Genomic DNA, 144,179 nt, shown 5'->3' on the forward strand with positions numbered 1-144,179 from the left:
TATTTTTTTACACAGGAATATCTAACTAATATCCATTATAAGTTTACTTATAGTACATTATAAGTTTAGTTATTTACTTATTGTCTCTCTTCCTCCTTAGTCTGTGACCTACGTGAGGAGAATCACTTTGCTTTGTTCACTGCTATACCTCTGGTGCATGGAACCCAACCTAGATCACAGTAAGTGCAGAGTACACATTTGTTAAATGAATGACCAAAACCTGATGATGCTCATTCTAGTGATTTGAATGAGGATTCATCATGTTTCTATGTATATGGGAGGTCCTCAGGATGGGAAGAACTAGCTTTATTTCTCTTCTGATCTAACTGGTTGGGTGTTTTGTAAGTGAGGAACCCCACAACTAATCGAAAGAACCCAATCAAGCTCTCCAGAGAGCAAAAGCAGAGGCATGATTTCAACTTTCATATTTCACATGTTTTTATTCAGTGACAATGCACAGGATAACTGACTTTTCCTATCTGGGCTCTCTTCAAAGCCAGTGACAGCAAACCACTGTTGGGACTGGCCATCAACACAAAGTGGTAATGGAGCACCAGAGCTGGCTGCTTCCAGGGAAATATGTTCCCTGAATTATAAGCCAAAACAGACTCCATGGAAACCAGAATCCAATCCCTCTCCTCTAACTGCCCAGCCTTGGGTCGCGTAGAGCTAGCGAGGGCCAGAGTTCCTCAAAGCTGGGGGAATGCATGGGCCAAATCTAAGCCATCACTGTGGGAACCCAAAGGCCAAGAGACCAAAGGAAAACATGGAAAATAAAGAAGCAGGGTGAGGTGATAATGGGAAAGTTGAACTGACTAGGGACTGGGGCAAAACAAAAGCAAACCAGAAATGCCTAGGACAGTCCTAAATCCAAACTTCCCATAGTCAGTAGTTCTTAACACTGCCTTCCCAATAGAATCACCTGGGGCAAACAGTTCTGGTTATTAATGCTTATTTCTTACCTCAAATTCACCCTTCTATGCTTCACTTTGAAATGCTAGGACTGGGAATCCCAGCCAACAGTATTACTCCTTTATCAGCTCTGCCAACAGGGGGCGCTAAAGGAGACTGAAATGATGGACTATGGAGAAAGGATTTTGCTCCATCCCCTTTGCTTTCTGTTCCTATCAATGTCACCCTGGCCACAGCAGTTGGTTCTTGTAGCAAAAAGTGGTTTCAGTTTCCAGTTTTGCCACAATCCCAGAACCATTTGTATCTGAGATACAAGCTCTAGCAAACCAGATACAAGCTCTTCTGAAGTCTGGGTTGTTTCATTCAGCTCCACGGGATTCTTCCTCTGAGCTCAGACACCAGCAACAAGTGACAGCACCCACTCCTCCCAGAGGTCAGGGTCTCTGCACTGCAGGGACCCTTCTCTACACTGTAAGTTTTAATAGCCCTGACTTCATTCCTTTGTTTCCCCCACCTGTAGTGGTAGTAGCTGCTTCCTACATTCCTCACTAACTGGTTAAATTTTTTAAAAATTATTTTAATTAAGTTCTTTGTTTCTGGATTTTTGCATCCTGAAAGGACCCTGATTGTAGGCACATAAAAATATATACAGTTGTCTGGATTCTCCCATAACCAAATGTTGATTTAATTCATCTGCTGTGATCAGGCACAGGGCATCTTAAAAGTCCACAGGTGACTTTAATGTACAGACAGGGAAGGGAACCACTATGCTAGAGTATTCTTTTGGACCTCTGTGGAATGGTCCAACTGACTTAAAGATAGAGGGTCAAAGCAAGACTCTGAACTGTCCCCATTCTAAACAATTCCTTCAGCTGCCTATACTCATGTTTAGCAGAAACCACCTTCTTTTTAATTTGATGGAGTCCACTCATCCATGGAAGAGTAAGGGTCCTTTGGCTATTCACACATCCTACTCCTTAGCAGATGGTACCAACCATCTGGGGGGGTTCCACCCTTTGGTTTCCATATTCAGAATGTCCCTGGACTTCAAAAATATCTCTGGATATCCCATTCTGTGTTGAATCAACTGAGGTAGAAAATTACTAAATGACTGTTTCCCTGTCACCAAAAGCAAAACAAGGGACAGCTCTTGGGTATATGCAAAGGTCCCAATATTCACAGCAGCATTATTTACAATTGCCAAGATATGGAAGCAACCAAAGTGCCCATCAACAGATGAATGGATAAAGAAGATGTGGTATGTATATACAATGGAATACTACTCAGCCATAAAAAAGAATGAAATTTTGGCATTTGCAGCAACATGGATGGACTTGGAGGGCATTATGCTAAATGAAATAAGTCAGACACACAAAGACAAATACTGTATGATATCACTTACATGTGGAACCTAAAAAATAAGACAAACTAGTGAGTACAACAAAAAAGAAGCGGACTCACAGATATAGAGAACTAACTACTGGTTACCAGTGGGGAGAGGGAGAAGGGCCAATATAGGGGTAGGGCAGTAAGAGGTACAAACTATTAAGAATAAAATAAGCTACAAGGATATATTGTACAACACAAGGAATATAGCCAATATTTTGTAATAGCTGTAAATGGGTAAGTAAACTTTAATAAAAAAAGGTCTTTAGAAAAAAACAGCAACGAACTTGCATTAGCATTCAGTGAATATCCATCTTAATAGGTTCTTTGTGTACAAATTCAATTCCCTAGCTCCTGATTTTCATTAAATAGTTCATGTGTGTGGGGAATATTGTCAACATTACGAATGGGGTTTCTGTTTAATTCCTTTATATAATTTATCGCCACATAAACTCCCAGAAAGGCATTCTGACCAACTGGATGGGACCTCACAAAGAAGGATGGGTTGTTTCTGCAAAGGGAATGATTTCAATTTCCAACAAGCAGGAGCTTGGGAATGTCTGGATCTGGTGACTTGGCAGGAAGAACTATGGAATGCAGTTAAAAGGATGTTCCCAGCACAAAGGCTCCCTGTTTCAGGTTTCTGCATAATGTATCTCCTTGAGTCAGACAGGGAGATGTACTTCATGAAAATTACCACCTTCCCTCTGAATGAACTTTTGTCTGCTTGGCTGTCTTGCACCAGACCATGGAATGATGCTGGTCTCAGATGGCATACATCTCAACAGATAGAAAGAGCATCCCCCCCTTTCTCAAATAACCATATAACAGTTCAGAATAAAAGACAATGAAAGGGAATAAACAGACTCACAGGAAATTGGTAAAATAACAAAAGATATACATACACACAGACTCTAAATCATGCCACATGACACATTTTTTGACAGGCTTCTGCTCTCATCTCTCAGGGAGAAGCCTAGACCCAGCACCTGTTCTACTTGTTATTTCTTTAAGAAAATGAGATTTGAGGTATAATAGGCTATAAAAGAAGTGTGTTTAAGCAAAACCACTTACAGCCTTTCAAGTACTTCTAGTTTCTGCTATTGAGAGAAACTTGGGAAAAATACTATCCAGTAAAGGAAAAAAATCTTGAAATGAATTGGGGATAGGAGGACATTTCTTTGATCTTCAAAAAGCTTTCTTTGGTTTGTTTGCGGTTTGGGAGAAGTAGCCTTAAGTGGGGTAAGGTTGTAGATTTCTAGAGATAGGAAGAGTGGCTGAACAAATCATTGATTTGAACTGTTGCTTTGGTGCCATGAATGTCAAATTAATCAGGAAAGCTTCCACCATGTTCTACTACTCAGAAACCTTCAATGACTCTTAAGTACCCACAGGAAAAATCCTTGGATTTGAATCCCACCACAATTTTGTACCAACTTCCTTTTTTCATTTTGATCTCTTGGAGCTATGCCATGAAAATGTTCCATTTTAGCCTAAGGATTCATGTCTTGCATTAATAATTAGGAGCACTCTTTTTCGTATCTCAGCTCCCCGTATAGTAGCAACTGTGCCATCTTGGATAAGTTCCTCTGCCTCCTAACCATCCATCCCCTCCTCTGTAAACTGAGAATGATAGTAAGATAAATCTCATAAGGTCATTGTAAGGAATGCACGTAGGTGACCAGTAGGCCCAGTTTGTATGCGGGACGCGTGCTAAAATGGGAAAACCACCCACATGCTGGGATGAGTTGGTCACTCTACACAACTTATTGTAAACGAAACATTTAGCACTGTGCCTGGTGCATAATAAATGTGATGATAGCAATCATTATATATATTTACTTCCTCTTTTCTAAACATCGCTTGTATTCCACCTCTCCAAGCCTTTGTCCCCTCCCTCCCCGCTGCGCCCCATGCCTGCCATTGGCTCTCTTATCATCTCTCCTTTGCTTTTCAAAATCCTATTCATCTCATTTCCTTGACCAGACTGGACACTAGTGAGGGTGGGGCAGTCTTACTTAGACTTGTGTTTCCTGCAGCTCTTGGCAGAGTGCCTGCCATGTGGTCAGGGGGTGACCCATACATGTTTGTTGGTATATTAACTAATGTCTATTCTTCACCTTAGGAAAAAATTCACATCGGTAACTATATCAAATGAGCAGAAAACACACTTGCCTGGAAGGTATTGTTGCCTAAGAAGTAAACTCAAGCCACAGTGGAAAGATCTAATGTCAAAGTATCAAGTAATAAATTTATAGTTGCTGTATATTCACTTTCACAATTGCTATTGAGATGTTTCAATATTTCCTCAACCATCACACTTGAAAGGGACAGACATATCATTCAGAGGAATCAGACTTTCTTTTTAGTTCCTTGTAAAATAACTCAAGGAGTTTTTGTTGGCATCACCAGGAGAAATTCTGACACTGCAGGGTCATGCTTTTGCACTCAGTGGAATGTTTTAGAATGTTCTCTTTGGAAGAGATTGTATTTCACTATTTCCTTTGTGTAAATATAACAATTACCAACACAAAGAAACAATTCTCTGAGAACTAAATTGCTTATTAACAAAAGATTTGAAATGGACTTGAATTTCAAAAGGAAACAGAAGAAATTGAAGACATGTATCTTTAAACAATAATTACACAGTTGAAAATCATATACTGGACATAATTTTGCAGATTCAATTTACTTGTTATTAGAGGAAAGATAGAAGATTAATCTTATAAATTGAAAAGTCTGGATTTGTTTTTTTCAAAACTTGACTTAAAATGTGATACTTCACATTTGGGAGTTGTGGTCCTTATTCCACATCTCAGCTGGCAATTGTTTGGAGAGATAAGTCCACTTCTATGGTGACAGTCTCAGAAAAGTTTAAGAGCAAACAATCCTTTTATTTTACTTATGTCTTTCCATCCATTACAGTTGGATCCCTGTGGAGCACTGATTATTCAATTTTCAGAGTCATGCTTATTATATTTTCCATCTCATTTCAGAGTTCATCGAATCTGAGACCCAACCATAATATGCAGAAGCAATTGCTACTGTTTTCTCCCGTTAATGCAAGCATATGTTATTTTCCTCTGCTCCGATTCTTAAAATACAATTCACGTTAATAAGATCTCTAAGTCTGAATCCAGAATGACTGACGGGCTCTGAATGTGTTATAGAGGGATGGCAATTCATATGAACAGGCCGAGGGGAAGAAGAGTTTAAGGTCATCATGGTTTTGTACCACTAGGGCAAGACAACCGGGTCACACAGGCTTGCAAAGATTATTTAATACCAGACATTTCCTCAAAGGAGGCAGGTAGCCACAGGCTCCCTGGGCCTAGGAATCCTGATTAGAGAATCTGTAGCAGTCATCAGCCACAGAAGATCTAAATAACCAGGGCCTTCTATGATCTGGAACAATACCCCACTCCCCTCCATCCCCACCCCTGCCCAGCCGCATACACATGCACCCATGCTCTATTTCAAGATAATGAGGTAAAGCAGAAGAAATCAAATAAAACAAAACAAAAGAACAAGAAAACCCCACGTAATAAAAAAAAAAGAACAAACTTTTGTTATGCTGAATTAAACAGACATTTAGTGTAATTGACACATTTTTCAATAATATATGGCAGGAGTGAGTCTTTGATAGCAAAAGAGGTGTTACAGAATACTGGTTAAGAATATGGGCTTTACAGGTGGACAAACCTGGTTTTAAACCAGGACCTGCCACTAATTAGCTCTGTGGTCTCGTGAACTAAGAAGTAGACTGCATTCAAAGATTTAAACTGGGCTTCCCTGGTGGCGCAGTGGTTGAGAGTCTGCCTGCAAATGCAGGGGATGTGGGTTCATGCCCCAGTCTGGGAGGATCCCACATGCCACGGAGCGGCTGGGCCCGTGAGCCATGGCCATTGAGCCTGCGCATCCAGAGCCTGTGCTCCGCAACAGGAGAGGCCACAGCCGTGAGAAGCCCGCGTCACGCAAAAAAAAAAAAAGATTTAAACTGATTGTACATTTCTGCCATTGCTTTTTTTAAACCATTATTTAAAAAATAATTTTTAGCTTTTCAAAATTATTCTTTAAAATGGTAATTATCTTCAATCCAACTAATTCTATGCAACTATTATTTTCATTTTTGCCTCCTTTTTCAATTTGTATTCATCTACATAGTTATACTGATATGGTTGCAATCACAATTTCCATATTATTTGGTAATTTTTCTCTCACTTGATACTTTAGCTTAAACATTTTCTATTTATTTGAATCTTTCTAATTATCATTTCAATGAATGCATTATCTTTCATCATGGTCCACACACCATAATTTACTTAACAATTCCAGAATGCTGCACGTAGAGATTGCTTACCATTTCTTCTTGCTGGTATTGATGATGTTGCTAACTAACACCTTTATGCATGCTGCTTTTTTTTTTCCCTGATGAGTTATTGACTCAAAGGGGAAAAAAAGCCCTCATGTATTCTGAAACTGACTACTGGAGTCTGTGAAACAATATTTACATCCTTGAAATATGGCTTTGTGTAAGCTGCAGAGTTCCCTTCGGTTTCCAGCTAGAAAGGAAGGCTTGAAACCCAGGTCTCATCAGCTGTCCCTTTTTTTTTTTTTCTGGTACGCAGGTCTCTCATGGTTGTGGCCTCTCCCGTTGTGGAGCACAGGCTCTGGACGCGCAGGCTCAGCGGCCATGGCTCACGGGCCCAGCCGCTCCGCGGCATGTGGGATCTTCCCAGACCGGGGCACGAACCCGCGTCCCCTGCATCGGCAGGCGGACGCTCAACCACTGCGCCACCAGGGAAGCCCCAGCTGTCCCTTTTGAAGAGACCTTTTGAAAACTGTCCAGTGGCACTTGGGCAAGCCCATTTATTTTAGCGTTCCTCTTTTTTCTTTTAAACGCTGTTACAGGAGTTTGAGGGCAGAGTAACTAACTTTTAGATAATTAGGTCCTCATAATGCCAAATCCAGGAGGCAAGACAGAGTAACCGCCCTCCACCACGTCAGTCCCTTACAAACCCGTGTTTTCCTATAAAAGCGCTTCTTGAATAACCACCCACTCAATTCCAAAGCAAAGAGAGAGCCATTTCTGTTTAAATGCAGTACATCGGACACTGCAAATATGACACTCCAAATCAGAAAGGCCTATGAACAATTTCAACCACATTCAGAAACACCCTTTTTAAACAGTGTGGCAAATGTTGCCAATTTCAGGCCCAAGGTAATAAGTCCCTAAAGTCTGTATTGTTTTAAACTAAAGGTCAAAAATAATTGAGTGATTTTCATTTTTATGGGAAACAAGAGTTATTACAAAATGCAAAAAAAATCAAATTAAATGAAATTCCAGCCGCACCTACAATGATGCTTTAAAAGGGAAGACTGGAAGTCTGATGCTATTTATCAAAGGCATCACCATGCTTGGGTGGCTGAGCAAGTGTAGACTGAAAATGTCTCATGAAGCGCGATTTAGGTCATTTTTATTCATTGTGTTATGCAGAGTCATAGACCTCAGAAAAACACACTAATAAAACATCACGCTCAACTTAATGGTCTCCCCTCATTTGGCACCATAATGATAAATGAAATGCCATTAGCATAAGGCAAGTCCATTTGTTGTAGTCTGTGGAGCCCAGGACTGTGACAGAATTGGAATGCAGAGAATTGACTCTTCCACAGTTCAAAGAAAAAATAGACCGTGTTTCGTAACCCCACGCCAAAGCCCAGATGGAAGTCCAAGCTCTGAGAAGGATCGGGGTCCCCAGGCTGTGAACACGGAGTGCTCAGACCGAGGTACGTGGACTGGAATGTTGCTTGGAAAGATTTTTTAAAGTAGCGTTTGAGAAAGACCAGAAAAGCAGAATGTTGGATGCTTCCAAGGGAGTCTCCCTTGCCCTGCAAAGATCCTTTATTCAGTCATTATAAAAACACCTTTGTGTTATGTTCCTGCCATGGGCCAGGTATGCTGCTGAGCCCTGGAAATACAGATAGAACAGAGACAGGATCCTGCTCTCCTGGAGTTTACATCCTTGAGGAAGACATTAGGATAAACACGTTAAAAATGACACTTTTATAACACTTTTCACTGCCTGGAATTATTTAACAGGATAAGGGATAGGTAGGCATGCTAGATTTAGCAAATAAAAATATAGGAAACCCAGTTCAATTTGAATTTCGGATAAACAGCCAATATTTTTTATTCAGCGTAAGTATGTCTCAAATGTTGCATGGGATGTGCTTGCATTAAAAATGATTCATTTATCTGAAATTCAAATTTAACTGAGCATCTTGTATATTATTTGACAACCCAAGGAGTGGGTAGTTGGGTGAGTGCAACGTGAAATAGGATGGTCAGGGAAGGTCTCTAGTCCAAGACCTTTTCAAGTAGTGAGGAGCCTGCCTTTTAAATGTCTATGCGATAATAACAAATAGCAAACACACATACAGAACTTGCTTATGTCAGGCACTGCTCCAGGTACTTTACATATTATTACCTTAGTTAATCTTCACAACACTGTTTGACAGATAAGAAAACTGAGGAACAGACAGGGTAACTAACTCACCCAAGGTCACTTTAATAAGTCCACCATTGGAAGCATTTCTTTCTTTCTTCCTTCCTTTCTTTCTTTCTCTCTCTTTCTCTCTTCCTTCCTTCCTTCCTTCCTTTCTTTCTGTGACAATTTAGCTATAATGCTATTCTTTTTTTAAAAAATTAGTATAGTTGATTACAATATTATATAAGTTTTAGGTGTACAACATAGTGATTCACAATTTTTAAACATTAAACTCTATGTATAGTTATTATAAAATATTGGCTATATTCCCTGTGCTGTACAATATAGCCTTATAACTTGTTTATTTTATACATAATCGTTTGTACTTCTTAATCTGCCATCCGCATCCTGCCCCTCCCTTCTCCTCTCTCCCCACTGGTAACCACTAGTCTGTACTCTATATTTGTGAGTCTGATTCCTTTTTGTTATATTCACTACTTTGTTTTATTTTTTAGATTCCACATATAAATGATATCATACAATATTTGTCTTTCTACTTCTGACTTATTTCACTAATCATAATACCCTTAAAGTCCATATATATATATATATATCACATCTTGTTTATCCATTCATCTGTTGCTGGACACTTCCATATCTTGGCTATTGTAAATAATGCTCCTATGAATATCAGGGTGCACGTATCTTTTAAAATACTGTTTTCATTTTCTTTGGATACATACCCAGGAGTGGTATTCCTAGATCTTTTGGTAGTTCTATTTTTAGTTTTTTGAGGACCCTCCATACTGTTTTCTACAGTGGCGCAGTTGTTAAGAATCCACCTGCTAATGCAGGGGACACGGGTTCGAGCCTTCATCCAGGAAGATACCACATGCCGTGGAGCAACTAAGCCCATGCCCACAACTACCGAGCCTGCACTCTAGAGCCCGCACACCACAACTACTGAAGCCAACAAGGTACAAGTGTTCCTTTTCCTTCACATTCTCACCAACATTTGTGATCTTTTTGATGATAGCCATTCTGACAGATGTGAGGTGATATCTCATTGTGGGTTTGATTTGCATTTCTCTGATGATTAGGGATGTTGAACTTTTTTCTATGCCTGTAGGTCATTTGTATGTCTTCTTCAGAAAAAAGTCTATTCAGGTCTTCTGCCCATTTTTTAATCTGGTTGTTTGTTTTTTGGATGTTGAGTTGTATGAGCTGTTTATATATTTTGGATATTAACCCCTTATCAGTCATATCATTAGCAAACATTTTCTCCCATTCAGCAGGTGGTCTTTTTGTTTTGTCAATGGTTTCCTTTGCTGTGCAAAAGCTTTTAAGCTTAATTAGGTCCCATTTGCTTATTTTCGCTTTTGTTTCCTTTGCCTTAGGAGACAGATCCAAAAAGAAATATTGCTACAATTTATGTCAAAGAGTGTTCTGCCTATGTTTTCTTCTAGAGCTTTTATGGTTTCTGGGCTTAGATTTAGGTCTTTAATCCATTTTGAATTTATTTTTGAATATGGTGTTAGAAAATGTTTTAGGAATTAACCTGCCTAAGGAGGTAAAAGACATATACTTGGAAAACTGTAAGACACTGATGAAAGAAATTGAAGATGACACAAACAGATGGAAAAATATACTGTATTCTTGGATTGGAAGAGTTAATATTGTTAAAATGACCATATTACCCAAGGCAATTTATAGATTCAATGCAATCCCTATCAAAATACCATGGCATTTTTCACAGAACTAGAACAAATAATTTTAAAATTTGTATGGAAACACAAAAGACCCCAAATAGCCAAAACAATCTTGAGGAAGAAAAACAGAGCTGGAGGAATCAGGCTCCTGACTTCAGATTACACTACAAAGCCATAGTAATCAAAACAATATGATACTGGCACAAAAACAGACATAGATAAATGGAACAGAACAGCCCAGAAATAAACCCACACACTTATGGTCAATTAATCTATGACAAAGGAGGCAAGAATAGACAATGGAAAAAAGACAGTCTCTTCAATAAGTGGTGCTGGGAAAACTGGACAGCTACATGTAAAAGAATGAAATTGGAAGCATTTCATTTTACCAAAATCATGGAGGTTTCTCAAGACACTCTTTCATTCCAGCCAGCCGAGGAAGAGACTGTCTTCTCCCCATTAATAAACACTTCCTGCTCCTGCTGATGACATCTATAGGGTTATTTAACAAACTAATAGCACTTTTTATTTAAAATCACTTTCATATGCATTTTTCTTGGAACACCATCTAAACCCTATGAATTAAACTTTATCATTTTCTTCAGTTTACAGATGAAGCAACTGAGGCTTGGAGAAGTTAAGTCACACACGTTATCGTGATCCCATGGTAATAAGCAACAGAACCAAGTCTTGACCTTAGATCTGTAAGATCATCCTCCCGGCATCAAGCCTGCATCTACCAGGTGCTCAATAAATACAATTTGAATTGCATTGAATATAGTTTGCTTGTAGTGTGAACACCTGAGAATTAGCTTTTTTGATTGTAATATAAGCACATGATATCAAGCTTTCGATTGCCAAGCAACAACTTCAAAGACATCTGTTTGGAAAAAAACACATTGCCACCTACAAAACTAGATAAGAAGCCAAGCCGCCCCATCTGTGAAGTTCTCCTTTTAGAGAGACCTGGCTGACCTAGATAACTGACCTTCTGACTGCCTGCTTTTCCCTTCCTGTGCTTCAATTCCCGATCTTACGTTTTATTTTATTTTTTTTAATTTCCTCTTTGATTTCTTCAGTGATCACTTCGTTATTGAGTAGTGTATTGTTGGTTTTTTTTAGACTTTTTTTTATTAGTCTCTGCTTCACAACAAAGTGAATCAGTCATACATATACATCTGTTCCAACATCCCCTCCCTCCTGCATCTCCCTCCCTCCCACCCTGCCCATTCCACCCCTCCAGGCGGCCACAAAGCACCGAGCCAATCCCCCTGCGCCACGCGGCCACCCGCCACCATCCATCCACCTCACGCCCGGCAGTGTATACACGTCCATGCCTCTCCCCTGCCTCATCACAGCCCACCCCCCCATATCCCCAAGCCCACTCCCAGTAGGTCTGTGTCTCTATTCCTGTTTTACCCCTAAGTTCTTCATGACATTTTTTTTCTTAAATTCCATATATATGTGTTAGCATATGGTATTTGTCTTTCTCTTTCTGACTTACTTCACTCTGTATGACAGACTCTAGGTCTATCCACCTCATTACAAATAGCTCAGTTTCGTTTCTTTTTATGGCTGAGTAATATTCCATTGTATATATGTGCCACATCTTCTTTATCCATTCATCCGATGATGGACACTTAGGTTGTTTCCAGCTCCGGGCTATTGTGAATAGAGCTGCAATGAACATTTTGGTACATGTCTCTTTTTGAATTATGGTTTTCTCAGGGTATATGCCCAGTACTGGGATTGCTGGGTCATATGGTAGTTCTATTTGTATTTTTTTAAGGAACCTCCATACCGTTCTCCATAATGGCTGTACCAATTCGCATTCCCACCAGCAGTGCAAGAGTGTTCCCTTTTCTCCGCACCCTCTCCAGCATTTATTGTTTCTAGATTTCTTGATGATGGCCATTCTGACAAGTGTGAGATGATATCTCATTGTAGTTTTGATTTGCATTTCTCTAATGATTAATGATGTTGAGCATTCTTTCATGTGTTTGTCAGCAGTCTGTATATCTTCTTTGGAGAAATGCCTATTTAAGTCTTCTGCCCATTTTTGGATTGGGTTGTTTGTTTTTTTGCTATTGAGCTGCATGAGCTGCTTATAAATTTTGGAGATTAATCCTTTGTCAGTTGCTTCATTTGCAAATATTTTCTCCCATTCTGAGGGTTGTCTTTTGGTCTTGTTTATGGTTTCCTTTGCTGTGCAAAAGCTTTGAAGTTTCATTAGGTCCCATTTGTTTATCTTTGTTTTTATTTCCATTTCTCTAGGAGGTGGGTCCAAAAGGATCTTGCTGTGGTTTATGCCATAGAGTGTTCTGCCTATGTTTTCATCTAAGAGTTTGATAGTTTCTGGCCTTACATTTAGGTCTTTAATCCATTTTGAGCTTATTTTTGTGTATGGTGTTACAGAATGATCTAATCTCATACTTTTACATGTCCTTGTCCAGTTTTCCCAGCACCACTTATTGAAGAGGCTGTCCTTCCTCCAGTGTACATTCCTGCCTCCTTTATCAAAGATAAGTTGGCCATATGTGCGAGGGTTTATCTCTGGGCTTTCTATCCTGTTCCATTGATCTATCTTTCTGTTCTTGTGCCAGTACCATACTGTCTTGATTACTGTAGCTTTGTAGTATAGTCTGAAGTCAGGGAGCCTGATTCCTCCAGCTCCGTTTTTCGTTCTCAAGATTGCTTTGACTATTCGGGGTCTTTTGTTTTTCCAAACAAATTTTGAAATTTTTTGTTCTAGTTCTGTGAAACTTGCCAGTGGTAGTTTGATAGGGATTGCATTGAATCTGTAGATTGCTTTGGGTAGTAGAGTCATTTTCACAATATTGATTCTTCCAATCCAGGAGCATGGTATATCTCTCCATCTATTTGTATCATCTTTAATTTCTTTCACCAGTGTCTTATAATTTTCTGCATACAGGTCTTTTGTCTCCTTAGGTAGGTTTATTCCTAGATATTTTATTCTTTTTGTTGCAATGGTAAATGGGAGTGTTTTCTTGATTTCACTTTCAGATTTTTCATCATTAGTGTACAGGAATGCCAGAGATTTCTGTGCATTAATTTTGTATCCTGCTACTTTACCAAATTCATTGATTAGCTCTAGTAGTTTTCTGGTAGCATCTTTAGGATTCTCTATGTATAGTATCATGTCATCTGCAAACAGTGACAGCTTTACTTCTTTTCCGATTTGGATTCCTTTTATTTCCTTTTCTTCTCTTGCTGTGGCTAAAACTTCCAAAACTAAGTTGAATAAGAGTGGTGAGAGTGGGCAGCATTGTCTTGTTCCTGATCTTAGTGGAAATGGTTTCAGTTTTTCACCATTGAGGACAATGTTGGCTGTGGGTTTGTCATATATGGCCTTTATTATGTTGAGGAAAGTTCCCTCTATGCCTACTTTCTGCAGGGTTTTTATCATAAATGGGTGTTGAATTCTGTCAAAAGCTTTCTCTGCATCTATTGAGATGATCATATGGTTTTTCTTCTTCAGTTTGTTAATATGGTGTATCACATTGATTGATTTGCGTATATTGAAGAATCCTTGCATTCCTGGAATAAACCCCACTTGATCATGGTGTATGATCCTTTTAATGTGCTGTTGGATTCTGTTTGCTAGTATTTTGTTGAGGATTTTTGCATCTATGTTCATGAGGGATATTGGCCTGTTGTTTTCTTTCTTTGTGACATCCTTGCCTGGTTTTGGTATCAGGGTGATGGTGGCCTTGTAGAATGAGTTTGGGAGTGCTCCTCCCTCTGCTATATTTTGGAAGAGTTTGAGAAGGATAGGTGTTAGCTCTTCTCTAAATGTTTGATAGAATTCACCTGTGAAGCCATCTGGCCCTGGGCTTTTGTTTGTTGGAAGATTTTTAATCACAGTTTCAATTTCAGTGCTTGTGATTGGTCTATTCATATTTTCTATTTCTTCCTGATTCAGTCTTGGCAGGTTGTGCATTTCTAAGAATTTATCCATTTCTTCCAGGTTGTCCATTTTATTGGCATAGAGTTCCTTGTAGTAATCTCTCATGATCTTTTGTATTTCTGCAGTGTCAGTTGTTACTTCTCCTTTTCATTTCTAATTCTATTGATTTGAGTCTTCTCCCTTTTTTTCTTGATGAGTCTGGCTAATGGTTTATCAATTTTGTTTATCTTCTCAAAGAACCAGCTTTTAGTTTTATTGATCTTTGCTATCGTTTCCTTCATTTCCTTTTAATTTATTTCTGATCTGATCTTTATGATTTCTTTCCTTCTGCTAACTTTGGGGTTTTTTTGTTCTTCTTTCTCTAATTGCTTTAGGTGCAGGGTCAGTTTGTTTACTCGAGATGTTTCCTGTTTCTTAAGGTGGGATTGTATTCCTATAAACTTCCCCTTAGAACTGCTTTTGCCGTGTCCCATAGGTTTTGGGTCGTCGTGTCTCCGTTGTCATTTGTTTCTAGGTATTTTTTTATTTCCTCTTTGATTTCTTCAGTGATCACTTCGTTATTGAGTAGTGTATTGTTTAGCCTCCATGTGTTTGCATTTTTTACAGATCTTTTCCTGTAATTGATGTCTAGTCTCATAGCATTGTGGTCAGAAAAGATACTTGATACAATTTCAATTTTCTTAAATTTACCAAGGCTTGATTTGTGACCCAAGATATGATCTATCCTGGAGAATGTTCCATGAGCACTTGAGAAAAATGTGTATTCTGTTGTTTTGGATGGAATGTCCTATAAATATCAATTAAGTCCATCTTGTTTAATGTATCATTTAAAGCTTGTGTTTCCTTATTTATTTTCATGTTGGATGATCTGTCCATTGGTGAAAGTGGGGTGTTAAAGTCCCCTACTATGAGTGTGTTACTGTCGATTTCCCCTTTTATGGCTGTTAGTATTTGCCTTATGTATTGAGGTGCTCCTATGTTGGGTGCATAAATATTTACAATTGTTATATCTTCTTCTTGGATCGATCCCTTGATCATTATGTAGTGTCCTTCTTTGTCTCTTCTAATAGTCTTTATTTTAAAGTCTATTTTGTCTGATATAAGAATTGCTACTCCAGCTTTCTTTTGATTTCCATTTGCATGGAATATCTTTTTCCATCCCCTTACTTTCAACCTGTATGTGTCTCTAGGTCTGAAGTGGGTCTCTTGTAGACAGCATATATATGGGTCTTGTTTTTGTATCCATTCAGCCAATCTGTGTCTTTTGTGGGAACATTTAGTCCATTTACATTTAAGGTAATTATTGATATGTATGTTCCTATTCCCATTTCCTTAATTGCTTTGGGTTCGTTATTGTAGGTATATTCCTTCTGTTGTGTTTCTTGCCTAGAGAAGTTCCTTTAGCATTTGTTGTAAAGCTGGTTTGGTGGTGCTGAACTCTCTCAGCTTTTGCTTGTCTGTAAATGTTTTAATTTCTCCATCAAATCTGAATGAGATCCTTGCTGGGTAGAGTAATCTTGGTTGCAGGTTTTTCTCCTTCATCACTTTAAATATGTCCTGCCACTCCCTTCTGGCTTGTAGAGTTTCTGCTGAGAGATCAGCTGTTAACATGATGGGGATTCCCTTTTGTGTTATTTGTTTTTTTTCCCTTGCTGCTTTTAATATGATTTCTTTGTGTTTAATTTTTGACAGTTTGATTAATATGTGTCTTGGCATATTTCTCCTTGGATTTATTCTGTATGGGACTCTCTGTGCCTCCTGGACTTGATTAACTATTTCCTTTCCCATATTAGGGAAGTTTTCAACTATAATCTCTTCAAATATTTTCTCAGTCCCTTTCTTTTTCTCTTCTTCTTCTGGAACCCCTATAATTCAAACGTTGGTGCGTTTAATGTTGTCCCAGAGGTCTCTGAGACTGTCCTCTGTTCTTTTCATTCTTTTTTCTTTATTTTGCTCTGCATTAGTTATTTCCACTATTTTATCTTCCACCTCACTGATCCGTTCTTCTGCCTCAGTTATTCTGCTATTGATCCCATCTAGAGTATTTTTCATTTCATTTATTGTGTTTTTAATCGATGCTTGATTCATCTTTAGTTCTTCTAATCGATGCTTGATTCATCTTTAGTTCTTCTAGGTCCTTGTTAACTGTTTCTTGCATTTTGTCTATTCTATTTCCAAGATTTTGGATCTTGGAAATAGAATCTTGGATCATCTTTACTATCATTATTCTGAATTCTTTTTCAGGTCGACTGCCTATTACCTCTTCATTTGTTAGGTCTGGTAGGTTTTTATCTTGCTCCTTCACCTGCTGTGTGTTTTTCTGTCTTCTCATTTTGCTTATCTTACTGTGTTTGGGGTCTCCTTTTTGCAGGCTGCAGATTCGTAGTTCCCGTTGTTTTTGGTGTCTGTCCCCAGTGGCTAAGGTTGTTTCAGTAGGTTGTGTAGGCTTCCTGGTGGGGGGGACTAGTGCCTGTGTTCTGGTGGTTGAGGCTCGATCTTGTCTTTCTGGTGGACAGGTCCACGTCTGGTGGTGTGTTTTGGGGTGCCTGTGGCCTTATAATGTTTTTAGGCAGCCTCTCTGCTAATGGGTGGGTTGTGTTCCTGTCTTGCTAGTTGCTTGGCATAGGGTGACCAGCACTGTAGCTTGCTGGTCGTTGACTGAAGCTGGGTGCTGGTGTTGAGATGGAGATCTCTGGGCGATTTTCGCCACTTGGTATTATGTGGAGCTGGGAGGTCTCTTGTGGACCCGTGTCCTGAAGTTGGCTCTCCCACTTCAGATCCATGGCACTGACTCCTGGCTGCAGCACCAAGAGCCTTTCATCTACCCGGCTCAGAATAAAAGGGAGAAAAAGTAGAAAGAAAGAATTAGTAGAAGAAAGAAAGAGAGAGAGAAAGAAAGGAAAAAGGAAAGAAAGGAAGGAAGGAAGGAAGAAGAAAGGAGGGAGGGAGGAAGGATGGAAAGAAAGAAAGAAGGAAAGGAGGGAGGGAGGGAGGAAGGAAAGAAAAAGAAAGTGAAAGGAAGAAGCGAGGGAGGAAGGGAGGAAGGAAAGAAAGAGAAAAAGAAAGAAAGGAGGGGCGGAGGGAGGGAGGGAGGAAGCGAAGGTAGGAAAAAAGAAAGAGCAGGTAAAGTAAAATAGAATAAAGTATAAAATATAGTAGCGTTATTAAAATTAAAAAGTAATTATTGAAAAAAAAACGGACAGATAGAACCCTGGGACATATGGTGGAAGCAAAGCTATACAGAGAAAATCTCACACAGAAGCATACACATACACATTCACAAAAAGAGAGCAGGGGGAAAAATCGAAAATTTTGCTCTCAAAGTCCACCTTCTCAATTTGGGATCATTCGTTGTAAAAAGAGGAAAAGGGGGAAAAGTCTGAAATCTTGCTCTCAAAGTCCACCTCCTTAATTTGGGATAATTCGTTGTAAAAAGAGGAAAAGGGGGAAAAGTCTTAAATCTTGTCCTCAAAGTCCACCTCCTCAATTTGGGATGATTCGCTGTCCATTCATGCACTCCACAGACGCAGGGCACATCAAGTGGGCCGTGGAGTTTTAATCCGCTGCCTCCGAGGCTGCACAGAGAGATTTCCCTGTCTCTTCTCTGCTCTCACAGCTCCCGGGTCTCAGCCTTGGACCTGGCCCCGCCTCTGCGCGTAGGTCGCCGGAGGGCATCCGTTCTTCGCTCAGACAGGATGGGTTTAAAGGAGCCACTGATTCGGGGGCTCTGGCTCACTCAGGCAGAGGGGAGGGAGGGGCGCGCAGTGCGGGGCGGGCCTGCGGCGGCAGAGGCCAGCGTGACGTTGCAGCAGCCCGAGGCGCTCCGTGCGCTTTCTCGGGGAAGCCGTCCCAGGGTCCCGGGACCCCGGCAGTGGCGGGCTGCACAGGCTCCCCGGAAGGCGGGGCGGACAGTGACCTGCGCCCGCATACAGGCCTTGTGGCGGCGGCAGCAGCGGCCCCAGCGGCCCACGCCCGTCTCCGGGGTCCGCGCCTTTAGCCGCGGCTCGCGCCCGTCTCTGGAGCTTCTTTAAGCACCGCTCTTAGTGCCCTCTCCTCGCGCACCAGGAAACAAAAGGGAAAAAAAAGTCTCTTGCCTCTTCGGCAGCTCCAGACCCTTTCCCCGGACTCCCTCCGGGCTAGCCGTGGTGCACTAACCCCTTCAGGCTCTCTTCCTGCCGCCAGCCCCAGTCCTCTCCCTGCGCTCCGACTGAAACCTGATACCCGAGCCTCAGCTCCCAGCCCCGCCCGCCCCGGCGGCCGAGCAGACAAGCCTCTCGGGCTGGTGTGTGCCTGAGGGCACCGATCCTCTGTGCCGGAATCTCTCCGCTTTGCCCTCCACACCCCTGTTGCTGTGCTCTCCTCCGCTACTCCGAAGCTTTCCCCCTCCACCACCTGCAGTCTCCGCCCGCGAAGGGGTTTCTAGTGTGTGGAAACCTTTCCTCCTTCACGGCTCCCTCCCACTGGTGCAGGTCCCGTCCCTATCCTTTTGTCTCTGTTTATTCTTTTTTCTTTTGTCCTACCCAGGTATGTGGGGAGTTTCTTGCCTTTTGGGGGGTCTTAGGTCTTCTGCCAGCGTTCAGTAGGTGTTCTGTAGGAGATGTTCCACGTGTAGATGAATTTCTGATATATCTGTGGGGAGGAAGGTGATCTCCGCGTCTTACTCTTCCGCCATCTTCCTCCGCTCCCCCCGATCTTATGTTTTAAATTCACCAATAAAGAGTGAACCCACAAAACCCTACGCACCCCAGCCTCGACCCCAATAAAGGCAGGACCCAAGGTCCACACTCTTTTTCTCTCTACCCACGACCTCACTGTGTGGCCTTGGTTGTATCCTGTACCTTCCAGGACTTGTGAGTAGTTAACCTTGTTTTTTCAAAGCTTCCTGATGGTTGTTGCTGAGGTGTATCTTGCTATCATAATAAGAGCCACAAGGGTTGGTCCAGCCACAACACTGGCTCTGGTTGGGGAAGTGCCTTTGGGGGCTCCCACAGGTAGTATGGGGCCCAGGTGAGGGCCCACAGTCATTTCTAGCCAATAGCATCACTATCAATAGGCTGAGACCGACATAAAAGAGTGCTTCAACAGCCCTTCACTAGGTGTTTTCTTTGCAGAGGGGCTGGGTATTTCTTTGCAGAGAATATGGTGTTGGCCCCGTGAAGACCAGTTGCTCAAATGACTTCACAAACTCAGATGCAGGTGGTCCAAAGGGCTGGATGCCCAGACCTCCCATAGAAGTTTAAACACGTTAGGACAGAAGTGGTACTCTTACTAGTTTTATACACATGTGAATAATGTAATCCCCTGCCCTTTCTCAACCAAATGATTTTAGGGCTTCGAAGTATGGTGCCGAGAAAATCACCCAGATGTGAGGCTGGATTTATGTCCATCATTAGCCCAACTCCTAAGGCGATGAGATCTGTGATGATTGTAGCCCTTTCCCATTTGCCTCCACAGATGTCAGCCTTGGTCTCTTGTGGGATGGGTTAGCTTTTTGGTCACTGAGGAAAATGCCCTTGATTTGGTGTGGGCTTTCTGGGTAAACCCCTTTTTGCAGAAGAGCCATTTTCTTTGCTTCCTTATTGGATTGAGTCAGTGGCTGGATTTCTTTCCCTCAGGGGCCACTGTGATTTCAGCAACCTAAGGAGGTCTTCTCCCCAGGGCAGCAGTACTGTTCTTGGCCAGATTTGGATGAATGAAGAGTCTTAGGGAAGTCTGTGGAATGGGTGGAGCAGAAGGTGGGACCCCAGGCCTTTAGAAGGGGTGGGATCAGTGATTCATAGATAGCGAAATGGGGTTGAAAATCTGAAGTCCCCTACCCCTGCCTGCCCCTACTCTATATCCTGTGGGTTGAATTGCAATGTGTGGGATCCTTTATTCTAAGAACCACAATGGTAATTGCTTTCTCTTGCACAGATCCTTTTCCATCGATCATCTGGTGTGGTCCCCACAAAAGCTCTGGGGTGAGCCGGGGTGGGGTGCTGACCCATAACCACATGAGATGAGGATTCTGAGGGACAGGAAAGTCATGAGACTTGCCCAAAGCCTTGCAGTACATAGATCACAGACAGTGCTCAAAGGTAACTGTTCTAACTCCCAGTTCAGTGCTGTTCATTTCTACTTTAAAAAGGTGATTACAGGTACGTGGACAGGGGCTGATTGTCCCAAATCACACACTCATGCCTGCACTACAGAACCACCCGGCACTCCCCACAAGCATGCCCTTCCCCCCTTTATGAGTTCCTGCCCCCAGCCCCAGTCTTAGATTTCGAATCTCTTATGGTACCTCCATTCCGGAAAGCTTGGTCAACCAGCCGCAGGGTGGCAATCTTGGTTGAATCTTCCTCATGGAGAGAAACTCCCCATCCCCGTTCTGATCTGCAGTGTGGTGGACACCTCTTTTCTGCAGGGATGGTGGACAGAAATTCCAGGTGCTTGGTGAGTGGTGGGCATCTCTTGTAAAAGGTAAAGGATGCTGGCTGGGTCTGCTTTGAATAAGTGTTTACTGTTGATTTAGAAAAGCAGCACGGGCTAAAAATGCAAACATTTGGGGTGTGAGCCACAGGCCAATGCAGAAAAAAGAGGCAAAGACTTGAGGTCATGTTCAGGCATTTATCACAAATATGAAATGTGAGGTAACACTGCATTAGGTGCTGAGGGCAGAGGGAGGAAAAGAGAAACGAATCAGAAGACTATGAGGGTAGAAAAAGCATTAGCTTTAGAGTAACAGAGACTTAGGTTTGAGTTGAGGCTCTGCAGCATATTGGCTGCGTCATACAAGTCACCTGACCTTTCTCAGGTGGGTTTATCCTCATTTTACAGATAATTGTTATGAGTATTCATTCACTCAACAAGTACACTGAGTGTCTACTATATGCCAGGCTCTGTTCTATGAAGCAAAATACAAAGAGAAGATACCTCCTTCAGAGAGCTTACATTCTAGGCAGGAGAGACAGACTAAAGAAAAACAGGAAATTATCAGGCATTGGTGGGTTACAAAAGTTAAAAGGCTGATATGATAGAGAATGGCTGGGAGGTCAAGACAGGCTTTTCTGAAGAGTCAACATTAAGAAAGCTTCCATCCAGGCCAAGGTCTGTGGAGTAAGTGCTAGGCAGTCAACAGCTAATGCAAAGACCCTGGGGTGGCAGAAGCCTTAGGGGGCGGCAGGGTGCAGCAGGAGGGCAGGGCAGGGCTTTGGGGCATGAGGTCAGAGCAAGGGGTTTGGACTAGAGTCTAAGTGTGATGGTAGCTGTTGGAGTGTCTTGACTAGGAGCGTAACCTGATCTGATTTGCATTTTTAAAAAGATCTCTCTGGCCACTGTGTGAAGAACAGATCATAAGCAGCAGAAGCAGAGAGCCTGACTGGGAGGTGATTGCGTGGTGGTGACCTGGTTGTGGTTGTGAAGATGGAAAAAAATGGACAGATCATGTTGGGAAGATCAAGTCCCCAGGACATGCTGATGGATTGGATGTGATGGTTGAAAGCAGAGAGATCAAGGATGAAATCTGAGTTTTTTAGTTTAAACAATTGACGATGATGCCATACGTTGAGGAAATAATGTATGTAAAAGCAGTCCCGAGCCGCAGTTAATATCCATGTGGATGACTGAGTGAGTGGGCTGAGTATCAGGGGCAGGGAGGAGACCAGACACACCTGAAAGGAAAAGCTACCCAGGTGCCATGAGAATACATGTAGAGGCGCCTGCCGCAGGCTGGCTGAATATGCCCACTTATTACTGCAGCCAGGCTCCATTCCCTACAGCCCAGGACATTAGGCAAAATTCTATGGGGAACTGGGAAATGACCTGATTAATGAGAAGCAGGAGGGGGAGGGGGGTTTCTGGAGCTAAGGGTCCAGCAGAGCATAGCCATGCACATAAATAATGTTAGGTGGAGGCTTTCCCTGTACAAAGCAGACAATCTCTGCACCTGTATGGCTAACTCACACCCTTCTAGTGGCGATAGGAAAACGCCAAGCTCCAAGTGGAGGAAAGCAGTCACATGACTCTGCCTCATACTTCCAGGTCCTCCTTCCATCTGAGCCCTGCTCTGAGGTGCAGCGGAGCAGCTAGTGGAAGTACATTAGAGTCACGGGCTGGACTCATCCGGAGACTGGCCTTCCAGTCCCAGCTCGGCTCTGTGCTGGGCAAAGTACTAGATGTTTACATCTTTTCTCACATTCAGTCTTCACTACAACACTGTGAGATGAATGTTATTATCCCCACTTTATTAATAAGCAAACTAAGCCTCAGATAAGTCAACTCATTTAGCCAAGATCACACAGCCTCAGTGCATGGTTTTGCTCTCATGGAGTTTCCAGCAGATCATCCTGTCTTATTCCTTATTGAATCCCCGAGGTCTTGCACACAGCAGGGACTCAGTAAACATTCGTTGAATGGATAAATAGTGGCCCCAAAGCTTGTGTTTGATCACAAAGCCACATCGTTCCCTTTGAAGTATAGATTGAGAAACTGCCTTCATCCCAAGTTTCTCTATGTGGTAATGAGATAAATCTGCTCCCTGGAAGTCCAACTCACAGGTCTTAGAAATGTTTAGAAAGACAGACTGCCTGGGGGCTCATTCTCACTGGTCCCCCCCACCCAGGTGAGTCACTCAGGGGTGATAAGGTCTCACGAGAAAGGCAGGTTGAGCTCACTAGTTTCCAGAACTCACCAGGAGATTGGCACCTGCAGCCTTGGTGTTTATGTTGGGATTACATTTGATGGCATGCTGAATTGGCGACTAATTACAGCATGCCCAAATAAGGTACTTTAATTGTAGCTTCCTTAATTCCAATGAGAGCTCCGCTTGGAAAACAGGAGGATGAATTGGATACAGATCTGCTTGCTCTGATACCTAAGCATGGCTTGAAAAAGGAATTACCAGGAAAGTCAGTGGTTTATTCCATCAGCTCCTCATAGGACACTGCTTTGTAACTGCTGGGGAAGCTTCCCAAGGGAGGGTCTGCTTGCAATCTTTGCAGCCTGATTACTAAAGCTGGTGGCCCGGGCAAACCTGCGGGCACACGTGGGTGTGCTGGGAGGCTGACCCAGGCCTGGGTTCAGCCTCCTTGCTTCTTCTCTCTGGGAACAGCTGCCCAGCTGTCATGGACATTTCTGGAGAGCTTTGCTCCGTCAGCTTGAAAGGCAGACTTTGTGCTGTTTTCTGCTGGAAATCATTTCCTGATCTCTGCTGCCTCTTGAACTGTACAAATCCAATTCAGAGCTTTTTGAATAGAGCCTTCCTGGCATTTACAGATCCTTTGACCAGCCTTCTGTGTTTATGTAATGAAATTCCTCCTGTCCCCCAGCTGCTAGGCTACGAATGTTTTAAGGAAAACTAGGTCAGTTTGGTGGTAAAGTTGATTGTTGGTAAATATCTTATTTAAATCACTTTTAACTCTTTCTACAAGATGAATTTGGGAAGGCCATGAATTTCAGCCACTTTTTTTTCTTCCATAGTAGCCTTAAGACCTGAAATCAGTTACTTTTAGATTTCCATTGAAGACAAGAAGGTCTTTCCATAGCCCTGGCTCCTTCTTGCCCCCTGCTCTTTAATGTAATATGTCCTCCAAGCAGAATTATTTTGGAGTTCTCTTGGGACTTTTCTACCTGTCACTATAGTTGTAATGCCAGTAATGAGAAAACCTTGCCTACAGTGTCAGACAATTTCATGTAAGTGATCTCACTCACTCCTTTTAACCAGCTCCAAAAGGCAGGCAAGGCAGCTATTGATACTCTCATACTGTAGCTGAGCTCAGAGAGGTGAAATCATGGCCATGTCATCCAGTCAAGACAAGGGTCTGTGTTATCAAATGCCATCCTCAGACTCTTTTCTACAATGCCTGTCAACACCTTGTTTTAAAAACAGTACACTGTTTCTCAGCAGCCCACGGTGTGTGCAACTCAAGCCAATGTTCAGAGGAGGCCTCCAGCTGATTCTTTGTGTTTCATTTTCAAACATGTATATTGGGTTAGAACCTAGACCCATTTAAATGAACAAATATCTATTAAGTGCCTATGTGTGCCTGGCTCTGTGGTGGCATTCAGGGCATAGAGAGACGGTTGAGAGAGTAGAAAGCATATCACCTATGGATTTAGATTCTGGACAGACCTAATTCAAATCACAGCACTTCCGGGGACTTCAAACAAGCTACTTAAACATTCAAAACCTCACCATTAAATGAGATAATGTAAGGTGGCCAGCACCTTGGAAGTGCTAAATTAATGTTAGCAGTGCTTTACGTACAACATCTCTTTAATCCTTACAATACTCCTTATGAGGTAGATATTATTCTTATCCCCATTCCATAGACTGGTAAACTGGGGTGATTGGCCAATGGTATTACAACTGCATTTTGCCCCCAGACACAGCTGGGGCTCTTAGTGACTGTCATGAACTGCTTCTTGTGATTAAGACAGGGACTGTCCTCTTGTGCTTGTTGTAGGTATATGACACTGTGGCATAAGTTGGATTGGGGGAGGGATCTCTGTCATTTAGACTCATTCCTGCCACACACTGGTTGGGAAGAGGGTGAAGGAAAGAAACAATATTTGTCACGTTCACTGACTCCTGTTTACTGACTGTACGCTGATGCTGATACAGCCGGCCTTCCATATCCGAAGGGTTCTGAATCCACAGATTCAATGAACTGTGAATTGAAAATATTAACTAACAAAAGTCCAGAAAGTTCCAAAAAGCTAAACTTGAATTTACTGCACATTGGCAACTATTTACATAGTATTTACAATTATTTACATAGCATTTACATTGTATTCGTTATTATAAGTAATCAAGAGATAAAGTATAGGATAGGTTATACGCAAATGCTAGACCATTTTCTATAAGGGACTTGAGCATCAGCGGATTTTGGTATCTGAGCTGGGTCCTGGAATCAGTCCCCCATGGATACTGAGGGAAGACTGTATAATGATTAAAATACAGATTCACTTGAAAACAGGCCTGAATTCAGAGCTCCTTTTGTTGTTGTGTATTTTTCAAGTAATAGACTCTGAAATCCCAGCTATCTCCTGAAGGGTGGCTGAAAATTCCGACATTAAAGCCCAGGCCCTCTTGCTAAAAAAGACTGAGAACCACTGTACCAGGGCACTTCTTTTTCAGGTGAACCATCTAGACGGGGAGCTGTTACCTTCTGGGAGACTCACAGATGCCTTTGAGAATCTGATGAAATATACCTATTCTCTCCACACACAAAAAGGCTATATGCACACACCCACACACAGCTTTGCATACAATTTCAGGTAGTTCACAGATATCTCCCCTCCCCCAAGTCCCCAGGCCATTTCCAGACTGGAATTTGGAGTCCGCAGGTGTGTGGTGAATCTGAGTTATCACTTGCTTAACTTATCTGAGGTTCAGCAGCCTCATCTATCCATCTGGGTAGGAGTGAGGATGAAAGTAGGTGACCCCCAAGAAGAGTCTGATGCCTCTTACCTGCTTAATATGCACCAGCCCAGCACCCCGACAGCTAGACAGGAAAATAACCAAAGAACTAATGCCAAAAGGCCACTCCCATGCAAAAGGGAGACTCCCATCCCCAGATGAGCTCCCACTCCCTGAGTAAGTGCCATTTAACTGCTCATTTTATAGACTTTTTCATTACCCTCAATAATACACACTTTGTGGTGCCCTTGGGTGAGTGTGGGCAGGGCTATTGGAGCAACCTGCTCGGACCAGCTTCCCTCTGGCTGATTGCTGGTGGGGATTGATGAGCCAGCAGGCCCCCACCCACCTTTCCAAGCTGAGCTGAAGCTGACATGCTGTGCATCCAACCCTACTTGGTCCTGCCCTTTTCCACTGAGGCAGGGAGGCTGCCCACCCTGTTGCATGGGCTACACCTTGATTTAGAGCCTAGGAGGGCACTTTGCAAGGGAGGGTGGTGGAAAGATCACCACCCCGTGGGCTCTGAGGGCTTTAATACCTTGCTAGAAAAACTGTGGTCTGTAGACCATGGGGGCTTATTAGAAATGCAGAAACTCTGGTCCCACTCCAGGCTTACAATTTGCATTTAATAAGATGCCTGGGGTGATTCCTGTGTGCGAGAAATCTTGGGAAGCATGGAGGAACAATGCTCTAATAAAGGAAGTCCCCCTCACGCTTCCCCAGGCACTCGGAGAACTTCAAATGTCCTTTGGGGAAGATTTGACTCTAAAAATAATTCAGTAGGAATAATGAGTACTGACACGTTTCCTGTGTTAATGCTGTACAATCCACAAAGCACTTGGGTGCATGCCGGACCGACTGTTACATGCTTTTATTGCAGCTCCATCCTCCTTGATAAAATCCAGCCCACCTCTATTTTCCTGGATGACATCTGTTTTAAGAAGAAAACACTTGTGAGTTTGAATCCCGGCTCTACCATTCAACGATTTCATAACCTTTTTTTTGTTTTTTTTTACGGTACGTGGGCCTCTCACTGTTGTGGCCTCTCCCGTTGCGGAGCACAGGCTCTGAACGCGCAGGCCCAGCGGCCACGGCTCACGGGCCCAGCCGCTCCGTGGCATGTGGGATCTTCCCGGACCGGGGCACGAACCCGTATCTCCTGCATCGGCAGGCGGACTCTCAACCACTGCGCCACCAGGGAAGCCCGATTTCATAACCTTTTTGTAAGCTCCTTATCCCTCTAAGTCTCTGGATTCCCATCTATAATGGGAATGATGACAATTACCTTCTTCCTCGCAGAACTATTGTTAGGATGAAATAGGAAAATACACATGTGACACTTAGCTCAACACCTGGCCTCTGGTGAATCCTTGATAAATGGCAGTTCCATGGTTTTGTTTCTCTGGTTGCTATTCTTTGTGTAAATTCCCACAAGACCCAGCTCTGCAAGGGCAAAAGCTGAGGTTGTCTTCTAACTGCCCAGCATGTGGTAGGTTTCTCAAAATGGAATGAATGCTTGATCTTCACAACACCTAGCAAGGTGAGCCAGGCAATGTTTTCCCCATGATATGCCTTAATAATCACAAGAACCCTGAGAGCTAAGTTTTATTTCTCCCAGTTTGTAGATGGTAGCCTGGGGGTTCTGCGATGGTCAGAAATTTGCCCAGGGTCCCACAGCTAGCTACCATTTCAGGCCATGTGTCCCCCTTAATTCTTTAAGGAAAAGAATTGATCATCTACACAAGTCCAACTTGCTACCCTGAAAACCCCTCGGTACAGAATATTGTTTCCCAAATTCTAGTCTTTGACCCGCCGCTTGTACCATCTGGGGCCCGTCTGATTACCACCCATGCTATTTATTTTCTACTTTACCATATCAACTCACTTATTTACTTAAATGTATTTTAAAATGAAACAGTGGAAATCTAGCATCACTTTCCAATAATAGAAAATAACAATAACAATACATACAATGCAAACAAAACAATGTTTTAAAATTCTAGTCAGACACTGTTGCCGGCAGAAGACTGTGCTCGAGGGAGGCCTTCGTGGTCTTCCTCCAAAGTGAGATTAATAAGTGATGGTTAGTGCCAGTACGTCCTTGACATCTAAGTTTGCTTTTTGACATAATTAGAAGGATTGGGAAACAAAGAACAAAGCAGTGAAAAGGAAATGTGCTTATCACCATGTGATTCAGTGCGATTTAATGCTCAAGGTATCAGTAAATCATTTCATATGCCCCCAGGAGTTCCATTGCCTGGGAAACACCATTTTAGTACATGCTATGCCATTAGATGCTATTGTTACCCCATAGCATCTATGGTTATCCAGTAGCATCTAATGACATCAAGAGAGGTGTCTTCCAAGAGAGTGACATACCCCAACTCTACGGAGACAGAAGGTCCTGCACTCGGGACTCTCCCAGACCTTGCTTTGTGTATCTCTTTATTCGGCTGTTCATCTGTATCCTTTATCATATCTTTTAATAAACTGGTAAACATAAAAAAACCAAAAAACAAAAAGAGAGAGATATGTCTTGATTTGCCAAGCAGTCAGTCTAGCACACAGGTAAAGGATCACGGAATCTGGAGCACTCTGCCTGGTCTTCTATCCCAGCTTAGACACTTAATAACCACTGACCTTGGAGATGTTACTTTACCTCATTTGCCTCCGTTTTCTCATCTGTAAAAAGAGGACACTGATTGTAACTATCTCAAATAAATGTTGTGGGGAGTAAATGTATAGTGAAGCCCTTTAAACAGTGCCTGGCACATAGTAAGTTCCATATAAATAAATACTAGTTCTGTTGCTTCTGCCACTTCTGTCACTGCTGATGTTTTGATGTGCCGGGGCCAGAATATAACAAGTAAGTCCTTGCCTATGATTCATGTAATAACTCTGTGGTCTGGAGGAGTACTCAGTGCTTGAGGAGTACTGTCCAGGTTTCTTCCCCTCCTGAGTCCCCAAATGTTGGTGTCTCCTTGAAAAGAGAGGAGCTGGGAGGGAAGGGTTCCAAAGGCTGGCGATGTTTCCCGGGAGGGAGCTGGCAGAGGCATGGCTTCTGCTGTGTACCAGGCACTTGGACATGCTGGCTATGGACTCTCTCCCATAAACCTGTGCTATCGCTGCTATTCTCCAAATAGTTCCTGTTCCCTGCCTTCCATGAACAAGATAAGAAATTACGTGTATCCATAAGGAATCAGGTGTAGCCATGTGAACATGATTTTCTGTGGCCAATGAAATGTAAGTAGAAGTCATGAGTGTCAGAAGAGGCAGAAACTTTCAGAGCTCGGGGGTGAGTCGCTACCTCCCCTCTTCCCTGCTTCAGTGACCGTGGGAATATGGAGTTCTAGAGTAACTATGACTTGAGTGAGAGCACCCAGCCAACACATGATGGAAAGCGTGGCAGAGAAAAAAAACTTTATTGTTTCAAGCCACTAAAGTTTTAATACTCCAGCAAAAGCTACCCTATCCTGAGAAAAACCCCTAGGTGCTGACACATCTAGCAAGAATTTGCTGTCCTTGAATCCAAACTAGAGCCTGAGTCCAGGTTTCAACTGGGGGGCAGGGTGGGGCATGTAGTACCTATAACCACCCTGACTTTTTTACCTGTGTCTCACTTCTTCTCCCCTGATTGGGATCTAATAAAGAAAGTGAGGAACTTGGGCTCAGAACCCTTCCTCAGCTGCCATCTCCTTGCAGAAACTTGAGAAACTATTTCCCCTCTGGATCTGTTTCTTGCTGAACCTCTGATTCTTGCTGAATCTCAGGGAAAGAGAGAGAACACCGTAGTCATTGTCTCAGCCTCCTTTTTGCCATCTGAATCTCCTTTACCTCGTCTCCTTATCTAGCTTGTGCCTGAAAAATTCTGGAGACAGGAAATTTACCAGCCTCATCACTAATGAACATAAATCTGGGCTATGAGATGTGTGACTTCCTATGCTATTGGACTGAGCACTTATCTGAAAGGTGAATGATTTTGAAGATCCTTACTTTGTAGGTTGATCATATAATTTATCATTCTAACCAGGACATGTTTAAGAGTTAAAGGGGGTAATAGTAACAATTATGCTGGAACAATAGTTTTAAAATGGAACTCTCTTGGGCAAACCTGGATGGATGGTCACTTGGCTTCTATGATTCTATGGCCACCAGCAAATGGCACAAATTAAATTCCATGGGTAAGACTGGGTCCTATCTTTGGTGACTAACCATGACTTTTGGTCTACCCCTCCCCAAAACTGTCGACAACCAGTCTCCTTTGGATAATCTCCCATTCTCTAACCAACTCTCCTGTGAGAATTTTAGTCCCAAAGCCATTTCCGAGGGAAAGCATGTACATATATCTATCATTTCAAGCAATTTCCCCCATAGGCGCTTCATATTCCTAACTACTCTCTTGATCAGATGCATATTTAATGCCTTCTGATGGAGACACAGATGCAAACTGCTCAACCCTTCCTGGAGCTTTAGAATGCTGCCAGGTCCCAGTACAGTTGCTGTGAGAACTACCGGAATGCCTGAAGCTACACTCTCAGTGTCCCCACAAGACCCGGACTCTCAGGAAACTTACTCACAAGGTAATAGAAGAAGATGCAGTGCTTATTAAGTTTCCTTCTGCAGGCTGTTTGATTGCATTTCTGCTCTGGGCATAGGCTTATTTGCATAGCTGACTTATAGCTTTAATTTGAATATTGCAGTTACTTCACATAAACCATTACCTTGGTCTCTCTTTGGATTTTTCTTTTAACAACCCACTCAATACCACATGAAACTCAGTGAGGCCAGGAGCCTCTAATATGAGAAGATTAACCTTCCTCTTTCCACTGGGACAGAGGAATATGGAAGGTGGAGAACAGACAATGAACAAACTGCTAAGTTTCAGAAATGCTTGCTTGATTCCTACTCCAGGGCACTGTGACACTGACACACAAGTCAAGCATATTCAGCTTCAAGAATCTTTGATAATTGTGGTTTGTTTTTATTGCTGCTTCTCTAAGGGACACTTTCTCTTAAAGGTGCCTCTTCTCTTCTTTCCTTTGTTTACAAAAAAATAGCTAAAATTTACTGAATGCATGCTGTATGCTAAGCACTGAAATACTTAATCAGATTAGAAGAGCGCAAAAGGCAACCTTGTCCCGGCCCTCAGGGAGATCATACTCTTGCCAGACAAGTCAGACATCAAGAAAGAATCACACATTTAATTAATTAATTATGCCAAACATCTACTTTTTCTACTCCTTCAGAGGTCAGAGCCTCAGTATAGTGTGTGTGTGTGTGTGTGTGTGTGAATGAGATATGGTAACCAAAGAGAGGTCTTTCTTTTTTTTTTGGCCGTGCCACTGGTCTTGCGGGATCTTAGTTCCCTGACCAGGGATCGAACCCACGCCCTTGGCAGTGAAATTGCGGAGTTCTAACCACTGGACCTCCAGGGAATACCCAGAGAGGTCTTGATCTCACATCTCTTCTATGTGGGGCACTTGGAAGTTTTTTTTTGCGGTATGCCGGCCTCTCACTGTTGTGGCCTCTCCCGTTGTGGAGCACAGGCTCCGGACGCACAGGCTCAGAGGCCATGGCTCATGGGCCCAGCTGCTCTGCGGCACGTAGGATCTTCCCGGACCGGGGCACGAACCCGTGTCCCCTGCATCGGCAGGCGGACTCTCAACTACTGCGCCACCAGGGAAGCCCGGAAGTTTTTTTTTTTTTTTTTTTTGGCGGTATGAGAGCCTCTCACTGTTGTGGCCTCTCCCGTTGTGGAGCACAGGCTCCAGACGCGCAGGCTCAGCGGCCATGGCTCATGGGCCCAGCCGCTCCATGGCATGTGGGATCTTCCCGGACCGGGGCACGAACCCGCGTCCCCTGCATCGGCAGGCAGACTCTCAACCACTGCACCACCAGGGAAGCCCCGGAAGTTGTTTTTTAACATATGATATTCTGCTTGGTTTCTCCCAGGTCTACTGTGGGACCCTGCCCAATTTACAGCTCTTCCTTTGGAACTGGGAGAAATGTCTCATTCATAGGAGGCTATGCCCTCTCGATGTATATTAGAGACCAGATTATTCTTTTGCTTTGCTGAGTCTTTTCAATCTTCCAGTTTACATTGGTATGGATTTTTTTTTACTGAAGATTTTCCTGAACATCTATTTTTTAGATGATTAAAAAATACGGTATTATGGCTATTTAGATGGCTTGTGACAGATTAATACTCTCACCAAGAATGGTAGGAAAAGTTGGATAAAATTTTAAAATACAATCTATTTGAAAACACTGGGGAGATTCTAAGGTTACAAGAACTTGAGAGGTCAAGATGCAGGAATGTGAGTCTGACATATTTATTCCCTTGAGCCATTTACCATTTTTTTAAAAGCTTGTTGGGGGGGTGGGGAGAGAGAGAGGGCTTAAGGAACATAGCAGAATGTAGCTGAAAAGCTAAGTGGCACTTTCAGCAATCTAACATTACAAAAGAGATAACAAATTGAAGTTCAAGACCCTCTAAGGGTGAGGAATCATGGAAAATACCCAAGGACTCTTCAAGAACTACAAGATAAAAGTAGCACTGAATCAAAGCTAGACCAAGCCTTACAAAGCCTAAAACTGAGCCTCACAGAAGTAAATCCCCTCACTGGATTGAGGTATTATGCCCCTACTCAAGCTACCTGCCAAGAGGATAGGGTGAATATATTCGCAATTAGTGAACTGGAAGGAATTTTAATAGAAAGCATCCATTCAGAGCATAGAAAAATAAAGCATAAAGCATAAAAATGGAATAAGAGACATATAGGGCATGGCATATAGTCTAACATTCATGTAATTCAATGCACAAAAAGGCAGAAAGGAGAAAATGGGGGCAGAAACAATATTTAAAGAGAGAATGATGGAGAATTTATCAAAGTTGATTAAAGACATCAAGCCATAGTTTCAAGAATCTCTACTAACCCCAAGCAGGATAAAATTAAATGAAAGCACATATTATAGATACAAGACAGTGAAAAACTACTGAAGACTAAAGGAAACAGAAAATATTAAATGTGATCAGGAAAAAAATCACCTTTTAGGATCAACAATGCATGACAGCTAAGGTCTCTACTGAAACAATGGAAGCCCCCCAAAACAGAATATTTTCGTCTTGTTCCTTTGTCTGGAATATATTTTTCTTCTGTCTCACTTTTTTCTAAATTTCTATTTGTATTTTTATGTATGTGGAAGGTTAGTCATGTTTCTCCACGTTGGAGAAGTGGCCCTCTGTAGGGGATGTCCTATGTGATCCAGCAGTACACTCCCTCTCATCACCCAAGGGCCAGGATCCAGCTGGTCCCAGGGTAGGTTCTGGTCTGCGTTTGTGGACCCGGTTCCTCCGGCTGCCGGATTGTACTGAATAGTTTTCATCCCTTCTGGTTTCTGCCCCCTGGTGGGAAAAGCTGGAAGCTTGCGCAGGCTTCCTGGTGGGAGCGGCCAGTGCCTGCCCATTGGTGGGTGGAGCTGCATCTTGGCTCTCTGGCGGGGAGGGCCGTGTCAAGGGGCGTGTCTAGAGGGCTGTCTCAGGAAGTCTTTAGGCAGCCGGTCTCCCGGTGGGTGCGGCTGTGTTCCCACCCTTTTGGTTGTTTGGCCTGAGGCTTCCCAGCCCTGGAGCCTACAGTGGGTGTTGGCTGCGGCCGGGTTCTGGCCCCCAAATGGCGGCCTCCAGGGAAGCTCATGCTGATGATTATTACCCAGTACCTCTGCCGCCAGTGTCTTTGTCCCCACAGTGAACCACAGGAGACCCTGCCTCTCCAGGAGACCCTCCAAGACCAGCAGGTAAGTCTGGCCCAGGTTTATGTGCGGTCAGTGCTTTTGCCGTGGGTCTCAGTGTGCCCGAGAACTTGTGTGCGCCCTCCAAGAGTGGAGTCTCTGTTTCCCCCAGTCCTGGGGAGCTCCTGTGCTCAGGCCCCATTGGCCTTCAAAGCCGAATGCTCTGGGGGCTCCTCCTCCTGAGGCCAGACCCCCAGGCTGGGGAACCTGATGTGGGGCTCAGAACTCTCTTGTGGGAGAACTTCTGCAAATAATTGTTCTCTAGGTGTGGTCGCCCACCTGAGGGGCATGGAGTTTGATTTTATTGTGAGTGCACTCCTCCTGCCGTCTCATTGGGTTTCTTCTTTGTGTCTTTGGATGTAGAGTATCTTTTTTGGTAGGTTCCAGTCTTTTTAATCGATGGTTGTTCAGCAGTTGTGATTTTGGTGCGCTCGTGAGAGGTGAGCTCAAGCCTTCTACCCTGCCATCTTGTCCCGGTGGAAGAATCTGAGGTTTGGGCAGGGGCAAGGAATAGTGCAGGTGAAACCACACAACTCAGATTGGGACTTGAACCCACTGTCTTTTAATTGAAATTACACACCTGATCTCAGGACTTAATGAAGCTCAGGTTCTTTATGTCTTGTTGCAGAAACAAGTCAGTAAGAAACAAAGTGATAAGTAAGAAATGGATTTATTTAGAGAGATACACATTCCAGAGACAGAATGCGGCTCATAGGTGAGTACGGCTTTGGGAGGAACATACTCCACAGAGTGTGGGCCATCTCAGAAGGCAAGAGGCCCCAAAATACAGGGTGATTAGTTTTTGTGGGCTGGGTAATTTCACAGGCTAATGAGTGGGAGGATTATTCCGACTATTTCAGGGAAGGGGCAAGGGTTTCCAGGAATTGGCCACTGCCCACTTTTTGGCCTTTTATGGTTAGGCTTGGAACTGTCAGGGCACCTGTGGATGTGTCGTTTAGCATGCTAATGTATTACAATGAGCGTATAATGAGACTCAAGGTCTACTGGAAGTTGAGTCTTCTGCCATCTTGGGCCTAATTGGTTCTAACCAGTTACATCGTATCCTCAATGCTATGTCATTCTTTTAAAGGTTGTGCCCTGATGCCATCTTCCCTCTTGTTTCACAGGTAATATCTGGATATTGCTTGACACTTTACAGACTGTTCTCAATGGATTTCCCTTCTTTGCTGAGCTTTAAATCTTCCAAGAACTTGGCAGCTGGGAAATGAAAGGCAGAGGGAGGGAGCACGGGGCATGAGCAGCACCTGGGTGTGTGCCCACAGGGGTGGCTGCCTGAGGGACCCGGTGTTGCTGGACAGGCCAAATTAAAGGTCCAGGTTCTTGTTCTACCTGTCTAAATGAATTTGGACAGGGAATGCAAAGGAGTAACATACAGAGACTGAGGCATAGAGAGAAGCAAAGAAGCAATTTATTAAAGGGCCAAAGTGAAAGTATGCACTCAGAGAAGAGTATGGGCAACCTTGCCAGTGAGGAGTGCCTCTAGGGGTTTTCTGACCCCCTTTTTATTTCATTTTAATTCCTTGACCAGGTGGAGGTTTCTTAGATTAGGGGTGGAATATTCATTAATGGGAAGGTGGAGGCAGGGGTATGATTTCACCTGTTTACATCAGCTTCCTTTCTTGAGCGCTGGGCTCCTGAAGCCATTGCACATGCATTCTAAAAGCTATTTTCCCTTAAATTTTCCTTTACTAGTCAAACGCCACACGTGGAAGGTCTTATAGCAGTCATTGCAGCCTGGGAAGTGCTATTGCACATGCTTGGCCATGTTCTGCCGGTTTTATGGCCAGGGTTCCCTATTCAGGTGTCTCAAAGTTTAATTTATGTTCTTGTTGCTGACACCATTCCTCCATGTTCATGATCTCATTAAGTGCAAAACAAGGGGGTGGGTTTGCCTTTTGCCTAATGTCTATGTATGAGGAGGCTGTCTTTGGGTCTAGCCCTGTCTTTCCTGCCTTACTGGGACCAGAATAATACTTTCAAAGTGCTAAGGGAAAATAACTGCCAACCTAAAATTCAATATCCAGCAAAAGTATCCTTACAAAATGAGTGGTAAATTAAGACATTAACCTGAACAAACAAAAACAGCAACAAAAAAAACGTTTCCAACATACTTAAAAAAAACTAGATGAAATGTGTAGTAAATATAAGAAGCCAAGGATAATTAGAATCTCTAAACTAGAGTAACCACTCAAAGATGACAAAAGAATGCACAACCAAGAAGCTAATAGAGGAGGGAAATGGAATTAACAAATGCTTGGTTAATCCTAAAAAATGTAAGAAAGGGAAGAAAAAGACATAAAACAGGTAGAAAATATGATAAATATAAATCCAAATATATCAGTCATTATGTATAATGCTAGAATGTTATAATAATAAATCATTCATTATATTATGTTATATATATTAAGATAAATGATATAGACTCATTAGAAAAAGAATGTCAGACTGATAAAAACAAAACCAAACTTAACTATATGTTGCTTACTAGAGACATACCTTAAATATAAGGACATAACTTAAAGGATGGAAATTTTATATATCTGTGCATATATATATACATAATATATAAAATGGGTGTAACTCTACTTATATCAGACAAATAGGTTGTCAGATAAGAAGGCATCCAAAATACAGTTGACCCTTGAACAACATGGGTTTGAGCTGTATAGATCCACTTATATGTGGATTTTTTTCACTAAATCTGTACTACAGTACTATACAATCTGTGGTTCGTTGAATCTGTGGAAACAGAGCCATGGATAAAGGTCATGTTTTCAACTTCATGGAAGGTTGGGACCACTAACCCCTGTGTTCCTTAAGGATCAGCTGTATACAAATAGCTCTTAAAATTCAACAATAAGAAGATAATCCAATTTTTTAAAAATGAGCAAAATATCTGAACAGACACTTTACCAAACTAGATATACAGATGGCAAATAAGCATATGAAAAGGTGCTTAACATCATATGTCATAAGGGAAACAGAAATTAAAACAATGAGACACTACGATATACCTGTTAGAATAGCTAAAATCCAAAGCACTGACAACACCAAATGCCAGGGAGGATGTGGAGCAACAGGAATTCTCATTCATTGATGGTGAGAATGAAAAAACTGCTATTTTTAAAAAGTTAAACATAGTCTTATACATTTCAGAAGTTGTGCTCCTAGATATTTACCTAAATGAGTTGAAAACTTATATCTGCACATGAATAGCAGCTTTATTCATAATTGCCCCAAACTGGAAGTGACCAAGATGTTAGACTGATAAAAACAATCTATTCTGTAGGTAAATAAAGTGTGGTACATCCATTCAATAGAATATTATTTAGCAATAAAAATAAATGAGCTAGCAAGTCACCTAAAATGCACACTGCTAAGTGAAAGAAGCCAGTATGAAAAGGTAGCATGGTCGGATTCTGGTGATAATTCTCTTCCTGGCTTGCCGACGGCTGACTTCTTGCTGTGTCCTCACATGGTGGAGAGAGAACTTGGGTATCTCTTCTTCCTCATATAAGGGCACCAGTTCTATCAGAACACATCTTATAACCTCATTTAACCTTAACTACCTCTTTAAGGCTGTATCTCCAATACACTCACATGGGGGTTATAGCTTCAACCCATGAATTTGAGGAGGACACAATTTAGTTCACAGCATCTGCATATTTCGTGAGTTAGCAATTCCACTCCTCAAATGTACCCAGTAGAAATGTGGCACCAAAACACTCATGCACTTAAGTATGTTCATAGCAGTAGTTTTCATATTAGTTACAAGTTGGAAACAACCAAATAGTGCATAAATAGTAGTGCCATTAAATTATTTGTGGTCATTGCTACAATGGTATTCTACACAGTAATTAGAATGAATGACCTATTGCTACAGGCAATAACATAGATGAATCTCACAAATAAAATGTTCAACAAAGGAAACCTGACCCAAAAGAAAACGATAGTTCCACTTATACAGTGTTCAAAAACAGAAAAAAATTAATCTGTGGCAGTAGAAGTTAGGATAATATCATGTTTTAGAACTCTAAAGATATGATTCAATTGAATCAGGATTTTCGTAGTTTCCATTACATAGGCAGCTGTAAAATTTAATACTCCTTTGGAGTTAATGCTTTTTTCTCTTTCTACTTTTAAGATTTTCTCTGTTTTTCATTTTTGACAGTTTGACTTTGATGTTCCTCACCTGTCTACTATGCTGTTCTGTTTTTTAAAAAATAATCCTTAGTTTGTCCTGTTTTTCCTTTCTTCCAGTTAAATAACCCTGTCTTCTCTAGATCCAGTATTCTTTTAAATCTATTCATCAAGTTTCCAATTTTATGTCCATTTGATCCTTTTTTAATAGATTCCAATTCTCTGATGAAATTATCTACCTTTTTTCAGTTTTTCTTTATACTTTTGAATATATTAATGATAGTTATTTTGAAGTCTTTGCTCACACTCATAGAGTAGATCCTCATTATTTGTGGATTTCTTTTGTGAATCTGCTTACTTTCTAAAATTTATCTGTAACCCCCAAATCAATACTCACAGCACTTTCACAGTCATTTGTGGACAGGTGCAGAGGGTGACAAGTTTGATTCACTTGGTGCACACATTCCCAGCTAAAGTAGAAGAAGGCAATGCTCTGCCTTCTTGTTTCACCTCTCATACTGTAAACAAGTGTGCTTTTTGTGGTTTATTTGCTATGTTTTTTGCATTTTTGTGCTTTATTTGGCAACTTAGCTATTTCAAATGGCCCCCAAGCATAATGTTAAGGTGCTGTTTAGTTTCTAAGTTCAAGAAGGCTGTGATGTACCTCATGGAGAAAATAGGTATGTGATACAAACTTTGGGCACGAGTTATAGTGCTACAGGTTGTGAGTTCAGTGTTAATAAATCAACAATATGGTACATCTGGGAAAAGAAAGAGGAAATTTGGTAATCCATATGTGAAGCCACTCCAGAAAGTGCTAAATAACATTGATAGTACATGATGGAGCTGTGGAAAAGAAGCTAAAATTGTGAACTCAGAAGTATAGTGAGCAGCACTATTGTGACACTGAATACCAATGAAATTTACTGTCACATTACTCAGGGTCAGGAAAATGTGAACTAGCTACTCCTGGTGGCTCACACATTTCATGCTGTATGGCATGAAAAATGTCAAACTTGTGGGCAAGGCAGGTTCCGCAGATGAGGAGGCTGTGGAAGAATTTTAAGACACTTGCTAATTGTTATATAGGAAAAGAGTTACACAGAAGAGCAGGTTTTCAATGCCAGTGAGGCTGGCTTGTTTTATAGGGCTATTGTCCATCAAACCTATATAATGCAAATGGCATTTTGATTGAAAAAAATTACCAGAGGCTGGAAAGGAACCTATCCGCATATTTTCACTTGGAGAAACAGTTCAGTATGCAGTACTCAGTGTTCATGGCAACTTTATGGAACAGAGCTACCACACATAATGAGAATTGATTGTTTCTGAATCATCCATGGATCTCCTTTTATCATTTGTTTTTCCCCTTGGCTATGTTACATGGTTCTGTTTCTACATGCACAGTAAATTTTCATTAAATACCTTAAAATACTGTAGAGTTCCAGACGCCATTATCTTCCACAGGTAAATTCACCCTATCCTTTGATAGGCAAATAGTGCCTATCAAAAGGGCTAATCTGGACTTCCCTGGTGGCACAGTGGTTAAGAATCCTCCTGCCATTGCAGGGGATACGGGTTTGATCCCTGGCCCAGGAAAATCCCACATGCCGTGGAGCAACTAAGCCCGTGTGCCACAACTATTGAGCTCACACTCTAGAGCCCGTGAGCTGCAGCTACTGAGCTCACACTCTAGAGCCCGTGAGCTGCAACTACTGAGCTCTCGTGCTGCAACTACTGAAGCCCGCACACCTAGAGCCCATGCTCTACAACAAGAGAAGCCACTGCAATGAGAAGCCCACGCACCGCAATGAAGAGTAGCGCCTGCTCGCTGCAACTAGAGAAAGCACGCGCGCAGCAACGAAGACCTGACCCAGCTAAAAAAACAAACAAACAACGAAAAAGGGGGGGGTGCTCATCTCCTTAATCCAGTCATAGGTGCATGGTTCAAGCTGGGTCACAGTTTTGTTAAGTCCAAGTTTCAGTCTGATTCCTTCTTGTTGTGGCCATCAGGAATTTCAGTTGAGAGCCTGACTTTCCTTCAACTCAGTGACAGCAGAAAATTTTGCTCCAATCTCTGGAGATTTGTGGCTTGGCATTTTGATTCCCCACCTTTGAAGCTTCAGAATTTGGCAAATATACTGACAAGGAGACTGGTAGTATGTTCGAGGCTCCTCAAGTCTTAAACTTTGTCACTTCAGCCTAATAAAACTGCCAAGACTTGCTGTGCTACTTTATCTGTCCCACAGAAGTGGCCCTCTGCCAGAGGCTAAGCCTGGATTTGCAGACTTTAGCGGTGCCCAGGTCAGCAAGTGCTCCGGGAAAAGCAGTTGCAGGTAATCAGTGTTGCCTCACCAGGGCTGTCATAACAAAGTATCACAGACTGGGTGGCTTAAATAACATAAATCTTTTTTATCACAATTCTGGAGGCTGTAGCCCCAGACGAAGCTCTGCCTCAGATGAAGGTGTCAGCAGTGTTTGCTGCTTCTGAGGCCGCTCTCCTTGGCGTGTAGACGGCCGCCTTCTCACTGTGTCTCCACATGGTCTTCCCTCTGAACATGTCTGTGTCCTAATTTCCTCTTTCTTTTCTTTTTTTTTTTTTTTTGCGGTACACAGGCCTCTCACTGTTGTGGCCTCTCCCATTGCGGAGCACAGGCTCCAGACCTGCAGGCTCAGCGGCCATGGCTCACGGGCCTAGCCACTCCGCGGCATGTGGGATCTTCCCGGACCAGGGCACAAACCCGTGTCCCCTGCATCAGCAGGCGGGCTCTCAACCATTGCGCCACCAGGGAAGCCCCTAATTTCCTCTTCTTATAAAAACACCAGTCACATTGGATTAGGGGCCCCCTAATGGCTTCATTTTAATTTAATTACCTATTTAAAGACCCTATATCCAAATACAGTCACATTCTATGGTACTGAGGCTAGGACTTGAATATATGAATTATAGGGGGACATAGTTCAGCTCATAACAAGGACTTTCTACTCCTGTCCACAGTTCTCAGGACCCTTCCTCATAATGACTTTTTGTCTCTTAGGCAGTGACAGGCTATGGGAAATTCCACTGTACTTTTCTGATTTGGGGCTCAGACCTTTCTACTCTTGCTCTATGCAGCTTCAAGATTCAGCAAATGTCTTAAGAGAAAAATGTCATGTGTTTGAAGCCCCTCAGTGTTCCATTTTTGTGGCTCCCTCCCTGTGTCTGCCAGAAGCTCTGACCCACCAGTTTTTCTGCACTTGTCTCAGCATCAGTGCTCTTCCCAGGCCAAGTACAAATTAGCAGCCTCTGGCCCATACCCAGAATTTGCAAATGCCTTCAGGGGCAGCTGCAAAGCCTAGCTCACCTGTGCTGTTTTATCCCTTGGAATCTCAGTCCTTCCAGTCCTCATCCTTTCTGCAGCGCTCTGATGCCTTTAAATGCATGGCTTTTGCAACTAGCCTATCAAGTTTTTCTTATTTTCCATGGGAATGATGGTTTGTGTGAATTTTTCTATGCTTTCAGGAGGCCAGGTCAGTGGTTTCCTTTAAGGAAGGAATGGGCTGTGACTGGTAGGTGATACGCAAATAGTCTCTGACTTAACCTGGGAGTTGAAGTTACAGAGGTATATTCATTTGAATAAAAATCATTGAGTTGTATACTTAGGTAAATACGTTCTGCCATGTATATTATATTTCCAATAAAATGTGTAATTTTTAAAAAGGCAAAGACAACACACAAAAGGAAAACATAAAGTTATGTGCTGAATACAATTTTTTCAAAACTCAGTGGAGAAGTAGCTTTCGAGGCAACCCCTTCCTAAAGGGGTTCCGGTTCTTCCATCAGTTTCTCTGCCCTTGCATTCCTACTCTTTCTCTATCTTTCCCTGTGAGGAACTCCACCCCTCTTAATGTGAGGTGATTTGCAACCCAGTTCCCTCTGTCTTATTCTCATTGTACAGTTTCCGAAGGCTGAGTCCTTGTGTCAGGAATGGTGTCCTAGAAACTTGGCAGAACAAATGGAGATAGATACCTGTTGACATTCCAGTATGGGGAAGGAAATTGGAGGCTCTAGGTCTCATAGGCTTGGGTGGAGGCAGATAATATCCTTCTGCATGGTTTTCCTGACGGGATGTTTTGCAGATACATCTGCTTAATTAACTTAGTACGTGTTGATCCATGCGCATACCTACATCTCTGAGGACATTATTAGTTCTCAAGGACAGTACATTCTCAAGCCATGAAAGGAAGAAAGTAACTTCTCCAGTACCTGTAAGCTGCATAGCTTTTCCTTTCCCGTAGAGTTAGTAAATCCAATTATTCTTTCCTGCTTCCAGATTGAAACCTTTGGGGCCTGCTGGAATAGGAAAGACAACAAATGCCCCTTCATAAAGGCGCTCTCAGTTACACAAAGAAAAACTGTGAAGTGCCTAATCCAGAAAGAGGTCTTTTTCCCCAACTCAGTCTCCATTTGGGGAAAGTGATGAGGTTTAGTTACAACTGTTAGTAAGTGCAGCACAAGAGAAATATGAAGTGTCATGAGAGTGAATTAAAAGGGGTGCATTAATGGGAAACTGTCATGGTGGGCCCATTTGTGACCTCCATCTCTGCTCCCATCGCCACTGTTCATGTGCCCGTCATCCCAGTTCAGGGGTGGTTGAAGTAGAAGTCTGGCTGATGTCAGTGGCTGAGTCATTTAGTCTACTTGGTTGCTTGGGGCCCCTTCTGTGGTGTATGCTTTCTGGTTGGCTTTAATGTGAGATGCATCTGTACCATTTTTCTAGATTCCACATATATGCGTTAATATATGATATTTGTTTTTCTCTTTCTGACTTACTTCACTCTGTATGACAGTCTCTATGTCCATCCACGTCTCTTGGACATCCTTATTATCAATCTTTCAGATTTTTTCCTTCCATGCTTCTGAGCAGCCATCCAAGAAATATATTCTCACCTCGAGCTACTTCTTTTTCCACACAAAGTAGATAACCAGGTACACTGATTACAGTTTCACCCAATGAGATTTTCACACTTCACTATCTTTCAAAGCCACTCCTGCAGTGTAGCCATTGCCCATTATTTGCATGCACCCATATACCAAGCTGACCCACCTGTATTCTAAGCTTGGGTTTTAGCTGGCTGTATAGGTCCCTCTCTGTGGCCATAACTGCAGCTCAAGGGGCCACTCATCCAACTGTGGTGGGTAATGTGGGGCTTTGGACTACCTGCCTGTGAAGATTGTTTGTACCCCTTGTCCTGTTCTGTCTGACTCAAACCCAGATGTGTCATTCCTATATTATACATGGACTCCTACTGCATCCGAGTCTATGACTTGTTGTGTCTAGCATAATCTAGCTCAGAGTGGACAGTTATGGACACATGGTCATTTGATGCCCCATGGTCAACCATTCCTTCTCTACCAGGACCCAATAACGTGAGAGGAGAAGTTTCTCCTAATGTATATAAGTTTCACTGCAGATGTCATGGCCATGTTCCCAAACCCCAGGGGCTTGAATTGTGGTTTTCCCACTGGTGCCTTCTATAAAATCCACACAGGATCATTTCCCCCCCTGTAGATGCATCTGCTCGCACAGGGTCTGTGAAGCCATATGGCTCAATTTACAGGAATGTTTGTATTGCAGCCTGGATGTGCTGCAGGGCTCTTTCCTGCTCTGGCTCCACTCAAAGCTGGCATCTTTCCATGTCATCCAGTATACAGCTGGAGCAATGTGCCTAGGTACAGAATGTATTTCCCCCAGAAATCAAAGAGGTCTACTGGATGCTGTGCTTCTTTGTGGTAGGTGATATAAGATGAAGCCATTTGTCTTTTACTTTGAGAGGATATCCTAGTACACTCCTGACGAGTAGAAACCCAGAAACATTTCTGAAATGGAAGATCCCTGAAATTCATAGGGTTTGTCTCCCATCACCTCTAGCAATGTATCTTACCATTGCCTCTAACACTGGTGCCACTTCTCACTTGTACTGCTCAATCAACATGATGACATCCATGTAACAGATCAATGTGACATTCTGTAGGATATCCCCAAAGTCCAGATCTCTTTGGACTGTATTATTACAGAGGGAAAGACAGTTAATATAGGCTTAGGGCAAAACTGTAAATGAGTATCATTGTCTGTCCTTCCTCTGCAGAAGATAAGAACTTCCTTTAAACTACCAAAAAAGGCCCTCTGGCTCTCACACTCAGTCATTAGCTATTTTTGACCACTTTTAGTTTCCCTTCATCCCCTGCAGGGCATCAGTACAACTTACTGGTGTCTAGCCAACTCTGCTGTCCTGTACGCAGTGGTTTCCCCCATATCTTTGAAGTGCCTGAGTTATCACACTGGCAAGGGCATCCTTCTCCATCAAGATGTTTTCTCAGGTTGCCTCGGTGAATCTTCTGCAGTTAGGCCACCACCTTGTGCCAGGGACTATTCATGTCTCATGTCCCACTCAGGATGAGATCCTCATTACAAGCTGGGTAGTGAATGTGCCTATCCGCAAGCTTTCTTGGGGATGAGATTTGCTGGAAGAAACAACTGTGAAGGATAAAGAAGAATGGAGCAGCAGAGGGCAGATTAAGCCTTCAGACCATGATACAGGGCTGACATCTGAGAAAGGAGAGGGGAGAAAGGAGGATTAAGAGAAAAGAGTGTTAGACAGTGAAGTTCTGGCCAGACCCATGAGGAGTCCCTGAGCAATGTTGCCCATTAGAAGAATCCTTGCCTAAGGCCATGCAGCCAGTAATCTTGAAGTTGAGATTTGAGCTTGGGGTCTCCAAAGTCCACGCTGTTCTCATTCCATAACTTATAGCATACCATAGCTGCTATAGGTTTTCATCCACTAGTTAGAATGGGCAGTCCTGTGACATTTAGGGCTTCTCCCTGTGGCTTCCACAGGGACTGGACTCAAGGCTGTATCTTTTTTCAAGTTCTCTAGTGTCCATCAAATCCTGGATCCTGTGGATTAACTAACTCAGCCATGTATTCAGCTCTCCTGGTCTCCTGCAGTCAGGAGATTCTAGAAAATTTAGAAAAAGAAGGTTGAGAAACATGAGAATGGTTCTGAGAATGGACTGAGTTGACTCAGGAAAAGAAATAATATGGAACTTGAGTTTATATTCTCGATTCCAACACAGATACGCATTCCTATAAACATCTCTGCTCATTCTTTACTCAGTGAAGTTAGGCTCTGGCAGCATTTTGAGTGAGGGTAGGTGGTTCTATAGGGTGTAAAGGTTCTAAATCTCTCAGCACCCCTGTAGGATGGAAATGATGTCTTCAAAATCACAAAACAGTTACAGATGTGGAAATTGGGGTACAAATTAAGTAACTTGCCAAATTCACCCAGCTACTCAGTGATGGATCTAAATTCTAGCACAAGTGAAATAATCATCAATAAAGTGACCCCAGCACCTACCGTCCTAAGACTACCTCCCTTCATATCCACTGCACACTTCATGGAAGGTGGTCTTATAGAGAGGAAGAAGCATAAACTTTGGAGTTAGGCAGGCGTGTGTTCTAAATGACTGTCAATTTCCAAACGTGTCCTCGGGCAAGTTAAGTTCTCTGCCCTCAATGACCTCATCTGTAAAAGCAAGTTAATTATACCTAATCTATAAGATTGACAAAATATTTAAATTTGTGCATGCAAAGGCAGCTAGTACCAGCTGAGCACGTGGTAGGGGCTTAACAATATTCATTCCCCTCTTTGGAAGAGATTGTTTTGATGGACAGATCCCCCTCCTCAGTCTCCCAAGGCAGTGAGCAGCTTATCAACAGAGGCCTTCCCTGACCTCATTTCTCAAGGTGCCTCAGTGAATCTGAGAAACTGAGGCCTCACTCTGTGTCAGCCTCGAGGTTGCCATTTGGAAGGCAGTTGTATCAGTAGCTATTAATTTCCTCATTCCTGGCTTTCCTGTTAACTATTCTGAAAATGTACTCACATTCTGTCAACAAGACTGCTTGTGAAATCGTAGCCATTTTTCATCCTTAATAAAGTCTCCTTCCTGTCTTCTCCCTTCTGTTTCACAGTTGAAAACATCTTAATCCTGGAGAATTGAAAGAATACGGGAAAATAGAAAGTAGAGAGCTAACTTCTCCATTCTCTCTAATCATAATTACCCCCCAGAAGAGGAACTGCCCTCTCCTTTATCCCCAGGAGGCAGGGACTTAACATTCTCTGCCTTGTTCGATCTTCACACCAAGGTTCCATGTCAGCTCTGATAGGTTATTCCCACTTCGGATGTGAAGAAACTGATGCTGAGAGAGGTTATCTCCTTTGACCAAGATCACACAGTAAATTTTATCAGAGTCAGTATTTGAGCCCAATCTGTCAGATATTAAAATCTATGCGTGTGTTAGATATGTGTCATTTCAGCTTAAAATCACACACACACACACACACACACACACTTCTGCACACACAATTTACTACCTCCTGTTTCTGGTCTATTATATAGAGAAGAAAGCACTCCCCTTCTCTGTCAGCTTCTGTTCTCCATGCTTGAAGCCACTGTCTCCCACTGATTCCAGTAAATGCTCAGGGAACAGTAGTTGTGAATTAGCTTATTTCTTTGTAGATAAGAAAGGTGTTGTGTTAAATACAATCTAAAGCATCTTCCAGGTCAGTGGGCTAGCTCAAAAACACTAATAACATTATTTTAGGATGATTAGAAGAATCAAAAGCTCTTTGTGGGTGGAGACCACATCATTTACTTTCTCTGGATCCCCACAGAGCTGAGCCCTCATGAATTAATGAAATAAAAGACAGTAAATCAGGGAGCATCATGGTGCTGAGATAGTTCTTCGCAGAAGATTGGGGGACTCATCTCAGCACTGCCACTGAGTTGCATGTGACTTGGCTTCACTGAGCCCCAGTTTTCTCATCTCTAGAATGAAAAGTTGAGCAGGACATCCCTCCAGGTCTTTTAGTCTCTGTCTATGGCATTCGGCTATGCCTTTGGGACTATGATGTCTTCTAGCCATGTCTCTATGCTTGGGGACAGGCTACTGCATGAGTATGCAAGTCTCTCACCAGTCATTCCCATCGGAGGGCAAAAACCCCTTTCCTTTTTTCCCTTTTCTGATAGTGCAAATTTTTTTTTTTTTAGATGTTGGGGGTAGGAGCTTATTAATTAATTTATTTATTTTTGCTGTGTTGAGTCTTCGTTTCTGTGCGAGGGCTTTCTCTAGTTGTGGCAAGCGGGGGCCACTCTCCATCGTGGTGTGCGGACCTCTCACTATGGCGGCCTCTCTTGTTGCGGAGCACAGGCTCCAGATGCGCAGGCTCAGTAGTTGTGGCTCATGGGCCTAGTTGTTCCGCGGCATATGGGATCCTCCTAGACCAGGGCTCGAACCTGTGTCCCCTGCATCAGCAGGGAGATTCTCAACCACTGTGCCACCAGGGAAGCCCTGATAGTGCAAATTTTAAAGGCTAGAGGAGCCTCTTCCCCCATTTACTCTTTTTGCAAATAAATAGGTTCTTCTATACAAAGAAGATGAAGTCTACTCATTTTGAAACATCTTCCCCAAAGATAACAATATATATTACTTTTCCTAAACATTTCAGAATCCTATTTCTGAGTGGGATTCTGAAGGTCACTGCCAAGTAACCCTTCCTTCAAAGAACTCCAACGGGCAAGGTTGACTCAATACTACTTCAATCAGAGTAAAGTCTATTTTGGGGTTCGACTGCAGAGGAAAAAGATGTTGAGAGGCAACCGTTCATTTTCCTTGTGGTTTCAGTTCTGAAGGTGAAGGAATTTATTGCTGGTGTCTTGAGGCCATCTTTGTCACAGCTGAGAATCAACTTCCTGACCAGTTAAATGAGCTTTAATTACTAGGAAGGAATGCAAATGTCTCTTAAGTGCATCTGTTTAAAGAGCCTTTGATCAGAGATGGAGCCAAACTCTGAAAAAAGAATGCAATATATCAAACATCTCTTCTTCCTGAAGGGGAGAATAAGTGATGATTCCTGATATACATCATGAAGGTGTTCTCTAAATGGTAATGAGGCATCACTAGGTAAATGTTGGCTGGAATTATTGGGAAACAAAACATTTCCATGCAGTCCAATCCAAGGGCATGGATGACTTCAGGGAAGAGAGACTAATCTGAAGACAGGGGTACCAAATATACCTAGTAAGGATAAAGTGCTGGGGAAGAAATTCCAGATTTGGTTAGATCTGGTGAGCCTCAGACTGGGTAGAGGCTGAGAATATCAGGCCACTTCCCTGAACAAGCAGAGAAAGATGCTTCTGCTTAATCTCCTACTTTACTGTTCTCATCCCAATCTTTTGCCAATGTACCATGAAGAAGAGTAACAGTAGAAGAATCTAGCATGACATTCCTGTCAATATAGGAGCCAAACACAGGAGGCTCATTGTGTGAAAGGAAGGTCCTTGCCCCAGGATGGCTCTAGGACCCAGTGTCTTGTGCAGGATGCAACCGGCAAAACCATGCATGGCAGCCCTGGACCCTCACAGTCCCTCAGAGGTGCCATGTTTCTCTTGAATTAGGAACTTATACCAGCCTGGAGCACTCTCTACCCGTCCTCCTGGCCTGCTACACATTTACCTCTCAAGCGTCTGCTTAGACATCACCTCCTTGAGCTGCGTCCTGGATTAGATGCCTAGCTTAGGTGTCCCCACCTTATCACTTGTAACTGAATTGCAATTGCCTATTCCTTGGATCTTCCCTGTGAGTTGGGAGCATTTAGAGACCACTGATGGTGTGCTTCTCTCTCTTCAGGGCTATCCACAGGGCTGGGCGCAGAGGGGACACCTGGTAAATGTTTGTTGCAAATTGAAGAGAAAGGGGAGGGGAGGAGGGAAGGAGAAAAAGAAAAGGAAGAAAAGGGGAGACAGAGAGAAAGGAAGAGAGAATGAGAAAAAGGAAAGAGGGTGTGGGAGGGGGAGAGGGAGACAAGAGACAAGAAAAAAGGAAGAGAGCAAAGGAAAAGGAGAGGAAGAGGAGGGAGAAATGGGGAGAGAGAAAGAATAAAAAGAGCTTGGTTGCCCAGGAGGTGATGTGGGGCTTCCCTGCAGGCCCCGCCTGTCTCAGTGGCCTTCTCCTTCACCCCTTCTTACCTTCAGCATCACACCCCATTTAATTAAAGTCTGTGTCTCCAACAGAACTAGTTTGGGCCAAACCTTTTCACCTCCGAGAAATGTGGCAAGCCAGGGCCCTGCTTCTCTCCTCTTCCAGAACTATGTGCTGGGGTTTCCATCAGCAATGCCAATGTCCAAACTGGGGCAGTGGGCTCAAGCCAGCTAAGAGCCCTGGTCATGAGGGTCTCCTCGTTCGAGTTTAGCAAGATCCTTCTAATCCATGGAGAGCTAGGAGGCTGCTGCAGACTGTGTGGGCTGCAGAGTCAATTGTTTTCCAAGCTTATGGAAAGCAATTCCTTGGGGAAATATCCTCTTTCTGCCAGGGTTGGGCCTCACTCTGGGGCCTCCTGTTTAGTGGTATGTTTTGGAAAAGGGTTTAGGGTCAGGGGTTTCCTATCAGGCTGATGAAAGAGAAATTCTCTTGGTTGCTGGGGGTGTTGAGAATTACATTTAAGTTTTCATTTAAACTTGGGACTATGAACCTGCAACAGCATTAGCTGGGGAGCTTGTGTAAAATGAGCAGTCCCAGGTTCCCAACTCCATAGATTCTGAGTCAGTGGGTTTGGAGAGGGCCCTGGGATTCTGCCTATTGAACAGCCATCCTCTTCCTGCTTTTAAGGCTCATGCAGGGCCTTAGGGAGGGCCTGGCCCGGGGGAAGGCTGTGGTCTGGGAGCTCTCAGCGCAGTGACAACTCGGTGGCTGACTTGGGTCCCATAGGAGCAGGAAAGGGGCTAGTGGAATTTCCAGCCACGTAGTGTCTGGGGAGGGTACACCGACCATTTTTCACTCGGTGGGTTTAGAGTTCTCTGTCCGCGCCTTAGTTTTCTCTTCTTCTCTGGGATTGTTCCTTCTTGCAGAGACACTGTCTCTGGGAATTGGGCCACACCACATCCTCCTTACCTTCTAAAGCGACTTCACGGGGCAGGGGCGTGGTCGGATGCAGCCGCCTCCCGCTGCGGCCACAGATGGAGGTGTGTAAAGTAACAACTCCACGCTGAGCCGGCTTCTCCCAGGGAAGCTCACAGCTAGTTAGACGCTTTGTTGGAGAAGCGGGTGAAGGTGGTCGAGGCTAAGATGCTGAAGATCCCTCTGGTGGTGCCTGAACGTGCTCCGGCAAGGACAGGCTGGGGGGCGGGGCGGGGGGCGGAGGTGGCAAAGAAGGGTGGGAGGGAAGCAGGAGCTGAATCCCCGCATCCTTATCCTCTCTTAGCGGCTAATTAGCTGTGGGACGTGGGACCATGGCTTCCATTTGCTCCTGCAAAGTGAAGAACCCGCGCCCGTGAACGCTCAGTGTTGAGTTCCTTTATTCCCCACACGTGTGTGCTCAGTGCTTTTGGCTGTTGCTTGTTTTCTCTCATCCCACGTTCTCCTCCCCTCCACCTTTGTTTCCTGTTTCCCAGAGACTGCCGTTGAATGAGTGAGTTCCTTTAAAAAATAACTCTTGAAAAGTCGTGTGCCCTTCCGCAGACAGGGTATTTAGCCAGTTCTTTATTGCTTCCCCTCTTTACAGCAATCCCACTACTGGGCATATGCCCTGAGAAAACCATAATTCAAAAAGAGTCATGTATCACAGTGTTCATTGCAGCTCTATTTACAATAGCCTGGAGATGGAAACAACCTAAGTGTCCATCACCAGATGAATGGATAAAGAAGATGTGGCACATATATACAATGGAATATTACTCAGCCATAAAAAGAAACAAAATTGAGCTATTTGTAATGAGGTGGATAGACCTAGAGTCTGTCATACAGAGTGAAGTAAGTCAGAAAGAGAAAGACAAGTACTGTATGCTAACACATATATATGGAATTTAAGAAAAAAAAATGTCATGAAGAACCTAGGGGTAAGACAGGAATAAAGACACAGACCTACTAGAGAATGGACTTGAGGATATGGGGAGGGGGAAGGGTAAGCTGTGACAAAGTGAGAGAGTGGCATGGACATATATACACTACCAAATGTAAGGTAGATAGCTAGTGGGAAGCAGCCACATAGCACAGGGAGATCAGTTCGGTGCTTTGTGACTGCCTGGAGGGGTGGGATAGGGAGGGTGGGAGGGAGGGAGACGCAAGAGGGAAGAGATATGGGAACATATGTATTTGTATAACTGATTCACTTTGTTATAAAGCAGAAACTAACACACCATTGTAAAGCAATTATACTCCAATAAAGATGTAAAAAAAAAAAAAAAGTGAGGTGACAGAGAAACCAGATCAACCGTAAGACCTTGACTCTGGCAAAGTGAGCAGAACATTCTTTCAAGGCACTTCCTGCGTGGTCCGCACCATTCCTCCAGTGTGTCTTCCTCTATGTCTGCTCCTGCCGCCTGGGCCTCCTCCCTACCTCTGGTCTCAGTATTTTCACTTGCTCCCCTCTCCTCTTCCAGTGGCACCAAGGTTATCCGGCTCTCTTGGTTCAGTTGGATCTTAGCTCAAACGTTTCCTTTTTAGAGAGTCCTTCCTCGATGTCCATGTCTTAACAGTTCTCTCATTGCTCTAGATTCCCCTACACTGCTTTATTTTTCCTTCAGTGCACTTGTACTTGTGATTCTCAAAGCACATCAGAACCATTTGGGAAGCTGGCTAATCATGTGGATTCCCAAGCTTCAGTCCTTGATTTTATTGGTCTGTGGTTGAGGGTCTGGTAGTTTTTTGCAAAGCTCTCCAGGTAATTCTTATGTGGAAACGGGGTTGAGAACTTCTAAGCACTGTTTCTGGTTTCTGTTTTTGAGATATAATTGACATATTAGCTTCAGGTATACAACATAATGTTTTGATATTTGTATATATTGTAGAATCATCACAATATGTCTAGTAGTTTGTGTCGCCATGCATGGTTACAATTTTTTTTCTTGTGATAAGCATTGTTATATATTTTCTGTTTGTCTCAACTATTCCAGTACACAGTAGATTGCAATAAAAATGGCCACAAATACTTCCCCAAACTGTAACCATGCCATTTGCAATGTGTCTTTGAAGCATCTTCCATCAAGACATGGAGTATCCCTTACAACTGGGCTGGCCTTGTGACTGCCTTTGACCCACAGAATGTTACACGCATGACGCTGTGGAAATTCCGAGGGTAACCTAGTAGAGGAAGAGCAGACAGAAACCCCCTAGACCAAACAGCTGGTAGCTAGCATCCCCTTCCAGATGGGAGTCAAGCCATCTTAGACTATCCTGTCCTAGTTGGGGTACGAAATGACCACAGTCACATGAGTGACCCCAGATGAACCAAGCAGAACAGCCCAGCTGAGCCTGACCCAAATTGCTAACCTGCAGAATTTAGAGAAAATGGTTATTGCTTTAAGCTATTAAGTTTTGGTGCTACTTGTTATGGAGCAATAGATAATTAATACAGAACATAAGCTTCATAAGGGCAGAGACCTTGCGGTTTTGATGTTGTTATTGTTGTCTTTTCAGTACCCTATCCCCATTACCTAGTTCAGAGCCTACACAGGCACATGGCAGGTGCTCAATAAATATTTTCTAAGTGGGTCAATGATATCTGATAGGGCTTTACAAAGAGCTGTTTTGCACTTTGCTAAGAGTCCAGTTGGCAGCATGGGACACTTAGTACTTAGAGTCAGCTAGTGAGAAAGAATATGACTCCTCTCTCCTCTCCCAAGAAATCTCTTAAACTGCTACAGTGAGACTCTTCTTCCTCAGTGGGTCATTTCATAAGAAGCTTGTTTACCATAAATCTTTGCTGATTCGGGAAACCTGTTTTCGTTTTAAGTCCTCAGATTAAACATTCCTTAGTTCAGAGATATTACAGAAATTGACTGCTTCCTCCAGTCTTTTCCCTGAGAAGAGCATCAAGGTAACCAAGGGTGTGAGGACCCCGTCCTGAGCAGGTGTTCAGGTTGGTGGTGGAGCTGGGGGCAGTGGAGAACAAGGTAAATACTGAAAAACTGGTAACTGGCTGGTGACACTCATTTAGTTCCAGTCCCTGTTAGAAGCAGACTGGGTGTTTTGGTAATGAGCCCTTCAAAAGCCAAAGGGCTGTCATTATAAGTCCCAGTGGGAAGAGAGACTAAGAGAGGGATGATGGGGTGACCTAACCTAGAATTGTGTGCTGAGCTAGTGAGCTGGGTTCCCCCTGAAGCAGACCCTGAAACTGGGATTCAGGTGATCTCAGGAAGCACAAGTAGGGAAGTGGGGACGTGAGAGAGGAAAGCGAATGAAAGAGGACGTGTTAATGAGTAGATTACTGTGTGGGCAACTGTAGTTCAGTCCTGCAGGGGACTCTGGCGCATGGTGGAGACTGTGCTTCACACTCTCCCTGCTCCAGGAAGCAAGGAAGCTGGGGGCGACATCTACCTGCTTCAGGCTGTTCTATGTAGGAGCCTCCCCTGCTCCTCCGGCCAGAGTGATTCCTTAGGTAGAGCATGACGGGGCTGAACATGGTGAGCTCAGGGGGCGTGAGTGAAACAGTGACACCCTCGGCTGTAAGGACAGTTGTTTCCAAAAGAGTCCATCCTGAGCAGCACAGCTCCTGAAGGAAACCAGCTAGCTGGTGGGTGGGATCTGCCAGCCCTGGGAAGTGTTCATCCAAGCTTTTGCCCCGGTCTTCCTCCATGGCTACTTTCCCTTCCTTCTCAAGGTACCAATTCTGCCCCAGGGTTCTAGTCCTCAGGTCGTTAGAGCTGTCTTAGGGCGGCAGCCCCGGGGAAGAGTGGATTTAGGAGGACGCAGTGGCATCATCATATCTGATCTCACCGCCAACACTTACGGAGCGCCACTTGTGTGCTAAGCAAGGATCATGTCATTGAATTCTCAAAAACATCATGAGAGGGATGTTGTCATGAGACATATTTTGAAATCTGAGAGAACAGGCACAAGGAGACAAAATAATTTGCCCAAATCACACAATTAGATGAATTCAAATCCCAGCTCTGTCCCCGGATCCCACCACACTCTTAACGTTGCCCGATATCGCCTCCTGTAATAACAGGAGATAACAAAAACCAGGAAAATAACCAAAAGTTAGAGGTCAGACCTGAATTTGTATCCTGGGGCACTCTCTGAGGATCTGATGACTTTGATCAAGTCATTCAGCTTCTCTGAAACTTAGTTTTCTCATCTATAAAATGGACTTAAGAATGTATCCTGGTGGGACATGTGGGAGGGATAAATGACAACGTGTGTTTTGGTGGCTGGCGCTAGAAGGCCCTCTGCAAAAGTGTCCTTTCTTCATCCTGCTATGGCTCAGCCTTTGGTCAAGGAAACAGCGTTCTTATTCTCCTCAGTGGTGCTTTGTGGGGGCACCCCGAGTCTTGCCCTGATTTTGTGCTGCTTTGGGCTTCTTTGTGCTCAGAGTTCACGTAGATCTTACTTCCTGGCTAGGCGGTGAGCTGCTTGAGGCAGGAAACTAAGTTTGGCCTCAAGTTATTGTTGTCCTTGTATTCTCTAGAACACGGGGCTAGTGCCGGGACCCAGTTAGTGCTTGATAATGACTGCTGATGCTTCTTTGGGTTAATAAGAACATTAAATAAGAAGAATTTTGAATATGGAGAAATATACAGACAACCCAATGCAGGTATCTCCGGAGGGCATTTTCTATCAATGCTGAGCTCCGTACTAGCCCTCAACCTAAGTGTTTGGGGCTTGTGATCAGCAGTAAGGACTGTCACCAAGCTGGACTCTGGTCATAAATTTTAGTCTTTGCCATCAACGTAATGAGTTTCCCCAGTTCTCCTAGAGCCAGCAGCTTCATCAGTAGGGGTACTACAATAATATGGATAGCAAGCAACATTTTTTGAGCGCACTATGGTAAATACTTTATAGATAATGCCTTGTTTAATGCATACCCAAATCCTAAGATATAGGCAGTCTTATTACAGTTGAGGCAACTGAGGTACAGAGAGGGTAGGTAACTGGCCCAAAGTCACACACCTGGGAAGGGGTGGAGCTTGATTTGAAATATGTCTTTCCTACAGTTTTTTTTTTTTGTGTGTGTGGGCTCTGCTGATATTGGGCTCTTAAACTCTTCCTTTTCCATTCTTCTATAGCTACCCAACCTCCTCCCCTCCTGTTGGGTGACACATTCAATCCTATAGGTGAAAATGGGAGCTTGCAGAGCTGGTAGGTATCCAGGCTTCTTAGGATGACTTTGCAGATCTTTGATCAGAACCACTGGGTCAGCTACTAACTGACATTATTGTATATTCATTTATTTGGTTCTTTTCTCTCTTTCCTTATTAGAACGTAAGCTCCAGAAAATGTTTATTGGGTTCACCACTATATCCCACTGTGTAGAACAGTTCCTGCTACACAGTAGGTACTCCATAAATATTTGTTCAGTGGATGAATCCATTGTTTGTTGACTTCATAGATTAATTATCAGAGAAGCCATCTTGTTTCTAAGCTGTTTGGAGGCACCTCACTCCTCCCTATTCTCTTCCTGCAAATACACCTCAACACTACACTGTGAACTCATGAGATTATTGTGCTTAACTGGTGAGATCATATATGTGAAACCATCAAGCACTTTAGATGTGTAATCCTCATAAAAGGGTCCTTATACGGCCCATGCTCTATGGAGCTGTGATCTGAGAACCCAGTCCAACACATAGAATATTATAAAATATTCTATTTGTGTACAAGTAAAATTGTACACAAGTACAATTTTTACTTGTGTCCCTTGAAGAACATTAAAGTTGATCCAATTCATAATCTATAGCAGTGTTTCTGAAAAGTGTCTTGTCTCTCCTTCTTAAGTCTTTCCCACTTGCTGTTGCTCTGGTAACCCCAAAGTCTCTCTTCATGTCCAGCCCATCTGGCTTTTCTCTCTTCTTCCTCCCTCACCCCTCCCAGGGCTCTATTATGTGGACTGTCTGAACCCAGTTGCCTAAATCTTCTGATCTTTCCTCTAGCTTCTCTATCACTTACAAGCTGTGTAACACGAGGAATGCAAGAGACTGTTTATGCATCCGCTTTCTTGTATATAAGGTGGGCATTTAATCCTGTGAGGAAAGTACTATGATGATTACTGAGTTCAAACTTATAAAATGCTTAAAACAGTGTCTAGACATGAAAAGATGCTCAACATTGCTAATCATTAGAGAAATCAAAACTACAATGAGCTATCACCTCATTGTAGTCAGAACAGCCATCATCAAAAAGTCTACAAAGCATACATGCTGAAGAGGGTGTGGAGGAAAGGGAACCTTCCTACACTGTCAGTGGGAATGTAAATTGGTTTAGCCACTATGGAGAACAGTATGGAGGTTCCTTAAAAAACTAAAAATAGAGCTACCATATGATCCAGCAATCCCACCCTTGGGCATATATCTGGAGAAAGCTCTAATTTGAAAAGACACATGCACCCCAATGTTCATTACAGCACTATTTACAATAGCCAGGTCATGGAAGCAGCCTAAGTGTCCATCGACAGATGCATGGATACAGAGGATGTGGTACGTATATATACAATGGAATATTACTCAGCCATAAGAAAGAATGAAATAATGCCATCTGCAGCAACATGGATGGACCTAGAGAATATTATGTTTAGTGAAATAAGTCAGACAGAGAATATAAATACTGTATGATATCACTTATATGTGGAATCTAAAAATAATACAAATGAATGCGTATAGAAAAACAGAAACAGACTCGCAGATATAGAGAACAAACTAGTGGTTACCAGAGGGCAGAGGGGAGGGGCAAATTAGGGGTATAGGATTAAGAGATAGAAACTACTATATATAAAATGGATAAGCAACAAGAATATATTGTACAGCACAGGGAATTATGTCCATTATCTTATAATTACTTTTAGTGGAGAATAATCTGTAAAAATACTGAATCACTATTCTGTATACCTGAAACTAACATAATACTATAAAGCAACTATACTTCAATAAAGAGAGAGAGAGAGAGAAAGAGAGAGAAGAGAGAGAGAGAGAGAGAGAGAGAGAATAAGACAGACCACTTGGGGGCTTCCCTGGTGGCGCAGTGGTTGAGAGTCCGCCTGCCGATGCAGGGGACACGGGTTCGTTCCCTGGTCTGGGAAGATCCCACATGCCGCGGAGCGGCTAGGCCCGTGAGCCATGGCCGCTGAGCCTGCGCGTCCGGAGCCTGTGCTCCGCAACAGGAGAGGCCACAACAGTGAGAGGCCCGCATACCGCAAAAAAAAAAAAAAAGACAGACCACTTGGCACCTGCCCCTCAAGTGAAGACGTAGAATGTTTTTCCCCTAGAAGGACCTATGTGTCCCTTCTCAGTCACACCCTGCTCTAGTTCCCCCAAGCCCAGAGGGACCGATCATCCTGGTTAGTATGTTAATCATGTCCATGCTTTACCTTACAGTTTTACCACCTACGTATTGAACGCTCAATCCTGTTTTAATTCAGTTTTGCATGTTTCAGTGTCATATGGATGTATTATATGCATTTTTCCTGTGACTTCTTTCACTCTACATTATTCTTTGGAGTTGATCTTCACTGATACCTGGGGTTATAGTTGACTCAGTTGTCACTGCTGGGTAGTGTACCATGTATTGCTTTCCCACACTGAATGTATACATTCTATTATTGATCCATATTTGGGTTATTTCATTTAAAAACATCACTTTCATGCTGCATTGGCCATTCTTGAAACTGTCTCCTGATTCCACATGTAAGAGTTCTTGCAGGAGTGGAAATTCGGGGTTGTTTTTCATCTACATGAACATTTCTAGAGGATGGGGCCTCTTCCTTTGGGTCCTTATTGCTGCCTCTCACAGGGAGGATGGTCAAAGTTGGTTTAAAGGACAGGGATAGGTGAATCCATGCAGTTCAAATCTGTGTTGCTCAAGGGTCAACTATAATTCAAATAGTTTAAAGACAAAATGAAGTTCCCAAGTATCTCAAAGTCACTATCGTTGGTAGGAAGCTGTGGGAATAAGAAAAACAGCTGAAGGAAAACCTATTTCTTGCTGATATGTCAGCATAGGTTACCAGGCTAAATCAGGAGCAGGTTTACATACATCAACTGATTCCTTACTGTTGGGCTACTCAAAAAGATCTTCATATTTCTCTAGGTCAAGAAGGGCAACACCAGGAATCCTTTTCCATCCTGACACCCAGAGGGAGAGCCTCAGAGTCCCTCATGCCCTGGGTACTAGACTGGGGTTTCTGGCACCAGCAGTGGCAGCAGACTGCAGGCTTCAGGCAGCTCAGAGTCAACGAAGCCATCTGTGCAGCCAGGCAGTAAGGAAGGGATTACAGGGATTGATGGGCTGTGCAGAGAAGGCCTCTGGCAGAACAAAGTGGGATCTAGAGACTTCGCCAGGTCATGCAGAGCATTGTACATATGTGATCCAGGTCAGACAGGTCTGCCAAAGTTTGCTGTTGCCTGGCTGTGCCAGCACAGAGGGAATGAGCCTGGCTTGCTGGCTGCCTGAGCCCAGTGGAGTATCCCATCCTGAGGTTTAGGGCTGATAAACTCTAAAGTCTTCGTTGCCCTTTCAGAGAGGCCAGCAAATCCTTTCCTCCCTGGAATGGGATTTCTTCAGGGAAACTGTGTCCCTGGTGTCTCACTGTAGGTGACATCCACTGATCAGGCTAGCAAGAAGACTGCATGTTGGCTCAGAGGGATTTTTTCCCCACTTCCGAGCTTAGAGGATAGGTCAGAAAAGCCCTTCTTGATCTCAAAGTATCTTGGGAGCATCACAGATGGGATATCTTGGCCTCACAGTTGCTCTTTAAGCATTTGCCTTGTTTGGAATAAGCAACAACAGAACAGCTTGGCTTTCAAAGGACAGCCAAAGCTTGGTGGAAAGGTTCTCCAGATGGTGGCAAAGCAGCCAGCAGGAATCCCAGCATGGGGCTCTGGTGGCTCAAGCAGCTTGGATATGCCAGATCACAGAGCACCAAGAACTCCAACCTTCTGTTGCCTCTGCTCTCTGGAAAGTCTGGATGAGTTCTCCTTTTAGGGTGGAGGAGCTTCTCCTCTGGAGCCTTCTGAGGCAGCTGTAAAGAGGATGGTGATACTTACTTCATCAGATGATCCAGGAAAAGTGAGAGAGGAAGCACTCCTGCTCAGCTTCAAGGCCTCCTTGACCTTCAGGTCTGCTGTCTGTGGTGTCTCCCTTACTCCCAGAGCTCTGCTTAACAGAGCTTGACTCCCTCAGTCCAGAATTGCCCTTCCCCAACCTCTCCCCCACTATGAGGCACCAGTGAGGACCTCAGCACCCAAACTCCCAAGCCTTCTCACTCCAGGGAAAAGCCCTACCATGATGTCCTGAGGCTGGTCCTGCAGGAGCAGTTAATGCACGCTGGCATCCTTAGCCTTGTGTGTTTGACCTTGGGGGAGTAGGTGGAGCATGATCTTGGTGGTTACAGAGCCTGGTGAGAATCCTGGCCGTGCCACCTCCTAACAATGTGTCTTGGGCAAGTCACTCAATGGTACAATAGAAAAAGACTCATGAGCTTCTTAAGTTGTTGTGAGGATTGAATGAGATTTTTCTAGAGAGAGAATGGGAGAAAGAGAGAGAGAACAAGCTAAGCACAATGCCTAAGTGCTTAGTTGGTAGTAAGTATTTGAGTAGAGGAAGCCATTATTATTCTGATGGAAAATGCTTAAGTGCACAAGTTTTTCAAAGGTTTTAAATAATTTCAAGAGAACTGTAGGTTAAGAAGCCCAAGTACAGATCATCAGATCCAATGACTTTATTTTTTTAGATTAGGAGAGTGTGGCTAAACCCCAGGAGAAGTGACCTCCCCATGGTTGCTTAGCCACTTAGAAGCAGAGCCAGTGCAGGGAACTGGGACTCCGTCTCCTGGGCTCTCTCTCTGGCTGTTTGCCTTACAAGGACCCAAACAGGCCTCACGGTATCACCTACCATCTGCTAAATGAGAGTGGTTGGCAAGAGATTCTCCTTACACTGCAGGGAATAGAAAATTGCTCAATTCATTTTCTTGTAGACAGTGGGGAAAATCGCATTCCGGAGAAAAATGGGAGTGTGTGGGCGATCAATCTGATGCTCCCCTGATATTGTTAGTCCTTGTAGAGGACAGCCTCAGTGTAATGCTTTCAGCTCCTTTGGGCTCCATTAGTGCTGGACATCTTCTCTTGTCCCTTCAGATCTGCTCTCCATCGTCCCTACCCTACTCTCTGCCCCTGGAGGCTGACCTGTGTGGACCACACCAACAGGCTTCCTTGCCCTTTGGCTTATTGTTCAGCTCAACCAATCAGGAGCCCCAGCAGGAAATCAGAGAGAGGAAGGAAAGTGAGAAAAGTGAATGACTCTCCTGCTTCTCTCCGTGTGAAGTCGCCTCCATCTAGCCATGCCATTCCACACAAGGTCACTGCTCCTTACATGGTGACCTTTCCTAGATGACTCTCTCCTTCAGGACTAACGTAACTCTTCCTCCCCTTGTCCCTTCGGACTTCTTAGGGGTGGTGACTCTCTTTTCTTATTAACCTTGGGATGTCGTACCATCCTTTGTGGTTTTCTTATAGCCTGTTCATGTCTTTGTAAATACTCCCTTTGTAAATGAACTATCCTTAGAATTATCCTGAGTGTACCATCTACGTTATTTTGGGACTCTAACTGATATACTGGTCATCACCTTGTGTCAAACCAAGATCCAGCTACAGTCCCCCAGGTGATGACCTGTGTTGGTTAGGAAGAATATTCCATATAAAATAACACTTGTCTTCCTGAATGTGCCTCCATTCTCGCTATATCTTCCTTGTTTAGCCCTCTTAGGAAGCTGGCTAGAGCTTTGTTGATGATCGGAATGGGGTCTGATTTATCTTCTATGCTGTGGGAGAAGAACATGATATCAGAAGTGACAGGCAAAAGTGAATAGAGTGGGGGACTTGGTCATCTGGTCAACCTCAGGCTCTTTTATCTTGTGAATTTCATGGGGCTTCTTTTGGGTTCTTGACATGAGCTGAGCTTCACAAAAGCAACCTGAAAAGCCATTAAGTACAGTGGCTTTATAACCTAACCGTAACCCTAAACCCAATCTCGGTAGTTAAGAAAACTGAGTCCTCAACATACGAAGACACGATCAGTTAAAATATAAACCCTCATTATAGTTGGTAGAGTGAGTTGATGGTGAGTCAAGAAGCTAACCTTGAATCTACAATCATTGAACTTTTTGTTCTTACTCTACATTTTCTTGCTTTTGTCCTCCATGAAAAACTAGATGGTAAGCTCTTTGAGGACAAGAAATATGTTTTTAAAAACTAATTAATTAATTTTTGTATTTACAAGTATTTGGCACCTGCTATGTGTCAGACACTAATCTGGACACTGGAGAGGCAATGGTTACTAAGAAAGATATGATCACTATAGTTAAAGGGTATACAGTCTAACCCAAGGCAAACTATGGCTGTAGGCTGGTTGGCTGTTTGCTAATAAAGTCTTATTGGAACACAGAAATGCGCATGTGTTTACTAGTGTCTATGGCTGCTTTTGAGCTACAAAGCAGAGTTGTGTATTGCAACAGAGATTGTATATCTTGCCGAGCCTGTAATATTTACTGCTTAGCCTTTTATAGAAAGTTTGCTGACTCCTGGCCTACCCATATACCTTCCCAGTACCTGGTGAAGAGGTAGCCACACTTTTTTTCTCAACAAATACTTTATGGTTAGATTAACAGATTATTCACAGCTGAAAGCATCACCATTGTTCAAATAGTAGGAAATAATCCTTAGTGGATTATTTTTAATCTTTGCATCTTAAAAAATTTGCTGAAATTTCTAGAAGTTGTTGACATATGAACAATTTTCTTGCCTTTTTTTGGTGGATCAGTGTGAATTCAATACACCTATGCAACTGTGCAAGAAGTTTCAAAGGGGAAAATATTCTCATGCTTGGGGTGGGTGGGAAGGATTGAATAGAACCTTGATTGCTACCATTCCAGAATGTGTCATCTGGTTTTCTGCTGCTCTTAGCCTTCTCTAAATGCACTTATGCTGTGAAATTTTTTTCAACTTTTTGTTCATAAATACTCGAAGAAAAGCAATGAACTCAGAAGGCCCTCTTAACCATTTCCTTCTCATTGGTGTTTAACAACACAAATGTGTGGCTGGGGTATTCTCTGGGATTGAGGCACAGTTAGAAGGAAGAGGGTAAAAGCCAGTGTCCTTGGCATGGTCTGGCAGGGTCCATTCTCTGTGTGGCATCTCTGAATAACACCTAGATTAACATTTAAATAGGTGCAAGGTGTTCTCTTTGACTCCTTGTAGGTTTAGGATGTTTATCTTGTTCTGGGAACTGTGTATTGTACTGAGTATTATTAAAATCTGAAAAGAAAAGAAATGTAACTGATTCTCCAAATGAATAGTTGTTTTTTAAATTAAAATTAGAATTCTAGTGAAAGAAGCTGTGGCATTCCATAAAGATAAGGGAAGGGCAATGTTGTAGATAATCTAGGAAAAATAAAGGAAAAAAATAAACAAGGATAGGTCTAGGCACATTGTAGGAAAAGCTGACAATTCTTATTTTGAATTACTCAGTGCCTAGAACTGGCTTATACATACTCTTCTGGAGCACAAACACAAAATATTATGAATGGAAATTTCTCCAGTCCAAGGAAGACTTATGACCTCTGATCGTTTCAGTTATTATTTAGCATGATCAATTCAATTCAGAAGGAACTTACAAAGGCTCTCCTGTGTTCTAGGCACTGTGATCATCCTAAGAAAATATAACAATGATGCAGTTAATAATTTAATTGCCATACATAGTATAAATGGGCTGTAAAATCCAGTGAAAGGTGGAATTAATGAGAGATGGAAATAATGCAGAAAATGTTTTGGTACTGGATTAGGTATTAGAATAATAAGAGAGGAGGCTATTTCAGCAGATAGGACTTAGTTGAACAGTTATATGTGGTTGGATTATAGAAAACCAGCTCTTAGTAAGGAGGTAGGAAAAGTCACCCAAGATTTTAAATAGTGTGATATTGTAGACAGTGGGGAGCCATTAAGGTTCTGAGGAGTGGATTGGGGATGCTTGTAGCTTCTCTCTAAGATTGAGATGGTAGCTGTGTATTTGATGGCTTGGAGAGATGAGAAATTTGAGGTGGGGAGGCCACTTCGATGTAGATTAGAATACTTCAGGTGGGGACAAATGTGATTATAGAAATGAACTTTCTGTGGAGATACCCTAGGCAGGCTTGGCACCTGTCAGAATATGAGTGAGAAGGAGATAAGAGTACATGACTAAGTGTCTGATTATGTGGAAGTGATTTACAGAGAGGGCTTCGATGTGGAGAGACATGTAATAATGTGTGTCCCAATCAGATTGCAGCTAAGACAGACACACTAATGAAGATAAATTAGTTAAAAAATAAACACATTTCCAGACCTTCTTTACCTGATCTATGTCTGCTAGGCTCTTTAGGACCTAATTCAAGAATGCCCCCCTTCCAAGAAGAATTTTCTAGCCACAGAACAGATGTTGCTTGCATTTTTTAAAGCAGTTAAAGTATAAGCAATTTTAGAAAAAGGGCAATGTCTTTTATGCCTTTGTTATCCACTAAATATTCTAGTATAGTGCCAGGCCTGCCATGAGTGATACTTTGTGGGTGCAGAACAAATCACCCAGATAGACAACTTATGAAATGATAGGTCATATACACATCAAAGCTAGCTGCCTAGAATGGTGAGATGTGGAGAGCAGAGGTGCTCTTGGGTCAGGGAGATAACTGTCAGATCTATCTGGACATAGCTCAGGGGAGTTCTTAAAAAAATTCAAGAGTCATAACAATGGTGGAAGAACGATTCTTAGGGGATTGGGAATGGTGCCTGGAGGGGTTCATGCAATGATGACATTGGGGTGCTTTAAAGCTGCATAAAGTGCTGACAGATTTGAAACATAGAAACAACACAAATGGGGTCAATTCTGGTGATTTTAATCAAAGGGGAATGATATTTATTTATCCGTGGGTTAATGGGAAAACAGTTTGGAACATTAAGAAGTGATAGAATATGTTAATTGGGGTTCTCTTCACAAAGTGCTTTTGGGGGGCTCTATAAAGGATGTGACTAAAGATTGGGAAACTTTCCAAAATTAATTATTTTCCAATACTGCCTGTGAGACTAAAGCCACCCCTCCACACACACACATGGTTGGCTTCATTTGTGGGATACAAACTACACAAAGACTAATAACCTTAGACTGTAACCTTAGCACACATATCACTTAATGTTGAAATATTAGAAGCATTCTTATTAAAATCAGGAATAAGAGAAGTATGGCTATTCAGATTGCTACTATTCAATGTTATATTGGAAGTTCTAGACAATACAGTAATGGAAAATAAGCAATAACTACTAAAAAGAGATACAACTGATATTTGGAATTGATATGAAAACCTAAGTAGTTGTCAGATATTTTGAATCTTCTACCAGAACTCAAGAAACTTCAGCAAGTTCAATGGATAGTATCCATCTATCATCTATCTGAATATCTATTTCTGTACATTAGTGATAGTTAGAAAGTATACTTTTCTAATATGAACATGAAGAATACTATAAAACTTACTGAGGGATGGAAAAGAGAACTTGATGAAATAGAAATATGCCATGTTTGTGTTTAGGAAGACTAAATAAATTCTCATAAATTAATCTAAACATTTAGTGCATTCCCAATCAAATTTCTATTGAACTCAACTAATTAATTCTAAAGTCCTTGTCGAATAGGAAATGTATAAGTAAATCAATTTTTTTAAAGGAAAACAATGATGGGGATATGTCTTGTTAGACATCAGAATATACTATAAAAGTATAGTAAACAAGATATTGTATTGGAATGGAAATAGATTTTTTTAAAAGTTCAGTGGAATACAAAAGAATCCAGAGATAAACCAGAGATAAATATATCCTAGAGATAATGCTCTGTATAACTGAGAAAAGGCTTTGGGAGCAATTGGCCAGCCATCTGAGAAAAAAGAAAATTAGATCCATATCTAAAAGTGTGCAAAATTCATTCCAGATAAATTAAAGATAAAAATGTAAAAGTATCATTATAAATAAGAAACTATAGAAAAGAATTAAAAGTAAATATTGGGGCATGGAAAATTTTAAGTTAGACACAGAGGTTGATTAATGTGACTCTATACAAATTAACAAGACATTAAATTAAAATTCAATACCATATATGTTGCAAACATTTTCTTTCAGTGTAGCAGGTAAATACTTAAAATATATAAAGTGTTTCTATTAATCAATAAGAAAAAAAGATAAAGAGGCAAAGAAATATAAGCAGGTAATACCAGGAACAAAATGCAAATGGCCAGAAATATATGAAAAGACATAAAACTTATCATTAGAGAAATACAAATTAAGCAACAATGAAATATCGGGGTTTTTTTTCCCTATAAATTTGGAAAATAAGGAGGAAAAGAAGTAGGAGGATGGGGAAGAAGAAGATCATGAAGATTTTTCTATACACTGTTGTTGGTGCTGACGTTGATTGACAGCCTCTTCTGGAGAAAAAGTTCACAATGTTTATAAAATTTAATATGTATATCCTCTTATTTGGCAATGGTAAAACTAAGGATTTTCCTAGAAAAATGTTCCCATGAGTACACAACGCAATGTATATATTGCATTGTTGTTTATTATATTGACAAACTGAATATGACTAAATGTCCCATCAGTAAGGTACAGTTAAATGAAATATACCACATCCATTCTATAACGTATTGTGCAGCAATGAAAAAGAATGAGATATCTGTATATACCATCAGACATATACTCGTTTGAAATAAAAAGCAATTTATAAAACAATTTACAATTGAATGCCCTTTATGTAATAAAAAGCAAACAAAACAAAAAATACCTAATTCTAAATTGAAGCCTACATACATATGAATGTATAGAACAAGATCTGGACATACATATACCAACGTACATAAAATTATTTCTGGAGAAAACTGTGAGATTGGTGTGGCAAAGATGACCTTTTTGTAGAGTTTTTTTTTTGTTTGAATTTTCATAAGAATGTATGAATTGACTAATTATATGGTTAACAATAATAAATTAATTAAAAAATAAAACAAACAAAAATCCAAGCACACAAATGTACAAGATTATGGCTTATACCTACAAAGAGCTCGATCTAGGTGTTTTCCTTACATTATATAATTGTGCATTCCTCTTTTCCAGCAAACATCTTATTTATTCCCCTTTTAGGATTTATCCTTGGAAATGTCAATGCCAGAGACTGATCCGTTAGCTAATTAGGTACATTTCTAAGTATACAATTACCTTAAGGGATAACATGTTGCACCTAACATCCAGACCTTGGCTAATGTGTAGTTCATCAACGCAGGTGTGACTTGCATTCAATTTTATGAAGCTATAGGAGGGCTCTAATCTTAAAAAAAAAAAAAAAGATTTTAAAATCTTTTTAAAGATTTTTAAATCTTTTAAAATTGCTAAAAACTTCAGCTCTTCAGGGATTTGAATTTACTGTCCCACACTAGCTTTTCCCAGATTTTTAACATCCTGAGTTCTCTATATAATATTGATCACTCACTGAATAGAATCTAGCATTTAGCGCCATAAATGATGGAAAATAATTGGGCTTTTAATTAAACAATCAAACAAATAGGCCAGAATGAGCACACCTACAAACTGTTTTTGCTCAGCATTACATTTTCTCTGCAAAATAGAAAAGTTGTGAAAAATAAATAATGGCAAAGCTTATCTGAGGGAAAGTGTATTTTTGTATGGATGTCTATTCTAAAACACCTCCTAATTCCCTTTCTGTGGGCTTCACCAGAACTGACAAACCAGGCACAAACTGTCTGTAGGACTTTGCTTTTGTAGTCTTAGGAAAATCTGGGTTTTTAATTTTAAAAGAAAAAGGAAAGTAGGTAGAGTCAACTGCCTGAGTTTGCCCAGTCACATCCTTGTGCTCCCACAGGTTCAGTTTGTTCAGCCATATCGTCGAGCACCTGCTGGGTCCCAGGCAGAATACTAGGAACTTGGATGTGAATATGAGTCCCACAAGGCCTTCCCCTTGGGCTGCTCACACCCTCATGATCACAAAGGTGGATTATAGAGGGAATTACCAAGTTGCATAAACCACTCCACTTATTCAACAAATATTTCTTAAGCCCTTATGTGTCAGGCCCTGGGGATGAGTTCACAATCTAGAGAGGATGAAAGACAATGCAAGCGTGAATATATTGTGTGAAACATGCTGGGATGGTACTGGACATAGTACATCCTAGGAGGAGCTTAAGACGAGTAGCAAGTCTGTCCCCTCGGGGGTCAGGACAGGCTTCTTTGAAGAAGAGAGATTTAAGACATGCAACCAGATACTTGAAAGATGAGTAGAAGTTTGTAAACCAAGGAATGAGGGGTAGAGGGATTATGGTGGGCATGACCTTGTACCAAGCACTGTGATGGGCCCCGGGGGTTCCCGCCCTCACAAAGGCTTGTGTCCCCATCTCCATCTCTTCCCAGCCTGTCTGTGTCTTTCCTTTGCCTCTGGCCATTATCCCTGACTCCTAAGCCCCATTCCCCAGATGCTCCCTCACTTGTCCAGTACAGCAGCAGACCCTGGACTGTCTTCTCCCTCTCCCCACTTCTACTCTTAGTGACTCGCTCCTCCTTTCCCACCTCATCACCATTCAAATGACAGCAAAAGAACTGACATCACGCCACGTTTAGGTAATTTCTTTTTCAGGTGCTGATTCTTGTGTACTAATCCATGCCCTTGTAAAAGCAAGGGTGCTTATCTTCCAGAGGCCGCTCTGGGATGCTAAATCATCAAAGTAGCCCCACTTACTCTCCTTGCTTTCTCCTTGTCGTAATGTCGTAATGTCTTGCTTTTCTCCTTGTTGTAATGACGACAGTCAGGAAAACCTTCCCCTTCGCCACCAGCAACCTTGTTTCTCCTGTGGCCTAATAGGCACTGTCCCATTTGCAGTTGAATTTGGCGTAAATCTGCACTTCTTTTTTTTGGGAATTTTTGAATTTTATTTTATTTATGTTTTTATACGGCAGTTTCTTATTAGTCATCCATTTTATACACATGTATAAATGTGTCATTTATACATGTCAATCCCAGTCGCCCAATTCATCACACTATCACCCCCCACCTGCCACTGCTTTCCCCCCTTGGTGTCCATACGTTTGTGCTCTACATCTGTGTCTCAATTTCTGCCCTGCAAACCGGATCATCTGTACCATTTTTCTAGGTTCCACATACATGCGTTAATATGCGATATTTGTTTTCCTCTTTCTGACTTACTTCACTCTGTATGAGAGTCTCTAGATTCATCCACGTCTCTACAAATGACTCAATTTTGTTCCTTTTTATGGCTGAGTAATATTCCATTGTATATATATACCACATCTTCTTTATGTATTCGTCTGTCGATGGGCATTTAGGTTGCTTCCATGACCTGGCTATTGTAAATAGTGCTGCAGTGAACATTGGGGTGCATGTGTCTTTTTGAATTATGGTTTTCTCTGGGTATATGCCCTGTAGTGGGATTGCTGGATCATATGGTAATTCTATTTTTAGTTCTTTAAGGAACCTCCGTACTGTTCTCCATAGTGGCTATATCAATTTACATTCCCACCAACAATGCAAGAGGGTTCCCTTTTCTCCACACCCTCTCTAGCATTTGTTGTTTGTAGATTTTCTGATGATGGCCATTCTGACTGGTGTGAGGTGATACCGCATTGTAGTTTCGACTTGCATTTCTCTAGTAATCAGTGATGTTGAGCAGCTTTTCATGTGCTTCTTGGCCATCTGTATGTCCTCTTTGGAGAAATGTCTATTTAGGTCTTCTGCCCATTTTTGGATTGGGTTGTTTGTTTTTTTAATATTGAGCTGCATGAGCTGTTTATATATTTTGGAGATTAATCCTATGTCTGTTGATTCATTTGCAAATATTTTCTCCCATTCTGAGGGTTGTCTTTTCGTCTTGTTTGTAGTTTCCTTTGCTTTGCAAAAGGTTTGAAGTTTCATTAGGTCCCATTTGTTTGTTTTTGTTTTTATTTCCATTACTCTAGGATGTGGATCAAAAAAGATCTTCCTGTGATTTATATCAAAGAGTGTTCTTCCTATGTTTTCCTCTAAGAGTTTTATAGTGTCCGGTCTTACATTTAGGTCTCTAATCCATTTTGAGTTTATTTTTGTGTATGGTGTTAGGGAGTGCTCTAATTTCATTCTTTTACATGTAGCTGTCCAGTTTTCCCAGCACCACTTATTGAAGAGATTGTCTTTTCTCCATTGTATATCCTTGTCTCCTTTGTCATAGATCAGTTGACCATAGGTGCGTGGGTTTATTTCTGGGCTTTCTATCTTGTACCATTGATCTGTATTTCTGTTTTTGTGCCAGTACCATATTGTCTTGATTACTGTAGCTTTGTAGTATAGTCTGAAGTCAGGAAGTCTGATTCCTCCAGCTCCGTTTTTTTCCCTCAAGACTGCTTTGGCTGTTCAGGGTCTTTTGTGTCTCCACACAAATTTTAAGATTTTTTGTTCTAGTTCTGTAAAAAATGCCATTGGTAATTTGATAGGGATTGCATTGAATCTGTAGATTGCTTTGAATAGTATCGTCATTTTCACAATATTGATTCTTCCAATCCAAGAACATGGTATATCTCTCCATCTGTTGGTATCTTCTTTAATTTCTTTCAACAGTGTCTTATAGTTTCCTGCATACAGGTCTTTTGTCTCCTTAGGTAGGTTTATTCCTAGGTATTTTATTCTTTTTGTTGCAATGGTAAATGAGAGTGTTTCCTTAATTTCTCTTTCAGATTTTTCATCATTAGTATATAGGAAAGCAAGAGATTTCTGTGCATTAATTTTGAATCCTGCAACTTTACCAAGTTCATTGATTAGCTCTAGTAGTTTTCTGGTGGCGTCTTTAGGATCCTCTATGTATAGTATCATGTCATCTGCAAACAGTGACAGTTTTACTTCATCTTTTCTGATTTGGATTCCTTTTGTTTCTTTTCTTCTCTGATTGCTGTGGCTAGGACTTCCAAACCTATGTTGACTAATAGTGGTAAGAGTGGGCAACCTTGTCTTGTTCCTGATCTTAGAGGAAATGCTTTCAGTTTTTCCCATTGAGAGTGATGTTTGCTGTGGGTTTGTCATATATGGCCTTTATTATGTTGAGGTAGGTCCCCTCTATGCCCACTTTCTGGAGAGATTTTATCATAAATGGGTGTTGAATTTTGTCAAAAGCTTTTTCTGCATCTATTGAGATGATCATATGGTTTTTCTTCTTCAATTTGTTAATATGGTGTATCACATTGATTGATTTGCATATATTGAAGAGTCCTTACATCGCTGGGATAAATCCCACTTGATCATGGTGTATGATCCTTTTAATGTGCTGTCAGATTCTGTTTGCTAGTATTTTGTTGAGGATTTTTGCATCTATATTCATCAGTGATATTGGTCTCTAATTTTCTTTTCTTGTAGTATTTTTGTCTGGTTTTGGTATCAGGGGGATGGTGGCTTCATAGAATGAGTTTGGGAGTGTTCCTCCCTCTGTAATTTTTTGGAAGAGTTTGGGAAGGATGGGTGTTAGCTCTTCTCTAAATGTTTGATAGAATTCACCCGTGAAGCCATCTGGTCCTGGACTTCTGTTTCTTGCAAGATTTTTAATCACAAATTTTTAATCACAGTTTCAATTTCATTACTTGTGATTGGTCTGTTCATATTTTCTATTTCTTCCTGGTTCAGTTTTGGAAGGTTATACCTTTCTAAGAATTTGTCCATTCCTTCCAGGTTGTCCATTTTATTGGCATAGAGTTGCTTGTAGTAGTCTCTTAGGATGCTTTGTATTTCTGTGATGTCTGTTGTAACTTCTCCTTTTTCATTTCTAATTTTATTGATTTGAGTCCTCTCCCTCTTGATGAATCTGCTTAATGGTTTATCAATTTTGTTCATCTTCTCAAAGAATCAGCTTTTAGTTGTATTGATCTTTGCTATTGTTTTCTTTGTTTCTATTTCATTTATTTCTGCTCTGATCTTTATGATTTCTTTCCTTCTGCTAACTTTGGGTTTTGTTTGTTCTTTCTCTAGTTCCTTTAGGTGTAAGGTTAAATTGTTTACTTGAGATTTTTCTTGTTTCTTGAGGTAGGCTTGTACTGCTATAAACCTCCCTCTTAGAACTGCTTTTGCTGCATCCCGTAGATTTTAGATCATCGTGTTTTCATTGTCATTTGTCTCTAGGTATTTTTTTATTTCCTCTTTGATTTTTTCAGTGATCTCTTGGTTATTTAGTAATGTATTGTTTAGCCTCTATGTGTTTGTGTTTTTTATGTTTTTTTCCCTGTAATTCATTTCTAATCTCATAGCATTGTTGTCAGAAAAGATGCTTTATATGATTTCAATTTTCTTAAATTTACTGAGGCATGATTTGTGACCCAAGATGTGATCTATCCTGGAGAATGTTCCATGCTCAATTGAGAAAAAAGTGTAATCTGCTGTTTTTGGATGGAATGTCCTGTAAATATCAATTAAATCTATCTGGTCTATTGTGTCATTTAAAGCTTTTGTTTCCTTATTAATTTACTGTTTGGATGATCTGTCCATTGGTGTAAGTGAGGTGTTAAAGTCCCCCACTACTATTGTGTTACTGTTGATTTCCTCTTTTATAGCTGTTAGCAGTTGCCTATGTATTGAGGTGCTCCTATGTTGGGTTCATATATATTTATAATTGTTAAATCTTCTTCTTGGATTGATCCCTTGATCATTATGTAGCGTCCTTCCTTGTCTCTTGTAACATTCTTTATTTTAAAGTCTATTTTGTCTGATATGAGTATTGCTACTCCAGCTTTCTTTTGATTTCCATTTGCATGGAATATCTTTTTCCATCCCCTCACTTTTAGTCTGAATGTGTCCCGAGGTCTGAAGTGGGTCTCTTGTAGACAGCATATATATGGGTCTTGTTTTTGTATCCATTCAGCAAGCCTGTGTCTTTTCGTTAGAGCATTTAATCCATTCACGTTTAAGGCAATTATCGATATGAATGTTCCTATGACCATTTTCTTAATTGTAATGGTTTGTTTTTGTAGGTACTTTTCTTGTGTTTCCCACTTAGAGAAGTTCCTTTAGTATTTCTTGTATAGCTGGTTTGGTGGTGCTGAATTCTCTTAGCTTTTGCTTGTCTGTAAAGCTTTTGATTTCTCCATCGAATCTGAATGAGATCCTTGCCAGGTAGAGTAATCTTGGTTGTAGGTTCTTCCCTTTCATCACTTTAAGTATATCATGCCACTCCCTTCTGGCTTGTAGAGTTTCTGCTGAGAAATCAGCTGTTAACCTTATGGGAGTTCCCTTGTATGTTATTTGTCATTTTTCCCTTGCTGCTTTCAATAATTCTTCTTTGTCTTTAATTTTTGGCAATTTGATTACTATGTGTCTCAGCGTGTTTCTCCTTGGGTTTATCCTATATGGGATTCTCTGAACTTCCTGGACTTGGGTGGCTATTTCCTTTCCCATGTTAGGGAAGTTTTCGACTATAATCTCTTCAAATATTTTCTCGGGTCCTCTCTGTCTCTTCTCCTTCTGGGACCCCTATAATGTGAATGTTGTTGCATTTAATGTTGTCCCAGAGGTCCCTTATGCTGACTTCATTTCTTTTCATTCCTTTTTTTAAAATTCTGTTCCTCAGCAGTGAATTTCACCATTCTGTCTTCCAGGTCATTTATCCGTTCTTCTGCCTCAGTTATTCTGCTATTGATTCCTTCTAGTGTATTTTTCGTTTCTGTTATTGTGTTGTTCATCTCTTTTTGTTTGTTCTTTAATTCTTCTAGATCTTTGTTAAACATTTCTTGCATCGTCTCAATCTTTGCCTCCATTCTTTTTCTGAGGTCCTGTGCCTGGATCATCATCACTATCATTATTCTGAATTCTTTTTCTGGAAGGTTGCCTATGTCCACTTCATTTAGTTGTTTTTCTGGGGTTTTATCTTGTTCCTTCATCTGGTACATAGTCCTCTGCCTTTTCATCTTGTCTGTCTTTCTTTGAATGTGTGTTTTGTTCCACAGGCTGCAGGATTGTAATTCTTCTTGCTTCTGTTGTCTGCCCTCTGGTGGATGAGGCTATCTAAGAGGCTTGTGCTAGTTTTCTGATGGGAGGGACTGGTGTTTGGGTAGAGCTTGGTGTTGCTCCGGTGGGCAGAGCTCAGTAAAATTTTAATCCAGTAGTCTGCCGATGGGTGGGGCTGGGTTCCCTCCCTGTTGGTTGTTTGGCCTGAGGCAACCCAACACCCAAAGAGCGTACCCAGGCTCTTTGGTGGGGCTAATGGCGGACTCTGGGAGGGCTCACACAAAGGAGTACTTCCCAGAACTTCTGCTGTCAGTGTCCTTGTCCTCATGGTGAGACACAGCCACCCCCATCTCTGCAGGAGACCCTCTAACACTAGCAGGTAGGTCTAGTTCAATCTCCTATGGGGTCACTGCTCCTTCCCCTGGGTCCCAAAGCACACACTACTTTGTGTGTGCCCTCCAAGAGTGGAGTCTCTGTTTCCCCCAGTCCTGTCGAAGTCCTGCAATCAAATCCTGCTGGCCTTCAAAGTGTGATTCTCTAGGAATTCCTCCTCCTGTTGCTGGACCCCCAGGTTGGGAAGCCCGACGTGGGGCTCAGAACCTCCACTCCAGTGGGTGGACTTCTGTGGTATAAGTGTTCTCCAGTTTGTGAGTCACACACCCGGCAGTTATGGGATTTGATTTTATTGGGATTGTGCCCCTCCTACTGTCTCATTGTGGCTTCTGCTTTGTCTTTGGATGTGGGGTATCTTTTTTGGTGAGTTCCAGTGTCTTCCTGCTGATGATTGTTCAGCAGTTGTGGTGTTAACTTTTTAAGACCTGGGTGCATCTTTGGTCCACATGCAGTGTGGGTCAGAGTGTTGGGAAATTAACATCCCAGGAGCTACCCTCAAAAAGTGGGGGATAGGAATTGACAAATACTGCATTTGCTCACCCTGCAGTGGGATACTCTTCAAACGTGTCCCACACAGTCTCTCAGAAGGTCTCCAGTAGCATTGAACCTGTTACCCACAGTGGTCACCTGCTCAATTGCACACCCTACTGGCTTTTGTTCCCCATCTTGCTGCTCCACTTCCTCCCATGCCTTCCTGGAACCATCTTCTAAATACTAAGTCCTGCACTTCTTAAGGGCTACACTTCACTAGGGAAAGCTTCTGAGTTTATTCTAATAACCTCATGAATAGCTTCTATTATACCAAGGAGTTTTCCAGAATCTTTACTTCTGTGATGAGTAGACCTCCCAACCATCCTTCTCACACTCACCCCCTCCCAATTAAAAAAAAACCACATAGTCATATATATCCATATCTATCTCTTGGAATTTGGCATCTGTTTCATAATTATTCAGGAACATGACTCAGCAGTTTGGAAGGAGGTTGGATGAGGGGAGGAAATTTGCCCTTGTCAGAAGAGAAGAGAGGGAGAGAAGGAGTGAGGAACACTAGGAGTTCTCTGGGCAACGTTTTCCCAGTTTTCTTCCTATGTGTTGACTAAGCATTAAGCTCTTCCAGACTGGTGGCTGTACTGTATATCTAACTATCCCCAAATTGCATCAAACATAAAGCCTTGCAAATAGTGGATTACGAGCTATTTTTGTTCATGATGATAAGAAAAGTAGAGAGAAAAATCCTAAGTAAAAGAGATATAAATATGTGTGGGAGGAAAAGGCAAGCGCTGATGCTGACAACTTAGGTCACAATATATATATTTTTTTAATAAATAGAAATACACAGAAGTGGGGTTGCTGGATCATATGGTCATTCTATTTTTAATTTTTGAGGAACCTCAATATTGTTTTCTCTAGTGGCTGCACCAATTTGCATTCCTACCAACAGTGCAAAAGTTTCCCTTTTCTCCACATCCTCACCAACACTTGTTACCTTTTGTTTTTGTTTATCATAGTGATGGAGTTCAGGACACACTACCCCAACATATGCTACCTTGGCATATTCAATATTTCAGGCTGAAAGAATTTGAGAAATGGCATGGGTAGGAAGGATTTTCTGACCTTCCCTTGAAGCAGGCTATAAAATCCTCATGTGACAGGTGCCCTCCTATACTCAGAGAAGCAGCATCCTTATCTTTGAAGATAAAGGGACACAGACGAATCTGAGTGAACAGTCTTTACTAAATTTTTCCCAGTTTACTATACTTAGCTCACGTTTGTCCTTTGTGATATGTTTCCACAGCTGTTCACCAAACCTAAGCAGAAAAACACTCAGGTTTAACCATTTCTTTAGGTCTTCGTTTCCTTGTGAAGGTTCCCATGTCACATAAAACTTATTTAATATAAATTTGTATGCTTTTCTCTTGTTAGTCTGCCTTTTGTTACAGGGGTCCCAGTAAAGAACTTAGAAGGGTAGAGGAAAAAGATATTTTTCCTCCCCTACGATAGCCATCCTAACAAGTATGAGGTGATATCTCATTGTGGTTTTGATTTGCATTTCCCTGATGATTTGTGATGTTGAGCACCTTTTTATATGTCTGTTGGACATTTGCATGTCTTCTTTAGAGAAATGTCTATTCAAGTCCTTTGCCCATTTTAAAATAAGGTTATGTGATTTTTTTTCTATTGAGTTGTAGGAGTTACTTATATATTTTGGAAATTAACTCCTTATCAGAGAATGGTTTGCAAATATTTTCTCCCATGCTACGGTTGCCTTTTCAACTCTACTGATTGTTTCCTTTGCTGTGCAGAAAGTTGTTGTCCTACTTACCTATTTTCACTTTTGTTGCCTGTGGTTTTGGGGTCATTCTCATGAAATATTTACCAAGACCAATGTCATGAAGATTTCCCCCCATGTTCTCCTCCAGGAATTTTATATATTGGGGTCTTATGTTTAAGTCTTTAATCCATTTTGAGCTGATTTTTGTGTGTGGTGTAAGATAGGGTTCTAATTTCATCGTCTTGCTTGTGGTTATCTTCTTCTGGGTAAGTAGTCAAAAGATTCAAAATCAGGATCTCAAAGAGATACCTGCACTCCAAGCTTCATTACGACATTTTTTTACAATAACCAAGATATGGAAACAATCCAAGTAATATTCTATTATATGTATATACTGCATTTTCTTTTTCCTTTGACAGATGAATAGATAAATAAAATACGGTATATACATACAACAGAATATTATTCAGCCTTAAAAAAGAAGGAAATCTACCATTTTGTGACAACATGACTAGACCTGGGAGATAGTATGCTAAGTGAAATAAGTCAGTCACAGAAAGACAAAAACTACATGATTCTACTTATATGAAGTAAAAATACTCAAGCTAATAGAAGCAAAAAAATAGAATGGTGGTTACCAGGGGATGGAGGGAGCAGGAAATAGGGAACTGTTGTTCTCTGGGTATAAAGTTATAGTTTCACAAGATGAATAAAGTTCTAGAGATTTGCTGTACAACATCTTGCCTCTAGCTAACAATATGGTGTTGTGCATTTAAAAATTTAAGAGAGTAGATCTTATGGTAAGTGTTCTTACCACACACATACAAAAGCAAAGGTATGCAAGGAAATTTTTGGAGGTGATGTATATGTTGATCACTTTGATTTTAGTGATGGTATCATGGGATTATGCATATGTTCAACTCATCAATCTTTATGCATTAAATATGTGCAGTTTTAAAAGTATCTATTATACCTCATTAAAACTATAAAAAATAGGTACTATTTTTTACCAGTAATTTAACAGACAGGAAATAGTAAGGAAATATTAACCTAAACTTTGATGTAAGTACAAATCCTGTGAAATGGACATTCTGACTCCCAGCTGGGAATGTAAATGGGTATCATTTTAATGCTTTGGAGGGAAAATGACAATTAAATCACATTAAATTGTTTATGTTCTTTAATCTCCATAGAATTATGTTTCTATGATTTATTCTATGGAAATGTTTGGTTAGTATTAGTATTGAGAAAGTATTACCAGTCCTAAAATATTTATTTCAGTATCACTTGTAATAAGCAATATTAGAAATAATCTGAATGTTCAACTCTGTGGGAATGTTTGAATAAATCAGAGAATATCCACCTGATTATACATTGTGTAGGAGAGTGGGGTTAACAGAACCCTGGGGGCTGAATTCCACAACATCTCCTCCTGCAGCGAGGTTGCTCTCCTTTCTTTAATCATACAACTCTTGCCTAATTAGGTCATTGTGGTTTCTAATGGTGGCTGTAGCATTGTGCCTGGAATATGGTGGACATTTCATAAGTGAGAGCTACTATTATAATGCTATTAATATTCATGAAATCTGGATAAAAGCAAGGAGAAATGCTTATGCTATGATAAAAGTGAAACAGTGTTGCATTTCACATTAAAAAATAACAATTGTAAATAGAATAAAAGGACTGAAGGATATGCAAAAAATGTGATGAGTGAAAATTTAATATTAATAGAACTATAGTGATTTGTGTTTGTCTCTTATATTATCCAATTTAAAAAATTTTTTATTTAAGTATAGTTGATTTACAATGTTGTGTTTAATTTCTGCTGTACAACAAAGTGACTCAGTTAAACATATCTATATTCTTTTTCATATTTTTTTCCATTATGGTTTATCACAGGAAATTGGATATAGTTCCCTGTGCTATATGGTAGGATGTTGTTGTTTACCCATCCTATACATAATAGTTTGCATCTGCCTATCCCACAATCCCAGTCCTTCCCTTCCTCACACCGCCCCCCACAACCGCCCCCAGCAATAAGTCTGTTTTCTACATCTGTGAGTCTGTTTTTGTTTCGTAGATACGTTCATTTGTGTAGTATTTTATGTTCCACATATAAGTGACATCATATGGTATTTGTCTTTCTCTGTCTGAGTTACTTAGCTTAGTGTGGTAATTTCTAGGTCCATCCATTTGCTGCAAATGGCATTATTTCATTCTTTTTAATGGCTGAGTAATATTCCATTGCATATATGTACCACATCTTCTTTATCTATTCACGTGTATGATGAACATTTAGGTTGCTTCCATGTCTTGGCTTTTGTAAACAGTGCTGCTATGAACATAGGGGTGCATGTATCTTTTCAAATTATAGTTTTGTCTGGGTATATGCCCAGGAGTGGGATTACTGAATCATATGGCAACTCTATTTTTAGTTTTTTGAGGAACCTCCATACTGTTTTCCATAGTGGCTGCACCAACTTACATTCCCACCAACAGTGTAGGAGGGTTCTCTTTACTCCACACCCTCTCCAGCATTTATTGTTTGTGGACTTTTTGATGATGGCCATTCGGACTGGTGTGAGGTGATACCTCATTGTAGTTTTGATTTGCATTTCTCTAATAGTTAATGATGATGAGCATCTTTTCATGTAGGCCATTTGTATGTCTTCTTTGGAGAAATGTCTATCTCGGTCTTCTGCCCATTTATTGATTGGGCTGTTTCTTTGTTATTGAATTGTAGGAGCTGTTTGTATATTTTGGAAATTAGGCCCTTGTCAGTTACATCATTAGTAAATGTTTCCTCCCAGTCCATTAATATTTAATAAGTATACACAATTTAAAAAATAAAGACAAACCACTTAGTTTTTTGAAAATAATCAATTCTTACATTTTCTCATCCTTTGGACAGGTGACCTTAATGGGTATTCATTAAATTAGTGCTACTGGTAGAAGAAAAACATAAACTGTAGGGATCTATTATTATGGGTGGTAGAAAAGGCACAGAACTGAGAGTTGGGGGATTTGGGTCTTCTCCTGCTCTGTGACCTTGGAAAAGTCACTCAACTTCTTTGACCTCTACTTCTTCCTGGAAATGGGAATAACAATTCTTGACAGATCATCTCATAAAATAACAAGAACATCATTCAAGATTCAGTAAAGACTTTGAAAAATGTAAAGCTTTACAAACGTACATTACCTTTCTGTTTCAAGTTTTTACCTCTTTAAAGCTTGAACTCTGCCCCTTTTACTTCATTTTGTGGATAAAGCCAGTTGAGTTGGATACCAAGATTCATCATGAATCACACCCACTTTCATCCTTTTTTCTTGTCTCTACCCTTTACAGAGAAAATCAATGCTGTCCCATAGCATTTGGTTTCATTTTCTTCTTCTTCCTAAATGAATTTCAACTAGACACATCTGCTGTCATATTAGGAGTTACTAAGCTTGATGTGACTTTCTCAGTTTAGATATTTAGGCTGATCAACTCTTGCTTTTTGTATCATTTGCTGTCAACTGGTCTTACAAACCAAAACAAAGAGGCAGAAAAGGAGACAAATTTCCAATGCCCCAATGGCCAAAGGAAGGCATTACCCATGAACTCAGACCTGTCCAGGCAGGAAATTGCATTTATGTCATGGGTAAAGCAGTAAATAGCACACTCAATGATTGGACGATCATTTCCAGATGTAGTGTTATTCTATCCTTCCCTGGTCAAAGCTACCAAATAAGTCATCTTGAAGTGCTTGTCATCTCTAGAAGCCAGGCACATAGCTTTGCTCATCAAAAAAAATATGTCTTTATTCTTTAAAGGAATTCTCATGACCACCTCAAAGATACCACAGTTTGGGGGACCTTGAGTATTATATTTTCATTTCTTTTGCCTTGTACCCCTGCCTCCTCTTAATAGCTCTGCTTACATGAATCCTCACTCTTTATCCAGGTGAATCTACTGATGTCACCTTCTCCTAACTGAAATTATAGTTTCCTCCATCTTTGAATCCTCAACTGAGACAGATAGTCTCTATCTAAACTTTGTTTAGAATAAGTGTAACTTTTAAAATATTAAAAATCTGTCATATAAAAAAGTTCCTGTGTGAGTATATAGATATATAAAAACATTATGCAAATATTTTTATATGTATATATATTATACATATATGCATAATTTATATACATACATATTATATACATATGCATAGTGTATTTATATATGTATATATATTTATATATATAAAACATGTCTTTATATACATGACATTTATATTTCTTTGAATTATCACTTAGAAAAGAGGCAGTTATGTCATATTTGAGTCCTTATGATATCTCTATGTTAAAATGTTTGTCCTTCTCCCGGTTATTTTATTTTGAATAACAAACGATTGCTTGGGGAAGACAGGGCATCTCAACCTTGGCTGCATATTCATGTCACCCAGAGAACTTTCACACATTCCAGTGTCCAGGCTGCATCCCAAAGCATTAAATCAGAATCTGTGGAAGTGGGTTCAGGCATTAGTGTGTTTTTAAATGCTCTTTGGGTGATTCCAATTTATAGTTATGTCTGAAAATCACTGTTAACCTGAAACAACCTTCATGCTGGCACTTGATTTTTATAAAGGTCATCTGATGGAAGCAGGGATTCAACACAGATTTAGTGAGTATTCCTGAGGGGAAAGTCTCCACAATTGCAAATGGTGGCTATCATTATTTTTAAAAACCCCAAAACTTTGAAAAAGTTATTTGGAAAGATACATCATCATTATAAGTAGTAGGAATCTCAAATATATGTCCACAGGGTAAATGAAAACCGCATTCTTATATTATGCTAGTTGGTTCTGGTGGCATAAGATAAAATTTTCAGTGGCAGAATTATGCACGGAGTCAAAAAGTGCTATAGTTGAAGCAACTTAGCAGTGAATACGGTGCAAGAAAACTTTGTTAGATGGTTCAAAAAGGGAAACTAGTGATGATTAAGACACTGACATCAAAGTTGCATAGGAAAAGTTTGAATAAAATTGTCCCATGAAATTTGAGTGTAGAAAAAGTACTATTTCTGGATCACTGTATTAGGTAACATGAATTTAAATAGCTATTGTAAGTAAAATTAAAAATGAAATACTGGTCATTTCAACCATCTCTCTAAGCACTTAAAGATTAAAATTCACCAAAAAAGTTGTCAGTGGGAAAATGGAAGCATTGCCTTATATTTGGGGCCCCCTTATTTTGTTGCATTCAGGTTTTCATTTTTCACTTGCTAAAATTAAGCTCCTTAAGGATGGAGACTATCTCTTTCTGATTTATTTTTATACATACCCAAACACAGACACAGGTTTTGTGGGAACAGGAACATATCCAACTTTGGTAGCCTTTAAAATTTTTATTTTATTTAAAATTTTTTTAAGACTTATGCAAATTGGAGTTTTATTCACTGCAATGATTCATTTTTAAAAATTAATTAATTTATTTATTTTTGGCTGCGTTGGGTCTTCGTTGCTGCGTGCAGGCTTTCTCTAGTTGCGGTGAGTGGGGGCTACTCTTCGTTGCGGTGTGCGGGCTTTTCATCGCCGTGGCTTCTCTTGTTGCAGAGCACGGGCTCTAGGTGTGTGGGCTTCGGTAGTTGTGGCCCATGGGTTCTAGAGCGCAGGCTCAGTAGTTGTGGCACATAGGCTTAGTTGCTCCGCGGCATGTGGGATCTTCCCAGACCAGGGCTCGAACCCGTGTCCCCTGCATTGGCAGGCGGATTTTCAACCACTGCACCACCAGGGAAGACCTGGTAGCCTTTTTTTAGAGAGAAAAGCACAGAGAGACCATGAGACGTTATTAGGACTTCTCCCAAGACCATGCAGGTGAGGGGAGTTGAGGTGTAAGCCTCATGGGCTTCATGGGAAATTCATGCCTGCATTTATTCTAGTGCCTAGCACCAATGTCTTACTAACCAGGCAAGGGCATTGCACAGATATTTAAGGTGCATTGCTTTCCTTACTCATACAGTCTATGAAATCCTAAGATGATTTCAGAGCATCCCTTGTTGGTCTCTATTTTCTAAGAAAGCAGAAGCAATTTCCTGCTCTGGAGCAGGGTGGTTGGGTAGTACGATGCTGGTGGAGCATTAGATGGCAAAGATGAGTTCAATTTCACCTGAAAACTGAGCTAGGACAAATGTGGCAAATCATATTTGAGCCTTGGAGCTCGTGGGATGGAGGCAGGGAGGCATCAAGCATCTGGCAGTATAAAAATAATGTGGTCCTGCAGAGGGCTTTCCTTTCAGGAGATTCCTATCTCTTGTAGACTCAAATAGACTTATTAAAAAGTTTAAGGATTCTTATTGTCAGCTAGGGGACGGATGAATTCTGTGTGGACATCCTGCAGGCAAGGGCACCATCTCATTCATCTTGGTGTCCCTAGCACGAATCTCACACTGTCGGGGTGGTGCTAGAATGTTTATTTAAATTGCAGCAGAAACTTGAAAGTAGTCAGTGAAGATGGGTTCAGTATGAACAATCAGGTTCTGCATTTTAACATGGCACCTAACATTCATAGTTAGTCATTCACTTTCTTATTCTCTCTTCAACCTGGAATTCCACTGACGAGGATGAGGTAGGAGAGTAAACAGCCCCTGAGAATGAGCTGCCCAGGTAGGATTGTAGCCAGACTCCAAACTCAGGAATACAGAGTCCGTCTACATTTTCTGAGCAGGAGAATTGGCTGAAACTTCAGAAAAGTTTTTTCATTTCACTATTTGACACTTGGAGCCTCTTGGACTTTGGATAGAAATTTAAATTTCCAACTCAATAAACTGGAAGTGTAAAGAAAGAAAACTTTCTAGTCTTTCATACACATCAGACATTTACCGAAAGTTAGTATCCGAAGCAGCTCAAAGATGACGAAGGATTCACTCTGAAGATAAAAGTGACTGAGAAGACAAGCTGGTGAAGGACCCTGCAGTCCCAGAAAGAGGGAAAGGGGCACCTGAGAAGCAGCAGCACTAGAAGAAAGATCAAAACACGTGGTATGGAAGGCAGCAGGAAACAGTGATACTCAGATCCTAGGAACCCTCTTGACATCTCACAGCAGTTCTGAAGCCAATTTGAGCATCCTCTTGGGAACAGTCCTTTTGAGAACATCAACATGAAAAGAATACAAGTGTTCTCTATGCTGGAGAAGGACAGAATTTTGGGAGGTCTGGCATATATAACATAAATCCCACGATTGTCATTCTGGTGCAGGCAGAGAGAGCAGTAGCAGCTCAAAGGAAATGGCTGAAGTTGGAGTTCTGTTTCAGTCCAGGTGATATGAAGGCTTAGAATTTCTGTTTATATCACTTTCTAGTAAGGATGACTTTAGGGGAACTTCCATGGTCTCCTTCTTGGAGCTGAAGTAAAAATAAAGTCAACACTGGAGATTTCCCATATTTCTGTCTCATCTGCTCAGGCAGGGACTCCTTGATGAATTCTATCATCTTGCTTTCGTAAAGCTGCAATGACAGTGACAGCTGCTTCAAAACCCTTAGTGACATTTCCTGGAACACAGACTGCGCTCTGAGTTGAAATTTCATTTGACACATTTTAGGCCTGGTGGTTTTCAATGAGGGAGAAAAAACCACATTGTTAAATATTACTGCAAAATTTCACTTTGCTTAATGGGCAATAAAACAAATACAGTGTGTTCAGGTGGCTCAACCTTCTGGTTTGACCATCTGGCCTGATGAAGATACTCAATGTCCCTTGTCTTTTGCTGGCTTTCCCTCCACTATCTACTGATGAGTAGGTGGCTATCAGCATAATTAGCTCCTGCTTGAAACCTGCTTAGAAGAAATGTCCTAATACATATCCCACGATACCCTGGCAGTCAAAATAAAACAAAACACCACAATAGAAGAGACTCCACCTGGTCAAGAATGTTGGCCTTATTCTTATAGTTTGAAAAGATACTTCAAGAATATTGGTATTTTCTATTCAAACAAAATGCTCAAAAGAAATAGCCACTCATTCCTTCTCCTACAACATTCTGGATTTAAGGTTTAGGAAGAAGCACTGATGTTTCAAGGAAGAGGACCCAGAACTATCAAAAAGGGAAAATGCTACTGAAAATATAGAAGATACTAAAATAGTAAATCTGTCCTGCATAGACCGATGGACTCTTAGAATTTCCAGAGAAGACTGACAACAGAAAACAAAAAGTGAGTCACTCTATAGAAAACTTATAGACTGTTTTGCCCCAGAAGATGGAGTATACATATAGAAACATAGTCATCTTGAGGGTACAAGCTAAAAACATTTCTCAATTTTCCCTTTCTCTTCTCATGATAAGAAGGCTTTGATCATCTTATCTTAGGCTTTTGTAGAGCTTATATGAAAATGAAGGAGTAGATAGCAAGTGAATAATGATTTTTGTTTGGAATCTCTTCTCTAGACACAGTTTGCTTTAAAACAACACACACACACACACACACACAGAGAATGAAACTTCCACTTGGAGGTTCATGATGTTGTAATTGGTACCAAATTAGTCCTCCTATTATAAACAACCAAAACACACAGACACACAAACAAAAAATTGAATGACATATACAAGGCAGTTGTTTTCAGGTAGTGGATAACAGGCATGGAAACCTGCAATCCCTGAAAAAAAGAAAACTTACGAGGTGAGAATTCAGGGCAGCTAGAAGAGCTGTATTCTATAGAGTAAGACGTCATAGAGGAGAAAGCTGCACATTGAGAGCAGAGGTGGTAAAAGTTTGTTTGCATAGAGGTTCCTTGTGAATCCTTGGTTGAAGACTAGGCTGCATGTGTGCAGAGTGAGATTACATGGAGGCATATGTAAACGTGTCTGTTAATGGCATTGAGAAGAGACCAGAGATTCTAGTTATCAGTCAGTGCTGAGAAACATTGGAGGTTCAGCCCAGTTAGAATGGAGAAACCTCGTTAACACTCCAGCATCCAGTTAAGACATCAGAAAAGTCTTACCTTAAAAATAATGACTGGGACTTCCCTGGTGGCTCAGTGGTTAAGAATCCACCTGCCAATGCAGGGGACATGGGTTCAAGTCCTGGTCTGGGAAGATACCACATGCTGCAGAGCAACTAAGCCTGTGCGCCACAACTACTGAGCCTGCGCTCTAGAGCCCGCGAGCCACAACTACTGAGCCCGTGTGCTGCAACTACTGAAGCCTGTGCTTTGCAACAAGAGAAGCCACCACAATGAGAAGCCTGTGCACTGCAATGAAGAGTAGTCCCAGCTCGCTGCAACTAGAGAAAGCCTGTGTGCAGCAACGAAGACCCAATGCAACCAAAAATAAAATTTAAAAAAAAAAGTAAGGGCCATATTTTAAAATAAGGCTCACTCTAGATCTGCCTCAACTGAATCTAAAATAAAAGACAAAACAAAATTAGCATATTAGGAACTTTTGGAATAATATTGGACATTTTATGAAGCATGTAATTAGAGTCTCAGCAGCAAAGAAACTTTGAAGATTAGTGGCCAAAGATTTCCTATATTTGTTGAAAAACATTGGCTTACAGATCCATGATGCTTGGGGGACCCACAACAAGAAGAATACAAAGAAAGTCACACTTAGGCACTCAGACTCAAACAGAAATTAAAAAATAAACAGAACATCTTGAAAGCAGACAAAGCAAGATACATGCAGGAGAATGACCACATTAGAAACAAGAGAAGTAGGAAGATAAAGGAATGACATTTTTTAAAGGCTGAAAGAAAAAAACCTGACATCACATATTCTATATACAGAGAAAAAATCCTTCATAAACAAGGGTGAAATATAGATATTTTCATAAAAATAAAAGCTGAGAAAATTAATCATCACCAGACCTGAAAGATATTCTTCAGGCTGTCATTCCATCATCTTCCTGAATAATCTTAAAAAATGGCTATGTGAATGAATGAATGAATGAATGAATGAATGAATTTAATGACGTCACAGGACACAGTCATAATACAAAAATCAACTGTATTTCTATATATTCACAATAAACAATTTAAAATAAAATTTTAAACAATTAAGAAATTGTACCATAAAAATATCCAAGTATGTACAAAAACTCTAAAAAATGCAATACATTGCTGAGAGAAATTAAGAGTAAAATAGAGAAATATACTCACGGATTAGACAATACAGTATTGTTGTCAATTCTCTGCATATTGTTGTGTAGATTCAACAAAATCACAATCATAATTCTACCAGCCTTTTTTTTAATTGACAAGATAATTCCAAAATTTATATAGCAATGCAAAAGAGCTAGAATAGCTAAAATGACCTTGAGAAGGAAGAAGGAATTGGAGTGCCTACGTTATCTGATTTTAAGACTCACTACAGATCTACAGTAATCAAGGCAGTGTAATACTGGGTCAACATACACATTTAGTAAAAAAAAAAAAAAATAGTAATTAGTAAAAATAAAAAAAGAATAGGTAATCAGACAGCTCATGAGATACATGTAGAACTCTAGAAAATTAGTTCCTTTCTCTAATATAAATCATGAACAAATTTAGAATTTGTGAATTCTGACAATGTAGGCTTTGCATTCCATACATTAAATCTTTGGAATGTAAGATTGCTCTCTTTGGGTTGGGAAGAAGCAAAGACCAGTTAGGAGTGACCAATGGATAGGGAAGAAGGAAAAAAAATCCCGTTGTGATTTTAGTACTTTAAAAACAGAACAAAATATAAAAGCATGGTTTGTGTTATGAGAGTCAATAAAATCATTATTGCAATGATCTACAAACAAACAAACAAAATACACAGATCAGTGGAACATAACAAATATTCTAGAAATAGACCCAAACATATGGTTAGTTGATTTTCAACAAAGGCACTAACATCATTCTACACAGAAAGAAAACTTTTTATTCCTATGGGAAGAAAATGAACCTCAAACGTGCCCTCACACCATATAAAAAGATTTATTCAGAACGGAACATGGGGACTTCCCTGGCGGTCCAGTAGTTAAGACTTCATCTTCCAATACAGGGGGTGTGGGTTCGATCCCTGGTTGGGAGCTAAGATCCCACATGCCTAGAGGCCAAAAAACCAAAACATAAAACAGAAGCAATATTGTAACGAATTCAGTAAAGACTTTAAAAATGGTCCACATCAAAAAAAATCTTAAAAAAAAAAAAAAAGAATGGAACATGGACTTAAATGTAAAAGCTAAACAACAAAATAAAGTTCAAAAGTATGATGGGGCTTCTCTGGTGGCGCAGTGGTTGAGAGTCTGCCTGCCGATGCAGGGGACACAGGTTCGTGCCCCGGTCTGGGAAGATCCCACATGCCGCGGAGCGGCTTGGCCCGTGAGCCATGGCCGCCGAGCCTGCGCGTCCGGAGCCTGTGCTCCGCAACGGGAGAGGCCACAACAGTGAGAGGCCCGCATACCGCAAAAAAAAAAAAAAAAAAAAAAAAAAATGTATGATGAATCATGATATAAGACAGTACATATTATATTGTTTCATTTATATAAAATGAGTGACAAGCAAAACAACAGGCTAAACATTCAGTGGAGACAATTTAGAATAGCAGTTGCCTATGGCGGTAGTAGGCATTGAATGGAAAAGGACACCAGGAGGTTTTCTGAGATGATGTGGAAATATTTTGTATCCTGATTTTGCTTGTGGTTGCACAGATTTATATATTTGTCAAAGCTCACCGAATTGTATATTTCAAATATAGTCTTTTTATTGTTGTAAATTGCATCTCAGTAATGTTGATTTTAAAAAGCTGATTTAGAAAGTTCTCTGTGGAGGAATATAAGCGAACTTTCTTTCCACAAAGCTTTTTGACACTTCTAAGTCCATCCTATATTGACACCAGAATTCATTGAGATCATTGAGCTGAATTCTGTGTTCAGTGTAGTTTTCCCAACACACTGTCGATGACTGTTAACAAACTAATAGACAGACAGATTTACAGTGGTTCGCAGTTAGAAAAACAAAATATTGTGAAGAACGCAGTGGCACTGTGTTTATTTGCTAGAAATTATTGATAAGCATTTATATTGACCCAGTGCTGTGAAGTGCAGTTTAATACCTTTTATTAGATGTTTTCTATGGCTCCTCTTTGGTGGAAACAGAAAGGAGAGATAATTGTGTTCCAGAAATTCCAATAAAAGCGTAGTCATAGCATACAGTTATACTGTGATTGTAATATAGCCCACAGCAATATGAAAAATGGCCCTCATAAGTGAATTTGATACCACAAGAAACTGTGGAGGCAAAATGTGTTCTAATTGGTGAAGTGATATGTAACAGGGGGTGGGGGGCAGGTTGGGAGTGGCTTGAGGGAGTTACTGACTCCTGATAATGTCTATATTATCCTCTTTGTTCACTGACTTTAATTTTACCACTCACCTTTTGTTTCCAAATGATTGAAATTAATCATGGTGGCTGGAATTGTCCTGTGGTCAGTGGCTGGGCTGTTTGCACTTGAATGTCAATTCAATTCCCACCAAGGCTTAGGGAGAAGTGGATTTAGTGACAGATCCATCATCTTGGGAACAGACAATGGCAAATGACAGTAAAAACCAATAAAAAGCTCAGTTTAAAAGGTTTCCGTTAAGAGAGGAAATGGGAGGAAAAAGCGGGTTGCTTTTTGTTTATTATTTGAAATATTTGCTCAGGTCTCCAAGTACAGGGCAGTACAGAGTTCTATACTTGTAAATGGCTGATGCTGAGTGAATCTCAAAAAGCAAGTATTCAGCTTGGCTTTGGTAAGGGAGAAGGTCACATGCTGACTTTGCAGATTATTTGCCTCATCTCAAACTCTGAAGCCTGGAAAGCAGGCCAGGATTGCTTTGGAAGAATGGCTTGCAGCTGAGCTTTTTCTGGCAATCAGCACTGCAGTTCATTTGACCATTTGGACTATAAAGCTCAGTGTGGACAGAGAGGTTGCTCAGTTGAGGGAAGATAAAAAATTTCAGAGTCTTGTAATGAATAATTCTTCAGAGGCACCTGTTTGCCCCTCAGTGGTATATGAATATTTTCATAGCTGTTTCTTGGTTAATTTTCAGGGGGATAAGTGTTAGGTGTGTGGGGATATGATCTGGGCTTTGCCCTGGAGCTTGTTTCTCTGCATTGTTTCTTGGATCCAATTCCTATGAATATATTAGTATGTGTTTTGAGAGAAAGGATATCATGGTGAATAAATATGAGAAACAAGCTCCAAACTTCTCTTTTTTGGCCTGTCATAAAATAAGTTGGCACATAAGGCTCTCTTTCAGAAGTCCTGCAGTAGAGAAATCTGTTCCCTTACTTCTTGTCACCCTTCCTGAAGGCCCCAATATCTGTGATGATCTTTCACCTAATACCTGGGCTCTTTAGTTTCTTTCCTTTTTTCTTTTTTTAATCTTTGGCTGTGTTGGGTCTTCGTTGCTGTGCACGGGCTTTCTCTAGTTGCAGTGAGCGGGGGCTACTCTTCATTGCGGTGCATGGGCTTCTCATTGCGGTGGCTTCTCTTGTTGTGGAGCACGGGCTCTAGGCACACAGGCTCTAGGCATGCAGGCTCCAGAAGTTGTGGTGTGTGGGCTCAGTAGTTGTGGCACATGGGCTTAGTTGCTCCATGGCATGTGGGATCTTCCCGGACCAGGGATCGAACCTGTGTCCCTTGCATTGGCAGGTGGATTCTTAACCACTGCGTCACCAGAAAAGTCCCTCTTATTTTCTTAACCTTCAAATCTCTAGTGGTCTTTTTTTCTACTCTGCCTCATTTTCTCATGTTTAAACTCTTTAACTCCCTATTTCAAGCATGTCATTCTCTGACCATCACCTCCTAGCCTTCCAGCTTGCCTACTTCATAACACTGACTCCAAAAATTGTAAATGAGGCTGTGTTATTAGTGGTACCGAGTGGGCTTTGGACCTGGTCTGTTAGGCTTCAGATTCCAGCACTGAGCAGCGGTGGGTGTGTATACACGTTCCTTAACCTTTGTTTCCTTCACTTTACTCACTTTTAATAGTAAACAATAATAACTACCTCTCAGAGTTATTGTAATGATTCAGTACGTTAATTCATACAGAATGCTTCAAACAGTGCCAGGCATGTGGCATTTGCTCAATAAATGTGGAGGCCACATCAAGCTCTCCAATCCATGGAGCTCACTGATACTTCTCACTCCCCATAACCTCCCTCCTGCATGTCCTTACTTTCCTCCTTAAATAGTGTAAATCCCATTGTCCATCTTTATAATTGGTTGTTTCCAAACATCTTAATTCCCTCAATCTATTATTCCTAATATATACGTACATATGTAGCAAAGTCCCAAGCTGGTTAGAACCAACTACCAACTTACTTTATGACTTCACTTGAACAAGCTGAATTGCTGGTGGAAACCACCAAGAGTGCTGACTCTATTCAACTGCAGTTCATGACCCAACATCTCTAATGAATCCTTAACACCACTTGGCAACCTAACTGCACTTTCCTGTTTCCAAATTATCTATGTCATACATGCTCCTTTCTCCTCTCACCTTCCATTGCTACCATGGACTATTCCTTGGCTGATGACCTCACTTCTTGGATCACTGTGAAAGTTCCCTCCACCTGAGGGAACTGCATCTTCTTTTCCACTACCAAATCCACTGCTTCACTTGCTTCTGTACTTATACTCTCTCTTTTCTGTTCTCAAGATTCAGAGGCCAACTTTGGCACTTCAGCTTGATTGACCCCACTCTGGTCTCCTTAGGCACTTGGAACCGTAATGGTTCCTTGTCTTTCCTATATCATCAGTTTCCCTCTCTTGGATCATTGTCATCATGGAAATGGCCTAGTGTTTCTTCTTTAAATAACAGTTTAAAAACTTCCCTCAAAGTCCCAGATGGGTTTCCTGGTGACCTCTACCAAATATTAAAGGAAGGAATTATATCAATTCTCTACACTCTCTTTCAGAAGTCAGGAACATTTCCTAACTCATTCTAGGAGGCCAACATTACCCTAATATCAAAACTGGAAAAAGACATTACAAAAAAGAAAACTACAGACTAATATCTCTCAAGAGCATAGATGCAAAAATCCTTAACAAAATATTAGCAAATCACATCCAACATTGTGTAAAAAGAATTATACACCATGACCAAGTGGAATTTATCCCAGGTATACAAGGCTGTTTCAACTTTTCAAGAGTCAGTTAATGTATCCAATCATATCAACAGGCTAAAGACGAAGAATCACATGATCATATCAATAGGTGCAGAAAAAGCATTTGACAAAATCCAACACTGATTCATGATAGAAACTTTCAGATCAACTATACTCCAATAAAATTTTAAAAATCAACTATACGCTAATAAAATTAAAATATTAAAAAAAGACTTTCAGTAAATTAGGAATAGAAATGAACTTCTTCAACTTGATAAAGATTATCTACAAAAACCCTACAGCTAACACCATACTTAATGGTGAGGAACTTGAAGATTTCCCAGTAAGATGTTGTACAAGGCAAGCTTGTCCCCTAAATCATACTGGAAGTCCTTGCTAATGCAATTAGACAAGACAAGACAAGAAAAGAAACAACAATGAGATATCACTACATACCTATTAGAATGGTCCAAATCCAAATATTGGCACCACCGAATGCTGACAAGGGTGTGGATCAGCATGAACTCTCATTCATTGCTGGTAGAAAGGCAAAATAGTACAGCCACTTTAGATCGTTTGCGGGTTCTTAGAAAACTAAACACACTTACCATACGATCCAGCAATTTTGGGTGCTCCTTACCCAAAAAGGTTGAAAATTTATGTCCACACAAAAAAACCTGCGCATGGATGTTTATAGTAGCTGTATTCATAATTGAGAAAGAGTGGAAGCAACCAAAATGTCCTTCAGTAGGTGAATAGATAAATTGGTGCATCCATTCAATGAAACGCTTTTAGCACTAAAAACAAATGAGCTTATCAAACCATGGAAAGATATGGAGGGATCTTCAATACATATTACTAAGTGAAAGAAGCCAACCTGAAAAGGCTACATACAATATGATTCCAACTATGTGACACTCTGAAAAAGCAAAACTATGGAGGCAGTAAAAAGATCCGTGGTTGCCACAGGTTGGGCGGGGGCGGTGGGGGGAGAAGGACAGATAGGCAGAGCACATAGGACTTTTAGGGCAGTGAAAATACTCTGTATGATACGGTGATGGACATGTCATTCTATACTTGTCCAAACCTATAGAACGTACACCATCAAAGGTAAACTACAGACTTTGGGCAATTATGATGTGTCGCTGTATGTTTATCAGTTGTAACAAAGGTACCTGGTGGGGGATGTTGATAATGGGGGAGGCTGTGTGTGTGAGGGGCAGGGGTATTTGGGAAATCTCAGTATCTTCCTCTCCATTTTATTGTGAGCCAAAAACTGCTCTTAAAAAAACCAAAAGTCATTTAAAAAAATCTAAAACTTCCTCCACCTCCATTCTCCTCTAGCTCCTGTCCTAGTTCTCTGTTTTCCTTCACAGTACAACTGTTTTGTACCTTGTATGATGAAAAATTTGACATATACATAAAAGTAGAACTATAAAATGAACCCCTATGTACTCTCCATACAGATTTTAAAATGATTAGCTTTTGGTCATATTTCCTTCATTATGTTTTGCTTTGACACTCTAAAGCAAATATCAGACCTTACGACATTTCATTTGTAGATATTTCAGTGCATCTCTTAAGTGCATTTTCTTACATAACCATGATTACATGATCATACCTAACACAATTAACAAAAATTCCTTACTATCAACTAATACCCAGTCTAGATTTGTATTTCCTCAATTATTCCCAAAATACCTTGTTCTGTTGGTTTAGTTGAATAACACTCCAAACAAGGTTCCTACATGGCATTTGATTTTTATCTTTTAAATAGAATTCAGTCTTAAATAGAGTTCAGTCTAGAACATATATATATATTTCCTCTATGCCATGCACTTGTTAAGGATATAGATTGGTTGTCTTGTAAAGCGCCCCAGGTAGTGTAATTCCTAAGAGGAATCTACTCCCTCACCTGCTCTTTTCTCTTGAACTCCCTCATTGGGTTTCCTGCTCCCACATTCCATGAAGACAACTCCATGAGGTACATGTTAACACAACCAATAGGCATGTCGCTTTCCTCACTTGATGTCTCAGCATCATTTGACAGCTGACCATCTATCTCTACTTCTTGAAACCCTCTCTTCTCTTGGTTTCTGGGGTCCATACTGTCCTATATTTCCTCTCATTTCAGGCATAGCTCTTCCTCAGTCTCTTTTCTGACTTCTGCTATGACTGACCTCTAAATACTGGAGTGGTCAGTATTTAGAGCTTCATCCTGGGTCTCTTCTTTTCTTTTGCCCTCTGTGCTTAGCTAATCTCTAGCCCATGACTTTAAATATCATCTATACAGTTAACTCCCATATCTATGTCTTTTAGCCCTGATTTCTTCAAAATTCCTGAGTTAAAATTTCAACCTCCTACCTGAATTTACATTTAAATGTTTAATGAGTATCTCAGAATTTAACTCATCAAAAGCAGAATACAACTTTTCAGGGTCCTCTCCCCCCAAATCCTCTTTTTACCCAGTTCTTTCAAACTTCAGTAAATACTACCATAAAATATCCAATTTCTTAAGTCCCAAATTTAGGAATCATCTTTGGTTTCTCTTTTTTCCCTTAACTCTCACTTTCCATCCTTTAGTAAGATGTATTGACTCTATCTCCAAAACATACCCCGATCCTGCCCTCTTTTTCCCATCACCACAGATACCATCCTGGCTGCTGGCACTGCCTTTCTTCTCCAGATGTATTTCTGCACTCCCAACTGGATTTCCTGCTTCTTCCTCTCCCCCTAGTCACTTCCTCTTTCCTACAACAGCCAGGGTAAAAATTTTAAGAATATAAATGAGAACATGTCACTTTCTTGCTTAAGCCGCCCCCTCACCCACCAAATGGCTCCTCCCTCAAATCCATAATAAATCCAGGTTCATTACTCTGACCTACCTTTGTGTCCTGGTATCCTACCTTTCTCCTCCCCAGCCACACTGAGCAGGAATCTGAATGTTGGAGATCAGGAACATGAGCCACATGGGCAAGGGTGGTGAGAGAACTTCATAAGCCCATTGTGATGCTTCAGCTACGCCCCTTCTGACACACACTCTTTACATGGACAGATGTGTGCGTTCAGGCAGGGGCACAGATGCTCAGCTGCAGGCCACCCCAGTAGCATCACTTTCTCTTTATCCTTTCTTAAATACACTGTTTCAAACAACAAAAAAGACAAAGCTCTTGTTGTTCTCTCTTGGCCCTCAGTTCTCTTCTTCTTCACTGAACTCTTCAGCCTGTAATTATGTCGTCAATTCATGCGTTTCTGTGTGCATCACCTGTCTTCTCCATTCGTCTCTAAGTTCTAGGAGGAGAGGGTTCATACCAATTCTGAAGACCATTCTCTTGCAGTGTGTAGCTCTGTGCCTGATACATAAATATTTGTTGAATGAAAAATGCATGAGTGTAGTCCTGTGTGACTCAATTTATTTCTTTGCTCTTATTGAGAATCTTGTGCCCATATGTGTCTTAAGAATGTGCGAGAATCTGACGTAGATGAAGGGATGTTACGTGTGTGCCATGTGAGGATTAGTGAAGATCATTTTGGAAGAAAATCTGAGAAAAACCACATCTCTTCTTCCTCTTTCTCCTGATAACAAAATAAGAAGATGTTCCACAGGTGGATAGGAAAGTCTCTTTTCCAAAGGGTCATGGGTGGCTAAGTGCCAAGAGTTTATCTTTCTTTTGTTGTTGCTGTTTAAACAGACCGCAGGTGCATTGGATTCATCAGAACTCACAACACACTCTCATCATTGGTTCATGCCAGGCCAACTCCAGTCCAAATTGTGTGTTCATCTTTCTTTTGCTTTCCTTTCTATGTTGTTCTGTTAAATCCTTATGCATGCATAAAAGCATGTATTTTATTTAGTTTGTTTTTACGTTTATATAAAGTGTGTCACATTGTTTGTAATCTGGGGCTTTCTTTTTATTAATATTACATTCCTATGATTCATCCAGATTACTGCTTGCAACTGTACGTCTTTTCACTGCTGTATTATATTTCAATGAGTGGTTATAGGATGTTTATTCATCCATTCTTCCACTGATGGACATTTGGGTCAATAATATTACTGTCATAAATACAGCTATCCTTCTGAGCTTGTCCTTGACCTCCAGAATTCAGTTAAGCCAATATCTTTTAGGTTTTCACGTAGTGAGAAATGTGCTAGATACTATGAGAAGATGCCAAGCTGTGTAAGAAATGTGCCTGTCCTTTGTGAGTTCACACTGTGGAGACAGAGTCACAGAGAGCAGAATTTGCTAAATGCTGCAAAGGCACCTCACTATAGAGTCAGACAGGGAAGAATAAGAGATTTCATTGAAAGTTCTGGGAGGTTTGAATGTTGGATCATGGTGAATGCATGTGAACTTGATAGGTGGAAAGGGGGGACAGTTGAAGAGAGAAGATATTTCAGGAGTGGGAATAATGAGAGGAGTACAGAGGTAGGAAAATATACAAAGAATCTGCAAGACAGTGATACCCTTGGGGGTGGTTAAAGCCTGAGTTACAGGACAGACTGAGTGTGCATTTCAGGAAGGGGAAGTCCAGAAAGGAGGAAGGGAAGTAGGATTTCAACCTTGGAAGCTTTAAAGGTTGCGACGAGGAGCTGAGCTTTTATTCCATCTGCAGTTGAGACCATTGAAGGGGACAGGGTTGGCCACTTTGGTGGCTCTGAGGGTGTGCCTGGGTGGGGCTTGAGGGGGTGTCTCTCGATGGGTCTGTGTCCTCTTTGGGACCACTTACAGTTACGTGAAGACAAGTGTGTACAGTAGCTGGGAGATGCTGTGGACATTCTCTTTGCTTTAAGTTTCTGTACTCAACTCTCTTCCTTGATATTTTCTATAGAATTCGCAGGTCTGCTAGGAGACCAGTCTTTGTAGACAGAGACAAGATTTTTGAATGTTCTATGTTAGGTCTAACACAAGGTTTGTTCTCTAAAAATATTGCGTGTCTTAGCATGGATTTTTTCCGTAGAAAAGAATGCTAAAGAGAAGGGAGGATTTTTCTCTCTTGTTTATTTTAAAGATTTCTCTTCTGGAAGGGGACCCCTTTAATGTGCATGCCATGCTTCTATGAACAAAGGAAAATTACAACTGAGGGGGAATGCAAACCTCCTCTTGTTCCCCAGCGGACATAGGTTCCCACACACTCCCATTGTACCTACCATCTGGCTGACCCCAAATGGTTTTCTTTCAGTGACATTTATTTATGTTGAGAGAAAGGGAGAGGTGCATATATAAATAATACGTAAGTAATTTGAAAGCATTTTGAGAAACACTATATGCCACTTGCTCTGTTCTGGGGTTGGAGGCTTTTCACTTTCATAGGAAATCCTGCCTTGGTCTCAGATTGAACCCTCATTAAAGATGCTGGACTGGGAAGCTGACTCCCAGGACAGAGCCTGCAGGGGGGAACCCTTTGTCCCTAGTTGTATAGATTCCAACTCTAAAGTGTTTACATCTGCTTTGGACTATGAACATGTTCCTTTAAGAAGTGGGCGAGGGGCAGAACACACAAAGGCTCACATAAGTGACGGAACCAGAAAAACTGTGAAATCAGGGCAATCTGTAAATTAATACCTCGAGCTGAGCTGAGATGGGTTAAAAGCGATGATGTGATCTGATCTAAAGAGGGAAAATGAAGTAGTGTTGAGGGATCCCGAAAGAAGTAAGCTCTGTAGACTCAATCATCTTGGGGGCAGGCACGAGCCTGACCTGTTTCTCGAAGGCGTTAGGTGGATGTTGGCTAGTTCCTTTGGCTTAAAGGATGAAAGCATGTCAAGGGAAAAGGCTAGAAATTTTCCAGTCATGTCCAGAGGATGAGAAGAGTAGCCGTGTGGTTAAAAAGACAGAATTGAAAGACATCTATGTCTGGGTGTGCTATGGACCCGGGTGGAGGGGGATGGTGACCCTGGGCGTTTTGTGTAAGTGCTCTGTGCCTCAGTCTCCTCTCTCCAAGGGAAGGATAAGCACGCTGACATCATATTTCTTAATGCTACCAAATGTTATTTATTTATTGTTCTTTTCTCCCCTGTAATATAAGCTCCACAAGGATGAGGACTTGGGGTGTTTTATATACTGCTGTATGCCCGGAGCCCAGAACAATTTAACACTGAATACATTTATGTTGAATGAATAATAAATGTGTAAATAGGGTTGCTCTTTGGGTTAAATGAGCCCACTTTTTTTAAGTGTCTGCATAAAAAGATCCAATAAATTTATGGGACTAACCTTTTGCCCCTACTTAACTCATTTTAGTTGCGGAAGTGGCACAGATTCTGGTTAAATACCGGGAGAGGGCTTCCCTGGTGGCGCAGTGGCTGAGAGTCCGCCTGCCGATGCAGGGGACATGGGTTCGTGCCCCGGCCTGGGAAGATCCCACATGCCGCGGAGCGGCTGGGCCCGTCCGTGAGCCATGGCTGCCGAGCCTGCGCGTCCGGAGGCTGTGCCCCGCAACGGGAGAGGCCCCAACAGTGAGAGGCCCGCGTACTGCAAAAAACAAAAACAAAAAAACCAGGAGAGAAGATCTCTATTTGCACTGTTTAATGGTAACTGTGAAGTCTCTGATCAAAATTGAGGACAGGGACCCAACATTTTCTAGCGTCATCCAGGGAGCCCCATGTTTCCATTTCTCTTGAATCCCATGCACTCATAGCCTGGTCATCTTTTTCTTACTCACATACTCTGCTCAGTCCTGCTTCTCACTTTTGCTCTGACTCTGCATCCTACCAAGAATTGTTTGCCTTCTCTCTGCCCTTTCAGGTCCTAACCCTCTGGCAGGGCCCATTTCACTCTTGCCCCCTCTGTGAGGTCCTCCCGGCTACCTCCTGCCTCTGGCAGCTTCTCCTGACTTAGTTCTGTTGGCATGCATTCAGTGCAAAACATACACTTCCTGGGTCTTTCAGGACAGAGCAGCACAGGCCACAAGGACAGAGAGGTCTGATCTACTTGGAATGGAGACTCTTCTGTTGACTAACACAAGTTGAATTCCTACCGAATGCCTAGCTCTGTGCAAAGTGCTGGAATAGAGACTAACAATGTTTTAGGGACAACTTTGAAAAGACCAAACACAATGAGATCTCTGCTGCTTTAGGTTTGGCTTAAAAGAAAGAGAGGAACTTTAAGTCCTAGAGACTTAACTCTTATTATCTGGATCTGTGTGCATCTTCCTTTCTCTGTTGCAAAAGCTTTAGTGATGCACTAGTCCAGACAGGTTGTGAGATTTCCTCACATACATGCCAAGGAGCTTCCGCCACCTGGTGTGCTGAGAGGGCATTACAGTGTATGGGAAATGGGAGTTTTAACTTTACCTTGTGGACTCTATGAATTTTCTAAGGGTAGTCAATTCTTCTTTTCAAGTAGTGTAAATTTTTCGATGTAAAAATTACATAGTCTCAATATATAAATAGATAAAAAATGAGCTTCTGCAGGTAGTGTATGTTCTAACGAAGGTTGGAGATCTTGGAGTCCTGCCTTTTCAGCCTTCCTTTTTTCTTCAGAATTTTGTTAACGTTCTTTTGTAGAACTTAGAGGACATGATCCATAGTGGAGAATGCAAGACTTTAAAAAAAAGATCTGCAAGGGCCAGGCGGTGGGGTACTATTATTATTATTTGGATGACCTCTACAATCCCTTCAGGGAAAAACAAACTCACATTGAGTGAACTCTTTTTTTATGCCCAGTCCTTTTTTTTTTTTTTTTTTTTTTTTTGTGGTACACGGACCTCTCACTGTTGTGGCCTCTCCCGTTGCAGAGCACAGGCTCCGGATGCTCAGGCTCAGCGGCCACGGCTCACGGGCCCAGCCGCTCCATGGCATGTGGGGTCTTCCCAGACCGGGGCACAAACCCATGTCCCCTGCATCAGCAGGCGGACTCTCAACCACTGCGCCACCAGGGAAGCCCTGCCCAGTCCTTTATGCACCTTATTTCATTATGTCTTCACACTCACCCTGTGAAGTAGGCTTTGCTATCCCCATTTCACAGATGAAGAGAATGAACCAAGAGACATTCAGGATTTTGCCAGTCACTATCCAGCTTTTAACGGTTGAGCCATGATTCAAACCCTGGTCTTTCTGACTCAGCATCAGAGCGGTGGCAAAGCTACTCTCAAGAGCATGGAAGACAGAGGATATTTTTAAGAACACAACCCTTCCTATTAGTCTCTTTTGTTCCCTGGTCTGTGCCAAATCTGAAGGCAATTTGTTTGGTAAAGAACAAGCCCAGGATCACACACACACATGGTGAGTGGGACACTGGGCAGAAAAAAAAAAAAAAAAAGAGGAAAGAGGGAAAGAGAGGCTCTAGGACTTGCCTAAGGTTAAAAGGTCAGCACCAAAGGACATTAGACGTCCTACCTCAGAACTTTGGTCATAAGATTGACTCCAGTGAGAGTCCCATGTTTCTGGGAAAAAAAGCGGATATTTTTGCCTTCACCAGAACCTGATGGTTTATACACGTCCCAGAGATGGAACCCATGGGCGGCCTGGAAGATAGCCTCCTGTTAGAGCTGGTCATCTGCCAAAGACACTCAGGGGATGCAAAGCCCAACTCTGTACTATTTCTGCTCTCCAGACGCTCACATCTGCCAAGTATGGAAGCTGTTCTCGCATGGGAGCCCTGAGGAATGGCATCAATTGGGGCCTCCAGTAATGCAATCACTTTTAATCAGTGTGTAATGAGGATATAAACAGCCTCAGCTTACCTCTGTGGCTGAGAGGCAACTACACATAAACCTCAATTACTCAGACATTTAAAAATCAATTTCAAATAAAACGTCCAGGTGATGGAGCTAAAGGGATTAGAAGGATCAGAATGTGTGCAAAGGCCTGGCATGTCTTGTCAGTGCAGTTGACGTAGACAGCTCCCATAATGCAATAAAACTGGCCTACTTGGTGCCCTGAGGGGTTAAGGGGAGCAGGTCTTATCTCCCAGCTCCTCCCAAAAGCAGAGGAGGATTCCAGTGACAAAGCGGAGAACACAAAAGTGAATTCTGCATGCTCAAACGGTGCTGGGAATATTATCTTCATTTCATTGTATAGTTGTGAAGAGGAAATGTAGCCTTAGGCTACCACTTAAGCCCCCTTCCACCCTAACCTGGCCTCCATCTGCACTACCAGATCAGATATATTACTCTTTCTGTAGATGATCTCGACTTTTTTTTGCCAGTGTATCTGCTTATCATCCCTGTCTACCTGCTGGTAATTTAGCTCCGTAAGCTCTTATCGAGCATGTGCCACGTGGCAGGCACTGTGCTGAGCAACACAGGGACACAAAGGTGAGGACATTATAGTCTTCGCTTCACTTTACAGGGTAGAAGAAATGAGGCCAACTCCCTACCTGGTCAGGGTTTACAGTCCTACCACAAACCAAGTCACTTGAATCTTTAGACATGGCAGGTTCTTTGTCTCTCAGAGTCTCAGTCCTTGTGGAGAGAAGAGAGCCCTGTGGATCAGCTGCTTAGCCTTTCCTTTGATTCTGTGCATTCAAGATGTTTGTTCCAATTATTTTCTTCTTCTTGTTATTTGCTAAAGCTGGTAGGAGTCAAACATCTGTTACTTTCAACCAAAGAAACCACTCATACATAGGATAATACCATTAATGCTAATAATCATAGCTAGCATTTAATGAATAAGTATCAGGCATAAGTATCAGGCACTAAGTATTTTGCTAAACACTTGCACTATCTTTTTTGACCACCAAAATCACCCTATGAGGTAGCCTTTGCTATTACCTTAATTTCTCCATTTTGTAAGTTAACATACTTTATGGGACTGTTGCATGGATTAAATGAGCTACAGTATAGTAGTGGGTACCAACTGGGTTGGCTATCCAGTACTACCATCCCTATTTTAAGAATTATCACCATTCATGTTGTATTCCATGCCATCCCTTGGAGTTGTCAAAGTATAATGTTCCAGAAGGTAAAAACATGACTCATATGAAATAGAATGAACATGAATCAAAAATCTATTCACTTTATCAATTCATGAGGAGATAATTAGGATGGCAAATCTGGTTCAAAGGAGAATCAGAGGAAGGGAATTTATAGAGTCAGTCAGTCAAAGGGATACTGAAATGAATTTGTTAATAGATTATAAAACTGCTAATGTCTTACAGAGAAATAAAGCTGTAGACTTCTGGTTATGTTTTCTACCTTACAGAAATTGACCAGTCAGTGGACATATAACTTCAGAGTATCTGGGCTCTAATCAAATACTAGTAAATAGCAAATTCAAATACAGGCACATTCTCCCAGGTCAGGGATGCAGCAAATTTTTTTTTTTTTTTTTTTTTTTTTTTTTTTTTTGCAGTACGCGGGCCTCTCACTGTTGTGGCCTCTCCCGTTGCGGAGCACAGGCTCCGGACGCACAGGCTTAGCGGCCATGGCTCACGGGCCCAGCCGCTCCACGGCATATGGGATCCTCCCAGACCGGGGCACGAACCCGTATCCCCTGCATCGGCAGGCGGACTCTCAACCACTGCGCCACCAGGGAGGCCCGCAGCAAATTTTTTAAAGGGCTAGGTAGGAAATACATTTGGCTTTCTAGATCATATGATCTCTTTTGAACTCTGACAGTGTAACACAAAAACCGTAGCTAATACGTAAACAAATGTACATGGCTGTTCCAATAAGCCTTAATTTACAAACGCATATGGCCAAGGCTCACAGTTTTGCCAACTCCTGTCCTAGATGATTAAATAATACTTGATGAGCCAGTTAAACAATGGCTACGGGTGACATTGAGGGCACATGCAGGTATCCTATTGCTTTGTCTCTAATTTTTGCCTCATTTTCTTAACAGCATTAAAATGTGAACTGGGCCTCCTGGACTTGCTGATGCAGTGTTCCCACCCACCCCGGCCATCTGCGTGGATACACCAGAGCCCTTATGCTTATTCAGGTGGACCCCATTCTCCCCCTGCCTGTCCTCATCCGTGTTGTCTAGACCACGGCTGGCACCTGACCCAATTTCCAAAAATGAAATGGGACTAAATGGCTCCTGCCCCAGGCTGGTGGCTTTCTTGAGGGGAAGAGATATAAACTCTGGAGCTGATGGATGCAGGAATCTTCTGCCACCTCAACGGGAAAACAAAGGTTAGAAGAAACCTGCTCACTGCCTCTCTGTGCCTCAGTTTCACTATCCACACAGTGGGAGTAATAATGGACCCACTTCCTGGGGGGTAGTTCAGTATGAGAATGTGGGTAAAGCATCCAGCTTAAAACACTGTATGTACACTGTAGAAATGACTTCTCTTGTCTTTGATTCCTCTCCTAGTCTCGCCTTCTCCAGGTGACTCCAGTGCTAAATAGCTTTAGTATTGATACAGAAGTTATGCTGATACCACAGCCCTGCTCCCCTCCTCAGTGCCCTTTCTTCTTGACACTGATGCTTTATTTCACCATTGAAATCTAACCTTTGACTTTACTTAAACTGCTTCTTGTAACTTCGTGCTTTACAGTTGAGTAACTATGCTGACTTCTCTATTTTCTTCTGTGAGTGAGGAAGAGCAGAGAGGACCAAGCATTGGCTGAGCAGGAGTTTGGCTGAATGCTTTAAATAGATTATTTCTAATCCTCACAACCACCCACTTTTAGGCATACATTATCCCTATTTTATTTTTATTTTATTTTATTTTGTTTCCCCCAAAGTCAAGTTTATTGAAGTGAAATTTATAAAGGCAAAAATCAAAATTTTGGGTGGACAGTTACATAAGTTTGGACAAGCACTTTTTTTCCTTGAAGGATAAGTGTATTAATTTATTCAATGAACAATTATTGTACCAGGCATTGTACTTAACAGCATAGTTACAGAAGCTACCTATTAGTCTGATTTTTGCCTTCGCTGGGGAACCTGTCATCTGCTTGTGCAACATCACTCATGGGCCTCATCAGACAAGTTGGACAAACAATCACTTATGTAACTACCATCACCCCAGAATATTTCCATGTGCACCTTTGTGGTCAATCCTTTATCCTCTCCTTTGATTCGTAGCCCTTGGCAACCTCTGATCTGATCTCTGCCTTTGTAATTGTGTCACTTTAAAAATGTCATATAAATGGAATTTTGCACCTGGCTTCTTCCGCTTAGAAGAATGTGCTTGATGTTCATCCATGTTGGAGCAGGTATGTAGTTCATTTCTTTTTATTCTTGAATAGAAATCCACTGTATGGATGTACAATAGTTGTTGTTTTTTAATTGAAGTATAGTTGATTTACAATGTTGTGCTAATTTCTACTATACAGCAAAGTGACTCATTTATACACATATATACATTCTTTTTAATTTATTTTTATTTTTTTATTTATTTTTATTTATTTTTATTTATTTTTTTTGCAGTATGCGGGCCTCTCACTGTTGTGGCCTCTCCCGCTGCGGAGCGCAGGCTCCGGACACGCAGGCTCAGCGGCCATGGCTCACGGGCCCAGCGCTCCGCAGCATGTGGGATCCTCCCAGACCGGGGCACGAACCTGTGTCCCCTGCATCGGCAGGCGGACTCTCAACCACTGCGCCACCAGGGAAGCCCTACATTCTTTTTTAAAATATTCTTTTCCATTATGGTTTATCCCAGGAGATTGGATATAGTGCCCTGTGCTATACAGTAAGACCTTGTTATTTATCCATTCTAAATGTAATAGTTTGCATCTACCAAGCCAAACTTCCAGTCCATCCCTCTCCCTCCCCCCTCCTCCTTGGCAACCACAAGTCTGATCTCTATGTCTGTGAGTCTGTTTCTGTTTTGTAGATGGGTTCATTTGTGCCATATTTTAGATTCCACATATAAGTGAAATCATATGGTATTTGTCTCTTTCTGACTTACTTCACTTAGTATGATAATCTCCAGGTCCATCCATGTTGCTGCAAATGGCGTTATTTCATTCTTTTTTATGGCTGAGTAGTATTCCATTGTATAAGTATACCACATCTTCTTTATCCATTCATCTGTCAATGAACAATTAGGTTGTTTCCATGTCTTGGCTTTTGTGAATAGTGCTGCTATGAACATAGGGGTGCATGTATCTTTTTGAATTATAGTTTTCTCTGGATATATGCCCAGGAGTGGGAATTGCTGGATCATGTGGCAACTGTATTTTTAGTTTTCTGAGGAACCTCCATACTGTTTTCCATAGTGGCTGCACCAACTTACATTCCCACCAACAGTGTAGGAGGGTTCCCTTTTCTCCACACCCTCTCCAGCATTTATTGTTTGTAGATTTTTTTCTGACCAGTGTGAGGTGGTACCTCACTGTAGTTTTGATTTGCATTTCTCTAATTATTAGTGATGTTGAGCATCTTTTCATGTGCCTACTGGCTATCTGTATGTCTTCTTTGGAGAAATGTCTATTAAGGTGTTCTGCCCATTTCTTTATTGGGTTGTTTGCTTTTTGAGTTGTATGAGCTGTTTGTATGTTTTGGAGATTAAGCCCTTGTCGGTTGTGTCATTTGCAAATATTGTATCGTATTGTATCCTGCTACTTTGCTGAATTCATTTATTAGATCTAGTAGTTTTCTATTTTATCATCTGCAGATAGTGAAATTTTTACGTCTTCCCTTCCAGTTTGGATAACTTTTATTTCTTTTCCTGTCTGATTGCTGTGGCTAGGACTTCCAATCCTGTGTCAAATAGAAGTGGTGAGAGTGGACATTCTTGTCTTGTTCCAGATTTTAGTGGGAAGACTTTCAGCTTTTCACCATTGAGTATTATAGTGGCTGTGGGTTTGTCATAAATGTCTTTCATTATGTTGAGATATGTTCCCTCTATACCCACTTTTGTATGAGTTCTTATGAAGGACTGATGTTGAGTTTTGTCAAATGCTTTTTCTGCATCTATTGAGATGATCATGTGGTTTTTGATTTTTCTTTTCTTAATGTGTTATATTGATTGATTTGTGTATGTTGAACCATCCTTGTGAGCCTGGGGTGAATCCAACTTGATCATGGTGTATGATCTTTTCTGTGTGTTGTTGGGTTTGGTTTGCTAATATTTTGTTGAGAATTTTTGCATCTATATTCATCAAAGATGTTGGCCTGTAATTTTCTTTTTTGGTGCTATCTTTGATTTTTGTATCAGGGTGATGGTGGCTTCATAGAACATCTTTGAGAGTGTTCCCTCCTCTTCACTTTTTTGAAAGAGTTTGAGAAGGACCAGTATAAGTTCTTCTTTGTACGTTTGGTAGAATTCTCCTGTGAAGCCATCTGGTCCTGGACTTTTGTTTGTAGGGAGGTTTTTTTTAATTATTATTACAGATTCTATTTCGCTTCTAGTGGTTCGTCTGTCAAATTATCCATTTCTTCTTGATTCAATTTTGGTAGGCTCTATGTTTCTAGAAAGTTGTCCATTTCTTCTAGGTCAAATTTGTTGGCTAATTTAAGTGATTTACTTTCCAATTGTTATTTCCTCCTTCCTATATCTTCTTTCTTCTTTTCTATTTAGAGAAGACCTTTCAATATTTCTCTTAGGGTAGGTTTAGTATTGTGATATTCTTTTAATTTTTGCTTGTCTGAGAAATTCTTTATTTCTCCCACTATTCTAAATGAAAATCTTGCTGGGTAGAGTATTTTAGGTTGCAGATTTCCCTTTCAAGACTCTGAATATATTTTGCCACTCCCTCTGGCCTGCAGCGTTTCTGTAGAGAAATCAGCTGATCGCTTTATGGGGGTTCCCTTGTAATGAACTCTTTTTCTCTTGCTTCCTTTAGAACCCTCTCTTTAACTTTTGCCACTTTTATTATAATATGTTTTGGTGTAGGTCTGTTTGGGTTCATCTTGTTTGGGACCCTCTGTGCTTCCTGTCACTGGATAATGTTTCCTTTTTTAGGTTTGGGAAGTTTTTAGCTCTAATTTCTTCAAATCCATTTTCAATCCCCTTTTCTCTTTCTTCTCCTTCTGTAATCCCTATTACGCATAGATTGGCACGCTTTATATTATCCCATAGGTCTCTTATATTGCTTTCATTTTTTAATTGGCTTTCTGTCTGCTGTTCTGATTGGGTACTTTCCATTATTCTATCTTCCAGAGCACTTAATCTTTCTTCTGCATTATTCATTCTGCTATTCATTGCTTTTAGCTCAGCTTTTGTCTCAGCAAATGAATCTTCTAATTTTTCTTGGCTCCTCATAGTTTCTGGTTTCTTTTTACAGTAATCTGAATTTCTGTCCATAGATTTTCTTAAGTCCTTCAGTATTTTCATTTCCTCATTTTTGAGCTCAGTGTCTATTAGACTGAAGAGGTCTGTTTCACTGCTTGTTCCTTCAGAGAAATACTCTTGGTCCTTTAACTGGGAGTGGTTCCTCTGCTTCTTCATTTTGCTTATATTCCTCTTACTCTGTGAGTTTAGGAGAAGTAATTAATAATCTACTGTAGTCTTGGAGGGCTATTTATATGCAGGAGCATCCCTGCGTAGCGTGTGTGGGTTTAATGTTGGCATGAGGGCTGTTTTTGGTTTGGATGCTTGCCACCTCCTTCCTCACGTGTGCTGGCTGTTATCTGCTTGATGGGGGTGTGTAGGTGTGTGGCCCGCACATACTCCCAGAGAGGCAGGGGCAGTGGTTGGCACCCAGTCATGGGACCCTTGGTGGCAGTAACGGCCCACGCCCACCTCTGGAATCTGAGATGGCAGCAGCAGTTTGCACCCACCCCCGGAGCTCGTGTAGGCAGTGCCCTGCCACCTGAGAGCATGCAAGCAGAGAAAGACCCTCCTATGGTGGGCACGCCCCTCTCCTTGTGTGCCCCCCAGCAATGGCGCCTTCCCTCTCTGGGGGGCCCAGGCTTCTTCACGTACTCTGTCAGGTGTGGCACACCACACCCTAGCCCCCTCAGACTGTCTCCATGCAGCCAACCCCAGTCCTCTCCCAGGGTCTGACCTCTGAAGCCCGAGCCTCAGCACCCAGCACCCACCCCGCCCAGGCAGAGGAGGGTCTCAGGCTGAGGAGTGCTGGGTAGCACTGACCATCTGTGCAGGTCTCTCTCCGTTTTGCTCTCTGCAGACGGGTTGCTGTGCTCTCCTCCAAGGCTCTGAAGTTCCCCCTCTGGCTGATCTCCCTGCCTGTGAGGGGACTTCCCAGGGTGTGGAAACCTTTATTCTTTCACAGCTCCCTCCCAGGGGTACAGGTCCCATCCTGATTACTTTCTCTCTTTTTTTTTTCTCTTATCCTACCCAGTTACATGGAGATTTTCTTACCCTTTTGGAAGTCTGAGGTCTTCTGCCAGTGTTGAGTAGATGTTCTGTGAGACTCGTTTCACATGTAGATGTAGTTTTGATGTACTTGTTGGAGAAGGTGAGCCCCATGTCCTACTCCTCCACCATCTTGATCCGATCCCCTCTATCCCTATCTTATAGATAAGAAACTGAGGATGGGGAGTTTGAAGTCACCAGCCCAAGACTGTAGTCCTAGGAAGTGTTTGGGGGCTGGGATTCCAGCCCAGGCCTGACTGACTCCAAATATAAGGAGTGGTTTTATCCACTACTCTGCAAAGTACTTTTCACTTGGCTGCTATTTTGCCTCTAGCCGCTTCTCCTCCTTTGGCAAAACTGGTCATCTGTGGCCTGAATGAAGGAAACAAATAAACATTATTTGGTGCCTAGAATCAAACAAGAAGCTTTTAACATGCTGTCCTTGAGTACTTCAGCAGCTCATATCCCATTTTTGGGCAAGTCAGTAGGCAATATCTCCATCATGGGGTTCTCACTTCTGGGCATGTGCTCACTGGTAATCTTGCTGGGTTCCAGAGAACTCTCGTCTCTGCACATGACAGGAATTCAGAGGTCAGACTCAGATAAAAGCAGGATGCATAGCCAGGTCATTCTACAAAGTTTATGTCCATTCTTAGCCTTTGCAAAGTTCATATCCGTATGTCTGTTCTTGAGAGGACCATGCCCCCAGACAGCCAGGACCAGCCACTGTAGTAAAGAGAAACAGCAAAGCAGGGGAAAAATGAGGTGAACTTTCTGTAGTGGATACTTTTTATTTGTGGCTGCCAGGCATTGTACCATCTGACCTGTTTTTAAGAATCATGGTAGCTTGATATCAGGGTCCCTCCTCCCTCCATCACCATTACAGAGCTTGGTCCCTCTTCTAGCTCCATGATGAGTAGCACATGGTCATATGACCTAAACTGGCCAATCAGATGCTTCCACCCAGGACTCTATCAAGAATGTGACATATATACAGGTGAGGTCCTAAATTAAACGTGGTAGCTGTGCAGGAGCCCAGCCAGCAGTGTCAAGGCTGGTGGCAGCAGTCCAGAAAGACTGTTCCTGTCACAGGATTTTAATGGTGCCCAACCTCCCTTGGTTTCTGCCCATTTTCTGAGCTCAGCTCTCCAGGCTCTCAATGTTGTGAACTATCTAATAGTTTTTCTAGGAAATTCTTGTGCGATTTAAGGTAGGCTGATTTGGTTTCCAGAGTTGGCACCCGAGTATCCTGAGTGATGCACTTCTCAATGTCTACCAGGGAGGCCTGGGCTCTGGTGCATATAGCCATCCCTGCTCAAAGCACATTACCCCAAGAGGGGCTGTCAGAGGTTCTATTCAACTGGAAGAAAAAGACAAAAATCCTTCGAACTTCATATATTTATAACCTCTTGGCACTAAGGGGTTACATTGGCCATTACTCTATTTTTATTAATCCACTAATCCAAAATAAATATGCATATAAGATCCCAGCAAGCACTTACTTTTCTTCCTACCATCAAAAGTGCTAGTAATCTCATATCAAAGCCCAAGTTATTTCTTTCGTAGGACTTGAAGATTCACAAAATAAATCAGGTCAAATTTCTACTCTTGTGGTCATTAAATAAATAAGCAAAACCCAAACTATATAGTGCTTGCTTTTGTTACAGCCTGTCCTAGATGCCATGCAAGATGTGTTAAGAGTACAAAGGGATCGGAAAACTCATGCTGTTGCACTCATTCCTCAGCTCCTTGTAGTGAGGGAGATACTATTACACCCATTTCTCAGTGGAAGAAAGAAACACACACAGACAAGACAACTTGCTCAAGCATAGACCTGGTAACTGTGAAGCTAAGATTAAAAGTGACTCCAAATCCATGTACTGTCCACTCTCCCAACTTTGGAAAACCTTAAGCCATTGTCACTGGTGCGTTCAACCAAATGGGATCATTCCACAAAAGGAAAAAAAATTACTTATGTCAAATAATGCAAATGAATCATAGGGATTGTTTTAATTAAACCAAATTTTGTTGCAAAAGAATTATTTTAACAGATATACAGAGTGCCTATCACGTGGTAGGTAACAAAAAAATGTATTTAATTGGATTAAGTAATTTCTGACTGGTTAAGAGGGAAAACAGTAATAGATGTAGGAATAAATAATCCGGGCTTTTCTGTGGTATTTTTGATACTTTTCTGTTTATTTTGCTGCTTGGCAAAAATGAAAGTCCAAATTCTTTCTGGGCTGTTTCATAACTGATAGGTGAACTTGGCCTAATTCTTGATCCATAGCGAATGGTTAGAAAGACCAATACCCTCAGGGTTAAATTTCCCAACTTTTGTTGTGGAAATATTTAGTCAGCTAAGGATCGCCTCCATCCCCTGCTGTTAGCTTTGGCAGAAACTGCACCCTTTCTGCTTAAAGGAACAGAAAAATAATCTTCAAGGGGGACAAATACCTGTGTGAAGCTCCCAAAGAACTGAAATGAGGATTTCACAACACGGTGGAGGGAATTTAAATTCCTCGCTGAAAGAAAAATGAAAAAATAACCTGTAAACACAGGAATGCACAGACATGATTTGAATGATTAAGCAGAAAATAACCTCATATCCAGAGAACCAAAGGACTAATTGGAAATCTTAAAAATGTGATCTCGGCCAAGTAATGTCTAAGTAGCCTGAAGAAATTTTTATTTGAGGCCAGTCTCATCCACCCATCCATCATCAATCCATCATCCACCTACCCATCCATCCATCCATTCATCATTCATTCATCTCAATATGTATTGGACTTATACTGAGGAAAACACAAAGATGTGAAGACAGGCTGTTACCTTCAAGGGGCTTAATGGAATCCATGCAGTCTGTTTTTTGTATGTTTGTTTAGCTAATATTGATTTAGCATTAACTATGCAACAGGCACTATGCTTAAAAAGCAGGACAAGTATCCCACTTAATTTTTACAACCATCCTATGAGAATATTGTTATCACCATGTTACTTTCAGGAAACTAAGGTATGGAAAAGTTATATACTAGTGTATACATATACAGTAGCTAGTGGTGGATCTAAGCCTCCAACCAAGTCCATCTGACTTTAAAGTCAGTATCATGCTTTTAAGTATTGGGTTATGATATTAGTTTACACAAGACACAAAGTCAGGACAAGAACAAAGTCGTTGTCCAAAGTCTGGCAAATAGTGATAGTTATATTTTTAGAATGTGAAAATTACAATCGTTATGTGTTTGTTTGTGTATGTATGTGTTTTCTGGAGTGTCCTAAGAGTTTATGAAGAAGTGTGCTATATAGGCAGTATTAGTGAAGAATGTATATCTTGCACCCAAATAGCTCACCTTTAGTTGTCAAAAGCTGACAAGCCCTCCATTTGATAGCTATTCCATTTGGCCATCAGGGGTTTTTCAGTCTTTATGCTAAAAACAGCAAGAGTGTCCTATTAAGCCTCAGAACTCTTAGGAGTAGTAATAAGCTTAGTTAACAAGTTCTCAACCACAAGATTAGTTATGATCCTGACCAGAGAGAGATGGTATGGTAGCACACTCAGCTGGGAATTATTACAAAGTTGTGAGCAAAGTTAAGAGGAACCAATAAGGGCTGGCTAAATACCCCCAGCACTTGTAACAGGGAGGTCTCCTTCCCACCTCCTCCCTTTGCTCCCCTGGGATGATGGGGAGGAAACCATTCCTGGATCCCTGAGAGACCTATAGCTGCAACTCAGGCTGCAGATATGGAAGAGGGCTGCCTACCAGAAGTTGGGTGGCCTTGGGAAGAGGACCTCAAGCAGCAGAGAAAGAATGACAACGAATACACCAACCTCTCTTTCCTCCTGCCCTCCAGTATCCTGATGTTGTCTCCATTGGCCAGTGGACAAAGTTACGTGGGTGAAATAGTCCAAAAGTGTCCCCTCCCAGGGCATAAAGCAGGATGGGGAAGGGTGGGGAGAGGACCTGGAAAGGCAGATGGAGATGGTCAGCACAAGGGCTTACAGTGGTACCGTGGGACAGAGTATTATAATTTGTCTCTTATCACAAAACAGCTTGCAGATTACTTTCTTTTGTAAATTAAAGAGATTCAACATTATCCCTGCAATAATTTTCTCTTATTCACTTGCATTTAGATTTTCTTTTATGCTTGTGAGAGAAAAGGGGGGAGTTACAGCTACCTAGTGGGCTGGGAATTATTCATAACCCTTCATACCCTCAGCAGGGTGTGTCTAATATGTGAATGTCACCCATCAGGTGTGTTGTGTGGGGAAAAGATGGAGTACCATTGCTTTGAGTCAACCAGTCAGCCCTATGACAGGAAGGAGTACCTGAATAGACCCCTACCCGGCTGTGTTAATCAGACCCCCTCCCAGCCACTAGTGATGGAGGAAAGGAGGGAGAGTGGTGTTTGTGATCAGGAAAGAGAGTGTGTGATCAGAACATTGGGAAAGGGAAAGGGGCTGAAAGAAGGGACAAAAATTAAAATGCAACGATATTAATGTTTTGCCTAGAGCTGACCCTCCAATGATAAAGAAGGCTCGCTCTCCCACCCAGGAACATGAAACCAGTTGTAATGGGAGGAAAAGAGTAGCAATGCCTCTTTTCATCTATTTCTGGGCAGAGGATGGTATGTATCTATATTGCACACACTCACACACAAGCCGCCATTATCATTAGTGGAAGGTAGAGAGAAGATTGCTTGAGGAATGATTCTTTTCCTTATCTCAGAGTCGGCCTGTTAGTAGAGGGCATGCTGAGTGGGGGTGACAAAAATCTCCCCCTGGGCTCCGAGAACAATATGTTTCCAGGGCATTTGAGAGAAGGGAACCTCAAAGTGCTGTAGCTATGCTCATAATTATCTATTTCCCTATTAAGAAATTGGCTCTCAGGCTTCCCTGGTGGTGCAGTGGTTGAGAGTCCGCCTGCCGATGCAGGGGACACGGATTCATGCCCCGGTCCGGGAAGATCCCACATGCCGCAGAGCGGCTGGGCCCGTGAGCCATGGCCGCTGAGCCTGCGCGTCCGGAGCCTGTGCTCTGCAACGGGAGGGGCCACAACAGTGAGAGGCCCGCGTACCGCAAAAAAAAAAAAAAAAAAAGAAAGAAATTGGCTCTCATACCTTATATCTGGCTGGACATTAAGTATCTTCTTGAGGCAATTTTGAAACTGTCTCTTTCTCTGCACACACATAGAGCCATATTTGGTACTATGCACAATGAAACTTGAAAACGGAACTGAGGCATACTGCAGTAAGTTATATAAAGCAAACGTATCCTTGGCAAGACTTGAAAAAAATGCTAGATTTTTTTCCCCATAAATAAACAGTTTCATAATAACAGAAGTTAGAAGGAAAGAAAATAAACTAAAACTTCCAAGTCCATCTCAGTTACAGAGAAAGTCCACTTAAGTTTTCTTAAGAAGCTGTTACCCAAATCCTAAAAATCCACTCTGAATTCCAATGATCTGCTTCCCTTCCAAGTCATTACTTCCTGGTACAGCATTTCCATTATCCATGTTGAGCAATGGCTTATAGATGAATAAGAAATTTAGAATCCAGTATTTGAATTCAGCAGGCTGTTTCCAGTAAGTAATTTGAAACCCCAAGAAATGCCAAAAACATAATTACTAATCCAAATATCCTTTTGTATCTGCATAAATAAAAATGGAGATCAAACTCTAGTTAATAGAGATCATTTCCTATTATGCTCATATTTTTACTGTTGTGACATGAACTGTAATGACTGCTTTTTATATTACATTGTCACTGTCATTTGAAACATCCTGAAAGGAGAGAAGATGATTGACTTGAAATGTATTATAGTAGCAAGGTTTGTGTAGTCCTTCTCTGTAAATCCTTGGCTTAAAACTTGGGGAACACACTGGAGACTGGTGAAAGAGTCCCACTCTGGCTTTTCCTGGGGTTTTCAATCAAATATCAGTGCTTTCAGTAGTCTTTCTCCATAGGAAAGAGACCTAAGTGTTCATCAGTACTCAAAGGGGGTGGGGTGAGGGGGTGCATGGATTCTTGCTGTATCTCTTGCTTGAATTAACACTGTAATCACAACCAATTCTGATCCACACACTTTCTCCAATTTTTCCAAGGTAGGGGTCATTTTGTCGCCTCCAGATGATTTGCAAAGTTCTTGAAAGACCCAGGAAGACTGAACTGTACTTCAAAATCCTAGGAAACACTGAAAAGGCAGCAGATCAAAGAAGGCAGGTTCTGCAAACAGTGTGAACCAAACCTGGCTCCATACCTTTCCCACCAATGCCACCTGTCTCTAATAACCCAAGCTCAAACTTGGGTCTGCTCTGACTTTTCCTTATCGTCTTTCAAAGGAACTTAGTTATCAGGTCCTTATCACTGCATTCAGCAGCTTGAAGTAGAATTAAACCAGTGAACCATGGCACACCAAGGAAGCATTACTGGCTGTCCAACTAACACTCATTCCATTTCCCTTTTGTTTTGCTGGAGAAGCCTCTCCCACTCTAGAGACTGAAAAGTGCCATGACTTGCTAAGGCATGGGTATGAGACTCAGCCATGGTCAATACAGCAAGTCTGCTAGGAGGTCTCTGGAAAAGGTTTTCTCCTCCTAATACGTAGAGACACGCTATACACACTTATGAATGGTTAAATTTAGAAGGACTTACAACACCAACTGTTGGACAGGATAGGAAGCAACTGGACCTCTACCATATTGCTTTGGAAAATAATGTCAGTTTCATATGAAATATGAATATATGTTCATCAGAGATACGATGAACTGTAATTTTATTTTCTTGTGATGTCCTTGACTGCTTTTGTTATCAGGGTAACATTGGCCTTGTAAAATGAGTTTAGGAGTGTTCCCTCCTCTTCAAATTTTTGGAAGAGTTTAATAAGTATTGGCATTAATTCTCCCTTAAATGTTTGATAAAATTCACTAGTGAAACCATCTGGTCCTGGGCTTTCTTTGTTGGGAGGTTTTTGATCATTGATTCAATCTCCTTACTCGTTGCCTGTGTTCAGATGTTCTATTTCTTAATGATTCAGTCTTGGTAGGTTGTATTTTTTTTAGGAATTTGTCTATTTCTTTTAGGTTAATTTGTTGTGTATAATCATTTATAATAGTCTCTTACGATCCTTTATATTTCCATGGTATCAGTTGCAATGTCTCTGCTTTCAATTTCAATTTGATTTGAGTCTTCTCTCTTTATTTATTAGTTGAGCTAAAGATTTCTCAATTTTGTTTATCTTTTTGAAAAATCAGCTCTTAGTTTCATTGGCCTTTTTTTTTTCTGGTCTCTTGCATTTATTTCTGCTCTGATCTTTTTTATTTCCTTCCTTCTACTAACTTTGGGTTAGTTTGTTCTTTTTCTAGTTCCTTAAGGTGTAAAGTTAGGTTGTTTATTTGAGATCTTTTTTTCTTAATGTAGGCATTTACTGCTATAAACTTCCCTTTTAGAACTGTTTTGCAGCATCCCATAGGTTTTGGTATGTTGTGCTTTCAATTTCATTTGTTTTATTTATTGATTTTCCTTTTGATACTTGGTATGATTCCAATCTTAAAGTTGCTAAGACGTGTTTTATTAACTCTCATGTGATCTATCCTGGAGAATGTTATGTGTGCAATTGCAAAGAAGGTGTATTCTGGTACTGTTGGATAGAATGTTCTATATATGTCTGTTAGGTCCAAAGTATGGTTCAAGACCAACATTTCCTGTTGACTTTCTGTCCGGTTGATCTATCCATTGTTGAAATGGGGTGCTGAAGTCTACTATTATTTTATTTGTGTATATCTCTTTCCTCAGATGTATTAGTTTGGCTAAATATATTCAGGTGCAGTGATGGTGGGTGTGTATATATTTATGATTGTTACATCTTCTTGATGAACTGACCCCTTTATCATCACATAATGACTTTCTTTGTTTCTTGTTACCATTTTTTGGCTTAAAGTCTCTTTTGTCTGATGTAAGTATAGCTACCACTGCTTTCTTTTGGTCTCCATTTGCATAGAATACCTTTTTCCATTCCTTCATTTTGAGCCTATGTGTGTTTTTAAAGATGAAGTGAGTCTCTTGTAGGCAGCATATAGTTGGTTCTTGTTTTTTTATCCATCCATTCACTCTGTGTCTTTTGACTGGAAATTATAATCCATTTAGAGTAATTATTGTCAGGTAAGGACTCACCAATGCCATCTTATGAATTGTTTTCTGGTCATAGAGCACACTGATACTTATATCCATTATCTAATTTAATCCTCCTATTACATGAAATAGTAGGTACTATTGTTCTTTGACATTGGTCTTAGCAATATTTTTCTTTGGATCTGTCTCCAAAGGCAAGGGCAACAAAAGCAAAAATAAACAAACTGGACTACATCAAACTGGAAAGCTCTGACATAGTAGAGAAAACCATTAACAAAATGAAAAGGCAATCTACTGAATGGGAGAATATATTTTCAAATAATATATCTGATGGGTTAATATCTAAAATATATATAAAGGACTCATACAACTTAATATTAAAGAAACAATTCAATGTAAAAAAAAATGGGAAGAGGACCTGAATAGACATTTTTCCAAGGAAGACATACAGATGACCAACAGACACATGAAAAGATGCTCAGCACCACTAATCACCAGAGAAATGCAAATCCAAACCACAGTGAGGTATCATCTCACACCTGTCAGAATGGCTGTCATCAAAAAGATCACACATAACAAGTGTTGGCAAGGATGCAGAGAAAAGGGAACCATTGTGCAGTGTTGGTGGGAATGTAAACTGACACAACCACTATGGAAAACAGTATGGAGGGTCCATTTTAAATAAAAATAGAACTTCCATATAATCCAGCAATTCCCATTCTGGGTATTTATCCAAGGAAAATGAAAACACTAATTCAAAAAGATATGTGCACCCCTATGTTCTCTGCATATTATTTACAAAAGCCAAGATATGGAAGCAACATAAGTGTCCACTGATAGTTGAATGGATAAAGAAGATGTGGTATATATACACAATGGAATATTATTCAGCCATAAAAGAAGAAAACCTTGCCATTTATGACAACATGGATGGACCTAAAGGGTATTATGCTAATTGAAATAAGTCAGACAGAGAAAGGCAAATACCATATGATTTCACTTATATGTGGGATCTAAAAAACAAAACAAAACAGAAACAGACTCATAGATACTGAAAACAAACTGGTGGTTGCCAGAGGGTAGGGGAGTGCAGAGTTGGGAAAAATAGGTGAAGGAGAATAGGAGGTACAAAAACCTAGTTATAAAATAAATAAGTCATGAGGATGTAATGTATAGCATAGGGAATATAGCCAATAATATTGTAATAACTTTGTATGGTGACAGATAGTTACTAGGCTTATTGTGGTGATCAATTCGTAATGTATATAAATGTCAAACCAGTATGTTGTACACCTGAAACTAATATAATATTGTACGTCAACAATACTGCAATTAAAAAAAAGTGGGTACTACCATTAGACCAAGGTTTCTTAACCTTAGTACTATTGACATTTGGGGGCTAGATAATTCTTCATTGTGAACGGCTGTCTTATGCATTGTAGAATGCTTAGCAGCATCCCAGAGATGCCGGTAGTCTCCCTCTACCCTCAGTTCTGACAATCAAAAATGTTTTCAGACATTGTCCCCAGAGAGGACGGGCTTCATTATCACACCCAGTTGAGCACCACTGCATGAGACAGATTTTACAGACTGAGGTTTAGAGAAGTTAATTACTAGCCCCAAGGTCCTTTGCTGATAAAGAACAGAGCCAACATTTCAGTCTAGGTTTGCTTGTCTTTAAACACCTGAATTAATATTCTTTACTGCCTGTTCAAACATGACTCCTTCCCTTCCCCTCATACATCATTTGGCCTAACAGGCTGAGCTCCTCCCATCTGAAGGAGATACACTGATTTCTCATCCACCTCATTGCACATTTACTCTCTGGGTATGCCTCTCCTCACTCGCCCATCATTTACTCTCTGCCAATTCACATCTTTTGCTATTCTGGATTAACGCATGGACCAGTTGAGCCAACACTGCCAGAGAATGGGGGTCATCCTTAGAAATATCTGATGAGTAAAACCCCAGGAAGAAAACTGGATTTCTTACCAGGCTAGTCATGTGAGTCCTCAGAGTCACTGCCATTTTATTTTTAAAGGAAGAATGTTATTTCACTCCCCACTCTCCCCAGAGATGAATAGTAACTTATGCCAGTTACAGAGTCATAAGAAGTTAGAGCTACAGGGGCTTTAAAAATTGTCACACTGAACCACCTGAGTTTACGGATGTAAAGGCCGAGGTCTATTAAGGAAAATGAGAAACTCAAGATCACACAGGTAAGCTGGTGGAAAGCCACACCTTCAGACTCCAAGTCCAGGGCCTTTTCTACTACATCCTTCTCCTTCTAGGAAAGACCAAAGTCAGAACTGTGAAACTGGGTTTCAGAGGTGGTTTGAATTATTGGTGAATTATACATAGACTCATATTTAATGGTTCCACTTCTGAATAATATTTTATAGATGAAATTCATTCTTTTTAAAATTACTCTTTTAAAATGACAAAATTCATTAACGGCTCTGCAATTTCTTTTAGCAGTTTCTGTGTTTTAAGCACTTATTATATGCTGAGCTCTCTCTCTCTCTCTCATTGAATTCTTACAGTGCAAAGTAGGTACAATGATTCTTGTATCAGCTAGGAAACGGGAACCACTTTAAGACTTTGAGCATAAGAAGTTTGGGGAAATTGGTTATATCAGAGTGGGAGAGCTGAGAAAGTAAAAAGGGGGCAGTGAGGCAACTCAAAAATTAGCAACAGCAGGAAGCTGCTACTCTATGGGCTGAAGGCTCAAGGAAGAGGTGGTGTCCCTGTGTTCAAAAGTCGGGCCCTCTGAGAGGAAGCCTGCCCTATGAAGCTGGAGCTCTGGAAGAGATACTGCTACTTCCAGAGACCTGACAGGAAGTGGAGAGAGAGAAGTGAGAGGATACTTTGGCATCTCTCCAGCTCCCACCATCCAGCCTTCCACCAGTGCATCCCATTGACTAGACCTACCTAGGAGCCACAGAGCAAGGGATCCTGGGAAATAGGGTTCTCCGAAACACAGAGCAGAGAGATGAAGGACAGAGAATGGATTTGAGGGCAAACGGGCACTGACCTACACAATTATCTTGGTTTTACCGACTTCTTTGGCTTTGTGACTGCCACCGCAGCAGGTCCTAACAAACAGAGGCAACTGGCAGGCAGACTCTCTAAGGCGAGTGATAACCTCACATTGATGTTTTTAGGGTTCCTTCTGTTTGTCCTAAAGAGAAGAAGAGATTTGAGCCCAGGCAATAGAAACAAGCTGGCACTTATCATTTGATGACTTTACTGGGGTGGAATTACCAGCCATCTCATCCAGGAATCCATCAGCCAACAAGTTCAAAAGTACGGGACACAACAGGTATTTTCCAAAAGGAAACACTAACCAGTCATAAGTGATGAGGGCAAAACTAGAGGCATATTATGGCTGAGTTGTGTCTCCCAGCATTTACATGTTGAGACCGTAACACCCCATGAGCGTTCATAAATGTAGGGGCCTAATCCAGTATGTCTGGTGTTTTTATAAGAAGAGGAAGAGGTACCTGGGATGCCTGTACACAGAAAAAAGGCCATGTGAGGACACAGTAAGAAGGCAGCCATCTGCAAGCCAAGGAGGGACGCCTCAGGAGAAACAAACCTGCCCACACCTTGGTCTGGTACTTTCAGCCTCCAGAATTGTGAGAAAATAAGTTTCTGTGTTCAAGCCAGCTGGTCTGTGGTATTTTGTTATAGCAGCCCTAGAACACTAATCCAAGGTACCAGCACAATATATCAAATAAGAATCAAGGCATGAACATATGTACACTACCAAACGTAAAATAGACAGCTAGCGGGAAGCAGCCGCGTAGCACAGGGAGATCAGCTTGGTGCTTTGTGACCGCCTAGAGGGGTGGGATAGGGAGGGTGGGAGGGAGGGAGACGCAAGAGGGAAGAGATATGGGAACAGATGTATATGTATAACTGATCCACTTTGTTATAAAGCAAAAACTAACACACCATTGTAAAGCAATTATACTCCAATAAAGATGTAAAAAAAAAAAAAGAATCAATGCTTATTGCTGCTTTCAAAGACAGGGGCAAGAGGTCACACACTATGAGCTACCTACCTACCTCCCTGAAATTATTTACTAAGCAACCAGGTTGTTTCTATAGTCAGAAGTGAGGCTTAAACACACGCCCGTGGGAGAAAAAAAGGAGCAATAGTTCAAATTCACATGCAGATATAAATGATTTTCTTGACAGCAAGTTGTAAGCAGTGGGGAGGAACACGGAATGAGGAAACTGGGTATTCGTCAAAGAAAGCATTCCGAAGAGGTGTATGGTAGGGGGAGGGCACTGACGGCACTGAAGATAACATTTTCCAAGTTTTCAGACTTTGCTGCCTGAAGTCTTGGTTAAAGATTCTTTTCCTCTTTAAATCTGATTTTTCAGAAAATATCCAATACCATATATGGAAGCTGCTCAGCAAGCTATTTTTTGGATATGTTTCTTTCTCTAGACCATTGTGCTTAGGAAATTATGAACACAGTCTAATTTGGATGCATTTCCTTGAAGTCCTTGACTCACTGGGAAACAAGAATTCTGTGTTGGTATAATTATGAGTGTACTGTTTTATTGAAGAAATTAAAATGAAGTTCAAATAAGCCCAAAGTGCTCAAGTATGCCATTCCAGGTTGGGATCCTGCGAGCTGCTGTGTGATTGCTTTTGGGCAAAACAATTTTAAGAAGTAAATTGATATTCTGCAGTTGGCAATGCCCTTGGGACTCCATTGGGTCCTCCTGGAATCTGAGCAGCAATTTAGGATCTGCTTGGGATTAACTGTTTCACATTTTTCCCAGAGTCCTGCCCAAGTCCTGTGAGTCACAATTGAACTCCAAATATGCTTTTCCCTGGAGAATCAGGGAGGGAGGGGGAGAAAGGACAAGGATCACGGGCTATCTGGGGAAGAGAAGTTGGGTTTGCAGGTAAAGGTTATCTCAAGAGGAAGCAAAGGAGAGAACAGCGGCAAGGCTTGCAGTTCTAGTGAAGAGAGATCTACATGCACAATTACTGGGCTACTTCCATCTCCAGAAACCAATCTAAGGAGAGATTCTGAGGCAGTGTGTTAACATCTTTGGAAGGCTTATGAGTCACAGTGGGGTCTCAGACCAGCAGCATCAGCAAACCCGGGAGCTCATCAGAAAGGCAGACCTCCAGATCCACGGCATTAGAAACTGCATTTCAACAAGACCCCCAGGTAGTTTCCATGCCCATGGAATTTTGAGATGCACTTCACAAAAGCATTGCTCAGCCAGATAGATGTTGAAAGGGGGCTGAAACATTCTGCCAGGGCTTGAGCCTACACTTGAGGCCTTCATTTCCCTCATGAATAACAAAGCCAAGGGGAAAGGATACAGAGAACGGAAACGGAAACAGGTGTGAGGTTGTCACAGACCCACCCCTCACCAGGCCAGCCCGCACTAGCAACAGCGGACGTACCCGCTGACGTTGTAAGTAGTTCATCTAGACTGTAGGAGGCAAGGGTTCCCTGGGCTGCCACTGCTGCTGTTGTCAGAAATATACCACTCTGGGCAGCTAGCTGGGGCAGGCTCCGTGGAGTTCTCTGTTCTCCCTTCCAAGCCTCTTCTTCAGGCTTCTCTTGCCTGCAAGAGGTGGGTGCCAACCTGTTGCTGCACCCAGCCTGTGTTTAAAACCCAACATCAAACAAGTTGTCACTGCTATTGGGGGACCATTCCCAGTGCTGGGGAACCTGAAGCCACAAGCTAACACAGCCAAGTAAATTCATAAGTTGCAAACTTGATATGATCACCACTTAGAAATATGGTAGCATTTTGCTATGGACTAAATTGTCCCCCCCCCCGCAATTCGTATGTTGAAGCCCTAACCCCCCGTAACTGTATTTGGAGATAGGATCTTTAAGGAGGTAATTAAGGTTAAATGAAGTCATAGGGGTGGGGTCCTAAACCGGTAGGATAGGCGCCCTTATAAGAAGAGGAAGAGAGAGATGGATCTCTCTACACATGTGCACTGAGGTAAGGCATGTGAGGACTCAGTGAGAAGGCAGCTGTCTTCAAGCCAGGAATAGAGTCCTCACCGGAACCTGACCACACTGAACCTTGATCTTGGACTTCTGGCCTCCAAAACTGTAAGAAATTAATTTCTGTTAAGTCACACAGTCTATGATATTTTGTTACGGAAGCCTAAGCAGACTAAGACATACTTGTCCTAGGAGAATGTACTGTTGGAAACTAGATTTCTGATAAGAAAGGGAATGTTTTTGAATTGAAAGCTTGTCTGCTGACATTGGGCATGTTGATTTTCTGTCAATGATCAGTTGCTAGTTAAAGCTTCTGAGGACATACCATCTCAGTCAATTTGAGCATGTGTGGCTGGCCCCTGCTCTTTATTAATTATAGTAACATATACACTGGGGGGACAGAGGATGTATCAACACACACCCTGGCCCGTTTAGGGTGGCCAACCATGTTATTTGTCCAGGACTGTGGTGTTTCCTGAGACATGGGGTTTTCAGAGCTAAAACCAGGAAAGTCCTGGGCAACCGGCACAAGTGGATCACCCTAAGTGGGCCAAGTATCATCTGTTGAGAGACCAATGGTGACACGTAGTGAGGAAACAGATCAGTTACTGAAACGTTAAGTAGAGCCCTGGTCTAGTTTCACCATTGTGACTTCACCTCCCGAGGCCTAAATTTCTCTCTTTGTGAAATGAGGGACCTGATTACCTCTAAGTGATGTTCCAGTTCTAATATGCAGTGATTTCTTTTTTTTTTTTTTTCGATATGTGGGCCTCTCACCGTTGTGGCCTCTCCCGCCGCAGAGCACAGGCTCCGGACGCGCAGGCTCAGCGGCCATGGCTCATGGGCCCAGCCGCTCCGCAGCTTGTGGGATCCTCCCGGACTGGGGCACGAGCCCGTGTCCCCTGCATCGGCAGGTGGACTCTCAACCACTGCGCCACCAGGGAAGCCCTGCAGTGATTTCTGATTTGTGGATTGTTCTGTCTTCGAGAGTTGGGGAGATCAAATTGTATCAATCCACAAAATAATCAAAGGAGAAGAACAAGGTCTGAGCTTGGTGCAAGGATATAAGTGTGTATAAGGCACTGCCTTCATGGAGCTTTCTGTCTACTGGGGGTGAGAGATGATAAATAACAGATGCAATGAGAGCTGGGAAGGAAATAAGACAGAGTGATGATAGATGATGGTCAGGCGTCTTCTCAGAAGCAGCAATGTTGTTTTAGCTGAGATTGGAAGAGACAGATATGAGAAAAAGGGAAAGGCTAGAGCACAGTAAACACATAAGGACCTGCGATGGGAAAGACATTATGAAGTTAAAGGAGTAGAAAAGGACTGCGGTATGAATGAGCAGAGTGGGTCAGAGGTAGTGGAAAGGAATGAGATTGGAGAGCTAGGCAGGGGTTAGATCACGCAGGGCTTATTGGCCATGATAGGGAGTTCAGACTTTATTCTAAATCCCAAGAGAGGCTAGCAAAAGGTCTGAAATTGTGTGAGTTACTGACTAGCCTTATTTACAAAATTATTATTGTATAATTATGGATTACACATAATTATGTGTAATAACAATATAATAAAACAGGAAGCACATAACGTTTCTGTTCTATAGGTCTGGTTTTGATTAACGAGAAGAGCCCTCAAAGGTTTGACGCAAGTTCAGGATCTGTACCTTTACCACATCACTTTGAACATTCATATTCACTTCAGCATGACTTTCATGGCAAATGTCAAAATGAATCTGAGGCTCAAATTGCCCAAACCTACTCCTTTGGGAGCAGGATGTTTCTTGGAGCGTATCCTTACAATTAAGATCTAATTATTATTGATGCTCAGACAAATGGTCTTACTGGCTGCATCTCTAAGAAAGTAAAACACAGTTTATCTTTTTTCTTTTTCCCAATGCTGAATAGTGAGTGAATAAGCACTCAAGGAGATATCGTTCCTGACTTTGTATCTTTACAGGAGTTCGAATTAATGCAAGAAGGATCAGAAATTAGATCTGCGTTGGTTTAAAGTTTATCCTCCACCTAATACAGAGGCATTTGAGACCACGTCAAAAATTAAATGCTGCACAAAATAAGGCAATAAAGGGAGGGGAAAAGAGGATACAAATCTCTTTATCCCTCAGAAGGAAATGACTTTACAACAGATAAACTCAATGACTGAATTCTGCCCCTGAATTTTCTGGAAACTGAGGAAAGAAGGGAAATGGTGGGTTGCATGATGCTTATTATCTGATAACAAGAAAATATCAGAATCACTCTATAGAGACAAACTTCTCCACTGAAAGAAGAATTTATCCTGTAGATATTTGTATAAGGGACATTGGTTATCGAATGGACAAGGCATTCGATAAAAATTTTGAAGGAAAGATAGAAATGCAGTTTTAAAAATGTTTCTTGGGCCAGTTGTCTGTAAAAGTTAAGAGTTGTATAAATCCACAAAGGCATTTTTGTAGGAAGCTGAGGTATTGTGGTCCATGTACTTTGCTTTATGATAGGGAATTCACTTAAAGGACCTAGAAGAAAGAAGACATTTCTTATGTCCATTGGACCCTTTCTAGCAAATTACAGCTGCTTCAAGCAAGCTGTTGGTAGGCATTGACGTGCAGTCAATTGGGGAAAGTACAAACCTCAGGGAATGCAGACAGTCAAGACTATTAGCCAAAATGTGCTCTGAATAGCCAGTCATGAAAGAGGCTGAGCTGGCCCACTGGGGTAGGAGGTTAAGCTGTGGAATTGTTGTCTTGTCCAGAGACCAACTTATTTCAGCACAGACTTGCTGGACAAAGATCATATCTTTTTCTTGGAAAAGAGCTTTGATTATTCTCAAGAACTTGAACATATTCTCTGTGGTGAGTCCCAATTTTGATCCTCTGGCCCATGAAGAAATGCAGAGTGTGGGCAGATGTAAAGGAGAGTGTGACATTCTACTGGGGGAGAGCATTTCCTGGTGATGTTCACCTGATTTTACAACTCCTATCACAATTAAGTCAAACCTACATAGTATATCTATAGTTTTGCCTTTTTATACGTTCTTATCCATTGTGTTCTAATTTGTTTCTCTTTGTGGCTTTAACTCAAGGGCTAGGTTATATCTATTTCATCTTTTCATTAGAATTATTTACTGTTAAAATTGAGATTCATTAAGTATTTATTTTTTCAGATTATAATCTGATATATATGTTTGTGTGTATAACCATTTTATTCCTTTACTTCATTGCTGCTGTGTGCTAATTCCTGACAAATAGATTAGCTTTTGACTAATTCATGAATGGAACTTAACACAAGTGGAGAATTGAATCCTATGATCTCTTTTGTGCTATGTTTTATGAAGGTCTATGAGAATTTTTCCTTTGGTGTCATTAAAAATTATGTATACATGTGTGTTTGTGTGTAAATTTTCATTCTGCTATGTAGTGTGTTGTATCTAATCCTTCTAGCAGGGTTTTTCTGGGTAAATTAACATCAATAAATTTATTCATAGCATTGATTATAATGTTGGCCACGAAGTCAACTACACCAAGCTAGATGGCCCTCATGAGAGGACTCATTCCTGGATAAACTCATCCTCCTTAGGTGTGGGTGACTTCCATGTGGAATCAGTCTTTACAGGTGCTTCAAACATGAGCAGGCCATGGTCCCTGCCCACTACAAGCCCAGAGTATGCTTAGCTTAATCCCTGTACACAGTAAGTACTTAATGCCTGAATTACTTACTGAACAATAAGTAAATGAATGATAAGATGGGCTCACATATAGCCATAAGATAGGGCTGAATATGAAAGCCAGAAGATGAATGCCAAGTTCTATCTGGGTTCAAAGAGGGGAAAAGGAAAACCACATTCAGTTGGGTGAATCAGTAAAGACCCTATAGAAGGGATGATGTTTAGACGAGAACTGAAGGATGAATAGAGTTACAGGCTATGGAGATGGGGAAGAAAAAGAAATGTAGCAATTACTGTCTATCTTGGCAGTGTCTATACCAGTCTTACATTGGTAACAGACTCTGCCACATTGGTTCAAGTGGTAGGCAAATGAGTCAGGTGAGGCCAATTAGTATTCCACCTTACTTTAGCCACTGGGATTAAGACACCTTGTGGGTAAGGGACATCTTACTCAAGCTAGGCCAATCAGAATGTCTCTCCTAAGAATTAGAAACTTGGAGACATAAGATAGAGAGGGTTGTGGCGGTAAATTGGTGTGGAGTCATCTTAAAGACAGCCTTTTATTTTTTTTATTTTTTATTTTTTTTGCTGTACGCGGGCCTCTCACTGCTGTGGCCTCTCCCGTTGCGGAGCACAGGCTCCGGACACACAGGCTCCGCGGCCATGGCTCGCGGGCCCAGCCGCTCCGCGGCATGTGGGATCTTCCGGGATCGGGGCACGAACCCGTGTCCCCTGCATCGGCAGGCGGACTCTCAACCACTGCGCCACCAGGGAAGCCCAAAGACAGCCTTTTAGAAGGTTCATGGGCTCCTTTTGCTTGGATCTTTGAGCTGCCTTGGTTCACAGCCTTCCCAGTTCTTGGCTGTCAAGTTCTTTCTTTGAGTCTGTGAGCCACCCTTCCAGGCAATACCCTCTACTCCCCCTTTATTTTTCTTAAGTCAGTCCAAGTCAGTTTATATTGCTTGCATCCAAAGGATTCTTAATTGATAAAACTAACAGGGAGAGATATGGAAGGAAGAAAACAGGAAGTGAGATCAGAAAGATTAAGTCCTTTAGCAGGAGTGAAGTATAGGCACATAATGGGATACAATACTGGAGAGAGAACCAGTGAGCTTGTTATTGGAGCCTTTGAAATACAGGATGAGGTAGAGCTGATCCGCATTATTCATAGAGTGAATATTTGAAAGTCTGTCTACTCAGTAAAATTTATTTGTAACCCCCAAATCGACACTCATGGCACTTTCATGGTAGCTCAGAGACATGTAGGGAGTGGCAAAATGTTTGAGTCTTCTGACGCATCCGTCCCCAGCTGAGGTCAAACATAATGATGCTGTTTCTCATGTTTTAGCTCTTATACTGTAAACAAGTGCCTTTTCTGTGATCTATTTAGTGACATGCATTTTTGTGTGTGTGGTGGGTTTTGTTTTTTGTTTTTTGTTTTTTTTTTTGGTGATTTTACTCTTTGAAATGGCCACCAAGCTTAGTGCTGAGGTGCTGCCTAGTTTTCCTAAGAGCAAGAAGGCTGTGATGTGCCTCTGTGGCCAAACTTTCTCCCACCTCAGAAGCCTGGTCTGAGAAAGAAGAAAGCCTCTCCATCTTCCAGTCCCATGGATTACCTAATTCCCTGGCCCCAAATTACTATCTTTTTAGTATAGCTGATCTCTATTTCCTTCATGGGAAAATTCCATCTCCACCTATTTGGACAGTGTTACCCTCACAGACTCATCAATTGGAAAATCACAGACCAGCAAGGGTTGGTTGATTTCTGAATGTCTAGGTAATTTGGTATAATCCAGTCACTTGGTTAAAACTCTATGGATCTCTACTGTACACCAGTGACCTGTAAGCTGATCTGAATGATCTGTGGGCATATACATACCATTATGCCCCAAGAACCCTGGAGAATAAGATGGTGCCCCTCATTCCTTTCAGCCTTGCCAGGGGCCATCTATCCTGCAGCTCTGTCCTGTGTTCCTAGAGGTGAGCTCACACAGGGAGAAATGCCAGCATGAGTCGATGGGTTTGGGGGATCAGTGTCTATAAGTCCCTGCAGCATCTACTCACTCACCTGGCTGAAGTGAAAAGGGAAAGCACCTCAGCAGGGGTGAATGACTGATGAAGAATGCTGGGTTGGTCCCCAAGCTCACATTTACATTTCTTAGCATCATGGTATCAAAAGAAAGCAAAAAAGAAAAAGGCATTTGTAGAAGTCTCTTTCAAAAGGATCATTTTCCTTTCATTACTTGCTTTCCTTCCTCTGAAATGCCCTCAGTGTCTTTCTGAAGTATAGATAGGAGAGAAAAATAATTCCCTCTCCCTTTCTGATATATTATAGCTGATTTTAGGGTTCTCCTAAGATTCACTGAGGTGAATTTCTCTAGGTGGCATAAAAAGAGCCTTTCAGAAAAGGCACTTATAGATGTTACAATGAAATCAGACACCTTTGCAACTGATTTATCAAAACCCTTGAAGGGCCATTTCAAGGCATGTGGCAAAGGCAATAATGCTGAACAAAGGCAGTACATCCAAAGGCAGAACTGTATTTCATGTTCTTAAAAAAAAAAAAAAAAAACCCAAAAAACAGTGAGAGAGAAATAGGAAGCCTGCGAGGAACCATTTTGTTCCATTTTTTTTTTCATGTCCCTCTACTGGTTCTGAGCATGAATCAATACAATTTTAAAGGAGCCCATTCAAAGCCAGGTGGACATAAATAAAGGCACTCACTTCTTTCAGCTTCTCATAAGGTAAAATTCTCTTCTGAATTTGAAAGTAATTATAGGGAGTTGCTTTTCTGTTCCTTTAAGTAGGCACAGTCAAAAATAACCTCCTATAAAATCACGTTTTTTTTAACAGTTAACCAAAGGAAGCATCATCTTGGAATAAATGCATGCATCAATGAAAGCATAAACAACACACATTATACTTTATATTAAAATCTCTCTTGGGCAAAAGAGAGAAAGGGGGGCTTGTAGCCCAAGAAAACAAAGGTACCTGGATGCCTTCCACTAGGACATCCAGTCCTAGGGAAGGACTGAGCTGTGGCAGACTGTTTAATCAATGCAGTGAGTCAGCACCTGGGAAGGAGAAGCAAGTGAGAGCAGAGGGCTCAGAAAGGACGCCTGCCTGGGTGGAGTCAGACAGCTTTCTAGGGAGACAAGGCCACGTGACCACTGAAGCCCAAGCTCCACGTACCACCCAATTCCATGGGAGATGTACCAAGGAAAACATGGAGTCTTTGAATCCTAGGGTGTTCAAGGTGGGAGGGGTAACCCGAGCTCATCTAGTGCCACCTCCCCCTTGCAGGGTCCAGGAAACTGAGGCTCTGAGACAGGAACAGTAAAAGCTAAAATGAGGGGCTTATTATGTTCCTGGTCCTATTCTAAACATTCTACATATAATAATACATCATTTAATACTACAGTAACTCTAATCTTCACAACATCCTAGAAGTTGGTGTTATAATTTCATTGTCTCCATTTTACAGATGAGGAATTTGAGACAAAAGGAAATTAAGGAATGTCTTAGTCCATTTGGGCTACATAGGCCTTCAACTGATTGAATGGGGCTGACTCACATTAGGGAGGGAAATCTACTCATTCTACTGATTCAAATGTGAACCTCATCCAGAAACACTCTCAAGGTACAACCAGAATAAAGTTTCAGCAAATGTCCTGGTACCTTGTGGGTCAGTCAAGTTGACACATAAAATTAACCATCACAGAGTCCTCAGTCATATATTTCTTCATGCAACAAAAACTTACTGAGTACCTACTATGTGCCAAGCACAGTTTAATTATGGAGGCTATGTCAGTGAATAAAATTGTTAAAAAAAATGCATGTGCTGCTGGTGTTTACACTCTAGTGGGGCAAGAAAGAAAACAAATATATTAAAAATATAAATTATATAATATGTTAGAAGTTAATAAGAGTAATAGGAAAAAATAGAGCTGCGAGGGCCAAAAATAGAGCTTGGGAATGCTGGTAAGGGGAAGACAAAGGCTTACCATTTTAAATAGGACAGTCAGGGAGGGCCGCATGGAGAAGGTGAAATTTGATCAAAGACTTGAAGGAAGTGGGGAAGAGCATTCCAGGCAGAAGGAATAGCAACATCCCAGAAGCAGTTTTATATGAAGAGTTAAGAATGTTTGATTATTTATGGTGGTGAGTGTGCCTGGAACAGAGGGAGTGAGGGGGAAAATAATAGAAGAGAGACTGGAGTCCATCATGCCTATTTGGTCCGCAGATCCAAGATATTCATAAGTTGTGGCAGTCTGGGAAGCTTCTATCCTGCTTGACTTGGTCTAGACCTGGAGTTGAATGACATACTGATGGCAGTTTTCACAAGGGCCTTCCCACTGTTCATGAATTGTGATCAACAACCCAGAAGTCACTTTATCTGTTAATCTTATTAAGCCTCCTCCATGTACACAATTCTGTGATGGATATAGTTCCGTAAGACAATGTCTCAGACTCCATTAACTTGGATATAAAGGATTTAAGTTATCAGTTAAATGACCATACAAATCAATACCTGAATTAATTGCCACTTATAATGGATACATGTATTTGCAAAGAAAGAGATATCGTTAACAAGCACAAGGCAATTTGGAGGTAACTGAGATTCCTCTGGGCTTGGGCAGCCTGGGGGAAGCTTCCTAAAAGAGGAGGGTCTTGAAGGATATGTAGCAATTAAATAGGCAGAGAGGAAGAAGAATAGCATTCTGGAAGTAGACAAGTGTGTCTGGAAACCAGTGTTTATTAGGTAAGAAGAAAAAATATGGTGAGAAGGATATGGTGAAGCCAGATCATTAAAGCCATGAATGGGAGGAGTTTATAGCCCAAGGTGTAATAGATGAAGAGTCATTGAAGATTTTGGAACAGAGGACTGCAAAGTTGGCACTGCTCTTTATGAAGTCTACGATAACAGCTGTGTGTTGATTGAGTTGTTAAATGGAGGTGGGGAAGGTGGATGAGGGTTTGGGAGGGCAGGGAGGAAAATGAGAGATAATAGGAAACTCTAAAGGTATCAGCCTGGGGTTTCATCAACAGTTAAAGAATCTGAAGTACCTGGCATTTCTATAATCATTTTCTCTGGATTTCTGAGAAAAATGCAGGTTTCTGAGTAAGGAAAAGTGAGTGGTAGACTTTCAATGCCTTTTAGACCTTGAGTTTTCTAAAAGTAGTGCTACAGACCATTTTGTTTTTTATTAAAACTTAAGTTGAGTTGCCTAAAAGAGAGATAATCAGGCCTTGAACTGAAATGGAAACAGAGGAGAGAAAAAAAGTGGATCTAAACCCCATTTTCTATTAGATCTGTGGTCCCAGATAAAATTGCAAAGTGGGGACCCAGGCAAATTTGTGAAGTAAGTACATTGATCTCTGTTCCTTTAGCCTCTGTTAAGTTCTTCCAACCACTTTGTTCACCTACAGTCCCAATTTGTATCTTCTTACAGCTCAGGGATCATTCCCACAAATCTGTTGTTTTAAATGTGGTCTCTTTTTCAGGGAGGTTTTTGCTTCTATATTAGATTGAGGGCAAGATTCAACAATGCTTAACCAAAATAAATTAAGTGGGAACAGAATTTCAGGTCCCAGTGATAGACTGCTTTTGGGGATGGAACATCATCTGTGGTTTCTTCAAATCATCTCACTTTGGTGATCAAACACATACAGCACTCTTTTGCAGAGAATAAAAAAATTTGAGTTGGATGGGGAATAGATTATCCCTAAACATATGCAGTTTTATATATCTAATGAGGTATTTCTTCTAATGAATAAAGGGCTTGGATTCAACTCTCATCAGTGGGGAGGGCTTCCTTTATCCAGGCCCTTTAATTTCATTGCAAGAACTGCCTCATTAGATATATAAAACTACATGTGTTTAGAGCACTTTTGGAATGGTAAAGAAGTCCAAAAATCTGCTCTTTTATAGAGCAATAAGAACACTGGCAAAAATGATCAAAATCAAATTTTTCAGAACTCTGGAAATTAATAAAGGATTTTCCAAAAGACAAGGAATGTTTATACAAGAAAAATGACTGGACATTAAGAACAGTGAGCTTTGTGACATTTTACCTTACCCTATTTCCACCACTCTCTCCCCAGTTCCTTTTTATTCTTGAAAACCAACGGCCTTGTAAGCATAGGAGGGGACAGATCAGGTTAGGGCCCCTCAAAAAGTCCCATCCTCACAGCATTGTCACTATTTGACCTGTCTGGCAGCTCCTCAGGAAAGTCCCATGCCCTGGGCTAATTTGTATTTGACTTGACTCAGAGGTCACTTAGTGAGGAAAGCCTTTTAGTCTCAGGGTGTCAAAAACGATCAGCATCAATTGTTTACCACTGAATCTACCTGAGGCGGAATATCAGCTTGGGGTAAACAAGATGAGAAAACTTAAAAGGAATATCTGGGGAATGAGATGTCCCTAGGGGGATTTGAAAAGCTCTGACACATTCCTAGGGATCTTGAAGGCCATGCACATGGACAGGGCTGTGTGCATGCCCAGGGAAGACCTGAGAAAGATGTACTGTCTCACTTCTGGCTGACTTTGAGTCCCTATGTAAGCAGAAGTAAAGGCTAAGGAAGTGTTGTAAGCTGCCAGAGTGGTGAAGACACATCTCAACACATACACGTACAACTTCTCAAAAGAGGGTGGCAGATGGCAGACATTTTGGTTAAAGGCTTTTAAGGAAGTCTCTGTCCAGTCATTAGCTGGCCCCTAAACTAACCAAGCAGAGACTTCAGTGGCCACACATGATCAGGAAAACAGACTTCACAGAATTAGTCCAAGGATGTCACTAAACAAGCAAACAAACAAATATCAGCAAGAACAACAACAACGAGGGGAAAATATAATTTCTAGGATTGCACATTATATTATTTAAAACGTCAAGTTTTCAACAAAATAATTATGAGATATGCAAAGAAAAGTATGGCCCAACACAAGAACAAAAGCAGTCATTAGAAACTACCCTTAAGAAAGACCAGATATTGTACTTACAAAACAGAGACTTTAAATCACCTATTGTAAATATGTTCATAGCACAAAAGGAAGACATATCTACAAATCAAAGGAAAGTATAAGAATGATGTCTAACCAAGTAGAGAATATCAATAATGTATTTGTTTCCCACTGCTTCTGTAACAAATTACCATAAACTTAGTGACTTAAAACAAGACAAGCTTATTAGCTTATAGCTCTGGAAGTTAGAAATCTAAAACTGGTCAACAGAACTTCTGAAGCCTGTAGGGGAGAATCCTTGTCTTTTCCAGCTTCTAAAGGCCGCCCCCATTCTTGTGGCCCTGTCAGCTGACCTTTCTTTCTACTGTCACATCTCCATCTCTGACTATGACCTCCTACCTCCTCCTGATAAGGACTCTGTGATTACACTGGGCCCACTTGGATAATCCAGGATACTCTCCCTATCGCAAAATCCTTAATCACACCTGCAAAGTCTCTTTTGCCATATAAAGTAACATATATTAGGACATGGACATCTTTGGGGGGAGGAGGCATTCTGCCTACCACAAGTAAAGTGATAGAAATTATAAGAAGAAAATCAAACAAAAATTCTGGAGTTGGAAAGTGTAACAACTGAAATTTAAAAATTGCTGGACAGATTCAACAGCAAATTTGAGCAGCCATGATTAAAAATTGGCAAACATAAAGACAGGTCCCTTGAGATTATCCAGTCTGAAAAATAAAAAGGGAATGTTTTTAAAAATTTAACAGAGCCTCAGAGATCTCCGGGACACCATCAAGTGTACCACCTTATACATAATGGGGAGACCCAAAGGAGAGGAGAGAGAAAGGCATGGAAAGAATATTTGATCAATAACAAGTGCAGATATTTCCTCAGAGTCCAAACATCACGCAGTCCTCTAGGACTGCACTGTAATGTGCAGTTGAGAGGTAGCACAATAGAGTGGTAAAAAATACTGGGCTCAAATCTATCCTGTAAAATGGAATTAATAGGGATATACTATAAGAATATAACATATACCTTACCTTACCTCATAGGGATATACTATAAGAATTAAATTAGATAATGTGAGTAAGGAGTTTAGCAGAGCGTTGATTACACAGTAAATTCTCAATAAATGTTGACTTTTTTTACATCACCCAATTTATATTATTTCTTATGTACTGAGCATCATGCCAAACACTTTATACCATGTCTCTTATTCAATTCTCCTAACAGTCCAATGAGTTAGGCATTATTATTCCCACTTTCAGATAAGAAAATCAAATTTCAAAGACACTGAATAATGTATTCAAAGTCATGAGCCATGATCTGAAACCAAGTCTAATGCCATAGTTGGTTCCTCAAATCACTGGACTCAATTGCTGCTCTGGTAGGACAACATTTGTATGAATTACAGAAGTGTCAAGTCTCTCTGAGTCCTTGTGAAACAAGAGTAAAAGGCTGTCTGAAAAATTAAAGTCACCAGAAATTTCTAATATTGAGCATTCTGGTTTTAAACCAATTATGATAATGCCCGAGGCTTTTTGTAACTTAAGCTTTGGCTCAAAAATGACACACAAATGACTAGAATGATGGGTGGTAGAAGTGATAGAGAGGCACTGTCCCCCCAGTTCATATGTTAATGCTCTCATCCCTAATGTGACTGTATTTGGAGATGGGGCCTTTACGAGGTAATTAAGGTTAAATGAGGTAATAAGGGTGGTGCCTTAATCCCATAGTGCTAGTGCCTTTAAAAGAAGAGACATCAGAGCTTTCTCTGCCATGTGAGAACACAGGGAGAACGTGTCCATCTGCAAGGCAGGACGAGAGTTCTCACTGGGACTCAACAGTGTTGGTACCCTGATCTCAGACTTCCCATCTTCAAATTTTAAGAAAATAAATTTCTATTGTTGAAACCACCCAGAGTATGATAGTATTTATGGCAGCTGTGGTGACCAACACAGGAGGGCAGCTTGGGAAATGAAGGGATTAAGGAAGTCAGATCCTCCTTCTGAGCACACACCCATTCACATAGTTGAAGTTAGCATGGAAATGTTAGCAAAGAACTTGAGTTGTCAGGACTATATATGTAAGTGTGATTCATCACAAATGGAGTTTCTGGCTAAACAGAATTCCTAAGCATTTGGGAAAATGAAGGAACTGAGTGCAGCTGCCTCATTCCTTCTGCATGTGTTTGCTGATGGTCATGGTCTGCCAGGACCAGGGCTAAATACCAAGCACCACTTTGGTTGGAGAAGAAATTCTTGTTGGGGTGGATTGGGAAGACTGATTGGATTGGGAGACAGGATTCCAATGACAAAGCCTGCCAGACTGGGCACTTCTGAGTAAATCTAGACAATGAGGAATTTGGGGAAATTTGGAGTTGGGTAGAAATGATTAAAAATATGCAGAGCAGTCTGTAGGACACTAGAAACATAGAGGTCTAGAGCAGGCAAAGACTGGAGGAGATCTCAAAAGCCCAGGCTTAGCAGGTGAGCATCTGGATTAGGAATGGGATGATTTTCAAAGAAGGGCAAACCTGCAGCACTAAATGAATTCAGAGGCTGCATGAGAGGAACAATGCACAGATTTTAGCCACACTTGCCAAGATTTGGGAAAGACCAATGCATTTATAGCAATGGAAGAATCTATGTCTTTCTATGATTTATGATTTATAAACAACAAAATTCCATATCACTGCTTGCCTGACTGTGGTCTGCTTGGCAAGGAATAAACAAGTGTTTTGGCCACATTTGAAGGAGAGAAAATTTTTCTTTCTTTCATTCATTCATTCATTCATTCATTCATTCAATACTTGTTGAGTATCTACTCTGGGCCAGAAACTGTGTTAGGTGCTAGTAATACAATGATAGGCAAGATAGACATGGTTTCTCATGGAACTTACAGTACAGTGATAATTTCTTAACATCTTCAACTAACTCATCCTGTGAACATACTTTCTTCTTGGTAATCCACTGCCTATAAAACTACATCGTAACAAATTTCCTCACAAGTTATGCAAAGACACCTTTATCCAGTACAGACAGAAACTTCTCCCTTATGTCTACTCTGTAACATTCAAACTCCATGGGTGCCAGCCCAGGAATTTAATGTATTGTTACAGAATCACAAGTACATGGTGTTTCTACAGCCATTCTCCTGGAGTTTCTGGAGAAGAAAAAGTAAACAGTAGACTTTCAATGTTCTCTTAGGCCTTGAATTTTCTAAAATCATTTCTCCAGACTGACTGTTCTGTTTTTCACTAAAACGTAGGTTAAATTGAGTGAGTTACCTTTTGGAAAGCCACTCACATGGTGCCTGCCATGCAGTAGGCAGTAATGCCAGCTAGTGTCATTTTTACTGAAAATAGAGCTAGTTATGTTTCAGCAGTGTTAGCATGCCCACCTCTTTGCTGATCCAGAGGAAACCTCTCCAAATTATGCAGGGAAAGAAAATTACAGGCACCATCTAAAGGTGAATTTTTCCCCACAGATTTGCTCATATGTGACTGACTAGGTGAGTTTCTTTTAAGCCACATTAAAGAATTTCATATTCTCATACTGGAGACAGGGTAGTTGTTGTTTAGAGCAGAACTGAGAGCAGCTAGAAACATGTTTGCATCTGATGAGCATCTCTGAGATTTGGCTGCGGCTTGAGGAAGGCCAGAAACCAGTGCCTTGTATACTTTTAGCCAAATCCCTTACTAATAATGCCTGATCATTCATTCACTCAGCATTTGGAAACCATCTCCCTCCAGGTATCAACTGTTAAACCGCAGCTTTCTTTCCCAGTTCTAAGGAAATGGGCAAGACTTATGAACCACATGGTGGCTGTTTGCTTCCAGCACTAGAGTAAATTCCTCAGCCAAAGTCAGTGGCCTTTGAACAGATTCTAGAAAAACACAGTGGGAGATATTATGGAAAGAACATTAGATTTGGAATTAGAGTTCTAATTATAGCTCTGTTCCTTATTAGCTACATGACCTCAAACCAATACTTGAATTCTATCATCTGGGTGTTGAGGATCTGTCTTACCTACCTCACAAGGCCACGGTCGTGTTTTTTCATGAATAATTTCAGACATATTTAAAAGAGACAACAGTGTATCAAACACCCGGATTCAACAATTTCTTAGATTTTGCCACCCTAGCTTTATGTACCACACCCTCCTTTTTTAGCTACTTTTTTAAAAGCAAATCTCAGAACTCATTTCACCCCTTTACACTTCAATATGCATTTCTAAAAATACAGACATTTTCTTATATAACTTCAATGCCATTAACAGTCCTAACAAAATTAACAATAATTCTTTGATTTCTTTTATGATCCATTATATTCATATTTCATGATTATATAAAAAATGTCTTTTGATGTTGACTTGTTCAAAACAATAGCCAAATAAGATCTACACATTGCATTTGGTTATGTCTCTCAGAATCTTTTAATCCAGAGCAGTGCCCCACCATCATTTTATTTTTTAATTCTATTGTGTTACTGAAGAAAATGATTTAGGAAATTTCACATTCTCAATTTTTCTGCTTGTTTCTTTGTGGTGGCATTTAATTTGTTTCTCTAAACCCCATATTTTTTGTAAACAAAGATTTAGCTATAAGGGTTCCATTATATTCAGGTTTGACCTTTTATTTCTACTAATAACTCATGGGTAGTGCTATGTATTTCATCTTGCCTCAGGTGGTAAAAATTTCTTGTTTTGCCACTAGGAGTAATGCTTATATTGATCATGGGTTCCGGTGGTAAAAGCCTGATCCCTCCTTCGCAAAATCCCATATATAGCTTAAAAAATGTTTTTACTTACTGATAATCTTTATGTAACTCAATCATTTCATTAGAAATTTTAAAACATTCATTTCTTAAATCTGTCATTTCTTCAAACCTTCCACATTTATTAGCTGGAATTCTTCTATAAAGAAGTACTTATCTTGTTCAACTAGGGCTACTTGATGACACTGAAATACTGCTTATCCAGGAAAGCAGAATAAATGCTTAATTATTTCCCCTTACTTGCCAATTTTCAGAATGAGGAGTTACTTCAAAGTTGACTAATGAGGCTTTTTGGATTTCTTGGGGGGAAGGGCTATACATTTTTAAAACTATTATTACAAACCTGTAGATTTTTGTAAATTTACTTGGGTTTTTATCAATAGAAGATTGTTTGATGTTCAAATTGTTTCATCTTTGGTCAGCAAGAGACCCTTTAAGCTGGTTCCTATGACCTTTTGTTGTGACTCCATTAGTATTTGATTGCTTCTTTGCTATCAGGTATGAAAAAAATGGCCCATTCCCTGGTGGCGCAGCGGTTGAGAGTCCACCTGCCGATGCAGGGAACATGGGTTCGTGCCCCGGTCTGGGAAGATCCCACATGCCGCGGAGTGGCTGGGCCCATGAGCCTGCGCGTCCGGAGCCTGTTGCTCCGCAATGGGAGAGGCCACAACAGTGAGAGGCCCGCGTACTGCAAAAAAAAAAAAGAAAAGAAAAAGAAAAAAATGGCCCAGGCTCATCTTGTACATTTCTTGCCTCAGACCTGGTATTGGCCATTCTTCCATGGAGTTCTGGTTCCTTTTTTTTTTTTTTTTTTTTTTTTTTTTTGCAGTACGCGGGCCTCTCACTGCTGCGGCCTCTCCCGTTGCAGAGCACAGGCTCCGGACGCACAGGCCCAGCGGCCACGGCCCACGGGCCCAGCCGCTCCGCGGCATGTGGGATCCTCCCGGACCAGGGCACGAACCCGCGTCCCCTGCATCGGCATCTGGTTCCTTTTAATGGAGCACAGTCAGTTTTCACAAAATGGGATCCTGAATGTAAAACTGTAAACATGAAAGTCCATGGATCCTTGTTGATATTTGCTTCTACTATGGCACACTCTCAGTGTCTACTAGGACATGTCTTTCCGTTGATTGCAAATTTTTTTTCCTCGTCTCTGATTTGCTATATCCTCTGCCCTGACCTTCAATGCACATTATGAATATTCCTTATGATGAGGACTGAGTCTGATTCACAATCGAATCTCCAGGGCTTAGAACAGATCCTAAGACAGGCCAGGGTGCCCAATAACTTTTTTCTTTCTTTTTTTTTTTTTTTTTGCGGTACGCGGGCCTCTCAGTGTTGTGGCCTCTCCCGTTGCGGAGCACAGGCTCTGGACGCGCAGGCTCAGCGGCCATGGCTCACGGGCCCAGCCGCTCCGCGGCATGTGGAATCTTCCCAGACCGGGGCACGAACCCGTGTCCCCTGCAATGGCAGGCAGACTCAACCACTGCACCACCAGGGAAGCCCCTGCCCAATAACTTTTTGTTTCAAGAATAGATTTGTTCATTCTGAGATGACTTTCCCATCTCCTTCTTTCCTGAACCAGAATTACTTTTTTATTTTTCATTGTGGTTTCTATCTCTATTAGTTTCCAGCACCTGGAACACTGGCATATATAGGTTGCAACAAATATTGCTGAATAAATAAACAAATGTACACATATTATAACACTCTTAAAACTCCATCAGTGGCTCCCATTGCTCTTGAATACACTTAAAATTCTTTAAAGTGTTACTCAAGGTCCCGTGTCATCTGGCCCCGCCCATCAACCTTCTCAGCTGTGTCTTCTGCCACTTTTCTCCTTAGCTCCAGCCCCTGAAGCCCCTGTCTTTCAGGTCTTTGAAGGAACTTCATCCATCCTGCCTTTGGACCTTCATATAGAGTCTTCCCTCTGTCTCACATAATTCTCTTCTTTCTCCCGTTTCTCCATTCTTCCCATTTAACTCCAACTCACTTTTGGATTTCCCCCCACCTTAAAATACTCTCACCTAGGAGGCCTTGCATGACACACTATCCCCCAGACTTCCTTGCTATATGTTCCCATAAGGTTTGTTAATTTACTGTTAGACTAGTACATGCTAGTGCTGTGTCATTCCTTGTATAATGTCTGTATTCTTTCCTAGGCAGTAGGCTCCATCAGGGCAGGAATCACACCTGTGTTGTCTAGAACTCTATTCACCGTTCCTCAGAAGTGCCCAATCAGTACTGGCTGAATCAGTGGGTACTAGTGGCTGCTAAACTCCTGGAATATAGGAACCATGCTATTTCCACATTTATACCCTGTTTAGATTCTACAATCATTCAGGTTCTTAGAAGAGATTTAGGAAATGTTGGTTGAATGGCTAGATACTGTCTCGAATCAAAGCATTCTGCTGCCCTTGCTATGCAGAGAAAAACATTTCCCAGCACAGCTTACCTCTCCAATCCAGATTTTTCTGAGGCTGAGGTATTTCTCTTCCTACTGTCTTGAAATGCACTTGCAGCTTCACCTCCCCATCATCAGCTCTAAGCAACTCACAGTGCCAGAGAACCAGCAGCTGGAGGAGTGGTCTATGGAAACTGCCGTACTTGGGGCTGGTGACACATTCCTCTTGTGCACCCAAGTACTGGTATTTGATCTACATGGTCATGCTCTATGGCACTGAGGAAGGTGAGTGTAAGTTGGGGAAGAACCTTGCTCCTTACAGGATGATTTAGCTTTTAGGAAGCAATGCAGCAACTCCTAAGTCCCTCTCAGCAGCTGCTTAGTAAGAGAGCAACTCCATAGTCAATGTCAGCCCTAGCCAGGAGAGGAAAGTCTAGTGACACCTGCTGGATGCAAGTCAGACTGCCTTGTTTACATAAGAAAGAGCAAACATGATCTCCACTAATGGCATGCATTTTGAAAAATATCGTCAACTATAGTGCACACTTTTATTACAGAAAGAACATTCCATTCCATTAGGACAGGGTGCTCATGGATGAATCAATTGCAAAGTAGGAAATACAGATGCTTAAAAAAAACTGGCACAGAAGATACCTCAAGACTTAATCTACTGCTGTGGAGAATTCCATATCCCAAAAGCAGAGTTTATTGCCAGTGGGGACAGGATGGTGTGGGACAGAGAGGGAAAGTGGCATCTCTCTGGGGGCATCCACTGATACCTGAGCAGTCACCTATTTGAAAACACAGTTTAACGCTAAGAGACAGTTTGCACAGTGGTAAATAGCTCAGACTTTGGAATCAAGCAGATCTGAATTAAAATTCCAGCTTTACCACTTATTATCTGGGTAACTATGGGCAAGTGCTGCAACTTCTATGAGCCTTAGTTTCCTCATCTGTAGGGTGGTATAATAATAAATCCTGCCTTAGAGGATTTTGTGAGGCATAAGTGAAATAATGTATGTAAAACACTAAGCCCATTTACCCATTCCAAGTGGGCTTATTAAGGTAATATTGAAAATAGTTACCTGCATAAGAAAACCTCTTAAAGTGCTATTCTGATATGATTTTACCAGTTAATTATATAAAGATGCACAGGACACAGCTCAGACTCTCAAAGAGCATGCAGACTAGCTGGGGAAACCAATGCATAAATACCTAACTAGAATACAACTTGACCATAATTCCAATTGGCCTGTGAGAAAGTAGAGGAGGGAACACTGAGGTACGCATGTTTGGGGCAGGGGGAAGCGAGGTTGACTATTGATCTGGGCCTTGAAAGATGAAGAGAATGACAACCAAGGTGCACAAGAAAGAGCAAAGAGCAGAGTATGAGTTTGGAGATGTGAACATGAGGGCTTGTTCAGGAAACACGGTGTTGCCTGATGCAGTGTTAGTGAGGAGAACCTTAGGTGAGATGAAGCTTAGCACATTAAAGATCCCTCCAAGAAGGCACAGTGGCTCAAGCCTAGCTGGCAAGGGCAAGAGGGGGACAGGTGCTCTATAAGGAAGGGTCCTTGGATGTTTTATGATACAAGCAATGCACATTGGCTGTTTTTGTCTGCCCAGGGTCCATTTTTCTATCTTTTGAAAATGACCACCTTGTTTTCCTTTGAGAAATAATCCCTCCTGAGCCCTATGGCTATGTGATTTGGGGGGCTCTGATCAGCTAACCTCATAGCCACATTCATTTTCAAGGGTAGTCATGTGATCCAGGCCTGGAGGATGAGTGTATTCCATCTGCTTGAACAGAGATTGGTTCAGAGTTTGGTGATGCCACCTAAGTTAGTCTAATCAGAGTGAACCCTAGGGCCCAGAAAAGGTACAGCTGCCATTTGTCAGCTGTAAGGATCTGCAAACCTGAGCTGCTAGGATCACAACATGTCCAGTAATGAAAAAAATCAATGAACAAAGACAAGTGGAGATATGGGAGAAGGACTAAGCCCTGATTATGTGATTTGGACTCCTGGATCCAGCCATTCCTGATGGAAATGTCAACTTCTGGATGTTCCAATAAATGTATCTTTTGGTTTAGACCACATTAGTTGGCTTGCTATCACTTTTTTTTTTCTTTTTTTGGGGGGGTGAAGTAGAAAAGGATAGCTTTATTGTTTTTCCAGGCAGAGGGGGACACAGTGAGCTTCTGCCCTTGAAAACTATGTATCCCTGCTATCACTTTCAACCAACAGATTCCTGACCAACAAAATGCTGCTGGCTTAATTTTTTAAAAAGCTTTTGTATTTTATAACTCACTGTTACAACTGACTCATAACTTCTAGAAACTACTCATATATTTCACAGAAAAATCAGGGATTCCTCTTGTGTCCCAAACAAGTCTTTCAGCTAAGAACTTGTCATCCTGAAGAGGGAGAAAACAGTAGACTCAACAGATAGGTAAGAATGTTATTGTAACTAATTTGCAGCCCTAAAATGAATATTTAAATCAATAATGCATGCCATTTTCAGACAATTAAGACCTGAAAGCCATCTTTCTGAATTGTAAAGACTGGTACAGGGCTTCTGGCTTTTGTTGGTCATGTTTTCATTGCTGAATCCCCACTAAATGTATAAGAAGAGATAAAAGAAAGATGAAAGCTCTTTACTACTGACAGCTTTGATTCCAGCCCCAGCAAAGCATTGTATTGGGGAATCAGCATGCCCTCTGGTTGAGTCTAGCAGCCAGACAGCTGACAAGAAAGAGCCATTGGTCTGGACAAGGCCATAAGCACAGAGGCTGATATGCCCTCTCTCTGCAGCCCCAGCTGGAACCGTACTGTTCAGTGGGAAGCACATCTGTATGGAATGCACAGAGGCTTCAACAAAGTAAAAAATGTTCATGAAAAGACTTAGATGGGTGGGATGGGAAGGGGGGTTGGAGGGAGGTCCAAGAGAGGGGGGATATATGTATACATATAGCTGATTCACTTTGTTGTACAGCCGAAACTAACACATTGTAAAGCAATTATACTCCAATAAAATTTTTTTCATTAAATACTACTGAAACGCCTTCCAAAAAAAAAAAAAAAAAGAAGTACTCAGGAACAATAGATGGCATTTTCCTTATCATCATCACCATTATTATTATTGGTCAGTTGCAAAGGTTCAAACATTATTAAGTCGCCCACCCCCAAAATAGAACTTTTTCCCCCCCAGGGTAGTAGAGGAAGGAGGGTCAGCTCCAGGAGAGCTCATCATGACTCATGAAGCCTGGAAACTGAGACACCCAAAAGGAATAAAAGCATCACACCCATCCACAGCGCCCCCCCAAATGTGTAACGCGTTCACTCCATCTACCGTTTTGAGTCATTTTTCTAACTCTGCACTGTGAAGAGGTAGATTACATAGCAGATAACAGATGTTCTTTTCTAGGCTGAGGAAATGGCACACATACCTACATGGGTTTAAGTTCTTTTTGTGGTCTTACAGAATTTTCTAACAGTGAAGTTGTTTTACTGGGCATTATTTCTTTTAAATTGAATGTGAAAACAATAGCACCATTTTCTATTAGCCATAAAAAAGAACAAAATAATGCCATTTGCAGCAACATGGATGGACCTTAGAGATTGTCATACTGAGTGAAGTCAGAGAAAGAAAAATATCATATGATATCGCTTATACGTGGAATCTAAAAAAAGGCTACAAATGAAGTTATCTACAAAACAGAAATAGAGTTACAGATGTAGAAACTTATGGTTACTGGGGGGTAAGGGGGGGAAAGAATAAATTGGAAGATTGGGATTGACACATATACACTACTATATATAAAATAGATAACTAATAAGAACCTACTGTATAGCACAGGGAACTCTGTTCAATACTCTGTAATGGCCTATATGGGAAAAGAATCTTAAAAAGTGTTTATATGTATATGTATAACAGATTCACCTTGCTTTATACCTGAAACTAACACAACATTGTAAATCAACTATACCTCAATAAAATTTTTTAAAAAAAAGCACCATTTTCAACTTCTCCCTAAACACTGAGAGATAATCCAGGACCCAGGACAACCCCATGCAGCTAACAATATTCCTTATCAACTGCCAAATCTAACATCATCCAGTGTTTAGGTCAAAGAGATCCTCTTTTCCCTACAAGGCTACCGAAACTGAAGAAGAAGATGGTTCTAACAGAATGTGGATGTGTTTCTGTGTGCATGACCCCCTTGGTATCTTCTGTTATTGAATACAGTATTTTTTTCTTCACTAGCACTTCCATAACTGTAATTATAGGATTTGTTGTGAAATGCTCTTCTTTTCTCTGCCAGTGGAGTAGAAGTTCTGAGGAAACTGGGGCAGAGTTTGACTTATTCACTGTCAGATCTACCTGTGCTTATCATAGAGCTGGGAGCACTAGAGGCAGTCCCTTGTTAAATATTTGCTAAATGAATGACTGAGGGAAAGAGATAGTGGGAAGGACAGAGGAGAAGCCCATTTCAACAAAGGCTGAGAATGTGATTGAAAATTTAATATATTACAAATTATATGTATGTAATGTCTTTTATATGCATATATAAATACATTTTATAAAACCCCCCTCATCCTGAGAAAAGAAAACAAGTGAAGGGTAGGAGCCCACAGTTTACAGGGGCAGCCAATACTGACTGAACATCACCCTGGAACAAGAGACAAGAATAGAGCTAGGCTTGTAAAGAATTTACTCCTGGTTGAGAAAATCGGTTAAAACACACATGACAGGGTTAGATAAAAAGAAGCTTAAAGCACAAGTTGTTGTGTGTTTTTTTTTCAGTGACCCCCTGCACTGTCAGGAAGCGGGCACCCACCTGGATGCAGCAGGACAATATTGGTTCTCTTGAAACTGTCTCAGACTGTGATCTTTGCACCTCTTGTATCAGAGTTTCTTTGGGTGCTTAATAAAATGCATAATCCTAGGTCCTACCTAAGACCTACTGAATAAGAATCTATAGGGCTGGATATTAGGGGTTGTGTTTATTTTTTTATTTTTTATTTTTAGGAACTTTCTGGTTGATTCTTTCATATCTTAGATTTTGAGAATCATTGTCAAGTCAAAAAGAGTAACTTGCCATAATATCATGGCTTGAGGAAAATAGCTCTTAAAATGTTATAGTTTAATAAAATTTGATTAAAATATGTTTTTTAAATGTGCTATGAACTTCGATCAAAAGTGAAAAATATTTCCTCAACTCCTTTGGTGTGTTTAAATTGGCTGCTGGCTTGTTTTGGCATTTCCAATGTTTATAAAATGATCCCCATATCTGGGATAACCAGAGCTTGGAGAGAAAGCAGGGAAGGGTTGTAAATGATGCCAGAGAGGAGGATGGGAAATAAACCATGCAAGATTATTTTAAAAATATTTTTTTCATATTAACAACAATGGGCAGTCATTGATCATTTTTAAGCAGGGGCAAGACAGAGTCTACTTTCCTTCCTGCATTTGTGAAAGCTCTT

At 41.3% G+C, this 144,179-nt stretch overlaps 1 long non-coding RNA gene across 1 annotated transcript; it reads left to right on the plus strand.

The window, feature by feature from the left end:
* Positions 1 to 33,444: 33,444 nt before the first annotated feature.
* Positions 33,445 to 103,620, plus strand: LOC309810116. Its single transcript, XR_014294944.1, has 3 exons — positions 33,445 to 33,621; positions 101,386 to 101,678; positions 102,577 to 103,620. It is a non-coding gene; the product is annotated as an uncharacterized lncRNA (long non-coding RNA).
* Positions 103,621 to 144,179: the final 40,559 nt, after the last annotated feature.

Source organism: Mesoplodon mirus (genome assembly GCF_964341445.2).
Source record: "Mesoplodon mirus genome assembly, chromosome: 2".
Classification (NCBI taxonomy): domain Eukaryota; kingdom Metazoa; phylum Chordata; class Mammalia; order Artiodactyla; family Ziphiidae; genus Mesoplodon; species Mesoplodon mirus.